Source organism: Sceloporus occidentalis, unplaced genomic scaffold (genome assembly GCF_023333645.1).
Source record: "Sceloporus occidentalis isolate IW3139 unplaced genomic scaffold, rSceOcc1.0.p SCAF_5, whole genome shotgun sequence".
NCBI lineage: Eukaryota > Metazoa > Chordata > Lepidosauria > Squamata > Phrynosomatidae > Sceloporus > Sceloporus occidentalis.
Genome location: NW_028316985.1, coordinates 40,986,341 through 41,104,750, shown reverse-complemented (window position 1 = coordinate 41,104,750; position 118,410 = coordinate 40,986,341). Strand labels below are relative to the sequence as shown.

At 39.8% G+C, this 118,410-nt stretch overlaps 2 protein-coding genes across 2 annotated transcripts; one reads left to right on the top strand and one right to left on the bottom strand.

Annotated features, from left to right (window-relative positions):
- The first annotated feature begins 27,456 nt into the window (after positions 1-27,456).
- LOC149312055 (small subunit processome component 20 homolog) lies at positions 27,457-109,236 on the top strand. The gene is made up of 62 exons (XM_089523854.1): positions 27,457-27,675; positions 30,850-30,930; positions 31,480-31,546; positions 33,594-33,726; positions 34,499-34,687; positions 36,316-36,397; positions 39,319-39,456; positions 40,029-40,184; positions 41,792-41,938; positions 42,180-42,314; positions 42,808-42,885; positions 43,714-43,892; positions 45,168-45,320; positions 46,220-46,308; positions 48,775-48,880; positions 49,718-49,868; positions 50,686-50,748; positions 51,469-51,636; positions 54,046-54,122; positions 55,345-55,424; positions 55,691-55,934; positions 59,378-59,590; positions 60,229-60,319; positions 61,565-61,650; positions 61,891-62,016; positions 62,276-62,442; positions 64,242-64,450; positions 66,494-66,637; positions 67,491-67,570; positions 68,973-69,202; positions 73,010-73,154; positions 74,164-74,251; positions 75,124-75,267; positions 76,343-76,393; positions 76,477-76,629; positions 77,751-77,906; positions 79,067-79,207; positions 80,046-80,183; positions 81,421-81,560; positions 83,094-83,173; positions 84,490-84,797; positions 85,460-85,599; positions 85,767-85,923; positions 86,898-86,999; positions 87,588-87,755; positions 89,805-89,971; positions 91,165-91,306; positions 91,971-92,087; positions 93,250-93,420; positions 95,380-95,508; positions 95,692-95,802; positions 96,383-96,462; positions 97,831-97,900; positions 100,190-100,372; positions 100,894-101,025; positions 102,635-102,767; positions 102,935-103,131; positions 103,599-103,670; positions 106,084-106,335; positions 107,496-107,622; positions 108,385-108,530; positions 108,659-109,236. The coding sequence occupies exons 1-62, from the start codon at positions 27,631-27,633 to the stop codon at positions 108,812-108,814; spliced, it is 8,403 nt and encodes a 2,800-aa protein (XP_089379980.1). The 5' UTR covers positions 27,457-27,630; the 3' UTR covers positions 108,815-109,236.
- A 596-nt stretch (positions 109,237-109,832) lies between these two features.
- LOC149312054 (ADP-ribosylation factor-like protein 1) lies at positions 109,833-117,915 on the bottom strand. The gene is made up of 6 exons (XM_089523852.1): positions 117,762-117,915; positions 113,709-113,846; positions 112,796-112,877; positions 111,985-112,096; positions 110,882-111,060; positions 109,833-110,177 (listed from the first exon to the last, which is right to left on the bottom strand). The coding sequence occupies exons 1-6, from the start codon at positions 117,763-117,765 to the stop codon at positions 110,147-110,149; spliced, it is 546 nt and encodes a 181-aa protein (XP_089379978.1). The 5' UTR covers positions 117,766-117,915; the 3' UTR covers positions 109,833-110,146.
- Positions 117,916-118,410: the final 495 nt, after the last annotated feature.

The following is a 118,410-nucleotide window of genomic DNA, read 5'->3' as shown; positions in this document are numbered from 1 at the left end:
TCACTCTCTCTCCTTCTTTCTTCCTCCCTCCCTCCCTCTCTCTCCCTTTCTCCCTTTCTCCCTTTCTCTCTCTCTCTTTCTGTCTTTCACTCGCTCTCTCTTTCTTTCTTCCTCTCTCTCTCTCTCTTTCTTTTCTGCAGCCTCTTCCTAGAGCTGCACCTCCTTGGGTCCCTTTACCGGGAGAAAGGTGGGTTATAAATAAATTATTATTAATAATAATAATAATACTGTAATAATAACAATAACAATAATTGAGCGAGCCCTGCTGTGCTGATGCTTCCCTTTCAGTGCCACCAGGTGAGTGAGTGAGTGCCTTCCTCCTCCTCTTCCTCCCAAAAGGGCTGCTGCTGCTGCTGCTGCTCCTCTTTTGGTGGCCTTTACTGTGGGTTGCGCAGTTCCCTACTTGCAATTGAAGCTGGACCTGCCTCCAGGGACAAGAGCAAGAATACCTCCCTTCCCTGCCTGGAGAGGGAATGGGATTGGGAAAGGTGCCTCCTTAGCCCAGGTTCCAGCAGTAGCTTCATTCAGTGGCATCATTAGGGAGAGTGCAGAGCACAGCAGGTGACACCTGGAGGAGTACTGACCCCACTGCTCCCCAAATAGCAACAGCAATAGCAAGTCCATTTCTATACCGCTTATAGTGCACTTAAGCACTTCCTAAGTGGTTTACAAAGTGTAAGCTAATTGCCCCCAACAAGATGGGTATTCATTTTAGGACCTACAGAAGGATGCCAGGCTGAGCTGACCCTGAGCCCCTGGCAACCATGTGCTTTGTGAGTGAATGGCTGCAATAAGGGCATTTAGCCACTGCGCCATCAGGGCTCAAACGCCTACCTTTGTGCGGAAAGGGGCTGTGGCATTCACCTGCTTCCCTTTTAACATGCTTTCAGAGATGGCTGGAGTGGGATGAAGCTCAGTGGCAGGAGAAAGGAGGGGCCCCAGGATTTTTTTAAATTTAAAATTTCAAGTTTCAAAAATTTGAATTTTTTAAACTGAAACTTTTTATTCTTTTTCAATTTTATTTAAAAAACACCTTTTACCAAAAATCTTCACTATGTATATGTAAAATACATTTAGGTTGTGTGTATGTTATTGTATTTTGGAAGGTATAATTTTAATTTGGCTAGTTGTCTATGTCACAGTTATTAGCGTTACATTCAGTGGTTTCCCATGACATTCTTGCAAACAAGCTTGTAAAATGTGGGCTAGACAAGGTAACTGTTAAATGGATCTGTAATTGGTTGACCGGCCGAACCCAAAGGGTGCTCAACAATGGCTCTTTTTCAGCCTGGAAAGAAGTGACCAGTGGGGTCCCACGGGGCTCTGTCCTGGGCCCAGTGTTATTCAACATCTTTATCAATGACCTGGATGACAGAATTGGGAGCATACTTATCAAATTTGCAGATGACACCAAATTAGGAGGAATAGCTAATACTCCAGAGGACAGGATCAACATTCAAAATGACCTGAATAGACTAGAAAGCTGGGCCAAAGCTAACAAAATGAAATTCAACACAGAGAAATGTAAGCTACTGCACTTAGGGCAGAAAAATAAAATGCACAGATATAGGATGGGGGACACCTGGCTGAATGAAACTACATGTGAAAGGGATCTGGGAGTCCAAGTAGACCACAAGTTGAACATGAGTCAACAGTGTAATGCAGCAGCTAAAAAGGCCAATGCAATTTTAGGCTGCATCAATAAAAGTATAGTGTCTAGATCAAGAGAAGTAATAGTGCCACTGTATTCTGCTCTGGTCAGACCCCACCTGGAATATTGTGTCCAGTCTTGGGCACCACAATTCAAAAAGGACATTGAGAAACCTGAGCGTGTCCAGAGGAGAGCGACTAAAATGGTGAAAGGTCTGGAAACCTTGCCCTATGAGGAACGACTCAGGGAGCTGGGGATGTTTAGCCTGGAGAAGAGAAGGTTAAGAGGTGATATGATAGCCCTGTTTAAATATGTGCAAGGATGTCATATTGAGGAGGGAGCAAGCTTGCTTTCTGCTGCTCCAGAGAACAGGACCCGGAACAATGGATGCAAGCTACAGGGAAAGAGATTCCACCTCAACATTAGGAGGAACTTCCTGACAGTAAGGGCTGTTCGACAGTGGAACACACTCCCCCGGAGTGTAGTGGAGTCTCCTTCCTTGGAGGTCTTTAAACAGAGGCTGGATGGCCATCTGCTGGGGATGCTTTGATTTGGATTTCCTGCATGGCAGAATGGGGTTGGACTGGATGGCCCTTGCGGTCTCTTCCAACTCTATGATTCTGTGTGGGAATTATGATTTAGGAGTAACGTTAGTGCAAAAAAAACCATGACTAAGGATTCTGTATGACCATAATGCTAGGAAAGCTGGAGGGAAGGAGAAAGAAAGGAAGACCACACACCAGATGGAAGGAGTCTATTACGGAGGCCATAAGTATGAATCTGTACAGAGTGACCAGGGTCCAACACACACTGCAGAAATAATCCAGTTTGGGACTACTTGAACTGCCCTGGCTGGGCAATCCTGGGAACTGTAGTTTATAGTGGCACCAGAGCTCTCTAACAGAGATAGCTAAGTGTCTCACAAAGCTACACTTTCCAGAATTCTTTACCATTAAGCCAGGGCAGTTAAAGTGGTCTCTAACCAGATTATTTTTGCAGTATGTTTTGTACTCAGACATCATAACCATAAAGGAGGACAAGTTACTTCAAAGATGTAGGGCATTCAAGAAAAATGTAGGGCATTACACAATGAAAGCTAAAAACATGAATATGAATATCAATCTATATGTCATAGTCATGCTCAAAATGGGACCCAGGGAGAGTTCTTGTTGTTGTTCACTACCCTCCAATCCTGTGGAGGAGACATCTCCAAGACTCCCACTATCTCCCACTACTCTTAAGTCGCATTCCCACTACATTATAAAACGAATCGCCAGTCGGATTATATGGCCATCATTCCCATTTGAATTCGACCCTCTTCTGAAAACCCAAATCAGAGGGGGAAACCCCGGGTTATCCTGACACTGCTTTTCCAGCGGTTCTTTTGCCAGCTACCAAATTATATGCCCAGTGGGAAAGACCCCTTAGTTCTCACAGATTCAGGGTGATCAGATGCCCTCATTTTCCAGGACATGTCCTATATTTCAACCTTCTCTCCAGAAGGAATTCCAAAATGTACTCCATTTTGAGCATGACTAACAAGCATAGATTTCATGTTTTTAGCTTTTGTTGTGTAATGCCCTACATTTTTGTCAAATGTCCTATATTTTGCAGTGACTTGTCATCCTTTACGGTTATGGTATCTAGTCACCCAGTGCAGATTCATATCCATGACCTCCTTAATAGAGTCCATCCATGTGGCATGTTGTCTTCCTCTCTTTCTACTTCCCTCCACCTTTCATAGCATTACTGTCTTTTCTAATAATTCATGCCTTCTCATAATATGGCCGAAGTATGATAGCCTCGGTTTTGTCATCTTAGCATCCAGGGAGATTCCAGGCTTAATCTGTTCTAAGACCCATTCATTTGTCTTTTTAGCCATTCACAGTAACCTCAGCACTGTTCTCTAGCATCACATCTCTAATTAATTTATTTTCTTTTTATCTGTTTTCTTAATTGTCCAGCTCTTGCTTCTGTACAGGGTAATGGGGAACACAATTGCTTCTAACTTTTGTGCTTAGTTGTATATCGTTGTTCTTTAGGATCTTTTCTGGTTCTTTCATAGCTGCCTCCCTCCCCAATTCTTAGTCTTCTGATTTCTTGACTGCAGTCCCTGTTCTGATTTTTGCTTGTTCCAAGGTATAGAAATTCTTTCACTACTTCTATTTCCTCATTGTCTAGGTAGAATTGATGAAGATCTTTCATTATCATTATTTTGGTTTTCTTTATGTTCAGCAGTAAGCCTGCCATTGCACTTTTTTCCTTGACCTTCTTTAGTAGTTGCTCTAGATCTGTGATGCTTTCTGTTAGTTATATGGTGTCATCTGCCTACCTTAGATTTTTATGTTCCTTCCTCCTGTTTTCATTCCTACTACTTCTGTGTCCAAGCTGCTTTTCATATAATATTTTCTGCATGTAAGCTGAACAGATAGGGAGAGTTTAGCAAAAGCCTATTGCTGAATATGCCCATTGAACAGTGACATAAACATCGGAATCCACCCGCTTCCAATCTAGCAAGTGACTTTAGGGAAGGGAGAGAAGGCTGGAAAGAGAGTGGTGAGTCCCCATATTCAAAAAGCAGATTAACACAAAAGGAGGTCATTAACTTCATCCTCTGATGTGCTCTTTCTGTATCCAAAATTCATTCATCCTTCTTAAACAAGACTTCACTAAAGCCTAGACTGGTTGAAGGCTTGCCCCTGAAATCATTCTCAACAGTGTTTCTCAAATTGTGGGAGAGGATCCCTGGTGTCTGTGTGTGTGTCTGTGCACACAAGACTTGCTCAAGGGGGGCATGAAACTTGGAGGCTCTAATGCCTCTTCCTCCTCCTCTTCTCAAACTTTTTTATGTTTAAAATTTACACCTCTGTTGAGTTAAAGATTGAATTTACTTAAATAAAACTGTTCTAATTGGAACATATGTTATTTTCTTATAAGATGTTTCAATGTATGTGCAAATGAAAATACACACACTAAATAAACAAAATATTTTTATTCATATAGTACATCAAGGGAGGGCAACCTCTGCATTTAGATGTAAAGAATGGCCCTAAGGGTAAAAGATTTTGAGTACTACTGAGCCAGCGTGGTGTAGTGGTTTGAGCTTTGGACTATGACTCTGGGGACCAAGGTTCAAATCCTGGCTTTGTCAGGTAAACCCATTGTGGCGACCTTGGGCAAGTCACCCACTCTCAGCCTCAGAAGATGGCAATGGCAAACCGCTCTGAAGAAACTAGCCCAGAAAACCCCATGATAGTTTTGCCTTATGGTCTTTTATAAGTTGGAAATGACTTGAAGGCAAACAGCAACAACAACAACCACCACTGTTTCAGAACATGGCGTCATGTACATGAAGCCCCAAACCAGAAAAAGTAGGCATACTTGAATGCTATCTATGTCTTCAGTGACTCTTTGTGAACAAATCTTGTTTATTGCAGTTTCATTCACTTATGGATGACATCTGTGTCTTCAGCTGACATTCATTGTGTTTAAAAGAACACTTCCTCCACTGCAGCCTGGACGTATATTTTACATGTGTATCTTTTTCTCTGCTTTACTGGAAATATAATATTTGTGAACAATGCATGATGTTGCAGTCAGTTAAGCAATGTTAGCTTATGCTGTAGAAATGCAGCCAATGAACTGGAAGTGACCTTAAAGTTTATCTAGTTCAACCCCAACCCACTTAATACTTGAAGTCCACTGTTGGAAATCCACTGTTGGAGCACTCTTTACAGGTGTCCATCATCTGCTTGAAAACCCTTAACAAATGAGATTATTACACATTCTGTGACTGTTTCTTCTGATATGGAACATTTCACAGGAAGTTGTTTCTAATATTTTCTCTGAAATCCCCTATCCCCTTGAATCAGCTGGTTTGGATCTGGCCCTCTGGAGGAACAGAAAAAGTAATTCTCCATATAAATTATTAGTTGAGTGTTGTATATGTGTACTAGTTAAACCGGTCAGTTATGATTTCTTGCACAAGGTTATCCTTATTACAAGATACAAGTGGGAAATCTGAAGGTGTGATGCTCTTACCCGAGTGATATTGCTCAAGCTGAATTGCATACATATGGTGGCTCAGGATGTGCAAAGATTATATATTAATTTTGAACATAGGTCAGAAGCAGCAAGCAGATATCCCAGTGTCATGAATTATTGTATGTTGATTAAGGTAATATTCATATTCCTGATCCATGGGTGGGATCCTGATCCTTTTTAAAATAAAAATGTAAATCAGGATCATTCAATTAAAACAGTTGCCCAAGCACAAATGTCATTATGTTCTTGTGTGTCCCTACTTCTTGCTACATATGCATGTGTGTGTGTGTTATTTTGCTTAAGCCTATAGGACTGGAGCCCTGGTCTCTTGAGGTTTTTAAGCAACAAGGTGCAACTCAAGGAAAAGGGATGCCCTCACAGTTGACTGTGCGAACCTGGAATCTCCTCTTCTAAGAATCAATTTCCTCATGATTCTTGTAATATTAGATTGTACAAAGACTTCAGAATAGGTCTATGTAAGTAAGGGAAGGGAAGAGATAAATAGATTGCTATTCCAGTTACACTTACCTAGGCATAATTCTTATTGAGCATACTGGGACTTATTTCAAATTAAATGTGCCAAACAGCTATTATACAGCAGCAATAGTGAGGGACGACACTGGAAGAGGATCTATCAGAGACTTAGGTAACACTTGTGGTTGTCCTGTACTGTGCAGAAAAAGGCATGTAAGGCTGCATCTACACTGGAAAAATAACCCAGTTTGGTACCGCTTTAACTGCCTGGCTCCCAGAATTCATAGCCTTGAGCCAGGGCAGTTAAAGCAGTGCCAAACTGGGTTATTTCTCCAGTGTGGATGCAGCGTCTGACTCTTTTGAATGTATTTTACCACAAAAATGACGAGATAATCCCAATGAGGCAATCCAAAAGGAAAAAAGAGAAACAAGTGCCAGAAGAAGAGACTCCCAGATGAGACCGCTTTAACTGCCCTGGCTCAGTGCTAGGGAATCCTGGGAATTGTAGTTTATTGTGGCACCAGAGCTCTCTGACAGAGAAGGATAAATGTCTCATAAAACATTTCTCAGAATTCCCTAGTATTGAGCCAGAGCAGTTAAGGTGGTCTCAAACTGGATGATTTCCACAGTGTGTTTTGGAACATTGTTAGGAATGAATGCAGAAAGACACTGTCTGCAGCTAAAAAGAAAGAGAAGCCTCAATGGATAACAAATGAAACTCTTCAAGCAGATAAGGAGATATGAGAAGTCAAAGGTGATAGAAACAGGGGTCATAACCTTGAATGCAACTGTTCAGAGATGTGTGTGCAGGGACAAGAAACAGAAGATGACTACCAAAAAGGACAAACAAGAGACCTCTTCTACAAGAGATCTGAGAAATCAAAACGAAATTTAAACAAATGTAAACATACTACTTTCAAATCTATTTTGTATTTCTAGTGTGAACTTTTGAAAAATATATTCACTAACAGAATACAGGGGGAAAATACCCTTGAATGTGGCTTGGATAATAGTCAGGACCTTACCACATAGGGCACAGAAGTAGGGTCAGTTCGCATTGGTCAATGCGTATTTGCGTTATATCGCATTGGTGTTCCACACCTGTGAGCTCAGAATACGTATTGACCAATGTGATATAACATGAATATGCTTTGGCCAATGCGTATTCACGGCTGGGTTCCGAACTGAAGGCAGCCGGCTCCTCCGTTTTGCGAGTCCGCAAAATTAGTGCATTCACGGGATCCGTATTGATGGCCAGTGCAAAACCTCTGCTGCTTTGGCTGGTGTGTACATCCAATCCGCTGGTTCTCCTGAAGACCACCGGGTTACAAATTTCCCATGATGCTGCGCTGGAATTTCCCCCATCTCCTTCCGTTGGCCCTTTCCCCTTTCAGGATAACCGCCGGGGCTGGGGAGCGATTTTTCCACTGACCGAGATAAAGCGGAAACCTTTTGTGTGTGTGTGTGTGTGTGGGGGGGGGGAATGTATATGTATATGTGTGTATATATGTATATGTATGTGTATATATATATATATATATATACACACACACACACAAAGATGTGTGTGTAAGCATATACATGCAGCATTACACTTTCGGCTGCTCCACAGTTTGTGTGTGTGTGTGTATATGTATATGTATATGTATATGTGTGTATATATGTATATGTATGTATACACACACACACACACACACACACACACACAGACAGCTGTGTGTGTACACATATAAATACGGCTTCACACTTTTGGCAGTACCACTATGTGCCACAACAAACTAAACTTCCCAGAATTCCATAGCATGGAGCCATGGCACTCATATACTAACATATCTCTATATAATGTCATATTTTCTGATGTTGTACTTATATTGCTTTTGGTGCATTTCACTTTACAATTTATTTGATTAGTTTTATTTATCTCCCACCTTCCCACCAATGATTCAAGGTGGCATTGTGTGGTTCGGAACACAATAGCATGTGCAGCAAGTTTTCCTTGTTTTGGGAAGAAGCTCCTTGAATTCTGAGAAGAGACAAAATGTTACATCAAGTTCAGTCCAAGTCTTCTTTAATCCTCAATGGCAAAAGACCAATGAGTCACACCCATTTGAACTTTCTCCTTTTGGTTATAGAATCCTTGTTTGCTTAAGGATTTTAATTTTACAAAAACAGATTTATGATTCAACCAGTTTCAAACTCCAGGTTAATGTAAGTGAAAGAACTGACAAATGTTCACCAGGAAGGTAATTAAAAAGACAGCATTTCTCAGCACAGGATTGTTCTTTCTGTCTTTAGCACTGGTGCTTTTCAGTTCACACCATCCCCTTGAGAGCAAATCAGTCTCTGCTTTCTCTTTTTTTATGGCACTATTGCTTAAGTGGTTAATCAGAACAGAAATAGGTGGAAATATATCCTGTTCCAGAAACATGGAGAGTGAGTGAGTGAGTGAGTGAGAGAGAGAGAGAGAGAGTAGATAATTTCCATACTGCTTTCTCCCAACATAAAATATATTTTAAAAATCATTTTATTTTATTTTCTTCCTCCTATTTATTTCTAATGCTACAAGTGGTAACTGGTGTTACTCATCCTTTATTTCTTCTGTCTGAAATGAAACTTTATTTGTCTCTTGGTATGCACTAATGCCTTGGAGCATTCCTTTATTGATTGGCCATCTATTCAGCTGTAATGCTGAACTTGGAATATCAAAGGATCTTTATAATAGCTTTGCAAAAGGCTGAGGGTGGTACTATAATCATAGCTTGTGTCAGACACATTAATATTTGATATCACAGCACAGCCTTTGATCAAACTCTTTCCTCCAGCTTTTCACAGCATTTTAAAATCCTTCTGTACAAACACTAAAATCAGATCCCAAAAGAATGGCCTCTACAGCTCTGCTAGATATATAAAGAGTTTTACAGTATTTACTTGTTATGGGCACCTCTGGGATAACACTCATGACTTCAAGAATATTTTTATTCGGAAACAAACCAAGCAAATAAGTGCCTCTTTGGACTACCTTAGATTTCCTCTCCTTTGGGCACAATATAAAAAAATGTTGTTTTTTTTCCAAAATAAATATATTTTTCCTTGAAGCAAATATTTTTTTATTTACTGTTTTAATAACAGATAACTGTACATTACATGAGTAGGATTCCGGTTAGCATCACTGTAGCAACAGTAAGAGCTGATCTGGCTGCTTCACCTAAGCATTACTTGTCTATATACTGGCAGCATGATCCTTTCCCCCAAGTGATACCTTCCAGCCAGGAACAGATTTGTTCCTAAATTCCCTTTTATTAGTAGAGGCCTAGCATATGATGGTGTAGGGCAGAAGTATAAGTCATGCAAATCTCCAAGTACAATCCCCATCGTCCCTCAACATTAACCATGCTGGCTAGGACTGCTGTGACATGCAGTCCATCAACATCTATGGGGCCACACAATTCCCACTCTGGTAGAGAAGCTGTAGTATTGTTTTTTCTCCTGAGGCTAGTTAATCCTTGTACCAGTACAATATCAGGCAGCAAAAGGGAGAAAAATGGGTGGACTAGGGCCATGATATGCAAGAAATGGAAGTTACTCAGAATCTCCTGTTCAATCAAGATTTGCTGTCATCACCAAAAGCAGCATAATGTTATGCCTGCAGAAAAGATGTAGTTGAAACAATCCCATTGAAATAAAGGGAGAGCATTAAATGACTGCCCTACCTGTTCACCTTCACATCCAGAGGAAAAATAGGGTTTCATCTACATAATCAATCATGCCACATGGCTTGATATGTAGAGAGATCTTGTAGCACCTTTGAGACTAACTGAAAGATGTTGGCAGAATGAGCTTTCGTAGACTAAAGTCTACTTCCTGAGATGCATTTGGTGGAGTAGAAAGCCAGAGACAGACCTATATATTGATGTTAGTCAGGGAATACGGTTATGGTACTTTTCCTGCCTAGCTAATGTTGCAACATTATTTTTGTTTCTGGGGTCATAGTTGTGCTGTTAATTTTTCACTGCTGCCAAATTTGGAATAGCATCCACCTGACACAGGGCCCTTTCACACTACACAATTATAGTGCAATGATCCCACTTTAACCATCATGACTGCTTCCTGTGGAATCCTGGGATTTGTAGTTTGGTGAGGCTTTCTCTGGATGAGAATTCTCAATATCCCTTCCTAAACTGAAAATCCCATGATTTCCTACAATGCTGCTGTGAAGTTAAGGTAGAATAATAGCATTATAATTATGTGCCATAAAAGGGACAACAAGATAGTCTCAAGCATCATCTTCCTCAAACACCTAATCCTGCAGCGGATTTTCCTTAGATAAATTTGATTATAAACAGTTTGGCACTGTAGATTTATTGGAAAGCCAGTTCAGGTAATTTTAATGGATTGCAATTTAAAATCAGATTGTTAGAACCATGTGGTTGGTAAACATGTTGTAATTCTGATTTGGTGCCCACAGGGCTAAACACCATAATCATTTTAAGGTGCGTGTGCGTGCGTGTGCATGCATATATCCATGTGTGTGAAAGAGCCAGAATAATCCTGCTGTAGGGAAGAATTGTATTTACTGTATATACTCATGTATAAATTTAGAAATTTTAGTAAAAAAAATGACTCCAAAAACCTGAATCAACTTATCAGTGTAAATACTGTATTTATAAACTTTTCTAAAAAGAGGAACCATCTCCTGGTGAAAGGCAAGAGCATAATCTGTCCTGCTCCCTCTACTCTTTCATCCATCCTGTGACCACAAACAGTTTTTCTTGCTGAAATTTACTAAGTTCTTTGGCATTGTTTTCCTTTGCTTTTCTCCTGGAAACCTTGCTTTGTTACATGCCCCAAAGTTTTAACCCTGACTTATCCATGGATCATGTCAAAATCCATAGTTTTGGTCCTAAAATTTGCCCTCAGTTTATACATGAGGTCGACGTATAGCTGAGTATATACAGTATGTCATTTACAGGTAAAGGAAAGATGTCCTTCAGGGGCAGAAAGAAAAACCAAATAAAACAAAAGGAAAGGAAAATATGTCCAAAGAGGCTGGGGCTCTCAGCAGGTGACATAATGAGCAAAATAATCTCTGAGCTCCAAAACACACTGCAGAAATCATCCAGCTTTAACTGTCCTGGCTGAGTGCTAGGGGATCCTGGGAATTGTAGTTTATTGTGGCACCAGAGCTCTCTGACAGAGAAGGCTAGATGTCTCACAAACACTACACTTCCCAGGATTCCCTAGCATTAAGCCAGGGCAGTTCAAGCGGTCTCAAACTGGATTATTTCTGCAGTGTGTTTTGGACTTGAGTTTACTTTTTCACGCTTTTTGGCACAGTTGGCACTCCTTATCCACAGTTTCTATCCATGCATTCAACCATCCACAGCCTGAAACATTCCCAAAAGCAAACTTTGTTTTTGCCATTTTATATACGGGACACCCATTTTACAACACCATTGTACATAATGGGACTTGAGCATCTGTGGATTTTGGTATCCATGAGGGGGGTCCTGGAACTAGGGTTGCCATCCCGGGGGACCTCAAAACTGGGAAAAAAATGTAGGACAAGGCTTAAAATGTAGGACATTTTTTAAAAATTTCTTGGCCAGGAAATTAACCAAAAAAAAGGTCCTACATTTTTAAACTTTCTCCAAGGCCTCGCTGGGCCTGGGAAACAGCCTCTCCCAAGCCCCAGTGAGGCCTTGGAGGACTCTAGGGCCCCGCTGGGGCCTGGGAGACTCTGTAGGCAAGAGGTGCACCATGTTAAGAACTGCATTAAGCAAACTTAGGCTGCTGCACACTGCTTTCACTCTCATCACTCCATCCTATGGAATCCTGGGATTTGTAGTTTGTTGTGGTGCCAAGGCTGGGCTTTGAAATCTCTGGCATAAGAGAGGCAAAAGGCTTGGGCTGCATCTACACTGGAGAAATCATCTGGTTTGAGACCACTTTAACTGCCTCAGCTGAATGCTATGGAATTCTGGGAATGGTGGTCTGTTCCAGCACCACAGCAGAATGGCAGTTAAACCCCCTGGAAAGCTATCTGACCAAGGTGACCAATGCCCTCACCCCAAAATGTAGGGCATCCAAGCAAAAAAATGTAGGACATGGCCAAAAATAAAAGCTAAAAACACCCATGTAATTATAAATCCATGCTTCTTAGCCATGATCCAAATGGAGGACATGTCCTGGAAAAGGAGGAGGATGCCTGGTCACCTTGTCTCTAATCCAAAATGTACTGCAGAAATAAAACAATGCTGGACTGAAATGCCCAGAGTTCCTCACCAAAGCTGCATCCACACTGAGGAAAGAATCCAGTTTGAGACTGCTCAGTGCTGGGGAATCCTGGGAATTGTAGTCTATTGTGGCACCAGAGCTCTCTGACAGAGAAGGCCAAATGCCTCAGACACCAGAATTCCAGAGCATTGAGCTTTGGCAGTTAAAGGGGTCTCAAAGTGCAGGGGGGGGGGGGGAGAGAGAAAAGCCTGGGAGTGTGAATGAGCTTGGCTGTGGGGCTGCTCCGAGAGGAGGAGGAGGAGGAGGCGGAGGGAGGGAGGGAGCTAAGGGAAGTGCCAGGACCATCCAGAGCAGCCTCCTCTCTTCCACCGCAGCCCCCAGGCAACGCCTCCTCTGTGGATTATTCAGGCTCCTTTTGTCAAAAGAGCTCTGGTGCCACAAGAAACTACACTTCCCAGAATCCTATAGCACTGAGCCATGGATGTTTAAGGGGGGAGTCAAACTATTTCTGCAGCCTTTGCTACCCCAAAGCGCTTCCTATTTACAAGCAAGGCAAAAGCTCTTCCTTTACCAAGCCATTGAAAACCAACACAAGCGGAGGAGGAGGAGGAGGCCTGATTGCTTCTTTCCCATTGGTCAGCTTCGGGATAAATTTGCATATTACAAGTAAAGGGGTTTAGGGCCTCAAAAACGATCCTGTGATAAAGAATTACAACAATACTGACGCGGTTTACATTTAAAAGATGAGGCAATTAAACTCCCAGTGAAACATAAACGATTTACGGCCTTTTTTTCTTTGCTCACTGTAACCTGAAAAGTAAGGCTTCCTGAGGGTATATATACCAAGTGGGCTCACTTGCTATATAATGGCTCTGAGTAGCAGATGTTTTAAAGAGCTGCTCGCTAGGCTACGCCAGTGCGCCAGGTGGGGAGAGTGGCGCACAGTCGTGCGCGGAGCAGCGGACCCCGAACCGCCGGGTTATGGCATCCCTAATAGTGGGATCCTCAGTATCCACTGGAGTTTGGTTCCAGGAGCCTCCATGGTTATCAAAATCCATTGATACTCAAGTCCCACTATACATAAAGGCATAGTAATATGGCGTCTCTTACATAAAATTGGGGGGGGGGGTGTGAATATTTTCAAATCATTGTTGGTTGAATCCATGGATGGAGAATGTGTGGATAAAGAAGGCTGACGTTATCTTTCTCCTGTACTAAAAGAGCACCTGATCAGCTTGGGTGACATAGATCCAAAACACACTGCAGAAATAATTTAGTTTGTGACCACTTTAACTGCCCTGGCTCAATGCTAGGGAATTCTGGGAACTGTAGTTTTACAGGACATTTAACCTTTTCTGTCAGAGAGATCTGGTGTCAAAATAAACTACAGTTCCCCAGATTTTCCAGCACTGAACCAGGGCAGTTAAAGAGGTCTCAAACTGGATTATTTCTGCAGTGTGTTTTGGACCATTGTCTTAGAATTCTATGATTTCTGAGCAAGAAGGGAAAGAATGTACTTACTTTTCCTCCTGTAACAAGGCAAGTTTCTGGAATTCTTCTTCTTTTGCAGCTTGTACTTTGCGTATTAATTCACGATCCTTTTCTGTTAATAGGACTTTGTGCCGCTCAAGTGTTGTCTTAAGTATTTCATTACCTGAACGTAATTCTGTACATATATATTTTAAAAGTAACTATCCAGGATTCATAATTATATTGCATATGTAAAATAACTGAAAATCCTTAGGTATAAATAATAATGCCTGCAAGAGCTTTTTTTAATGGACTAAGAACGATTAATGTATGTTTTTGAAGCATAGCATTATATATGTTTATAACAAAGGATTTGCTTCTTTCCCTTCAAACCGTCGGTTTTATGCTGTATATTACTACATCTGTAAAGCAGACTTTTGTTACAACATTGGTTTCTCCCAAATGTGGTGACAGTATCACATTATGGTATCTATGCATGTTTATTTATCATCAATCTGTTCAGCACATGGAGTGAATTTGCACATGTGTGCTAAATCTGCAGATATCTTGCTATTGTTTTCTATTCATATTATACGGTACTTCACAATACACATAGGCACACATGCACCAAAGGTGGGTGGGTGGGTAACTCTCAGCATTTCTAATAACATGTATGGAAATTATCTGTCACTCACTAACAGATTTTTCCCCCCCCCTCCCAAATGTATTTCTGGAAATAATCTCTGTACACATGCACATATGTGAGTACATAGTGATATGATAACTAGCAAAATACGATTTCAAAATTTAATTTATGTTTATAATCCATCGTTTTACAAAATTGCAAAGGGGCTAATAGTCCAAAAAAGAAGAACGCACAATAATACAATGGTATAATAACAGCAGCAGCTAGCGAAATAGCAAAATGCATGGTAATTTGAGGCCAGAGTTTCACTTAATAAATAAATGTATAAATATATTCTAAATATTATCATTTGTGGGAAGATAATGGAAATGTTGAGGTTGTGGTGATTTGAGGCCTGGGTAAGAACTTGCCAGTGACAAAATGAACATTTCTGGATCAGGTTCAGGTCCTCCTGCTTTTTGGTAGAGTCAAACCATTGCAGGAATAAATCAAGACTTCAAATGCAGAAAAGTGAAGATGTTTCAAACTTCTCCCACTCTGGAAGCCTCAAGGTCTTGAGTGGCTTTCCAGGCTGTGTAAGATCTCCATCTGATCCAGGCCCTTTCACACTGTACTGTCATAGTGCTGATGTTCCTTCATGGTTTGAATACGAGCGCTTCTGCGGGGAGCCTGAAGTACTTGTACCCTCTCCTGAGCTTCCTTCTGGGCCCTAATTCGTGCACTCCGACGTAGGGGGGGTGTCCTCATTCCCTCTTCAGCCATGTTGTGGACTGTGATGTTCCTTTCACGGCTCTTCCTTGACAGACGCAACTCTCTTATGCCAATGTTCCTCTGGGCACACTGTTGATCCTGGACTTGGAGGATATGGCCACTGAGTTGTTGCGGCATGAAGTCCATTCGTTGTGCATGGGCCTGCTGAATGATATTGACCGGGCCACCTTGGATCGGAACGCGGGGGTGAATCTGTGATCTATGAGTCGGCTACTCGAGAGAAAATAAAAGACAAAAAGTAAAGAATCCCTGACCAGACATTTGAAACTGGAAGATGCAGAATCCAATGGGTTTACCAGTGGTTTGGATTTTAGCCTTCTTGTTGTTGTGTGGTTTCGAGTCGTTTCCAATTTATGGTGGCCCTGAGGTAAAGCTATCATGGTGTTTTCTTGGCAAGATTTGTTCAGAGGAGGTTTTCTCATTGCTTTCCCCTGAGGCTCAGAGCATGTGACTTGCCCAAGATCACCCAGTCAGTTTCATGGCCAAGTGCGGAACTGAACCCTGGTCTCCAGAGTCATAGTCCAACATTCAAATCACTATGCCATGCTTTAGCCTAAACATGCTTAAATCCTGATGAAATCAGTTGTATGTAGCACAGCATGAAATACACTGTCTTCTGATCCTGTGCATGTTTGCCTGGTAGGAAATCCCAGAAAGCACAATAGAATTTATTCTTTAGCTCTGGAGATCAGGGGTCTATTCCCTGCTTGGCCATGGAAACCGATTCTTATTACAAACTCTCATCTCCAGAAAAAAATGTGATAGGTTTGCCTTAGGGTCTCCATAGGTTTTGAAGGCACACAGCAACATATGAAAAGGAGTAGCATTTGTGCTTTGTTTAGGGATGCCATATCCTGGCGGCCCCCGGCACAATTCCGCTTTTGGGGCTCCCCTGCCTGCCCTGGTCCGGTTCTCCCCCAACCCCGGCCTTTGTTCCGCCTCCGGGACTAGGTCAGAGTATTCCAGAAACAGGATACCATGATTCAAAATGCTTTCTGCTACTAGCTTCTAAACTCACTTTGAGAGGACCACACCCTAAAAATGGCGCTGGCTCTGGTTTAGTTTGGGTGAATAGGGGCAGTCAAGATGCTAGCAGAATCAGATGAGTTGGTATTTAGAAAGATGTTACCATATAAGGTAATAAGGTTCTTTGGCTTCTGCGATTGGCTTGCATTACATGAGGTGATGTTACCATATAAGGTAATAAGGTTCTTTGGCTTCTGCGATTGGCTTGCATTACATGAGGTGATGTTACCATATAAGGTAATAAGGTTCTTTGGCTTCTGCGATTGGCTTGCATTACATGAGGTGATGTTACCATATAAGGTAATAAGGTTCTTTGGCTTCTGCGATTGGCTTGCATTACATGAGGTGATGTTACCATATAAGGTAAAAATGTTCTTTGGCTTCTGCGATTGGCTTGCATTACATGAGGTGATGTTACCATATAAGGTAATAAGGTTCTTTGGCTTCTGCGATTGGCTTGCATTACATGAGGTGATGTTACCATATAAGGTAATAAGGTTCTTTGGCTTCTGCGATTGGCTTGCATTACATGAGGTGATGTTACCATATAAGGTAATAAGGTTCTTTGGCTTCTGCGATTGGCTTGCATTACATGAGGTGATGTTACCATATAAGGTAATAAGGTTCTTTGGCTTCTGCGATTGGCTTGCATTACATGAGGTGATGTTACCATATAAGGTAATAAGGTTCTTTGGCTTCTGCGATTGGCTTGCATTACATGAGGTGATGTTACCATATAAGGTAAAAATGTTCTTTGGCTTCTGCGATTGGCTTGCATTACATGAGGTGATGTTACCATATAAGGTAAAAATGTTCTTTGGCTTCTGCGATTGGCTTGCATTACATGAGGTGATGTTACCATATAAGGTAAAAATGTTCTTTGGCTTCTGCGATTGGCTTGCATTACATGAGGTGATGTTACCATATAAGGTAATAAGGTTCTTTGGCTTCTGCGATTGGCTTGCATTACATGAGGTGATGTTACCATATAAGGTAATAAGGTTCTTTGGCTTCTGCGATTGGCTTGCATTACATGAGGTGATGTTACCATATAAGGTAAAAATGTTCTTTGGCTTCTGCGATTGGCTTGCATTACATGAGGTGATGTTACCATATAAGGTAATAAGGTTCTTTGGCTTCTGCGATTGGCTTGCATTACATGAGGTGATGTTACCATATAAGGTAATAAGGTTCTTTGGCTTCTGCGATTGGCTTGCATTACATGAGGTGATGTTACCATATAAGGTAAAAATGTTCTTTGGCTTCTGCGATTGGCTTGCATTACATGAGGTGATGTTACCATATAAGGTAAAAATGTTCTTTGGCTTCTGCGATTGGCTTGCATTACATGAGGTGATGTTACCATATAAGGTAAAAATGTTCTTTGGCTTCTGCGATTGGCTTGCATTACATGAGGTGATGTTACCATATAAGGTAAAAATGTTCTTTGGCTTCTGCGATTGGCTTGCATTACATGAGGTGATGTTACCATATAAGGTAAAAATGTTCTTTGGCTTCTGCGATTGGCTTGCATTACATGAGGTGATGTTACCATATAAGGTAATAAGGTTCTTTGGCTTCTGCGATTGGCTTGCATTACATGAGGTGATGTTACCATATAAGGTAAAAATGTTCTTTGGCTTCTGCGATTGGCTTGCATTACATGAGGTGATGTTACCATATAAGGTAATAAGGTTCTTTGGCTTCTGCGATTGGCTTGCATTACATGAGGTGATGTTACCATATAAGGTAATAAGGTTCTTTGGCTTCTGCGATTGGCTTGCATTACATGAGGTGATGTTACCATATAAGGTAATAAGGTTCTTTGGCTTCTGCGATTGGCTTGCATTACATGAGGTGATGTTACCATATAAGGTAATAAGGTTCTTTGGCTTCTGCGATTGGCTTGCATTACATGAGGTGATGTTACCATATAAGGTAATAAGGTTCTTTGGCTTCTGCGATTGGCTTGCATTACATGAGGTGATGTTACCATATAAGGTAATAAGGTTCTTTGGCTTCTGCGATTGGCTTGCATTACATGAGGTGATGTTACCATATAAGGTAATAAGGTTCTTTGGCTTCTGCGATTGGCTTGCATTACATGAGGTGATGTTACCATATAAGGTAATAAGGTTCTTTGGCTTCTGCGATTGGCTTGCATTACATGAGGTGATGTTACCATATAAGGTAATAAGGTTCTTTGGCTTCTGCGATTGGCTTGCATTACATGAGGTGATGTTACCATATAAGGTAATAAGGTTCTTTGGCTTCTGCGATTGGCTTGCATTACATGAGGTGATGTTACCATATAAGGTAATAAGGTTCTTTGGCTTCTGCGATTGGCTTGCATTACATGAGGTGATGTTACCATATAAGGTAATAAGGTTCTTTGGCTTCTGCGATTGGCTTGCATTACATGAGGTGATGTTACCATATAAGGTAATAAGGTTCTTTGGCTTCTGCGATTGGCTTGCATTACATGAGGTGATGTTACCATATAAGGTAAAAATGTTCTTTGGCTTCTGCGATTGGCTTGCATTACATGAGGTGATGTTACCATATAAGGTAAAAATGTTCTTTGGCTTCTGCGATTGGCTTGCATTACATGAGGTGATGTTACCATATAAGGTAAAAATGTTCTTTGGCTTCTGCGATTGGCTTGCATTACATGAGGTGATGTTACCATATAAGGTAAAAATGTTCTTTGGCTTCTGCGATTGGCTTGCATTACATGAGGTGATGTTACCATATAAGGTAATAAGGTTCTTTGGCTTCTGCGATTGGCTTGCATTACATGAGGTGATGTTACCATATAAGGTAATAAGGTTCTTTGGCTTCTGCGATTGGCTTGCATTACATGAGGTGATGTTACCATATAAGGTAAAAATGTTCTTTGGCTTCTGCGATTGGCTTGCATTACATGAGGTGATGTTACCATATAAGGTAAAAATGTTCTTTGGCTTCTGCGATTGGCTTGCATTACATGGGGTGATGTAGGGAGAAGGTATAAAAGATAGATAAGCTCGATAGGGGGCGCTGCAGTCTTGGTAACACTCTCTGAGTGTGCTGCAGCCCTGCAGTAATAAATGGTGTTTTGTTTCTCTTGATTTTCGGTTTCCTGACTCCTCCTTCCAGCGGCGGGCCACCAGCCTTAGGGCTTGTGGGTTTCGGCGACCCCTCAGTTTGCTACAACTTCATAAAGGAAAAGCATTCAGAGAAGAGTACCTGAAAACTTTAATACCCAACTTTATATGGGGATTGACAGTCCCTAAGATAGACTGGTGAGAAAAGTATTTATGCTTTCAAAATCAAGCGTTTATAATAAAGCCGATGCATATTGATGTCTGCCATGTTCGTTCACTGACATGTGTATAAGTATAAAAAAGGAAGAAGGGGGACATGTCTTGTTGCGTCTTTAAGAATAATAAATGTATTTATTTCAGCATGATCTTTCATGGATTAAAATATAGAGAAGAAATTGATATTAACTCACAACATTTCATACTAAAATAAATCACTTATTATTAAGGGTCCAAAAAAATCACCTACCTTTTAGTTCCTTTGTTTTTATAGTGAAGCAACTAATATGGCTTTGCTGTTGTTATTGTTGTTAACTGCTGTCAAATGGACTTCAACTTACAATAACTCTATGAATGACAGACCTCCAAGTTACCTTGCTATCAACAGCTCTCCTCAGGTCTTACAAGTTCACAGCTACCTACAGTATTTTTTTTTTTTAAAACAAAGTGCTACAAGTATTTCCCAGCTAGAAGGGTAGAGCAATGGAATATACAAAAGCATACAGCTAATGACAACAAGGCCTCATACAATTTATACAAGTAAATTACTATCAATATATTTTAAAAGTTGATGGTGTCGCAAACAGAAGTTTTGGCAAGGTTTGGATTTCTTTTAGAAGATCACCAAATCCTTCAGTTAAAGGAAATCAGGGTTTGGGATTCCCCATTGAGGCACATCACAAATTAACAATTTGAATCCCAAAGAATTAAATTTCTGAATTTCACTATATGTCACAAAGCAAACAGCAAAAGAACTCTGAAAGGATGGGGAGGTTCTGCCCCCCCCCCATTTCTTCTCCTTTTTCTTTCCATTCTCTCCCCCACCAAATTTACTGCCTCAAAGGACTGAAAAGAAAACTACATTTCCCTAAAGTGCTGACCTTTCCAGTCTCCAAAAATGGAGATGGGAGACGCCAGCTATTACTCACCTGCCTCACTAGGTGGTGTGCCACATATACGTATTGGTGGTGGCGGTATAGGCAGTATAGCCGAGCGAGACGAAGAAAAATGACAGTGAACACGTGCAAGGCACCCAAGCAGCCAATTCTCAGTCTCAGAGCCCATGGCTGGAACCACAGGTAGTATGTAGCAAGAGTTCCTCCAAAGAGCAACGAAATGAAAGCGAAGACCAAAAACACACGAAAGTCAGCCATGTCTCTGCCCTAGGGCTGCCAGAAGCCAACTGCCTAGGCCTTCTGGAACCTTATGTCTCATGCTGCCCACCTACTATGACCTCGGGGCTATGCAGATCTGCCATTGTTGGCTCAGTTCCATGGTTCTCCAGGTGGGACCCTCAGTATCCACTGGAGTTTGGTTCCAGGAGCCTCCATGGTTATCAAAATCCATTGATACTCAAGTCCCACTATACATAAAGGCATAGTAATATGGCGTCTCTTACATAAAATTGGGGGGGGGGGTGTGAATATTTTCAAATCATTGTTGGTTGAATCCATGGATGGAGAATGTGTGGATAAAGAAGGCTGACGTTATCTTTCTCCTGTACTAAAAGAGCACCTGATCAGCTTGGGTGACATAGATCCAAAACACACTGCAGAAATAATTTAGTTTGTGACCACTTTAACTGCCCTGGCTCAATGCTAGGGAATTCTGGGAACTGTAGTTTTACAGGACATTTAACCTTTTCTGTCAGAGAGATCTGGTGTCAAAATAAACTACAGTTCCCCAGATTTTCCAGCACTGAACCAGGGCAGTTAAAGAGGTCTCAAACTGGATTATTTCTGCAGTGTGTTTTGGACCATTGTCTTAGAATTCTATGATTTCTGAGCAAGAAGGGAAAGAATGTACTTACTTTTCCTCCTGTAACAAGGCAAGTTTCTGGAATTCTTCTTCTTTTGCAGCTTGTACTTTGCGTATTAATTCACGATCCTTTTCTGTTAATAGGACTTTGTGCCGCTCAAGTGTTGTCTTAAGTATTTCATTACCTGAACGTAATTCTGTACATATATATTTTAAAAGTAACTATCCAGGATTCATAATTATATTGCATATGTAAAATAACTGAAAATCCTTAGGTATAAATAATAATGCCTGCAAGAGCTTTTTTTAATGGACTAAGAACGATTAATGTATGTTTTTGAAGCATAGCATTATATATGTTTATAACAAAGGATTTGCTTCTTTCCCTTCAAACCGTCGGTTTTATGCTGTATATTACTACATCTGTAAAGCAGACTTTTGTTACAACATTGGTTTCTCCCAAATGTGGTGACAGTATCACATTATGGTATCTATGCATGTTTATTTATCATCAATCTGTTCAGCACATGGAGTGAATTTGCACATGTGTGCTAAATCTGCAGATATCTTGCTATTGTTTTCTATTCATATTATACGGTACTTCACAATACACATAGGCACACATGCACCAAAGGTGGGTGGGTGGGTAACTCTCAGCATTTCTAATAACATGTATGGAAATTATCTGTCACTCACTAACAGATTTTTCCCCCCCCCTCCCAAATGTATTTCTGGAAATAATCTCTGTACACATGCACATATGTGAGTACATAGTGATATGATAACTAGCAAAATACGATTTCAAAATTTAATTTATGTTTATAATCCATCGTTTTACAAAATTGCAAAGGGGCTAATAGTCCAAAAAAGAAGAACGCACAATAATACAATGGTATAATAACAGCAGCAGCTAGCGAAATAGCAAAATGCATGGTAATTTGAGGCCAGAGTTTCACTTAATAAATAAATGTATAAATATATTCTAAATATTATCATTTGTGGGAAGATAATGGAAATGTTGAGGTTGTGGTGATTTGAGGCCTGGGTAAGAACTTGCCAGTGACAAAATGAACATTTCTGGATCAGGTTCAGGTCCTCCTGCTTTTTGGTAGAGTCAAACCATTGCAGGAATAAATCAAGACTTCAAATGCAGAAAAGTGAAGATGTTTCAAACTTCTCCCACTCTGGAAGCCTCAAGGTCTTGAGTGGCTTTCCAGGCTGTGTAAGATCTCCATCTGATCCAGGCCCTTTCACACTGTACTGCCATAGTGCTGTGATTCCACTTCAACTGACATGGTTCCAGGCAGGAGCACCAGAGGCCTTCTCGGCCTCCTTGCTGCCACCGCCACTGCGGAAGGGTCGGGTAGGGGGGTTGGAGGCCTCTTGGCCTCCAGCCCATCACCCGGCCCCTGTACAGAGGTGGCGGCAGAGAGGAGGCCGAGGAGGCCTCTGGCGCTGCTCCTCCGTCACGGCCGCAGAAGGGCCAGGTGGCAGGCTAGAGGCTTCTTGGCCTCCAAATCCCCCATCCGGCCTTTACTCCGGCCATGCCGGTAAGAAGGCCCAGGTGGCAGCAGCAGCGAAGAAACGGTAAGGAGGTAACGCGGGAGGGAAGGAGGGAAAGAAAGAGTTGGGGAGAAGGGGAGGGGAGGAGAGGGACAGTGGGACTTGAGCATACGCGTATACCAAGGGCCCACTGTATGTCATACTCATTCACTTATCAAAATCTTCTCAAATGTGATTTGCTAATCTGCTATTTGTTTAGCTCACTAGTTGCTTCTTTTGTTTTGTATTATAAAACATGTACAATCATAATATTGGATTGTTGTGATAGAATCATGTGGGTTTACATCAATAAGTATACTAGAGATTTAGCCTTATAGAACTGAGCTACATAAAAACATCAAAGAAATTAATCCTAAATATATCAGTCAATCAGTTATTGTCTACACCACACAAGTTGATTCTAATACTCTGGATTTCTTGTGCTTCGTCGTAGATGCTGGGCGTCCCGATGTTCCTTCATGGCTTGAATACGAGCGCTTCTGCGGGGAGCCTGAAGTACTTGTACCCTCTCCTGAGCTTCCTTCTGGGCCCTAATTCGTGCACTCCGACGTAGGGGGGGTGTCCTCATTCCCTCTTCAGCCATGTTGTGGACTGTGATGTTCCTTTCACGGCTCTTCCTTGACAGACGCAACTCTCTTATGCCAATGTTCCTCTGGGCACACTGTTGATCCTGGACTTGGAGGATATGGCCACTGAGTTGTTGCGGCATGAAGTCCATTCGTTGTGCATGGGCCTGCTGAATGATATTGACCGGGCCACCTTGGATCGGAACGCGGGGGTGAATCTGTGACCTATGAGTCGGCTACTCGAGAGAAAATAAAAGACAAAAAGTAAAGAATCCCTGACCAGACATTTGAAACTGGAAGATGCAGAATCCAATGGGTTTACCAGTGGTTTGGATTTTAGCCTTCTTGTTGTTGTGTGGTTTCGAGTCGTTTCCAATTTATGGTGGCCCTGAGGTAAAGCTATCATGGTGTTTTCTTGGCAAGATTTGTTCAGAGGAGGTTTTCTCATTGCTTTCCCCTGAGGCTCAGAGCATGTGACTTGCCCAAGATCACCCAGTCAGTTTCATGGCCAAGTGCGGAACTGAACCCTGGTCTCCAGAGTCATAGTCCAACATTCAAATCACTATGCCATGCTTTAGCCTAAACATGCTTAAATCCTGATGAAATCAGTTGTATGTAGCACAGCATGAAATACACTGTCTTCTGATCCTGTGCATGTTTGCCTGGTAGGAAATCCCAGAAAGCACAATAGAATTTATTCTTTAGCTCTGGAGATCAGGGGTCTATTCCCTGCTTGGCCATGGAAACCGATTCTTATTACAAACTCTCATCTCCAGAAAAAAATGTGATAGGTTTGCCTTAGGGTCTCCATAGGTTTTGAAGGCACACAGCAACATATGAAAAGGAGTAGCATTTGTGCTTTGTTTAGGGATGCCATATCCTGGCGGCCCCCGGCACAATTCCGCTTTTGGGGCTCCCCTGCCTGCCCTGGTCCGGTTCTCCCCCAACCCCGGCCTTTGTTCCGCCTCCGGGACTAGGTCAGAGTATTCCAGAAACAGGATACCATGATTCAAAATGCTTTCTGCTACTAGCTTCTAAACTCACTTCATAAAGGAAAAGCATTCAGAGAAGAGTACCTGAAAACTTTAATACCCAACTTTATATGGGGATTGACAGTCCCTAAGATAGACTGGTGAGAAAAGTATTTATGCTTTCAAAATCAAGCGTTTATAATAAAGCCGATGCATATTGATGTCTGCCATGTTCGTTCACTGACATGTGTATAAGTATAAAAAAGGAAGAAGGGGGACATGTCTTGTTGCGTCTTTAAGAATAATAAATGTATTTATTTCAGCATGATCTTTCATGGATTAAAATATAGAGAAGAAATTGATATTAACTCACAACATTTCATACTAAAATAAATCACTTATTATTAAGGGTCCAAAAAAATCACCTACCTTTTAGTTCCTTTGTTTTTATAGTGAAGCAACTAATATGGCTTTGCTGTTGTTATTGTTGTTAACTGCTGTCAAATGGACTTCAACTTACAATTACTCTATGAATGACAGACCTCCAAGTTACCTTGCTATCAACAGCTCTCCTCAGGTCTTACAAGTTCACAGCTACCTATTTTTTTTATAAAAAAAAAAGTGCTACAAGTATTTCCCAGCTAGAAGGGTAGAGCAATGGAATATACAAAAGCATACAGCTAATGACAACAAGGCCTCATACAATTTATACAAGTAAATTACTATCAATATATTTTAAAAGTTGATGGTGTCGCAAACAGAAGTTTTGGCAAGGTTTGGATTTCTTTTAGAAGATCACCAAATCCTTCAGTTAAAGGAAATCAGGGTTTGGGATTCCCCATTGAGGCACATCACAAATTAACAATTTGAATCCCAAAGAATTAAATTTCTGAATTTCACTATATGTCACAAAGCAAACAGCAAAAGAACTCTGAAAGGATGGGGAGGTTCTGCCCCCCCCCCCATTTCTTCTCCTTTTTCTTTCCATTCTCTCCCCCACCAAATTTACTGCCTCAAAGGACTGAAAAGAAAACTACATTTCCCTAAAGTGCTGACCTTTCCAGTCTCCAAAAATGGAGATGGGAGACGCCAGCTATTACTCACCTGCCTCACTAGGTGGTGTGCCACATATACGTATTGGTGGTGGCGGTATAGGCAGTATAGCCGAGCGAGACGAAGAAAAATGACAGTGAACACGTGCAAGGCACCCAAGCAGCCAATTCTCAGTCTCAGAGCCCATGGCTGGAACCACAGGTAGTATGTAGCAAGAGTTCCTCCAAAGAGCAACGAAATGAAAGCGAAGACCAAAAACACACGAAGGTCAGCCACGTCTCTGCCCTAGGGCTGCCAGAAGCCAACTGCCTAGGCCTTCTGGAACCTTATGTCTCATGCTGCCCACCTACTATGACCTCGGGGCTATGCAGATCTGCCATTGTTGGCTCAGTTCCATGGTTCTCCAGCCGGAACCAAACCCCAGCAGATACCAAGGGCCCACTGTGCAAGGAAGATCTATCAAAACAGTATTGAGTGAAAGACCTTTTTTGTGCCAGGTCTTTGAACAATTTGAAAGCACAACTCTATGGGTGTTTATTCAGAAGTCAGCTCCATCCATTAAGGCAATGGACATATGGTGGTGACTTGTGGCTCCCCAGATGTTCTTAGACTTCATCCATGGGTCACATGCCAGAGGACACACTTGTTAGAATTAACAAGAGTTGCAGTCTAACAACTTTGCTTTGTTAACCACCATCAAGTTGGCCTGGACTCATGGCAACCCTATAAATCTCCAGTAGGCCCTATTATTATATACAGTGTGCCCTCCCATTACGTTCTGGATCCTTCCACGTAAGGGGAAATCAGCGTATGCTGAAGCCCCATAGTAATGGGGCTCGCGACCGTGGCGCACAACAGTGCAGCAGCGCATGCACCCCATTATTTCTTCCAGGGTGCACAACGGGCTCTTATGGCGCGGCTTTCAGTGTATGCTGAAAGCCGCATATGGCACGCCCGTGTAAAACAGAGCCGTGCTGTATATTTAAATACACTTGTCCCTCCATATTCGCTAGGGTTAGGGGCACAAAACCCCTGTGAATATGGAAAAAATGCAAATAACAAAAAACACCATGTTTTTACCTGAGAGGACACCTCTCTAGTGGTCAATGTCCAACAGACACTGGCCATAGAACTGCACTGGAGGAGCTACAAATGCCTAGTAGAGTATTCTCGCTAGGTCTTTCGGTGTAACTTTTAGTTCAAGTTGACCACAGAGTTGCACTGGAGGACCTAGATATTCCTAGAGAAGACGTATTAATCAAATCCGCAAATGTTAAAGCCGCAAATATGGAGGGATGAGTATGTGTGTATGTTTGCTAAGGTCTTGCAAACTGAATGCTATAAATTGATCTCTAGGAATCTCTAGGTCTTTCAGTGCAACTTTTAGTTACACGTTGACCATAGAGTTGCACAGGAGGACCTAGATATTCCTAGAGAAGACATATTAATATCTGTGAGTAATCAAATCCGCAAATATTAAATCTGCAAATATGGAGGATTGAGTTTGTATATAAATAAATAAATAATAATAATAGTATATTTGCTAAGTATATTTGCAAAGTGAAGGCTACAAATCGCTCTTCCCAGTATATAAGGCTGCACTTTTAATCGGGTTCTATCCATGAGAGGCTGAAAAGCCCTTTACGGCTGCAACCGCACTGCAGACATAATCCGGTTTGAGACCGCTTTATCTGCCAGACTACTGTGGAATTCTAGGGACTAGAGTTTGTTGTGGCCCCAGAGCCAGAGCTATCTGACAAAGGAAGGCTATAAAATGTCTCTCAAAAACTACAGTTCCCAGCATTCCCTAGCCTGGAGCCGTGGCAGCTTAAGCGGGATGGAAGTGGGTTATCATCATATTTCTGCAGTGTGGATGCAGCCTTTCAGGGGAGCAAGATTGTCTCTGTCCTTCTCTTCACTTCCTGGATCTTGCTTTGTCACGTGAGTGACGCCCCTCCAATCCCAGCATGCTCCATCCAAGATGGCAGCGCCCACATTGCTTAGAGAGAGGGCTACACGTGTGTGAATGTGTGAACGCTGACCCAGCTGCCTCAACCCCTCCCAGGGTCCCATAGCCTTGGCCCTCTCAGCCTCCAGCGCCATGAAGAGCAAGTCCTCCTCTCACAAGTCTGAAAACACTCACAGGGTAAGTCAGCATCTGCATCTGCACTGCAGGAATAATCCAGTTTGAGACCGCTTTAACTGCCCTGGCTCCATGCTAGGGAATTCTGGGAGCTGTAGTTTTGGGAGATACCGACCTTTCTCTGTCGGATAGCTCTGGTGCCACAATAAACTACAGTCCCCAGGATTGCATGCCATTGTAGTTAAAAGTGGTATCAAAGTGGACCGTGGTCCAAAACACACTGCAGGAATAATCCAGTTTGAGACTGCTTTAATTGCCCTTTCACTAGGGGATTGTAGTTTGGGAATTGTAGTTTGTCTGAGAGCTCTGTGGCCACAACAAACTATGATCCCCAAGAATGCATAGCACTGAGACATGGAAGTTAAAGTGGTCTCAGACTGGATTAAATATATTTAAAGTAAATATCTCCCAAACTTATAATTCCCTGGATTCTCTAGAACTGAGACCTAGCAGTTAAAGCGTGCCAAAGTGAATCATGGTCCAAAACACACTGCAGAAATAATCCACTTTGAGACTGCTTTAACTGCCATGGCTCAGTGCTAAGGAATTCTGGGAATTCTAGTTTGGGGAGATATTTATCTTTCTCTGTCAGAGAGCTCTGTAGCCACAACAAACCATAATCCCCAGAATTCCATAGTATTGAACCGTGGCAGTTCAAGGGGTGTCAAAGTGGATCATGGTCCAAAACACACTGCAGGGAAAATCCTGTTTGAGACCAGTTTAACTGCCATGACTGTGCCCTTTAAGAGATTTTGGACCTTCAGCTCCCAGAAGCCTCAGCCATGTTGGCCAGTAGTCTGGGATTCTGGGAACTGAAGTCCAAAATCACTTTAAAAAGCACAGTTTGGGGACCAAGAGATATTTAGCTCTGGTACCACAATAAACTACAATTCCCACAATTCCCTAGCATTGAGCCAGGTCAGTTAAAGTAGTCTCAAACTGGATTATTTCTCCAGTATGTTTTGGGCCTTTTTCTGCAGTGGGGATACAGCCTTAAAGGACTTTTTAGACTCCAGCAGGGTGACCAAGTGCCCTCACCACAAATGAGGATAAGGCATGGCAAAATGTAGGGCATTCAAGAAAAATGAAGGACTTGACCAAAAAAAAAGAGCTACAAACACTTGTATAAATATAAATTCAGGCTTCATTGCTGTAGTTGTTATTGTGTGCCTCCAAGACATGTTTGACTTATGGCAACCCTGTCAAGAATTTTCTGGGCATGTTTCTTCAGAGGGGGTTTGCTGTGACCACCCTCTGAGGCTGAGAGAGTGTGACTTGTCCAAGGCCACGCAGTGGGAGTCTATGCACAAGTAGGGATTCAAATTCTGGTCTCCAAAGTTGTAGTCTGACTACATCACGCTGGCTCTCTACTCAAAATGGAGGAAATTTTGGAATTTCTCCAGGACAGAAGGTTGAAATGTAGATAGGGTTGCCATAATTGTCCACTATTACCCTGAAACCATGCGCCGTCCCTCCGGAGTAAAAAGAACCCGGTATTTCCGGGTTCTTTTCGCAGAGCCAGAGTGATGTTGCAAGTGCACCAGTGGCGCACTCGCAGCGTAAGCCACATGCAGAGGCTGTGCGTCGCTTACATCAAAATAGCGGTGCCCGTATGGACAGGATGCCGTCATTACTCTGCCACTGCGCCATGCTAGGGTTAGGGACCGTGCAATTGGTGCACGGTCCCTAACCCTAGTATCGGTGTCAGCACGGCACTTTCGGTCCGTCCGTTCTGGGCCATTGATACTCTTCCTTTCTTATTTCCTCAGGTGAGTATTTCAATCTGGTGTATGCCACATTTGCTGGGGTTAGGAACACAGGACCCCCATGAAAGTACCTGCAGCTCCCAGCAATGCCCTTCTCTCTCTCCCTCGGTGCTGCTTCTTGCCTGGCTCGATGGAAAGGGTGGTAGAAGAAGCCCAAAGTTCAGTGTCCCAGGCTGGTCCCTCTCGGAAGGAGGTTTGCTGCTCAGGGTTTCTCGAGGGAGGGAGTGGCTTTATGTACCTCCCCCATGAAAGTGAAAAATTGCAAATAAAATAAAAACACCACTGTTTTTTAAAACTGAGGAACACTTCTCTAAGAATCTCTAGGTCCTCCAGAGCAACTCTGTAGTCAACATCTGCTGGAGGTTGACCACAGAATTGTGCTGGAGAAGCTACAAATGCCTAGAAAAGTGTTCTCTCTAGGAATCTCTAGGTCCTCCAGTGCAACGTGCAACTGTATGAATTATATGGCTTAGATGTAGATAATGATTTTTGCTATATGTTCTTTCTAGAAGCTAGAACCATGTAAGTATGTGTAGCAGTCTGTAGGTTCCAATATAGCAGTGCTTATTTCTCCATTTTGTAATTGCATAGTACTATCTAGAACATAGAGGTGTTACATTGGCTAGTCTAGGCCCATGTTGGCAGTGGAATGAAAATTATGGCACTAGAGTCAACAATGTCTTGGCAATTTAGGGGGAAAAACCCAACTTCTCTAATGGAACCTAATTTGGAACTTAAATTAATGGGACGCCTTCATCTGTAGAGGTTTGGAATTACTTGTTAATTGTTTATTCTCCTTGTCTCATTTTACCTCTTTCTCTGAGGTATCACAAAAGGAAATGGATAATAGGTTTTCCAGTCTGATACTAGAGAATAATGTTCTTTTGCTTTGAGGAGTAAAATTGATGTTCATTCAGGTGTGCCAGTCCAGAGAGCTAATGCTGAACTGGAGGCATAATTCATTTCACAAAGGAAGTTGAGCTTATGTATGCAAAATAATTAATGTTCACAAACTCCCTTTGTTGAAATAAAGGAGTGGGCTGTTCTTGCTGGCCAACCAACACCCAAAGCTGACTGATGGATTGAGATAGAATCTCAGATCTCTGATACATAGAACAAATCTCTGATATATGGTGTGTGCCTTCTGCTTCTGCACACTGAAAACATTTGGTAAATATTAATTTTGAATCAGGAAAATTCTGGCCAATAGTGATTCCCAGCTGCATGTCAGTCATGTAAGATTGATATCATATAGTATGGCCATGCTGTCTTATGAGCAGTGTATTACAATGAGCCAGTTTTTTAATGGCACAACTACATGGAATAATGGCGCAGTTGCATGGTTATTTGATAGTTTTCTTTTAAGCACAACATGACAAACAACTTGTAACTTCTATTGTTTCCCCTGCAGTTTCTCACCTTCTCAGAACGCTTAAGCAATGTCAACATCGATATTATTCACCGTATTGACAGGGCAGGGAACTATGCTGAGGTAAGGACAATGGAGTACTTTTGAGTTTTTGTTACTGTCCTTCAAGTAAAGATGATAAAGTATGATGTGTATATTAGCTATCACCAGATGTTAATTTCTTCACTCATGGGAACATTGATGGTTGAGATACAGTACGGCAGTTGCTTCCCCTTGCTCTATACAAGATTCTGTTGGTGATACCATTGTGATAAGTCATCCACAAAAGCATTGTAATTGCTCTTGAAACCAGTATCTGGAATAATTAGCATTCCCAGTCTTCTTTATTATCCCACATATGTTCATCCAATTGCAGTAGTACCACCATACTTCTTTGGTGAATCCTTGTAACATTCCCATCAGATGATTAAGTAGTAATCTTTAGTTTACAGAGTGGGAATTCTGAGAGGAAGAAATAGTTTTGAGGATCCAACGTTTGCTTTCTCCTTCTTCTGCCAGAATAAGGTTGTACTGCTACAACCTTGTTCTTACATAAGTTTTATTATTTGAATTCTATTTAAGCTTTACATATATATATATACACTGACTAATGTACGTTCTTGATCTTGTCAGGACGTTGAAACATATTTTCATGAAGGACTTGAGAAATGGAGAGAGTTGAACCTTACACGGCACTTTGGTATTTCTTTTTTGCATTTATATTCTGTGTTGTAAGATTTTAAATGCATATTAACACTAAAGATTTGCAGCTGAGCTAGCTGTAAGTATGTAGTTATTAATATGTATATGTTGGAAAAAGGAGTGTTTCAGATGTGTTATTTTTGTCCAGCTTTCAGTGTTAGAGTGGAAGTGGAAGGATGCTTTGTGAAGCTGATTGCCAAAATAATTTACTTAATTTAGTGTAAATTACTATTGCAAATTTGTAACTAGCAGGAGTGCAATATATTATGTAGTAATTAGTATTGTGTAACACGAATATAAGCATTTTCAATGGTTCAGCTCAGTGACTTGTTTGCTAGCAAGTGCTTTGGATACAGGCTACTGAATCAGTACGATATCATAGAAAGTGGCATCATGGGATTAAGAGTATTGTACAGTGGACCCTTGTTATATGCTGGGGTTTGGTTCCAAGATCCCCCGTGGATTACAAAATAATCCATGGATGCTCAAGTCCCATTAAATATAATGACATAGCAAAATGGTGTCCCTTATAAAAAATGGAAAATCAAGGTTTGATATTTGAAATTTATACATTTTTTGAACATTTTCAAACTGTGGATGCTTGAATCCGTGTATAAAAAATCCATGTATAAGAAAGGCTGAATGTACCAATGTAATGGGATTGTTATCTCTTCTACACAGAAAGCAGATACATACAGATTATTGTAAGAGTTAACCACAGGTTAACTCTGGCAAAGTTAATTTAGTTACTGGCTGAAAATTGTACAGAATTGCTTGGAGAAAAATGATGTGATACAACTTTGGGATTATTTGCTAAAGGTCTTTGACCAGCACTATACTCATAATATTGTTGGAATACTGGTCCCTGAAAATGAATTGTATTATTTTTACAGTGGAATGACCACTTTGCTTCACACAACATGTCCTTTAATTTAGGTTGGCATAAGTCCATTTCTGTGCTGCAACTATTGCAGTTATCTGTGGAATGCTCAAAAACTAATATTGGCCTTTCACATTTGATGAAGTGGCATAAATCCGTGTAACACATCAGAAGCAATGGATTTGCTTTATCCACTAGTAGTCTGCATGTTGGAAAATTTCTGATAGTAACGTTCATATTTTTTCTATTTTTTTGTTAGCCTTTCAGCTGTAGTTTCTTCCAGTTCCTGAAATATCTTTCTTCTTTGTGCAATAAGTCTTTTCAAATGCAAGCTTTTATGTGCTCATGCCAAATCTTCCCTGCAGTTAATCCATTGTGCCTTTACAATGATGTGTATCTATCTGTGTTATTGGCGTAGAACTTGTTTGAGCTAAAAAAACAACTATTTTTAAACCCCCTTATCTAGGGAATTCTTTCTTGCCTTCCCAGAAAGATTTTGAATGGGAGTTTTGGTAGATTTTTATTGTTCAAGTATTGGTTATGTGAAGGTTTTCCATCTTCCCTAACAAGATTATGAGAGAACCCCCCTCCCTCAGTGAGTAGAGGATTTGCATGTTTGGATTGTACTCCATTGGTATATGTTTTAGTCACCTGGTCTGCATCTGTATTGCAGAAATAATCCAGTTTGACACCACATTAACTGTTTAGCGCATTGGATTCTGGGAGTGGTCGTTTGTTGTGGCACCCGAGCTCACTGACAGAAAAGTCTAAATGTCTCACAAAACTACAGTTCCCAGAATTCCATAGCATTGAGCCACGGCAGTTAAAGTGGTGTCAAATTGGATTGTTTCTGGAGTACAGATGCAGTTCTGGTGACTTTAAGCCTTTAAAGTTATGAGCTTTGTGCTTCAGTGACAGCAAAAGGGAATGCTATGTATGCTGCTGACTCTTACTGTATTCTGTGGTACTTAAAAAAAAAGAATTGAGGCTACGATATATACTAGCTTGCATAGTTATAAACTTATCTGAAAACAATGTCACTTAATTTCTCAGTAGAAACGCATACAATTGCACTGTTTGAGTTTGACCAGAGACAGATATCTATTATGTGGAATTTCCAAACTTGTTAATATTTCTAAAGTTTTTCAATGTTTTGTTTACACAGTGACCTTTTATAGAGAAGTAGTCAACAAATGCCAATCTTTCAACCAGCTGGTATACTATCAGAATGACATTGTGCAGAGCTTACAAACTCACCTACAAGTGCGAAACAGTCTTGCTTTTCAACCTCTTTTGGAGTAAGTATATGTTACTGTCATCAAAAATGTATTTTCTGTGAAGGGACAAAACAAAGCCAGTAGTGCATTTTTCCCTTCAGTCCCCTAACAGAAAAAAAAAAAAAAAGAATAGTGCCCTTGTGATACTAGAAATCTTTCATTTTTTGATATCATATAATGTTGCTTATGGATCTGTAGAGAACTTTTAATTAATTGTGCAGATTGTTTTAAAATGCTTCTATAGCTAGAACATATCCACATAAATATAAGTTTTCTTGGTGTCAACATGGCATTGTAGCTATCTTCATGATCCTGTGTGTGTAAGTAAAACATGTAGTATTTGTTGGTATAACCAACAAGCATAATTGATTATTGTTTTTCTATTGTTTCATTTGAAAAACTCTGTGGGTTAAGCGCATTCGTAGAGGGCCTACACCACTGCCATGCAATAAATAAGTGATCCAGTGGTTGGAGTTTTGATTTAACACTTCTGCTACCAATTCTGTGAACCATTTAGTGACTTTTGATAATTTCCTGTTTCTCTCCTGTTGTTTCTGTTTTGCAAATTCAGAATGGTGTTACCTGTAGTTATATTTGCAGAACTGTTTTGAGATGATGTCACTTATGATTAATGTTAGAAACATATTGAGCTGCGAGTAGTGCTGGAATATCGAAATCCTTTAAAATCTGTGTGAACCATGGGACAGCAAGATTTTTTTTAACCAGAGATAATTTTAATTACTGTTGAAGTGTATTTAAATTACAATGTGCTGCTACTGATATTTTCTCTTAGCTTGGTGGTACAATTGGCTCGTGATCTCCAGACAGATTTCTATCCTCATTTTGGAGATTTTTTCTTGTCCATTACAAAACTGTTGGATACCCAAGACACAGAACTGCTAGAATGGGCTTTTACCTGTCTTTCGTACCTATACAAATACTTATGGCGGCTAATGGTGAAGGACATATCCAGTATTTATCGGTAAGCCTTAATGAATCATCTAAAAAAAGTAAATAAAGAATGTAATACAGAAGTCTCATTAATTACATTTGGGCAGAAGCATTTTTAAGTGATAAAAAACTGAAATGAATGGTCATGCTTGATTGGCAGTTTATTCATTATGTGTGTGACAGAGCCATTGATCCATTTTTATGACTATGTGTTTAGATTTAGTATGTTTGCAAGTTAATTCCATTTGTTATTTATCTTAAATAAGGTCTAAAACACACTGCAGAAATAATCCAGTTTGAGACCGTTTTAACCGCCCTGGCTCAGTGCTAAGGAATCCTGGGAATTGTAGTTTATTGTGGCACCAGAGCTCTCTGACAGAGAAGGCTACATGTCTCACAAAACTACAGTTCCCAGAATTCTCTAGCATTGAGCCAGGGCAGTTAAAACAGTTTCAAACTGGATTATTTCTACAGTGTGTTGTAGACTTAAGACACAAGTTTAGTTTCTTACTGAGGATTTAAAAATAAAATTTTAAAATCTTATTCCAGTTTTAAAAACTTGGGTGTTTTTGTTTTGCCTAATAATGTTTGCTATGTTTATTCTGGTGCTCTTGCACTGTCCAACAATAAATTAACTGTACCTGAAATATTATTTAATTATTATATTGTAATAATAGTGCTGTTATTGTTGTAAAGTTATATTTTGTCTTTATCACTGGAAGGTTTTGTCATGATAAAATTTTTAAAAATGTTTGTATTTAAAAAAAGCATGTAAACAAATTCTTGCTTTGCTCCATGGAACTGCTGGGCAGTAAGACCCAGATATTGGTGATGGCTTAGCTGGCTGGAATGTCAGTGCTGCAAAAAGCAGAGAATGTCCTTGCTTATTATCTCTGTGGTGGTAGCAACTAAGAGGACCAGGTGTGACCATTGCAAGATTTTTCCAGCCTCCTCCCACTAGGAATATCCAGTGTGTTGGTTCACCACAGCTGACTGGTGGGAGAGGACTGAAAACATCATCCTGCAGTGCCCTTATCATCAACACTATAGACTTCCATTGCGCAGTTCACCTTCTGGCTCTTAAGGTAAATTGGAGGAAGCATTTACAGTCATGACATTAGTACCACAGTTGTAAACATGAATACCATAACTTTTCACAGTTGGCAAAATATGGGATATTAAAAGCAACAACAAAACAGCATACCATTAAAAGTGCATTGCCATCAATTCCTGAAAACTTGTTGGGATAAGAAAGTTCCCACTTGTAAGTGGGAAGAGAGCAATTAGGGAGTCATCCTAGCCTCTGCAGGGAGGCAGTTCCAAAGTTAGGTGGCAGCCACTAAGAAGGACCTCTTGCCTGTACCCAGTGCCTGGGAAAGTAGTGGTACTGATAGAAGGCCTTCCCTAAAGAGCTTAGAGTACAGGTAAACTCATACAGGGAGATATGGTCCTTCAGATATCCTGGCCCCGAGCCATATTTAAGCTGGGATTGTGTATTTATTTATAGCATTCCAAACTGTCCTTTTCCCACTAATCTGTGACCCTGATAGTCAGAATAATTTACTTTCCTTTAGATTTTAGAAAGCATTCATGAAAGAGTAATATGGTTTTTGTCTGGCTATTTTCTTAATGGCAATATGTTGAATGTTTTATTTACAGATTGTACAGCACCCTGTTGGCTCACCATAAACAGCACATCAGGAACTTTGCAGCAGAAAGCTTCACCTTCCTGATGAGGAAGGTAGGTGATATTTAGGAAGTGGCGACTTAGTGGGAGGAAATAGGAAAAGTGAAAGAGATGTAGGAACCACTTTCAAATCAAGTTAACAAGATAGCTTTGGTCCTTAATGAAATAAAAAGAGTTGCATCTCTTGTTTTTGGGGAGGTGTCTGTTATCCATTCATTTAAGTGAACATATGAAATTGACTTCTGCTCAGTGAAGCCATTGGGGCTTCTACCCTATATTGTCTTAACTGGTAACACATTTTTCAGGGTTTCAGGAAGCTGTTTCCTGTCACCTGCAACTTGATCAGTTATAATGTAGAAGCCCAGGATTGACTTTGGGAGTTCTGCAAATAAAGCTTGGGCTGAACCACAAAACTCTGGTGCCTCAGTTTAAATGAGGCTCATTTTAAGAAGGATATAGACAAGTTGGAGCAGATTCATAGAAGGGCAACAAGGATTATATATTCTTCAAATACTTCAAGGGCTGTCCAGAGAGGAGCGGGGAGGCCTATTCTCTGCTGTTGCAAATGGTATGACCAAGTCTAATGGTTTGAAGGTAAATTTTGATTGAACGTTAGAAGGAACTTTTTGATGGTAAGAGCAGTTTGGCAGTGGAACCAATTGCCTAGAGAGATGGTGGAGGTCTCATTTGACCATCTTCAATTATAGTCTGGGCACCTACCTTCTGGGGATACTTTACCTGGTGATCCTGCATTGAGCAGGGAGTTGGATTCAGTGGTCATGAGGCCATTTTCAACTTGATTCTGTCATTTGATGATCCTTCCCAGTGGATGCTATTCTGATTGAAATAGATGCATATCTTACTTTAGCTTGCTTTGTCCAACCTAACATTCTTATGTCAAGTCAAGTTATATATGCATTTTATGTTCCTGAGTTAATAAAATGACTTTCAATCTGCAAAGGGTGTTAATACTGCATTATTTCAAATTTTACCTGAGTTTCTATTCCCCCCCATTCTAAATTTCCTGCAAATTTAATTTTCCATGAATCTCTTTGCAATATCTGCCTTAGTTACCAGCTAGTGAAATAGAAGTTGCATGATAATAATATTTATTATCTATCTCTTTATATGTAGTCACTGATGCAGGATGTGGGTAATATCAAAAACCCTGTAATTATATCTTCATTACAGACTAGAGTGAAGGACACGGAAGCTTATCTAAATCCATCTAGTATATTCATGCCAAGCTAGGATTTGAGCCAAGGATTTTTACCTCAGTCAGCTATTATGCAATACCATTTTTATACTGGCCTACTTCTCAAGGTTTCTGTAAGGGTGATTGACTGATCTTCTGAGTGAAATTTGCTGTAATAATTTCGGTAAAGAATATTCTCTGGTTTCACAGGCCTTGAAGGAATTGTTCTCAAATGTCTAGTTTGAAACTGGGAGGCGTAGGAAAAAAGGATTGTGGAAAGTTAAATAGATAAATAGCAGCCAAGAGGTCTGAGAGCAGGATTAATTATGCTGGATACCCAAGTTAAGACATGTGTGATGCCCACTCTTTCAGGTGGGGTTTGGCATGTGCTCATACAATAGAGCCAGATAGCAAAAGTCAGTAGGCAAGATCCTTTTATTTATCTGTTAGCAGTGAATAGAATTGTAGTTTTATTGGCCTAAAGGTTAGTCCATATCATGTCTGCAGACACCACTTTGGCCATGGATACCTCCTGGCACTTGCAAAGTTCCTTGTGATGCTGGCAGGTTTTAACTAATTTGTTTTATATTTAGCTTATCTTTTAAAAAGCAAAATGTTAACATCCAGCTGCCTGCCATCTTTATTCTTCACAATGCCTCTAAGCCTCACATGGGTACAGAACTTTTCTTATGAAATAAAGGCGCAGTATCCGTAGTTGCCTTGGTTATTGTACTGCAGTCAATCATACTAGATGGGTTAAATATAGAATATAAAGTTATAGTAATTCTTCTAAGGAGACAAACTTTAATAAACCCTAGTACTCGGTTGAACATACTGTACTACTAAGAGTTGAACATACTACTAAGTTTATTTCTGTTTCACAAAACCTCTTGTTTCTCAGTAAGTCACACATACAAATAGACAAGACAAAGTGTGATTATTTCCTTGTGCCCAATAACCTGGATCATCTTTTAGTGAAATGAAATGTTCAGCTAGCTGTACTGAATCAGTTTTTATAACTAGAAGTGATGCATAGCGCAGTGAGTGAGTGATGCTGAATGTACTATAGTTATACCTCAGCAAAAAGATGCTAAAGAGTTGTTAAAATATATATGCATCCTAAAAATAGTGTTCTTTGGTCCAAAACACACTGCAGAAATATTCTAGTTTGAGATCTCTTTAACTGCCATAGCTCAATGCTAGGGAATTCTGGGAACTGTAGTTCTGTGAGGCATTTAACATTCTTTGTCAGAGAGCTCTGGTGCCACAATAAACTACAATTCCTCAGATTCCCTAGCATTGAGCCAGGACAGTTAAAGCGGTCTCAAACTAGAATATTTCTGCAGTGTGTTTTGGACCTTTGAGATGCAATCATTTTTTGTTCAATGTAAGGGAAGTATATGCTGTTCTCTGTACGTTATAACAAATATTCCAATGAAATAATTTTGACATAATGCTTTGAATATATTTGTATGTAATATTTAAAACAAATGTGCTAAATGACTTTATAATATTTAGAACTTTGGAAAATATCCTGAAAATTTTCTGGTTCTATTTTTTTCTGCTTCTGAGAGGAAAGATAGAACACTTATATAGTTAACTAGCAACCTGTAACATTTGAAATCCTGCTTTCTTTAATTAGTTTGTATGCATTGTAGTGGAATAGAAAATTGTTTGTGTCCCTTTGAAAGGAAAGGGATCACCAGTAATGTTCAACTGTCTTCCAGTGCACAACAAATGAATTAGAGATAAGATTTCACCTTGAGATTTTCTCTTACAGGTTCCTGACCAAAACACACTTTTAAACGTAATGTTCCTTGACCTAGAAGAACATCCAGAAAAAGTGGAAGGTGTGGGACAGTTAATTTTTGAGATGTGTAAAGGTGTTAGGAATATGTTTCATTCCTGTGCAGAAAAGGTAAACATGTGGAAATCCGGGAGATTTTGGAGGGGGTTGACTCAATTTTGGTGATCTTTACTTTTCTCCATTGGGTGGTAGATGTAGGTCCTGTCTTCTCCAATCTTGTACTTTACAGCTGTGTTAGATTACAATTCCATCATCTGTAGTCAGCAAGACCGATGGCCATGCTGGCTGCAAATGCTGGGTCTGTAGAATTCATCTGCATGATACTTGAATTAAAGAAGACAGCTGTAGATGAGCATTATGCATTTCACTCTTAAAGTAGCTTTTCAGGGTTTTATTTTCATTTGTAGCACTCATGCCTGTTTTTAAAATATTCAATCAGACCATACCTGTGGATTAAAAAGTCTTAATTTATGTATCTTAATCTTGTAGAGAGCATCATTTTGCTGTAATATGTCTGTAATATGTAAGGCAGCTACTTAGTGAAAGCAGGTAGCAGTCTCAATCATATTTGCTTGAAAGTTAGCTTATGTATGACTGAATGAGTTGAACAGTCTTCCTGGAAATGAGAAATGCCTTAATGTAAACAGTTATAATACTAACATGATGTGTCTTTCTTTTTACAGGCTATAATGTTAATTCTGCAAAAGATAGGGCCAGTTACAGAAACAGAAGTTATACTCCCTTGGATCTCTGTTGGAGAAGTATGCAAGCATATGGCACAGTCAGCTGCTGGATTCATCTACAAGGAGCATTTTGGCACATTTTTCAGATGTTTACAGGTGAGTTGTTGTTCACTGGAAAGCAAATGGATCTGCCATATTCTCGCCCTCTAATTATGGTACTGTTTTGTATGAGGTGGGATTAGTTTGTGGTAGGTTTATGGCAAGTAGACTTCTAGGCTCCCTCACTAGGTTTTTTTTTCCTTCTAAAGTTGTCAACCGTAAAATGAGGTAATAGATTAGTTTTATCACATTGCTCAGTAGAACAGGGTGGAAGAATACTGTAATGCAGTCACAGACAAAATTCCTCTTTGCTACAAATATTTTCTTGAAGACGATTCCTCACATTTTCCTTCTTTTTTCAAAAGTACAGTACAATCCCTATATCCATGGTGGATACAGTCCTGGACTTACTGTGGAAATGCAAAACTATAGATAATAGTGGACCCTATAGAAATAAATGACTTCTGTCAGAGGTTGACCATAGAATTGTACTGGAGGACCTAGAGATTCCTAGACAGAACGCCTCTCAGCATTTCTAGGTCCTCTAGCGCAACTCCGTGGTCAATTTCCAGCAGAAACATGCTATAGAATCATGCTAGAGGACCTTGAAATTGCCAAGAGAGAACGTATTTTTTTGAACCCGGGTAAGCAAAACCACAGGTACCAGTCCTATGGATATGAAGGTCGTACTTTGTAGCCATGTTGCATTTTTGAGCACATTATGTTAAAGATCAGCGTGGCATGCTGTTGAATGCATGAGTCTTTAGGTCCTGTTCAGACTGGCCATTAAAGCTGGCCTGGGGGCGGAGTCAGGGTATCGCATCCACATGATGCACACCCCAACTCTGCCCCCCAGGGTGCCATGATGCTGCTCCACACGACGCAGCACTGAAGCAACACCATATAGCTGTGCTGCCGTGACTATGGTGCCCTTTCTAGGGTGCAAAAAGGACACATTTAGAACTGCTTGATATTCATGCTTAGAATCATAATTGCAACCCTGCCCCCATCTTGCTTAACAGCCAGCAGCAGCACTGAGTGATGAAAGTGTGTTCTGCTGGTAAACAGGGTACTGCAAAATTATGTTTCCAGATACTTCCTGGCAGCAGGATGCAGCTTGGACCCCATTGCAATTCCTTGTTTCACTGCAGCTTACAGGTGCGAGGGGGCTGGAAGCAGCTTCCTGCAGCATTCTGATTAGCAGCAAATCAGACCTTCATTGCTTGGTGTGGCTACTGAATGTTAAGAAAAGTTTGGGAGTGAGGTCTGGAAACAATATTTAGTTATGCAGTTGTAACTACATCTATCATGTAGGATTTCTGCTCTGATTTTTGTTGTTGTAATTACTGGTACCGCTTAAAGATATTTATTTTGCAAATATGTTCTCTATGAGCTCATTTCTTGAAAAAACCCAGTTTGTGTACTCTAGGGTAGGTGGAAGGAAAAGCGTAAGCCACTTTGATTTGTAAGCCACTTTGATTGTTTTAACAGAAAGCAGGGTAGAAAGAAAAGTTTTATTATTTATTTATTTATTTAAGTATAAGATTGCATGCTGCTGAACTGCCTGGTTCTTGCAGATCCTTTTATGTGGGGTTTTGTTTTTGTTTTGTTTTTTGTCTTTGTTTTTGTCTAATTTTGTGTTAAAAACTTATTTTTATTAACAGAAATCAGTTCTCCAGCTCAAAGGAAAAGTAACCAAGGACAACTACTGTGAAGTTTCTGAACAGGTCGAAAGGGTGTTGCAAGTGTATTTGACCATTGCAGAACATGGGCATGGTTCCAAGGTCACACAGCCTGAAGAAGTTTGTAAGGTGGGTAATACTCTTTATTTTGCTAAAACAGGTTACATGAATCTGAGTGACTATGCTGTATGGGGTGATTTTGGGAGCTGTAATCCCTTCTGCCTTGTGCTGCATTCATAAAATAATAATTGAAATTAAAGCATGGTGTTGAAGTATTCAACTTTATGCCAAAACTGCAAAGGCTTTTGTTGTTGTTTTGTATTGTATTTTAAGAGTGTTTTTAATAATTCTTCATTCTTTGATTCCACAGACATTAACCAAAATTATAGAAATACCTGATCTCTCGGTGGCATGTTGCAATACCCTGCTCAAAGTTATTTCCGTTTTGCTTCTTGATGCAAATATTATATTACCGGATTCTTTGGTGAAAGAAACAGTTGAAAAGGTAACAAGATTAGATATGGTTAAATTATTATAAATAACTTCTAGAAAACATGGTTCCACACATTCTTTTTCTTTCTCTTAATCAGATAGTCTTCTCCCTCCAGGATAGATGAAGCACTGCGGGCTATATAATATTAGAAAATGATTTGCTAAACAGGTCTGTGGCCAAAGATTGTACACTCATGGTTTAAGAAAATTTATCTGTTGCATCCCTGTTAAATATTTTAGATTTTTCCTTTAAAGTCAGGTTTTTCCCAACCAGTTATGCACAAATGTGTAAGTGGAAGTCCACAGCTCAATAGCAAATTCAATCCAAGGTAATTCCAGTTAATGAGTTCAGATAAAAAACCTGGGTAAGACTTATGTTTGAGAACTTTTAGTTAGAGATGTTGTTGAACTGGATGGGCAGATGAAGTGACTATACTGTAAGTGACCACAAATGAGCTCAGGTACATGGGAAGACTCTACTTCATTTTTCATTTGCTTCTTAACAGGTCTTCCAAAGTGGATTTGAAATACGTTCTGTTTTGGACTTTTCTAAAGACATGTTTCTGATGGAACAGTTTGAAAGGGTAGGCAAAGTTTTTATAACCTTTTAAAGGTCCTCATGAATTTCTATTGAAATGAATGTGAATTATTGCATATATAATCTCTGAAAACCTAACTCCCATCAGTAAAATCATAAACACTTTGCCTTCTTCTGTTATTCATTTAATCTAACTTTGCTTTGTATTTATGCCATCCTTTGTATCTCGGTTAATATGAAACTAAAATATCATTTTGACCCGACATCTTAGCATTTTGGAACTTCAAAATAAGCATACAGCTGTAGTTCATTGAACCCTCAAACTGGTGAGCAGGAATAAAGAATGGTTTGTTGAAGTATGGAGGTTGTGGAGGTTTAAATTTGTGACAAGAATGTTTTTTATCATTATTATTATTATTAGTAGTAGTAGTAGTAGAATTATACCCCACGTTTTCCACAAAACTGGGATTTGAAGAGGCTTACAATTAAAATAAGCACAAAGTTGAAATTAAAGTAATAAAACAATAGAATTAACAACACTAAAAAGTTTGAAAGATGCAATTAAAATACTTAAAAACAGTTTTAAAAACAATATTGGAAACTTAAACAGAAATCTGAAGCAAAGATAATGATTTACTTTATTTGTATTAAACTTTATAGGATGCTTTTTTATTCAGTGTATCACTGAGGCAGAATGGCATTATGTTCCATTCTATATATACTGTAGCTTTCACATTCATTTTGAGTGATGAGAGGAGAGACTTCCAAAAAACAAAAATACGGAAACCTTGATCTTTTGGAAATTCTGGCATCTGTACTTCCCATAATGTAAATGCAAATAGAATGCTCTATTATTCATTATCTCTTTTCCCAGCAATTTCTTCCAAGTCTCCTTGAGTATGTTGAGACCTGCATTTGTGGAGATGATGCTCTGGTTCAGGAAGAGGCCCTGGCACTTTTGGCTAAGCTCATCCTAGAGAAAGCAGAACCTCCCTCGGTTGGATCTATGGCATTTGAGAAGTACCCCCTTGTTTTTATGGAATCAACTGAAGGGTATGTGTCCCAGGCAGTTTGTGAGAATGTTGTTTATTGTTGTATTGCTGAAGGTATCATCAAACAAACTTTTATTTGGTATGGTAGTGATTTTTTATAGGCCATTCTGTGGGTTTAAGGCTTAAATGAAACATTATATGTATTCTGCCTTGGTCCAGGCCTCGGAGGTGGAGAAGATCTGCTGGACCTGATCCTATTCCCCACCACCACTCCCTTCTCCTTTTGTGTCGTGTCTTTTAGATTGTAAGCCTGAGGGCAGGGAACCGTCTGACTAAAAAATTTATGTACAGCGCTGTGTAAACTTACAGCGCTTTATAAATAAAGGTTAATAATAATAATAATAATAATAATAATAATAATACTGTATCGTAGGAACAGGGAAGAATCTAAGTTGAACCTTGCTCTGTTTTCAAGTACTGGTTGTATTGAAATCACAAATGTGTATTGCCAGGAAACTAGCTTTCAAGCAGAAGTCTTCCATTTAGCTATTAAAGGTTAAAAGTGACTTCTGTGAGAATATATTAATCTTTAGTGTTGGACCAGTTGATCCAATGTTACAATTCAAGCATATGGTTATTTCCTAGCTTTTCCTAGTAGTATGTGTTTCAGTGACCACCCTCTATAAATCAAGTTCAACTGTCTCTCAGTTATTGATAGGTAGAATTCTGATGAGTTTCAGTGAAGTCAAGACACAGTCCAGAGATTATTTATTCCAGAATAACCTCATCAACCTCAACAGGGGAGGAAATGATGCAGGCTGCCTCTGATACAAATCTGAGTGCTGTTGACATTTCCATGGTGAATGGAGAATTCTGAAACTTCTTCCTCTTAATTTCAAAACCAAAAGAGGGAAAACATTAGTAGAAAAATATCAGGAATCTGGACCTTAAGGTATCAAAATAAAAATGTCAGGTTCCTCCTTTGAAAATTCTTTATATTGGGAAATTTTGCAGAGGCTTTTGTGGGGGAAGAATAACAGGTGTGTAATGGGCAAGAGACATTGTGGTGTAGTGATTTCAAGAAGACTACAACTCCAAAGATCAGAGTTAGGTTCTTTGCTTAGCAATGGAAACGCACTGGGTGACTTTGGGCGAGTCACACATTCTCATCTCCAGAATATCCTTTGATAGGTTACCATAAGTCGCAAACAATTAGAAGGCACACAACAACAACAGTGGACAATAGTGGCAAACATAGTCTTTGAAATAATGTACAAGAAATATACATGCAATTTTATGTACTGGTCAGTTTCTGTACGGATCCATTTTGTTTCAGATCAAAAAGACAGTTGAGAAGGAAGACAACAGAAGAAAAAGAAGAAAAAGCGGTGTTGGATTATATTCTGTCATGCATTCAGTTACCAGAAAACAGAAACATGGCTAATCTTTCACAACCTTGGGCAGCACTTGTTGTGCTGCCTCATATAAGGTAAATATGTGAGTCTTTGTAGCTTACTGTAGTTTTGTTTTAATTGTAAAAAAAACAACATTGCATGTGGTGGTCATAACAACTTAGTGCCAGAACTAGTTATTTTTTACTTTGGTTAATGAAATGGCCTTTGAGCATATGTAAGCTGATCACTGTTGCCATAGAATAGATAAGTATAAGAGGACATCTGTGTCTTCCACCAGGTATCAGTATGTATTATCTTTTTTTGTGATTTGAAATGTGACGTGAAAGGAAGTCGTCACAGAGATTGTAAAACCTAAGATGCTTTGCTGGACTAAGCACTATGCCAAAGAAAACAAAAATCCAATAGTCTTATCAAGTATCCTTTGCAACATCGCCGAGGATCCTGGGGAATACTTCTTCGATCATTGTTAATTAATGCTTTCATTGAATTATCTTAAATGACAGTAATATTCAATTTAATGGCAATGTCATTTGGGTTAAATATACCATTAGCTGAATTTTAAAAAAATTGATGAACAATTGACAACTTTATTTTTAGTCAGTTCCACTCCTTTAAATGTCTTCTTTCTTCAGATTTGATATAACTTCTGTTTCCACATCTTAGTAGCTTCTGGGGAGAATTATTTAAAATATATTTCTGTTGCCACAACAATCTTTTCCTTGGATTGTGTGACTCCAAAGTAGTGTAGTTGTCTTCCTGAGGAGTGAAGTATTAAACACCCAAATAATTTGGTGCCTGCAGGACAAGTTTGCCTAAGAAAATGCCAGTTGCAAGGTGTGGCAAACCATTTTCTTTTCCTGTACTCAAGTGTAGAATGTAGTAAAACATATTCATTGGAAGCTAAGAATACTTAGTTTACCTGAAATCTTGAACTGCAGCAACAAGTTAAATTTGTATTTCAATATTTTAACAGACCTCTTGCCAAAGAAAAGGTCTTACCAGCTATTAAAGGTTTTGTTGAATATCTCTTTACTGCTCTGGACAAAGGACAACTCTCCAAAGGTTAGTTCCTTAAAATAATATGTCATTGCTGTATAATTGTGGATAAAAGGCAAAATATAGTATGTATTGGAGATAGAAGTACTGTTGGCCCTTCATATCCACAGGGGTTCTGTTCTGGACCCCTGTGCGGATGCCAAATACCACAGGACCTCAACTCTCATTATAGTCTGTGGGAATGCATTGGTCAATGGGAATGCGTGAGACCGCATTGGTGCAGCCATTTGCACATACCACCATTGATGAGAATGAGGAAGGGCCATCCGCGGATGCTCCAGTCCATGATGGCAAGCCCACCGATAAGGAGGGTGACTATATTCTAAGATTTTCTTGACGTCACACAGTGTGACAGTATTTCTGCATGGTAGAGGGTTGGAATGGATAGTCCTTGTGATCTCTTCCAGCTCTACGGTTGTAGTACGATGGGGAACTCAGTATCTATGGGGGATCCGTTGTGGACCCCCCTCCCACGGATACTAAAATCTGAGGATGTTCAAGTCCATGTTGTCACCAATGGCAGTGAGTGCACGTGGCTGCGCCACAATTAGGGACAGCCCCCATCCCCAGTGGCGGCGCATACACATGGACGTACTGCCATTAGGGGCAATGGGACAAGGGCTTAGCTAAACCCCTATTATCCTCAGTGGCAGCACAGCCACGTGCATGCACTACCATTGGGGACAACAGGCTTGCTGTCCATGGATTCTCAGATCCGCAGATGGCAAGTCCATGGATACAAAGGTTCCACTGTACTAAAAAACATTGTTTTTTGCCAGAAGTCATCTTAAGTTGGCTTAAAAACAGAAGAGGAGTTGTATCACAACTCCCAGAATCCTCCAACCAGTATGACCAGTGACTGGGAGATTCTAGAAGCAGCAGTCCAAAAATAATGTTTTGAAGCTCCGAGTAGATGTATCTTGGGGAAAATGGACTGATATAGAAGATTAGTGACAACTGAGTGAATTCTCTACTTGACAACTTGTTCATAAAACCTCAAGCTATTGTGAAGTCATTGGCCTGTTACAGACAGCCAAAATAAAGCTGCTTCGAGTCACAGTGGAGCTATGCTGTTTCAATGATGCATGCGTCCTAAGAGTCCAGAAGCCACACCAAAGCCACGCTCCAGTCCTTAGGGCTGGAGCGTGGCTTTGGTGCGACTTCTGGACTCTTAGGACGCATGCATCATTGAAACAGCATAGCTCCACTGTGACTCAAAGCAGCTTTATTTTGGCTGTCTGTAACAGGCCATTGAAAAGAATAAAAGGGATTCTAGTTTAGCTCTGACCTTTGTTGCAACATGCAAAATTGAATAGCTAGCTATGCCTGAGTTGGCCTTTTGCCATGGAAGCACAGGGAAATTCGTTGCTTATTCTGATGTAGGAGTTATTGGTTATAGAAGTTGTCATTTGTAAATATTGGGTGATGATTCTGTCTTTAACAGATATAAGCAATTACCAGTAATGCTGATGCTTCATGAATGGAATGTTTTCCTCTTTCTGGGTTCTATTCATCTTATAACTTGATTATCTTGATTAAAATAATGACTTGGCAATCAGGAAGATATTTAGAGGTTGCAAAACCCCTGTGCTTTGTAAATTAGTGTGGTTTTGCTTTGTTTAATGCCAATCCCTTAGTCAGGAAGCTGCCTTGGACAAAATGGACTTTCTTGTGTCAAGGCGTGTGCAGCTTACTTAAAAAATAACAAAGCTGCTAACTTCCTCAATAGCCATTTTTTAATATGTAACCAAAAACTCAGTCCTAGCTAAAGAGTGGGGAAACAAAAATGTTTTTAAAGCATACCAAGAAAACCTTGAAGGGAGGGTCTGTTGGATCATCAGTTCCATAATTTGGATCCACAGTAGGGAAAGCTCTGTCCTATGTCCCAGCCAGGTGAGTTCTAAGGAAACCAGATGTTGAATAAGGCCTCTTATGACTTCTCTAGTATGCAATCAAATTCTTACACTGTTCCCTGTTTCTTTTCTGGAATGCTCTCGATTTCCCTTGATTTGGTTTATACCATAGCACAGAATTTCTGTATGACCACATGGCTAAAATGTCCATATTGAATATCAAGAGCAGAAAGATCAAATGTGTAAATTATGTGCATCACTGAAAGCAATTAAGATAAATGATGTGCATTCACATGTAAATATTAGCACAGGCTCAGGTAAAAACAGCAAAGTCACAATGAGCTGTTCATCTAGATTGCAAGAGGGCCCATAATTATTTAGTGATTACTTTTCCCCATAACTTACATTATTTATGAAGTAGAGTGTTCAACATCCCAGTAGATATATTTGCAGCTTTTTACATGTAAGATAGTGGTATTAGAGTGGTATTAGACATATCAAAGTAGCTGTATCTTGTATTTTTATATTCTGTTTTAAATCTGAGTTCTCAAAGCACTTCTTAAAGAGGAATTTTGTGTGTGTGTGTATTAATATAAGTTATTCTGTTTCATTTTCCTAGGAAACTTGTTTGTGGCCTGCCAAGCTGTGAGCACACTGCTTAGCTTAGCGGAATCTTTGGAAATTCTAGATCTGTTACCAGTGGAGCATGTAAAGACTTTGTTGATGTATGTAAGAAAGAAATTTTAACTGTGATATATAAAATATTCAGTCTATGTGAAGTGTACTCATTTCCTACTGCATTTTTCCAAAGAAGAACTGAAGTTTTCTGAGACAAGACTTGCCTTGCTAAAAGCCCAATAGTAATGATTGGGTTGAGAGCCAGCATGGTATACTGGTATGCATGTTGGGCTAGAACAATGGGAGACCAGGGTTTGAATCACTCCTTGGCCATGGAAACCCACTGGGTGATGTTGGATAAGTCACATTCTCTCAGCTTCAGAGGAAGGCAAATGCAAACCCTCTCTGAATATTAACCGATGTTGCATAATTAGTGTTCATTGTCTATCAGAATTGGGGAATATATTTTCTGTTCAGTGTTGCCTTCAGTTGGGAGGTAATCTGTTGGGGCTTTTTGCTGTGGAATGGATACTGTTTGTGAGCTATGAATTGGGAAGTCCCCAGTTTGAACCTCAGCTTTTCTGTGAACTTGCTAGCTGGCCCTAGGTAGTCTGTTTTCTCTAAGCTTCCATTCCCCTATCTGCAGTTTGGGCAATAATAATACTGACTTACATTACAGGACAGTAAGGGATACACCAGGTCATGTATCTGAAGTTCTTTTGAACACTTGAAACCATTGTAAAATTGTTAAACATTATGTTGTTTTCAGGGCTTGGGGATTTATATATTTATTTATTGGACTTCAGCTCCTAGAATCCCTTAACCAGCATTACTTGATTCTGGTAGAAGTAGTCCAAAAGGAACTTTACCAGGTTGTGGTTATTTTACATCTTTTTAGCCTTCTGTTTAAGTACTGTACACATAAATATTCACTCTTTTTCCAGGACATTTCCTTCAGAGCCATCTGCACTGCTGTTGGCTGATCTCTACTCTACAAGGTTGGCCTTGTGTGGTTATAGAGAGCACCTGTCTAAAGAGAATCTGATGGAACTGTTTTCTAAATTGCAAGACAATATTTCAGCCAGTATACCTAAGGTAAACTTACCTGCTAACCATTTAAAATTGAATGCATCATGTTTCCTAATTCATAAATAGTTACTCTTGAAATTCAGTTCCTTAATACAGAGCCTAGTGGTGTTAGCCAGATTTTGCCATAAAATTAGAGTAAAACATGTAATTACTATTCCCAGTGGTGAAATTCATCACATTTAGGGTATGTATGCTTGCATTTCACCTAGTGTTGCATACTTAATAGTCTGAATTATGCTCTCTGGCAGTATATATCTTACAAATGAACATGACTTTAAGGCAAAGATAGAACAAGCATAAATCAGATATAAGGATCAAAATCATTATAAACCCTGTTCATGAGCTTTTAAAGATCACCACAAAATTACATGCCTCATGGTAGCCATACTGGAATGACTCAGTTCAGGGAGAACATGAGCAGAACAAGAACTTGCATTAAAATTTGATCATATCAGTCTTGCTTTGAACATAGTTTACACTACGGAGAGGCATAATCTGTAGTTACACATCAGTTTTTCATGTTGTGCTTAATACTCCTTATATACTGTGATGTTCCTTTGAATGAAACTGGAATATTCACTTTCTACTATCCTACCATTGATTACCCCTTGTGTCTGTCTGTTCTTGTATCTGAGGAAATACGTTTTATTGACAAAAGTGCATGCAGAAAGCATAAATTACACTTTAGTCTAGTGATGCTACGTGGTTTACAGTTAAGACTACTGTCGTTATTCCTTTTAGTCAGTGTATAATAATTGCATCTTTTCAGTGTACAGTGTACTTTACAACATAAACAGAGGTAATGAAATTTCCCTTTCAATAGGTACGGCTGTTGACAATAAGGATATTAAATCATTTTGATGACCTTCTTCCAGTAGAAACAGAGGTAAAGTTTCAAGTTGTAATTCAGCGAAGCAAATTTTTGTATGACATTCATGTAAAAATAATGCTGCTCAAATGCTGCTTGAACAGCTAAGATTGCTGTGGTAGATGAAACACTGTGGGATTCTTAGATTACATAACAACATAACTGTGTTGATATGAGATTTTTCTGTCCAGGTAATCTTGGATTAGAACTGTGGTTAGTGAAAGCTTGATACTTGCTAGAATTTAAGAAAAGGTAATTCAGTCATGCTTTCTTTTTCAAAAAAAGTCACAAATAGCTAGGAATAGGAATTTAAATTGTGTGTTGCAAATTTTTCTTCCTTATTGAAAAAAAGTTTATATAGGTCCAAAACACACTGCAGAAAATAATCCAGTTTGAGACTGCTTTAACTGCCCTGGCTCAGTGCTACGGAGTCCTGGGAATTGTAGTTTATTGTGGCACCAGAGCTCTCTGACAGAGAAGGCTAAATGTCTTACAAAACTACAGTTTCCAGAGTTCCCTAGCATTGGGCCAGGGCAGTTAAAGCAGTTTCAAACTGGATTATTTCTACAATGTGTTTTGGACCATAGTCTACTTTGGGGTTTCTTATTTTCCTTGTATATTAAATTTCATATCTTGGATCCTCAGCCAAGATTTCTATGTGCTCGGGGACTTGTTTTCTTTGAATAAGATGTGTATGCATGCAGCCTTGTTTAAAGGAATGTTATGTATTTTTTCTAGTTTATTAAGGATGCGAACACTGGGGATCTGCAGTCTGTGTTCACTATATTGCTTCAAGCAGAACTTGTACCTGCAAGTGTCAATGATTATCGTGAGAAATTGCTCCACTTAAGGAAGCTAAGGCATGACATTGTGAAATCCCTGAACCCTGAGGGACCTTTACAGGAGGTAAAATATTATTTATTGAAAGACACATCTCAACTTCTACCTTTTGTTTAAAAAAGGTCATGTACGAGTCAGGTTTTACTTTATGGTTTTTTCATAATGGGTGTAAAAACACTGTGAGTGCAACGGTAGCTGGTTTCTAGAAACAGATTTGTCACAATGGCTGAGAACAAGAATGTCCCCATTTCTCTTTTTCACTTAAGGAAATGGGGAGACCCTGTGACCTGAGCCTGACCACTGTGAATTATGTTTTTAACTTTGCATTAATGAAGACTTAAGGAAGTTAGGTTAAAAAAGTTAAGCTTCTATTAGCAAAATTGAGGAAAGTTATCTTGTTTATCTTTCAGATGAAAATGTATTTCCCTCTATTGTTCTCCAGAGCTTTCCATTCCACTAGTGAATTATTACCGTGCCTTTTTTGATTAAGTGCTCAATATGTCTGCTGACACAAAATGGCCAGATGTTTGCAAAGAAAGGGCTTATATGTTCTATTGACTACTGTTCCCCCCTCCCAACCACTATTCCCTAGGGATTGGGCAGGAATGGGGAATGTGTGTGACCATGGACTGCATACAACTTCCAGGTCTGTTTTTGCAAGGTCCGCTCAAAATTGGATAGTGTGGGAGGCAATTTTGGAACATTTTTGTCTTTTCCCCTTTAGTGTTTCATGTCCAATTTTTTTCATGTCCCAACAAGTGACTGGGATGTTTTCTTTGGGTCAACATCCTATTGGGAACAAGGCCTCTCCTGGTTCTAAATTGTCCAGAGTGAGCCAATAATGTGTTGAAACTACAATCCATGTCCCCTAGCTATTTGAGGCCAAAAATGTATTTTGTAGGTTGTATTGGGGTGCATCCCTCCAAGATCCCCTATTAGACCAACATGCTTTTCTCAACAGTTGCCAAGCCTAGTTACATTAGTCAGACTCTCCTCTAAAGCAAAGTGTGAGGGGGAACATCTTATTTTAACTAAAAAGTCCATTAAAGAAGAGAAGGCTTTAAAAAAAAAAAAGAGTAACCTTTGAAGGGTTTTGTGTCTGGAGAAATTGCCTCTGGAAATCTAAAGCTTGTCCACCAGGGTACGCTTTTGGTTATATGAGACGATTGGGAGTAGGGAACGTAAGTGTGATCCTGCACAAACAACCTGTCCTTGTATGCATTCTATATGGGAATAGGCAATATGACTAGTATGTCTCTGTACCTGAAGTGTAGGCAACTTCTGTGAGGCCAAGAGCAACTTTTGAGATTAAGCAAGTGCTTGAGGCCTGCACATTAATGGAGCATGGCCACAAGAGAAGGGACAGAGCTTAGCCTTTTCTTTCCTTCTTTAAAAATCATTTTTATTAATATTCTGCATACAAGAAAATTGAATAAAACACGCAGAGAAACACAAAATACAATAAAATAAGATTACAGAAAAACTACAAGGTATGCTACTATAATATTTAACCAAGAATGACTTAATGACTTCCAACAATATGTGCTTATATAATATTTACTAACATTCTGCCTCACTCTATAAACTATCTATTTATTAGTGTCTTACTGATTTTGAAAATCAATAGTCATCATATCACCTTCATTATTTCTCAAAAGACCAATCAGGGATTTTCAATCAGGAGTTTCCAATCTTTCAGAAAGGTTATCAGCAATTTTTCTCTAATCAAAGTAGACAGTTTGTCCATCTCTGAAAACTCACTCATTTTAAACAACAATTCTTCTTTAGAAGGCAGTACGCCGCTCTTCTGTTTCTGAGCATATAAAATAATCTTGCTGCCATAGTCATGTATTGAAGTCATGTATTCGATAACTCCTTTCCAGTTGTTTATCCATCAGCCCCAGAAGAAAAAAAAATTGGGTGTTGATTGTATATTGATCTTTAAAATCCTGTGCTTCAGGTACTTTTTAGCCTTTTTACAAGGTCACCACATATAGTAAAATATCCCTTTTTGTCATTCACATTTCCAACGTACATAATTTGTTAGGTGTCATATACTAACAATACATTATTTTATAGCGCTTTTCTTTAAGATCACAATATAAAGTAAATTTCAATTCCTTTGACCACATCCTTTCTCATTGCTCCATTTGCATATTATATCCAAAGTTCTTAGCTCCGTTTATCATACAATCCTTTACTTGTTCTTCTTCCATATCAAATTTTAACAAAAGTTTATACATTTTACTAATCACATGTTCATTGTTTTTACATAATTGCAATTCAAATTCTGATTTATTTTGTTCAGAAACATAGGTTTTTCTGTGAAATGCTATAACTATAGGGGATCAATTAAAATAATAAACTGGAAGTATTTAAGGGAAGTGTTTGTTGGAATAAGTATCACTCATCTGATTTTCTAAATAGTAATGATAGTTTAAAGATCAAAGCAAACATTTTGGAATGTTATTCTAGGTTCCTCTTCGGTATTTACTGGGAATGTTTTATATCAACTTCAGTCCACTGTGGATTCCTGTGACTGAGCTCATAACGTAAGTATTTTTTCTAGAAAGTAAATACATTTACAGATATAACAATGTATTTTATGATGCTACATGTCTTTGGAAAGTGTTGTTGTTGTTGTTATATTTGCATCCCGCTCTTTTCCTAGAACTGGGACTCAGAGTGGCTTCACAATATTAAAAAAAATACAATTAAAAACATGGAAAAGAGGTGCATTAAAAAGGAATTAAATTATTACAATGTTAAAATAGATAGCTGTTAAAAGAATAAAATACATTTTAAAAAGATAAAACTGTATAACACTTTAAAATGAAAAAACATATCAAGCCGCTCTTTTACAACCATTCCATTTTAAAAGCCTGTCTGAACAGGTAGGTCATAGACTGCTGGCGGAAGGCCAACAAGGAGGGAGCCATTCTGGTCTCCATAGGAAGGGAGTTCCAAAGTCTAGGGGCAGCCACCGAGAAAGTCCTCTCTTGCGTCCCCATCAACCGTGCTTGTGATGGAGGTGGGATGGAGAGAAGGGTCTCTTTTTGGCTGTGCTTTGTTTAAATCTGTGTTTTGTTCTATATAGGTCCTTTTTTGGGTGAAAGGAAGGATAAAAATAAGTAAGTTTGGAAAATTAGTGTAACATGCCCATTAGGTGGATGTCTGCATAAGGTTTTGTGCACATGCTGATTGTGGGTAGCACCAAATATTGTGCAGTTTCTTGCACAGATTCTGTTAGCACATGGGGTTGCACACACAGTCTTGCACAGGCCTTCCATAATATCTTAAGACTAGTTTTAAGACTGTGTTGTGCGTAATCTCCAGTAGTTGTAGAAGAAGAACAGTGACACTGATAGACTTCCTTTTGTGGCTATGTCTTTTGGTACAAAATGTGAAGGAGAGTGTTTTTTCCCCCTTTCTTTCATCTCCATGTTGGAGAATGGGGGAGAAAGGCACTCCTGCTGAATTTCTGCCAGTTATATCCATCTGAAAGAAACATTACTGCTTAGCTTGATATCTTTCTCTATTTAAATGGATAGGAGCAGCCCAGATGCATTTTGGGGATCTAATCTTCTGCATAATCTTTTGTAATCCTTACCTTGGCAGCAAGGAAGCACAAAAAATGAATATTGGAAAGCTGTTAATGCTCAATAATGTTTGCAAAATAAACTAGACATATCAGTTAGTATTCAACTGGCTGCTCAAAGCTAACCAGTCACCTAATTTTCCAAAATACATTTTCCTTCATTTATTTTGTTTTAGTTCTCATGCAAATGAAATGGAGAACAAGCAGTTTTGGAAAGTCTACTATGAACATTTGGAAAAAGCTGTGTCCTATGCCGGTAAGACATTCCATAAAGAGGTTTAACCTTGCCAAGATCAAAGCTACTCATTAATTAAGTCTAAGAGTTGCTGCTATCTCTTTCCATGGTGTAGTCTCCTATAACAATGTCTTGCTGAGGTGAAGCTTTAAGTTAAGTCTTCTTGAAGATACATTATTGTAGTCAAAACAATAAATACAATTTTCTGTCTACAATTCTCTAATAAGTGATTAGAAGCTATAGAGAGATGTTTAAATATTAAATTGTCTTTATTGCTTTTTCTATAGAAAAGGAACTACATAATGAGCTTGAAGAAGAGCAGGAAAGCATTATAGATGTTGAAAAAGAGGAAACCCACAAAGGAGATGTCAGAACTTTGTATTTTGAACAGCTGAAATGTCAGATCTGCTGCAATGAAAGGACGGATCATGCAAATTTTAGGTTTCTGCTTTGGAAGGCAATGTCAAAATTTCCAGACAGAGTGGAGCCCAGGTCAAGAGAACTTTCCCCTCTTCTTCTAAGGTTTATTAAGTAAGTGAAAACTTTCACTGACAGCAAGAAAAAGGAAGAAGTGTAACTCATAAAATCATAAACTTGGATGAGACCACAAGGGCCACCCAGTCCAACCCCCTGCCATGCAGGAATACTCAATCAAAACACTCCCAGTGGCTGCTGTTTAAAAACCTAAAGAATGAGGCACCACCACACTTGGCGGTAGTGTATTTAACTGCCAAACAGCTATTACCATCAGGAGATTCTTTCTAATGTTAAGGTGGAATCTCTTTTCCTGTAATTTGAATTCATTGCTCCATGTCCTAATCTCTGGAGCAGTGGGAAACAAACTTGCTCCCTTTTCAATATGACACTCTTTTATATACTTATAGCAAGTAGCAAGTACATTTCTATACTTAGACATGGCTACCATGTCACGTTTTAACTTTCTCTTACCCAGGCTAAACATACCCAGCTCTGTAATCCACCCCTCACAGTACATGGTTTCCAGACCTTTCACCATTTTGTTCTCTCTCCTCTGGACATGCTGTAGCTTATCAACATCTTTCATGAATTGTGGTGCCCAGAACTGGATACAGTACTATCTATACTAACAACATTTAATATTAGCTAAATGCTAATATGACATAAAACATAATTGATTACTTTTTAAAAAAACAACTTGAGGCACTTGGTAAGGGGCAAGTGCTTGCTTTGTATGAAGAATATCCCAAGTTCAGTTCCTAGTGTTTCCAGGTAGAGCTAGAAAATACCCTCCATGAAACCAGAAGAACTACTTCCAGTGTTGATAGTACTAAGTTGTATGGACCAATGGTTTGACTTACTGTAAAGCAGCTTTCTTATGCTGATGGGTTATTCTCTGTGCAAACGTATATATGCATATAAGAGCAATTGTGGTGCAGTGGTTTGAGTGTTAGAGTAGGATGACCAGGGTTCAATCCATATTTAGACATGGAAACCTGCTGGTGACCCTGATTATATCTAGCCAAGAAAACCATATGATAAGGTTACCATGAATCATCTGGCTTAAAGGTTCATAACAATAAACCCTTATACTAAAATCTAAAATTTAAAACTGATAGTTCTCAAAACCAAGACAGGAATTACCTTGCCCCTAGTCATCAGCAGTTCATGACTGCTGTAAGAGAACAGTTGTAGGTGGCAAAATAGGGTGTGGTAGATGGTTCCACCTGTGAGAGAGCATCTTGAGTGAAGTCACATCATTCTCTCCTAATGACTTTGCTAATTATTTCATCTCAAAGATTACCACTATTCGCTCTGAGATAGTCCCTTCTGATTCCTCTTCCGCTCATAATCTTCTTTCGCCCTCCCCTAACAAATTTTCTGTGTTTCCTCCTGCCTCTTTGGATGAACTCTCTGCACTTCTGAACTCTTCCAAACCTGCTACCTGTCCTCTTGATCCAATTCCTACTCGTCTTCTAATTTCTGTAGCTCCCTCTTTTCTGCCCTTGCTTCTCCATATCTTCAATCTCTCTCTCTCTACAGGCTCCTTCCCGTCGGACTTCAAACATGCTCTCATTTCCCCAATTCTGAAAAAACCTTCTCTTGACCCCTCCTCTTTGTCTAGCTATTGTCCGATTTCTCTTCTCCCCTTTCTTTCAAAGGTTTTGGAACGGGTTGTTTATTCACGCTGTCTTCAGTTTCTTGAAGCCAACTCCATCCTTGATCCCTTTCAGTCTGGTTTCCGCCCAAGGCATTCCACAGAGACAGCTCTCACTAAGATCTCGAATGACCTTTTACAGGCCAAGGCTAATGGCCTTTACTCTGTTCTCATCCTTCTCAATTTGTCTGCAGCCTTTGACACCGTTGATCACTGTCTCAGACAGTGGGTTCTCAGACTCTGTTCTCAACTGGTTTAGATCTTACTTGTCTGGCAGATCTTTCGCAGTGGTTGCAGGTGGTCAGACTTCTTCTCCTGTTCCCTTATCTGTTGGAGTTCCCCAGGGCTCTGTTCTGGGCCCCCTTCTGTTTTCTCTCTACACACTGTCCTTAGGTAAACTCATTAGCTCTTTTGGTTTTTCCTACCATCTCTATGCCGATGACACCTAGTTATATCTTTCCACCCCTGACCTTTCTCCAAGGCTTGAAGAGCAAGTCTCGTCCTGCCTCACAGCCGTCTCGCAGTGGATGCGCCATCAGCGTTTGAAGCTCAACATGTCCAAGACGGAGCTTCTTGTCTTTCCTCCTAAGCCCACCCTTCAACACTCCTTTTCTGTCTCTGTGGACAACATTTCTATTCAACCAGTCCAGCAAGCCCGCAGTCTTGGTTTTATCTTTGACTCTTCTCTGTCGTGTATCCCTCATATCCAGACCACAGCCAAGGCTTGTAGATTCTTTTTGTATAATATTGCCAAAATCCAACCATATCTCTCCGCCTCTACCGCCAAGATCCTGGTCCATGTCCTAGTGATCTCCCGACTTGATTACTGTAACGTCCTCCTGGCTGGGCTTCCTCTTTCTCACCTCCGTCCTTTAATTTCTGTCCAGCATTCAGCTGCACGCATTATCACTTCCACCCACCGCTCTGACCACATCTCTCCTGTGTTGGCATCCCTTCACTGGCTCCCCCTCCCTTTCCGCATTCAGTACAAACTCCTGCTGTCGACGTTTAAAGCCGTCCATGGGCTGGCCCCCCCTTACTTATCAGACCTTATTTCTCCTCACCTTCCCCCTAGGGCCCTCCGTTCTGGTAGTCAAGGCCTGCTGTCACAGCCCAGGATTTCCTCTGCCCCATCCCGGATTCGCCCCTTTTCACTCGCTGCCCCTCACTCCTGGAACCTTCTTCCCCCGCGAGCAAGAGCCATCACTTCTTTAACCAGCTTCAAAACGGAGTTGAAGACCATTCTGTTCAGGGCAGCGTTCCCAGGCATTGCATAATTGTCACTTGCTATTTGATGTTCTTTTGTTGTCTGTTTTATTGAATCATTTCCTGTATTGCTATGCATTTTATATGTATTATTCTACTAGAGAGGCCCCTTCCCCTCCACCACTCCCTTCTCCTTTTGTGTTGTGTCTTTTTAGATTGTAAGCCTGAGGGCAGGGAACCGTCCAATTAAAAAGATTGTATGTACAGCGCTGTGTAAATTTACAGCGCTTTATAAATAAAGGTTAATAATAATAATAATAATAATAATAATAATGGTATGGGATGACAGTTCAAAATAAAGGTTTCTAAAATTGCTTTGATTAATAAGAGGGAGGCAATAAAGGGAGCTAACAGTCAGGATTTTATATCAGGAATAGCTTGAGCCTAGTTTATATAATAACAAGGAAGTAGGCACTAATGGAAATTACAGGGTATAGTATAATAACATGAAAGATCATTTTGCCGAGGCATTTGGGTGGACTGGAAAAGGAAAAGTGATAGGCAGGAAGTCCAACCAGAAACAGATGGCAGTAGTTATAGTTTTTTTCCCTTACCTTTTTTGTTTGTTTTACAGCAATGAATATTATCCTGCAGATTCATTAGTAGCTCCAGTGCAAGATCTTAGGAAGAAAAGCACTGATGGTAATGTGAAAGAGGATATCTCTGAGGATATGAATCTAAATGTGCAAGAGGATGAGAAAGATGTCAGTGAAGGAGAGAAACAGGTTTCTGACAAACCAGTGACTGAAGAGATGCCAGTAAAGAAGTCAAGAAGAGCTGCAGCAAAGTATGTGTGGCCTAATTGCAATAAAAGAAAACAGATGTTGCACAGACATTGAATAGAATCCCTTATGAATGTCATTTTGTCCTGTAGTTCTTATTCTCCCATCATATCTTGGATTTTTTTACAGTGTCTGTTTTCACACTTTATATCACTCAGAAGACAAAGTAACAATTTAATAATTGCAGGTGATCATAAATCAACTGTGGTTAGTGGAAACAAACCAACTGCATAAAGTATTTGATTATTTATGCTAACCACAGTTAATGGTGAGCACAGTTTGTACAAGTTGTGATGAAATGATACAGTCTTTGATCTGAACACTTCTGAAATCCTCCTTTTAGTCGCAGTGGAACAATAAAGGGGAACTTAAGCTGCAGTAAGGATGCTGAGTCAGCAGATTGTGAGCAGCTGGGCTTTCTTCTGTCATTGGAATGACCATTTACAACTTCTTGCCTCATATGTTCCAATTCAAGATGTACTACCAAGTGATGCAGCCTGTTCAGCTAATCCTATTTGAATTAACTTCAGCACATAAAATTTTTGTAGATAAAAAGTACTTCAGTATATTTACCTCTTTTTAGTATTCCCAAAAGTTGCATTCTATTCTACATTGATTTATTTTGTTCAATTTTATTTTTCAGACAACTCATTGCCCATTTGCTAGTATTTGCCCAATTTTCAAATCCACGAGCATTGTATTTAGAACCACAGTTGAAGGAACTATACACTCAGGTGAAATTTCTGAGCATGTTAAATGTTTTATTTAGTACATTTGTATAATGACTGCCTTGCAAAGACTGAAAATGACTTGAGAGAGCTCTTGGTATTTATATCCTCAGTCTGTCTGTATATGTAAAGGATATATGTTAGATTTTGGAGGAATTAGTCAGTGCAGTGTTATGGAAGTACAGTGGATCCTTGTTATACGCTGGGGTTTGGTTCCAAGATCCCCTGTGTGTAACAAAATCCGTGTATGCTCAAGTCCCATTGAATATAATGACATAGCAAAATGGTGTCCCTTATAAAAATGGGAAATCAAGGTAAATTTATACTGTTTTGGAACATTTTCAAACCGTGTATGCTTGAATCCATGTATAAAAAATCCGTGTATAAGGAGGGCCGACTGTATAGGCTGATTAACCTGCACCACTCCCTAGTTCTGCCTTTCTCAGACAGAGGGTATGTTGATAGGGAATGATATATAATTATGAAGAAACAACTGCAGACAGTTTGCTTCTCTCTTTTCTGTTCTGTGTTTCTCTGGGGAAAGGAAGACCAAAGAGACAAAGAGGATTTGAGTCCTTTGGGGCTATTAGAATTTGTTTTATTATTGACAGGGAAATAAAAACCTATGTGAGGTGGTTTTGTTTTGGACTATATTAACTGAAATGGAAAGATGATTCTTAGAAGTTATTTTCTCTATCTGTCTAGAGAAGGGATATACACCAGACCCTTGGGGTTTGGTTCCAGAATTTGGGCCCTCTGGGGTTTGGTTCTAGAACCTCTGTGGGTACCAACATCCATGGACACTCAGATCCCATTATGTACTATGGCATGGTAAAGTGGTGTCCCTTACATAAAATGTCAAAAACAAGGTTTGCTTTTTGGATTAAAAAAAATTAGCCATGGATTGTTAAATTCATGGATACAGAGGGCCGACTGTATATCGATGGAAGAAGAGTTCACTGTTGTAAATCCTCTCAATGTATATAGTAGTTAGCTGTTCTGTGGCAGAGATGGGAATTCATAATGAAATGCAACTACCAGTATTCCTCATCACAAGCTATGCTGGCTAAGGCTTATGAGAGTTATAGTTGAACAACTTCTAGAGGGCCATGTGATTCCCACCCCTGTTCTGTGGATTACCATCAAATAGAACACTAGTTGTATTAAAAGAGGATTTACATTGTTAATACAAGACAAACTGATACATTTATGCTTTCGTATGGATTTTGTTTCTTATAAAACATTCTTCAGCTGCTGAGCCATCAAGACCAGGATGTACAAAAAATAGCTCTTGACTGTATCATGACTTACAAGCATCCACACTTACTGCCATACAGGTAAGAAATAAGTCATGGTTTGACTGTTTGTTTTGCATTAATCATTATATGGGAGAACTGTTTCATGGATGGAACAAATAAAGATGCTTGAGTGCAAATGTGTGATGTTCAAGGTTCACGTTTTCTTTGTCTAAGCATCATTAGCTTTTAGGATCAGTGGCCTTGTAATAACGAATGTATTTTAGAATCATGGTTCTCAAAATATCATATCTTTTTCTTAACATTTTCTTATATACTTAGGGAGAACTTAAAACGGCTACTGGAAGACAAGACCTTTAAGGAAGAAATAGTTCATTTCAGCATTTCTGAAGAAAGCACTATAGTAAAAACAATACACCGACCAGAACTTATACCTGTTTTAATGAGGTGAGGAAATTAGATAAATATTACCTTAGAAACCAGGTCTACATAGTTTTTGGTAGATCTTCAGGAAAGAAATGTCAGAATTCATGTGCCTGCTTGTATTTCGGTGCACAATTATGACTGTGCTTTGTGGTAAATTGGATACATTTACTGTGTCTGTGCAGTTGTTCTTAATATAAGTTGACAAGACTAGTAGACCAGGGTCTCTCTTTATGTAGTGTCTGAACAGTGAATGTAATAATTTTCTTATTGGTATTGGAAGGATTCTGTATGGACGGATGAGAAACAAAACTGGAAGTAAAACGCAAGGAAAGTCTGCTGCTGGGACCCGTATGGCCATTGTTTTGCGGTTTCTTGCTGGGTCACTTCCTGAAGAAATTAGAATGTTCCTGGATCTTCTTTTTGAGCCGGTGAAGCACTTCAGTAAAGGTACAAATTCTAGGAGTGAATTTGACTAGAAGATACTGCCTAGGTTGATGCAAACAGATTCATAACAAGGGGAAGGAAGTAAACTGAACTATTTTAAATATATTTTTATTGTTTTAATTGCATTTTATTATTATAATTTCTATGTTTGAATTGTTTTAATACTGTGAATAGTTTTTGTTTTATTTTAATGTTCACTTTTTTGCATGTTCTAAGCTGTATTGTTCTTTCTCAGCCAGTGGAGAAGGAGCTGGCTGAGAGTGGCACTTAGGAGAAGCTACCATGAAGATCCATTCTAGCTAAGGAGAAGGAGCTATCTAGACCCACCCCAGGATGGCAAACCCATTTTCCCCTTCTCTGGAGATCTTCTTTTCTCCTTTTCTTTTTTTCTTGGCTTGGAAATGAAGAGAGAAGGAGCCAGGGATCCAGCAGGAGATTCTTTAGACGCATGACCCTTGCCACATCTGGCAGTAAAAGGCATTAACCCATACATAGGTTGTGATGCCTTTTTCTTGGCTAGAATTGGCCTTTATCGTAACTTCTTCAAAGTGCCAGTTTAGATTATAAACTGCTTTGAGTCCCAGTTTTAGGATAAAGATGAGATACAAATAAATATAAGAATAGATCAATAAATAATAAAAGTTTGTAGGGTTCCTCCTTCCACAGTGGTATGACTTTCTTCAGGGAGGATTAACTATAGTAGCCAATGATTAATAGTCAGTTGGAAAGCTGGTGCTGGTGGGGGAATAGAATGACCTGCTTGAGTTCTTTGTAGTTTATATTTTCCTGAATGATATTGCTGGTTAGCTGAAACCTGTTAGGAGATGATGCAATAATTTGTTCTAGGTCAAGTCTGTGTTAATGTGATATAAGCACACATCCCTGACAGTGACAATGAAGCAGAGGAGAAACTTAGGATAAGATGGTGGGGGGGGGGGGGGACAACTGTTTTCTTGCTTTCAATTGTGCTGTAGTATATTTTGATCTTCACTTTAATTGATATCTGTACAGTACCTGCCTTTCTCCCTATATGGAACTACCTCATACTGAAATGAACCAATGATCCATCTAGTTCACAGATTCTTTGGGTTTCCTAGCACTGTTAAATTAAAGAAACTGGAGATGGCAGGAACTGAAAATGCAGCTTTCAGATGGCTGAGCTATGCCTTCATATCCCTCTAACTCTTCCTTAATATGAAGTAACAGTAGGGAACACTGGTTCCTTATTTGAGAGCCCTTGAAGATATAAAAGCTGTATTTCCTCTTACATTGCAATCCTATTAATTGTTACTTGAAAATGAGATCACCATTTTCATTGTGTCTTTCTCATATGTAAACGTATGGATGGCCTCGCCCCATTACCATCAATGGCAGCGTGTGCACGTCAACATGACCATATGCACATCAGCATCTATTCACCAGTAATGGGACTTGAGGTTCTGCAATTATTAGTATCTGTGAAGTGGGGTTCAGAACCCAAACCCCACCAATACAGAGGTTTCAAACTACATTGTTTCTGCAGTGCAGATTCAGCAAATGTTTTGTATTCCAAATCTTATATTTCTTTTGTTGCTTTTCTTGTAAGTTTTTAAAACTTCCTTAAAATTTGATTTTGAAAATTGTAGGTTAGGCTTCAGCTGCAATACCCATTTGCTAATTTAAGGGTCTTAGGGGGACAAAAAATCCATCTAGAGTACTATCTACTCAGTACTGAAGAGCATCTGCACTCATTAGAGTCATTACCAAGAAATAATACTTCTGTTCGTGTATCCCCTCCCCATGTTTTTCTCTTCTTCTGGAAGGACATTGTCATTCTGCTGTGGTCCAAGCAATGGAGGAACTGGACTTATCCCAAGTCCTGCCTCTTGGTCGCCAGCATAGCCTTTTCAATAGCTTGGAAGTAGTACTGAAAAATATGGGGCATCTTATCAACCAGTACCTGCCTGAGATTTTGCAGATTTTACTTTGCATGACAGCCACAGTGTCCCACATTCTTCAACAAAGAGAAAAGGTCAGTGGTGTTGCTGTTTGTTCTTTTTGCATTCCCCTCTTCCTCTACTCTGTGACTTAAATAGAATTGGGGGGAAAATATAAAATGAATCTTGAAGCAGCCTTTAATTAATCTCTTTGTATGAAAGTCTTCAAGTGTTTTTTATTATATAGAAATATAATTCTGGTACCTGTTCAAGCTGATCAACTAAATGAATGTTTAAATTTATTTATTTATTTATAAATATTAGGTAGTTATTTTATATCCTATCTTTCTAGCAGTATGGGACCTAATATTATTATTATTTAGTATTCTTTACTTCAGTTTTGCAGTTTTGCACAAGTGTTATTTTTAGAGGCAAATATATTTAATTTTAAAAATGTATTTTTACAATATAGTTACAAATATTAAACACTGAGGTTCAGGTCTTGGACTTTAAAAGATGAAGTTTACAGCCAATATAGAATTTAATTTTGTAGATTTACTGTTTTCCTTTTCAAACTGGAAGAGTTTGTAAAATGTTTCTATTCACTGTTTTATCAACAAACTTCCAAATAGTTTCAGGAGACTTTATTGATGCTGTAATTACTATCCAGCTCGTCACCTAAGTGAAATACTTTCACAACCCCTGTTTTAATTATCCTTTATGAGTCTGGCATTAACATAGCAGAACACTGTCATATATTGCCCTGCTATAATCTTCTCCTTGGAAGGATTTTCATGTTAAGATTCTCGTGCTGTTTTAATACCATACAACAGTAAATTGGCAAGCAAGTTTAATGGGATAGTCTAAATTCCATTTTTATCCAGTCCATCAGCCAAGGAATTAACAGTGACATACATATTTCCCCCTTCTGCTCTATTCTAACAGTAATGCTTTGATGTAGGTTGGGCTGAGATAGTGACTGATCCAAAGTCAGCCACTTGCCATCTTGAAAATGTAGGAATTTCAACCTGAGTCGCCTGTTGTCACATTTTAACCATTACATTACATTGCCCCTCACTGCTGTAGCAATATTCACTATGTGTGAAATGAGCAATTCCAGAAAAGTAATGGTGTGAGATCCAAGTGCAGGTTTTACTTTTCGTGGGTACGCATACATTTAGATTGAAAGTGTTTTGACAGCAGTGTTATTTATGTCCAAGTTAAGTGTTTTTGTTTATTCAGTAACTCTTAGATGAAAAGCTGTAATTCAGTAACTCTTGCCAGCACAAAATATCTTTCAGCATTGCCATTTGTTAAACTTAATTTAACAGTTCATTATCTAGTAAGGAGGTAAAGGCTGTTCAAGGAATGTGGAGAAATACATTCGATACATTTAGTCATGGATTAAAGACTAATATTCTCATCTGTGTTAAATTTCTACATTTTATAGTTACAGGTTTACATCTTTTAATTTGGAGTAGAATCTGGTTTTTCCCCCCAACACACCTCTGTTTTCCTTCAGACTTAAGCAAATGGATCTTAAACTTTACTTTAAAGTAAAATATTTAATGTTCTTTTTAGGAGCAATCTCTGTTAAGAGAGTTAGCTCAGAGATCACTAACATATCATAGTTGTTGCTAAGCCCTTTTCTTTGCTGGCACAGTGTTTGATGTGGAGTCGAAGGCTTTCATGGCAGGCATCCATAGTTTTTTGTGGGGTTTTTGAGCTATGTGGCCATGTTCTAGAAGAGTTTCTTCCTGATGTTTCGCCAGCATCTGTGGCTGGCATCTTCAGAGAATGCTTGCCTGGAAAGCAGTTGGGTGTGTGTGTATGGGTGTGTGTGTACATATATATATGTATGTATGTATATATATACACACACACACACACACTCACACATACATACAGTGTTTGATATTTAAATGTCTTTACTCAAAGAGTCCTTCCGAGGAATGCAGCTTTTGAATGTTCTTGACAGATATGGTACTATCACATGGACAGTGCATACAGTTGACAGGACTCATACAGTAACTAGACTATGAAATTTTAGGCAGAATGCAAGGATAAAAAATAGCTGTTCAGCAAACATTTTGCTTTAAATGGGAAAAAAACCTGGAATGTAATTATTTGTTTTACAGATTCACCTCAGATTTATCAACCCACTGAAAAACTTGAGGCGACTTGGACTTAAACTTATAGCAGACTTTTTCTCTGACTTTGAAACATACAGCTTCAGTGTGGAAGAGATTGATGCAGTTTTTCATGCAGTGGTATGGCCTCAGGTAAGGGTCTGGGATGAAGATCTGGATTTCAGAAGAAAGAGTTCAGGAGAAATAAATGACTTAACTTTATTGTGTACCAACATCTACTCAAGCTACTACTCAGAAATATCTTAATTTAATCTAGTACATTAAAAGTTAAGTAGATTTTATCCTTTGATAAACAACATCAATTTTTGATGTAACTAATATGCCACTTGATATAACTAATATGTAAGGATAAGTGAAGGTTACAAAACTGAGTGACACCCATGTTCTCTCCTTTGTTATACTTCTTGCCAGTGAAGTATGGAAGAATCCATACTGTAGCAGATGAGTTTGTTGACAGAGCCACTAGGAAATGTTAAGCGATTTGATCTTTATGATAGCTGTGAAAGCTTTCAGCTAGTTACCATGCAGTAACTCTTTGGTCAAATCTCCCAAAGCTGTAATACAAACAAACAAACAAACCATTATTTTTACAATTTCAGACTAGACTAGAAAAAAGTCTCCTGTTTAGGATATGACAACATACAGTTTTTGAATTTTGTGTTTCTGCCACATTGTGACTTACTGTGTTTTGTACTTCTGCTACTGGCAGTTGGAGATTGCCCCTTAAAATTATCAGGATATCTCCAAGACAGTTCTGAATGGTAATATTCTTTGTTGTATTAATCAGTAGGAGATTTCTCCTTGTTTTTAATGGAAGCAGAAACCCTGCATAGCTCTTGGTGTCTTGCTGTGAGGGATGTCAATACAATGAATTGTTATTTCACAAATCAGTTATGATTGTTCTAATGCTTCTTCTGTTGTAAACATCTGTATCAAGATACTCTATTTTACCCTGTTATTATTTTCCTCTGTTTTCTTTTCTCAGATCACTAGGCTGGCCTCTGAAAGTCAGTATTCTCCTACTCTTTTATTTAAAATCATTCACATCTGGAGCAAGAGCCCCAGGTAAATTACTTACTTCTTAGTGAAGCAAAAACTGCTGAACGACTTTACTACATAACTGGTAGGAGATGTTGCAGTTCTACAGAGAGGCAGGATTATTTCTTTGTTTATATTGGGTACTGTTTTGCCTGTACTCCAGAGTCTAGGCTGTTGATAAGTAGGAAAAACGTGGAATTTATCTTTTGTGTAAAAAAGATGGGAAACATGTGGTCTCCCAGAAGCTCGACAGCAATTGGCTGTGTCGATTAGGGATGCTGGGTTTTGCAATCCAGCATCATCTAGAGAACCAAAAGCTGTCAACCACAGTGTAAAAATTCATTTTTCTCTGGCTAGTGATCACAGGAACAAAGAAAGCTGCTTCATACTTATTCAGGCCATTAGTCTATCTAGCTTAGTATTGTCAATTCTGAATCCCAGGTGCTCGCCAGGATTTCAACCAGTATTCCTTTATAGCCCTTTCTGGAGATCCCTGGTATTCCCTGGTGATCTCTCATCCAAGTATTAGCCTGCCCTGATCCTACTTAGCTCTCCAAATCAGCTGAATTTGGATGTGTTCAGTTTTTTCCTTCCCCCCCTCCCCCAGATCAGTGACATTCTTTCATTCCTGCATAAATTACACTTTTAGTAGAGTTAGGTTTTACTGACTATAGGGAAGAATAATTGATTAATGAGACAAAAGAAGAATTTACAAGTAAGCCAAATTGTTCCATCACTTACCTGATAAAACCTTTCCCTATATTTTTTACCATAAAGTCACTAAGACAGCTTATAAATGAAAACATAAATAATGTTTAATAGAACAGAAGTAGTGCTGTTTGAGTTAGCATTGGTACAATAACATGGATCCTATAACTCAGGAAACACTAAATGCCAGGAGGAGGGGGCAGGGAAGGAAGTTTGTAACCTCTCATGTGTGTGCTAACAGTGTTAGTGCCTGACAGATCATTCAGGGGAAGGAGTTGAACAGTTCTCCCTCCCCTTGCTTTGCCAAACAATTGCCAGAACTATGACATGAGAGAAACGGCAGATGAGCAGTAATGCTCAACAAATTTACTGTGGCTGATGTCTGTAGGCCACAACTTTATAGCACTTTCTGATTAAAATCTAGAGTATTTATCAAGTTCCATGGGTCTCATTTCAAACGTGCAGGAAATACTGTATCTCCCACCTCTGTTATGTATGAACACTTTCTTTTAAAATATATATTGTAAAACATAGTGATTCTTAAAAGTATAAAGAGTGTGAAGAACAATCACTTTGTTTCTTAAAACTATTCATAGAGGGATGGAAAATCAGTGTTCATTATTTGTAATAACAATTCAGCTAGTGCTGCTGTTGTTTTTTAACCTTCTGTAATTCTGTTTCTTTAATTTCCTCTCCTCTTGCCTGGTTTTGATACTTTTAGATATTTTCCTTTGCTGGCCAAACAGAAGCCAGGGCACCCAGAATATGATGTATTGTCCAATGTGTTTGCTCTGCTCTCGACCAAAAGCCTGTGTGAAACAACAGCCAGTGTTGTGATTGACGTGGCTGACAATCTTCTCAATACTCCTGACTTTGAACCCAGTGATGACCAGTTTTGCAGCTTGACAGTGACTGACTGTGTCTTTATAGAACTTGATGAAATGACAGAAGGTAGGTACTGTTAGGTATCTGACTTTAAGATAAGTATTTGACGTCTGGTAGTGGAAGGGGAAATGACCTATGTATGAAAATTTCATAGTTTATGAAATTTTAAATACAAATTGTATTCTGTTCATTGGTGTTTGTTTTTAAAACTGTCTTATGCCATAACATGTAATTCTCTGTAGAAGCAAATATGAAAGTGAGTTTGTGGCTTTGAGCTTGGATATCTGAAGCATTGTCTTTACACTAAAGTCCTTTTCAGAAGATCTCCTCCTAGTGCTCCTGCAAAAATCAGAGAACATCTTTCCTGTGCCCAAGCTGTGGAGCTCTTGACCAAGGAAACCTCAGTTAGCTCTGTCTTGGATGCCCTTTTATCATCATGTGAAGATATTTGAAATTATTAAGCTAGATCAGGGATGGGCATGTTCTGGAACCCCGAGGGTTGCGCCATTTGAATTTTGGCTCCTCTGAAGAGCTGCAATATGTCATTGCAGCCATCAATTTGGGTGACTGGAAATGATGTCATCTCATTCCTGATCACTGCTGGGTGGGTTCCTTGTTGCTTTGGGGAAGGGCTTGAAGGCTGTTTTCTGACAATTTTGACCTGAAAAAATAGCCAAAAATGAGGGTGGTGAGGGCTTGGAGAAATCAGCGGAGATACAAAAGCTACATTGGATCCCTCACTCAATGACCACATGTTTCTCATACCTTTGCCTGTGAAACCAATATTGATGGCTCATTTTAATAATAATAATAATAATAATAATAATTAATTTATATTTTCCCGCCTTTCCCAGATGAATCGTGGTAAAACACATACATCAGTAATAAAATATATATATATAAATACATCAATAAACATACAATTAATCTGAAAAGCTAACTCATCGTCAAATGGTAATGCAGTAGATTCATAGAATGGTGTGAAGGTGTTTCTTATATAAGGTCAGATGGGTAAGTTTGCCAGAAGAGATCCGTCTTAAGTGCCCTCTTAAACGCCTCCAAGGAGGTAATAAGACGGATCTCTTCCAGAAGACCGTTACATAATTTTGGAGCAGCTGCTGTGAAGGCTCTCTGGGAAGTTGATATGAGCCTAGTTGATTGATGTTCTAACACATTCTTCCCAGTTATTCTGACAGTGCCGGGCGGATTGTGTAGGGAGAGGCATTCCCACAAGTAACTTGGGCCCAAGCCAAGTAGGGCTTTAAAGGTAATAACCAACACCTTTTATTGAGCCTGGAAGCTAATCAGCAGCCAGTGAATAGATTTTAGGACAGGTGTTATATGGTCAAACCTGGATGAACCGGTGACCAGTCTGGCTGCCACATTTTGAACCAGTTGAAGCTTCCAAACTTGGTACAAGGGTAGCCCCATGTAGAGCAAGTTACAGAAATCAAGATGAGAGATTATCAGTGCATGTATCACTGCTTCCAGTTCCTTTTGGTCCAGGTAGGGGCACAGTTGACGTATCAACCAAAGTTGGTACCAAGCACTCCTGGCTGTCACATCCTCTTGAGATGACAATTGTAGCGACGAGTCCAGGAGTACTCCCAAACTGCGAACTTCATCCTTTAGGGGAAGTGTGACCCCATCCAGGACTGATTGACAAATCTCCATCCCTGGACTTGAAATACCTATCACAAGTACCTCTGTTTTCTCTGGATTCAGCTTGAGTTTTCCCTCATCCAGTCCATTACCAACTCAAGGCAGGCATCCAGAGGAGAGATGCCATCCTTAGTCACTGCAGCTGTCAGAGACATAGAGAAATAAATTTGGGTGTCATAAGCGTACTGATAACACCGCATCCCATGTCTCTGGATGATCTTGCCCAACGGTTTCATATAAATGTTAAATAGCACGGGGGACAGGATGGCTCCCTGAGGGATGCCAGATGTCAGCTTTCTTTTAGAAGAGCAGCTGTCCCCCAACATCCCCATCTGGAATCTGCCTGAGAGATAGGAATGGAGCTTTCAGAGTGCAGTGCCTCCAATACCTAACTCCCTCAGGCATTCCAGAAGGATACCATGGTCTATAGTACTGAAGGCCCTGAGATGTCCAAGAGCACCAACAGGGCCACACTTCCCCTGTCAATGCCCAGACACAGATCATCGACTAAGGCGACCAAGGCAGTCTCAACTCTGTATCCTGCCCTGAAGCCAGTGTGAAATGGGTCCAGGTAATCGGCTTCCTCCAAGACAACTTGGAATTGGAAAGCAACTGCCCTCTTGATCACCTTGCCTAAGAATGGTAAAAGGGAGACCACTCTGTAATTATTTCTTACCAGGGGATCTAGGGAGGGTTTTTTTCAAAAGCGGTTTGACCACCGCTTGTTTTAGTTGGTCTGGAAATTTAACCTCCCTAAAGGATGCATTCATTATAGATCGTAGTAGTGTCTTCACTGCATCACCTCCCTGGGCGGTCAACCATGATGGGCAGGGATTGAGGGGGAATGTTATCCTCCTTACACTTCCAAGAAGCTTGTCTGTTAAACTAAAAGTGAGCCAGTTTAACATAGTCCACGGAGTCACTGGGCACCTCTCTTACTGTCTCTGTTTTAATGCCCACGTCCAGATCAGCTCTTATCTGAAAGATTTTATCTGTAAAAAAGTCATTAAATGCATCACAGCAGGCTTTAGTTGGTTCCAAAAGTGGGTTCAGGGTGGGAGGCAGTGTAGTTAGCTCTTTAATCACCCTGAACAGCTCTGCTGGACGATACCTTGCAGATGCAATACTTACAGCATAGAGAGTTCTTTGCTGTATCCATTGCCACTCCATAGGACTTCAAGAAGTCTCTATAGTGTGTCTTATCAGATAAAAGTTGATGTTTCTGCCCGCGGCACTCTAGTCATTGCGCAGTCCGCTTCATTTTACGAAGATCTTGAGTGTACTATCGTTTCTTATTTGAAGTTGGCTGGAAAGGACACTTGGGAGCGATAGTGTCTCTGGCCTTGGTAAGGTTGTCATTCCAGGTATCAACCAAGGCTTCGACAGGATTACCGTCGTTCCCAAACATAAAACCCTCTAGGACTTCCTGGAACTTAACTGGTTCCATTAGCCTTCGAGGGCGGACCATTCTAATAGGACCTCCACCCCCGAAGGTGATGTGAGTAGTAGCCTTCAGTCCCACTTTGACCAAGAAATGGTCCGTCCATGACAGAGCAGTGGTGCAAATCACCTCTGCCCACGGACATCCCTGATCCGTACTAAAGACCACATCAAGTGTATTACCTGCACAATGTGTTGGCTCTGAGACCAATTGGGACAGGCCCATGGCTGTCATGGAAGTCATGAACTCCCAAGCTGCACCTGTCAGATCCATAAGCCGGACTCAAAGGGGATGTTGAGGTCCCCCAGGACCAAAAGCCTGGGAGACTCCAATACCAGCTCTGAGACCAGCTGTGTCAGCTCGGCCAGGGAGTCTGTTAGGCAACGGGGTGGACGGTAGACCAACAGAATCCCCAGACTGTCCTGAGCCTTCAGGGTCAGGTAAATGCACTTGATATGGCCTGTTTTCCTGATAGGTGGCTTTTTTAATGTGGCTTCTGTTGGTATCTTTCATCAGTTTTATTTACATTCTTCTTTTTAGTATTGTTGCTTTTAAAAATATATTTTACTTTAAAAAAACTGCATTTATGTTGTTCTTACTGTTAGGCGCTTCAAGTGCTACATGCAGAAGTGCAGGGTATAAATATAGATAAATAACTCCCGGGCTTTTCCTAAATAATAGATAATATTCCTTTTTCTGCATAGAATTGTAAACTGGTTTTTCACATTATTTTTTATTTGGAGAGCACATTAAAGCTTATTTCTTTTCAGATGTTCCCAGCATGGGTGTAAAGCTCATTCTACCCCATGTCCCTGCAATTCTTCAGTATCTCAGCAAAACTATGTTCACTGTGGACAAGATGAAAAAGAAAAAGTATAGAGCACAAGTCAGTAAAGAACTCAGTATTCTCTCAAAGTAAGTGTCTCCTTAACATTCACAAGAGTACGGGTTTATAGAGTATCTTAAATGCAGTATTTGAACCAACTACAGTATGCTTTTAGGAAGGTGCAGTTTTGAGAGAGGAAAAGTATGGGCTATTTTTGGAGGCCCACTGGAAATTATTCTAGCCATAGAAGACTGTCTTTATGATGTGGGTCTAAGAAATCTGTTTAATTTCTTAGATCCACATAATTAAAGGCAGCCTTCTTCCTACATCCAACTGTTAGCTACTCTGTTTGGCAGCAGTTCTTTGGGGTCTCAGGTCATCACCTGTTATATCATCCATTTTAACAGGAGATCCTGGGGAACCTGAAGTTTTCATTCATACAATTAGTGATATCAATTCTTCTGCTTGAAAGTTCTCAGACTTTTACCCATCCGTAATATGCATGAAATTATGTGTGGCTCCAGAATTCAATGATTGGAACAATTCTCTCCCAACCCCCTCCTAAGCTTTGCTTTGCTTTGCTTTATTTCTTGCGATCCCAAAAGCTTTTCTTTCTGTTGAAATGTTATTTTTTTCCAATATGAGTAGAAGCACATATGAGCTTAGTAAGTTAAGCTTCACTATTATGTGCCTTAATTGGCCCAAAGAAAAAATGATAATATTGTTGTCATTCGCTACTATACCAAAGGTGATTAAATGGTTCTTCTTTGTGGCTGTTTTCTAGGCCTTGGATCCCTTTCTTAGGAGAGTTACTTGGTTTGAATGGCTTCCAAGCAGTCTAAGAAATTCTGAAAACACCTGTATGAAATGGCCTATTGTGGTCAGGAACAATTTGTAATCCTGCTGTTTTAGCAGTTAATCTTGTGTTGCAGTTCTTGTGCAACTGTATGCCACTTAGAAGCAGAGATTCAGCAAAAGTTTACAATGCAGACATTTAAAAAAATTCTCTTGGAGCACTGGCTTCCAATTTTGGTAGTTGAATTATTGCACTATGATAGCTCATGTATCCTCAAAATGTCTTGCTTCTGTTTCGTGTAGAATCAGCAAGTTTATAAAGGATAAGAGCCAGAGTTCTATCCTGATTGGCCTTCTCCTTCCTTTCCTTCATCAAAGTAACATTATGCAGGTGGGTTTTGATTTATGCCTGTAGAAACAACAATCCAATTTCTAGTTCGATTGTTTTTCTAATGTACTTTTATAATACTACTGCATATTCTTGGGAATTGCCATGAATCATTTGGGCTTGTGTTATTAAATATGTTCTTATGTATATTTGATTTTTTTTCCCAAAGAGATAATTATAGTACAGTATTGAAAAACAGTGCTTTGGAATTGTCCATGATTCAGATCTCAACTTTTCTATGCGCTTAGTAGAGGGTCCTACATATGTCACTGTCCTTTAGCATGAAACTCCCACTGTTGCCAATAATATGTGAATAATGATACTGAGATCTTTTGAAGTATTTTTGTAAAGACAACTGAGATAATATATGTGAAGCTCTTTGAATGCTTAGAAGTAAAAGCGGTGTGAATATTATTTTCTAAGCAGCTGATCTAGCATTTCAACTAAAATTTATCCCCATAGTTACAAGAAGTGGAGGAGTAATAATGCCGTTCCTCCTAGAGGTGAATGAGAATTAATGTTTTGAGAATAAAGATTAGTGTTTTGTTGCAAAAATCTAACAATATAATAAAACTGATACATTTGTCAATTTTATTATATTGTTAAATTTTCATTGTTCAAATCTACATCTTATGCTGATATTTTCTTTAATTGTGGATTAATATTAAAAAATGCCAATGCAGTCTAGACACAGGTATTTTTGTTACATATTTGTTTTTGTAAATTTTGACTGGTGCACTTTTTTGGACAAATGTCCTTTTAATTAAATCTTATTTCTTTTGAGATTCATAGAAATTGGATGGAGTTCCTTCTCACATTAAGCCTATACTTTTCTAGATATTTGTAGTTCTTCACACTGTGTCTCTTTCTTTCAGGATACAGAGATTGACATCCTGGAAACAGTGCAAAATCTACTGAAGCATTGCTTGAACCCCACAAGCTTCCTCAAACCTCTGGCAAAACTGTTTTCTGTAGTTCAGAACAAATTGTCTCGTCAGACACTGTGCATTGTTTTTGAGGTATTGGAAATGCGCAAAGGAAGGCTTTATTTTATTAGTGATTGTTCAGCCTTCATTTCATAATGGCTCAACTTAGGTAGAACGTTCCTGTTTAGTTCCTGATGTGAACACCCATTTTAAGCTGTTACGGTTGTTTTGTTTTCAAGAACATATTGTTTACTTCCTTCATTTTCTTTCCCTGCTCCCTTGTTCCTTTGTCTTGGTTGACAGTAGCTGGGAGAGGCATAGCCTCATCAAATCCCTTTAGGACAACCAGGAACAGTGGCAACTATACATTCTTTAGCAGACAGGAAAGAGTTCAAAGGGACTTTGCAGAATTTGTGACTGCATAATGGGCTGGTTCTCCATTAAGACAGGATAGGAGTCTCTCCCTGGGTGGCAGATTAGAACAAATGGTGTATAATCCCCACCACAGAGAAAGCTGCTCTGCCTGCATCTTGTCCCTCAGGCAGCAGGACACTGCTGAGTGGCTAACAAAATGGCTGAAGGAATTTTGCTTAAGTGCAAAATGATGCACGTTGATGTGAGCTGTTTTCGTTGCCACATCTTTAAAAAACACAGGGTAGAACTGCGGAAGTACAAAAACTGTGCCATTAATATGTTTTTGGATCAACTGTCTTATGAAGAATGGTTTGATAAATTTAAATTTATTTACTTGGGGAAAAGGTGACTGAGGATGAAGTTGTTAAAGCATGTTTCAGAAATATTCCAAGGTTCTATATGTGGTTTTATTTAGTGGGAGATTATTTAAACCTGTTTGTATATTTTTGTTATTTAAATTAATATAAAGGATTGAGAATAAAAAAGTAATGTATGGTCACTTAATAGGTCACTTTATTTTCATCACAGATATCAGTTCCATGCCATACAGATGGCATGCAGTGTTTATATCCATGTCTTAATGTGTGGTGAATACACAGTTGTCCCTTTGTGTACAACTTCTCAATGTATATTGCTGTACTTGCTTTTTCCTAATTACATGTGAAATTGGCCTAAAAAAACTTAATATATGAAGAAGTGCTAAATTTGCGTTTTTCAAATGTGTGTGTAAATGACTTTTTCAATTTTTTTATAGAGTCTATCACATTTGGAGAGTAACATAAAATACATTACAGATACAGTTAAGGTATGTAATTTTTCTGTGATTCTATTTAACTTTTGTTGCATCATTTTGATTTATATGTTCATTCAACCTTTTGTCTTTTATAGCTGAATGCTTTTGACTCACGGCATCTTGATGACATCAATTTTGATGTCCGCTTGTCAGCGTTCCAAGACATCACTTCTCACATCAAGACAATGAAAACAGTGGATGTCAGCTACCTCATTCCAGTTATGCATAACTGTTTCTACACCATACAGGTGAGTCATACCCACATGGAAAATATCTGCCCTTTCCTTACGGTGGTGCTTTTGGAGTTGTATTTCTTTTTCTAGTTCCAGAAGGTTGCCATATTATCTTGTTGCAGCCATAACAAAGTATCTTGTGACTAGCAACAGGAGATATGGTCGATTACATCTCACTTTATCGTTTTGAGAACTAAGAAAGCAATATATTTTTGTATTTTTTTCTCCACTGCTCCTTTGCACCACTAACTTCTACTTTGAAATTACCATATTTAGTGAAATATTTAAACTATACTTTTAGCATAGCAAAGTTGTGCATTTTGGGCAAGAGAGCTGTAAGATGAACATTTTAGTTGCTTTTGGATACTGTATGTAAGTGGTAACTGCATGAGAATTTATGTACACGTAACCTTCCCCTTGAACAGAGTACATTGACCTGTTTCTTATATGAGGTTGAGCAAGAGCCAGGGAGAAGATTTGTATTACTGATAGTATGAAGTTGGAGGCAATTGCTGTATGATAAATCCTGAAGGAAACCGTATGAGATTGTGGATATCCTTGTGAAATGGAGCTTTTTCACCCATCACTATAATATAGCCTCTCATTGGACTTAAAAGCCTTTCCCTAATGGTCAGGGGGGTCTCAGGAAAGGCTAGGACATAATGTGGGAAGACAGAATATCCAAGTATAGTAAAGGCAGCTTAATTTCACTCAGTTTTCACAAATTTACTATTTTCTGTCCATGCAAGGTTTGAAGCCTTCCCAGAGGGTCTTCTGACATTTGAGAAAGGGCTGGGTAGATGACTGTAGTTATGAGAAACAAGGAAAGAAAAGTCCTGTTACCTGAACAAGCTTTAAATATAGACTTGCCATTGCCAGCTATAAAGTAAAACCTTTTTACTTGATAGGAAGAAAGATACTTGTAAAAGTTTTCTAGGAATTTTTGTCAAGTTACAGATGAATCCCTTTAGCCATGGGTTGCTGCTAACAAAAGTTTCATGGGTTATTACTCCTCTTACAGTTCCCTTGAGTTGTTGTTGGGAGCAGTAAATAAAGTACATTTATGAGTATTTTAACCACTTATTTGGGATTTATCTCCTGTAATCCCACATGCCACAATTCTTTTCTTTCCTCAGTTAGGGGAAATGTCATTGAGTGACTGTGCTGTCCTCTGCCTCAATGCTATTATTAGCCTCCTTGCTGAAATGGATCACACAGAAGAAGAATACAAAGAAATAATCCAGCACACTCTTCTGGAAGCTTTGAGAAAAGGGCTGAAAAGTAAGACAGAGGTAAAAGTCTCAGCTCTACATGGGGGTTACTTGGGAAACAGGATCACTTATGTTTTCACACACTTCAGTGCTGGACAATATAGAGCTTGTGCAGTTGTGAAGTGCTTATTTGTTCCTCTGAGTGTATGCATGGATGCCTGTGTGTGTACATGTACATAATTCAGTGTGAGAGGGGTCCGTGGGACAGCCTTCCTGTTGGTCAGGGAAAAAGTGTTTACGTTTATCAGCCTTAATATTATTCAGATTTAACGTTTTTGTTTCTGTTTCTGCAAGCAAATGTCTAGGGTAGTTAGCAGTTGACAAATTATGACAAAAGGCATAAATAAAATACTTCTACATTTGTTTCTGTTGTGACTCCCACATTTCCTCTTTAGTTTTTACTTCAATCTAAAGATATTCTGAATATAGTAGAACACCAAATATTTGAAATTGTATTGAATACTATATATTAAAACATTTTAATGCCCTTGTGTGCATTATCCTGAATACAGAATTGATTGAAAAAACAACCTTGGCAGCCAGATGCACTTTGTCTACACTTATTATTGAGAGGGGCATTTATTATTGTTTCCCAGCAAATTGATTGTGATGTGATGACCTTCAAGAACCTCGGTCATCCACTGCCTTGCTCAGGTCTTGCAAAACTCAGGATTGAATCAATCCACTTGTAGTATGATCTCCCTCTTTTCTTACCGCCTTCCACTTTCACAAGCATTATCTTTTTCTATTATTTTTCTTTCAGTTCCACAAAAAATACTGAATCAACAACATTTTCAAACAGTCACAGGATATGAGTTGACAGAAAAACACAGCAATATCATCTTCTCTAATGAGGCACACTGTCACATTATATGTCCAAATTATGACAGCCTCAGTTTAGTCCTCTTCACCTCTCGGGAGAATTTAGGCTTGATTTCCTATAGGACCATTCATTTATCTTTTTTTGCAGTCCATGGTATCTGAGAGAGGGTCATGTTAACATGGAATTAAACATGGAAAGGGAAATGGATTTTTAGTTGAGATTCCTGGAGGTGAAAGGTGGATTGAGGTTTGTTTTTGTGCAAAAAACCATATGTGATGCAGCTTGGAATTTTAATATGTTTAGATATCAGTCTCAGCCATAAATTATTTCCTCTGTTTTTGTCATGTGCTGCTTTCAGAGCATTCAGCAGGATTATACTACTTTACTCTCCTACTTGATTCGAGCTTTTCCAAAACATCCAGAATTTCAGGACTTGGTGCAGCTGACTGACTGCCATGATCCAGAAATGGACTTCTTTGAAAATATGAAACATATTCAGGTAAAAATAGTACTTTCCCTGTGTTTCTTCCTGAATTGCCTTTTTAGTTATCCAATAGTGGGAAAGGTAGTAATATATATCTTACAAATAAGTTAACATTTTTTGACAGTGTAAAAGTCTGCTAGTGCTACCTTTTTTAATTAATAAAATTTTGAAGATGGTTATGTTGATAATTATGAAAATAGCTGTAGATACTTCTGTAAACATCTTTATAAAGTATAGATAAAATGTCTTTATAAATGTCTGTAAAGGCTTTAATGCCGTTTAAAATGTTGTAGCAAAGGGTTACTATTGGTGTCTCCTTAAAAAGCAACAACTCAGAATTGCTCCTATTTAGTCTGACTGCATTGCCTCTTCTTACTCAAAACATCACTTTGAAGATGAGAGTCAAACTGTGATTTGTAGAACAAATTATCCTGAAGATGTTCAAAAGGAGAAAGAGTTGCTAAGCAAAAGAGAGGAACTGTTGGGGGTTTTAGATGTCTTCTAAAAACACATTCGTTTGCTCAGACTTCTTTTTATGGATTTTATAGACATTTACATGCTGCTCTATCATTCTAGTCTATTGAAATTTGATCGTAGTGCACCACTTAGATATTTTATTATAAATGGTTTAGACAGCGTACAGTAAACTTCATCAGAAGTGATGTTTTCTTCAGCCCATTTAGCAGATTATGACACTCCAGATTCTGTATTTTGGTGGAAATTGTGAACAGGCAAGCAGTGAAAATAGCTTTATCTTTTGTTTTTTGTGGGTTTTTCAGGCTATGTCGTCATGGTCTATAAGAGTTTATTCCTGACGTTTTGCCAGCAGCTTTATATTTTGTATGTCTTTTAGATCCACAGAAGGGCACGAGCCTTGAAGAAACTGGCCAAGCAGCTAGTTGAAGGCAAAATTACCCTGTCTTCCAAATCACTTCAAAATTACATTATGCCTTATGCAACTACAACCATTTTTGATGAGAAAATGCTTAAGGTGAGCTTTTCAACTCTTTGGTGGTGGAAACAACTTACATTTCATTGCCCTCAGTGACACATTTCTACCATCAGGTTGTATGACCTTTATGTGACAAGCCTGTTTTCCCTTTTCTAAGTAGAGAAGAATTTGAAAACAGGAATGTACTTTGCCTCTACAGTTACTGTATAATAGATATGAAAGCACTTTCCATAACTCTTAGTGTCCTGGCATTCAATGATACAGCCAGGTTAATCTGTAGAATCAGTATATAGAGAGGTCTTGTAGCACCTTTGAGACTAAAGAAAGAAGTTGGCAGCATGAGCGTTTGTAGACATAAGTCTGCTTCCTGATCCCAAATGCATCTGAGGAAGTTGACTTAAGTCTATGAAAGCTCATACGGTCAACTTCTTTCTTTAGTTAATCTATGCCCTAGACATTATAATAATAAGTGTAACATTTTATTTTGATCCTTTGTCTTTTTTCCAACTTATGCCTTCCAGATGTTTTGGACTCCCATCATTAATCACCATTGATTATGTTGGCAATCGCTGTTGGGAGTTATAGGCCAAAACATCTGGAAAGCACCAAGTTTGAAAGGCTACTTTAGCTTTCAAAAAAGCTGGAGCTGGTGCATAACTATTTCAAGGGAGTGAACTATGTAAAACATTTCTTTAATAATTTATTCATGTTAAATTTTATATTTGTTATATCATATTTTATATTTAATTTATTATATTATGTTCCCCTTTTAAGGAGGCATATCTGTTTGCCCTCCCCACTCTATCTTCACATCAACTCTGTGAGATAAGCTTGGGCGAGAGACAGTGATTGGTCCAAGTCTCCTAGGGAGCTTCATGAGAGTCGAAATTGAGACCTTGAGCTTCATAGTTTTAGCCCAGTGTTCTCATCACTATCCCACATTGACTTTCTTAACTCATTGCATAACTTCAATATTTTAAAGATGAATTAAATAAAAAGGTTTTAAGCAAATAAAATTAGTTTTCTGATGATTACTAAGTGTGCTGCTCACTTATGATATTCTAAGCATGAAACAGATTTTTCCCTCAGCATCTCAGGTGTTGTAAGAGCTCCAGCTCCAGGTTTGTTGCATTTTTTTTACTGTGGAGTTTGAGATATTGCATGGAATTTAAGATATTGGAGAAAACTCATTCTACATTAAATTCTACATGTTTTGTTAGCTTAGGCAAAGTTTCTGTATTGCCTGTTAACTTGAGGCTTGCTTTTTGTTCTCTAGCATGAAAACATGATAACTGCTTCAGTTGAAATGGTAGGAGCCGTTTGCAGACATCTTTCCTGGTCAGCATACCTCTATCATTTAAAGCATTTCATACACGTCTTGCAGACTGGACAGATCAACCAAAAACTGGGTGTCAGGTACAGTAAATAACACTTATAAGATTCATTCTGTGGACCTGTGCACTCTTACATCTCAGTAAATGCCATTGAACACAGTGAATTCCTGGAGAATGTGCATATGATTGCAGTTTGTCTCTTTAAGATTGTAAAGCTCTCACTTGTACAGAATTGCTCAATGTGTTGCATTAAGTTGGGATGGGAATCCTTTAGCCCTTCTGATGTTCAGCTGCATCTCCCAGCATGTCTTGTATTGGCTGTTCTGTGTATTGGATTGCCTGTATTTCAAGTCCATCTACATCTGGAGGGCTGCAGGATTCCCATTCCTGCATTAGGGGACAGTTTTATATTCAGTGTGATTTTAATCTTGGACCCAAAGAGCTACTTTCAGTTTAAGTGAATTTAGAGGGATTCTCAGCTTGTATTGTTTGAATTGCCAATTCCCTGGTTATATCACAGTTCTGGCAGTATTTCAAGGGCTTGCCTAGGGAGCTGCTGTTCAGTAAGCTCAAGGCCAAACTTATTGTCATGCATTTATTTATATGTTCCTTCTCTGCAAAAATTGTGATCTAAGTGGTCAATAACATTCAGATGAAAGCAAATAGTACAATAATTCAGACAATATAATTACAAATAAGCATAGTGTCAGTAAAACATAATTTTATATCATGAAATGACATAAGCCAATACAGCATAATTTAACTTGCAACTGAGCCAACATAGCCCTACAACTTAAACAGGAGAAATGATAAAATTGAATAGAAATTTTGAAAATTGCTTTACATACAGACCCAAATGGATCTCTGTTCCACAGAGAAATCTTAATATTCCTAAAAAAATAATATATTTTGTAGTACATGCTAGTATTTTACTAGCAACAGAACAGGGGGTTCAGCAGAAGACTCCAGGGTTAAGGAAGTGCCACAGGTTAAGAGCTAAGAACAAGACCCTTTTAATTCTTGCCAATCACTCATGTTTTAGTTAGTACAGGTCCTTTAGTACTTATAAGAGTACTAAATAAGTACTTATAAGTATGGAACTGTCAGGCACTATTCACACAGTATTTCTTACCTCCTCAAGTATGCAAAGCTAATTGTTTTCTTCTTTGAACCCAGCCCATTAGTCATGACATATTTGGCCTTGAATTGTACCTGTGCTGCTTTGGGAATTCTCATGTCACGTCTAATTGAATATTTTCAATATATATACGTTTGCACAGTACTTGAACCATATGTGTTGTACTGATTTGTACAAACAGTCATGATTGTACAAAAAAGTAGCCTCACATACTGGTGTGTAAGGGCTTCAAATGTGCTTCTTGCATTGCAGAGTGAAGTAAGTTAATGCAAGATGAATTTTACCATGGTAGCAGTGGCTAAGCCCATCCTTGCTAATGCAGCATGTATTTACAACCTACACACTTATTTAACTTAAAGCATGTGACTGCAGTAATTGTCAGCTGTAGCCAAGATCAAGTATGATTTTTTGTTTGTTTCTTTCCTTTAATAAAACCTTTTAATCCTGATTTTTTTCATTGCCTAATCTCTTTGACAGTGTGCTAGTTACTGTGCTGGAAGCTTTCCATTTTGACCATGAAACTCTTGAAAAGCTGCTTGATGTGATCCAAAAGGAAGGTAAACATCTACTTCCCACATCCAAAAGAGTGGACTTCCATCTGTTTGTTTATTATTTATACTTGTATATAGTTTAATGAGAGCCAGTATGGCATAGTGGTTCAAATGTTGGACAACAATTCTGGAGACCAGGGTTCGATTCCCAGCTCAGCCATGAAACCCACTGGGTGACCTTGGGCAAGTCACATGCTCTCAGCCTTAGGGAAGGCAATGGCAACCTCCTCTGAACAAATTGTGCCAAGAAAAACCCATGATAGGTTCACCTTAGGATTGCCATAAGTCAGAAACAACTTGAAGGCACACAACAACAACAACAGTAACAGCTTAATATAATAAAATCTCTGCATGACTTCATTTCATTGTAAATATTGGTAGTCCTTAGGCTGTTACAAACTCCCTTTTTCCTACTACATGACTAACCCAGTGTGGTTTGTTTGTGTGTCATAATTATAGAAAAATAATAGAAATAGGTACAGCTTACATGCAATACAAGGTCTGATTAGCTGGAATCCTGTTGGTTAGTCCTAAATAAAGTAGATCCATTGAATCAATTGTTGAATGGTGAGTCGACACATAGGTAAATTAAATTAATTCAGTAGGGCTAATCTAGTTAGTACTAACAATAGGGTTTAGGCCATTGTTTTTTGTGTTTTTTTCCGACTATGTGGTCATGTGGCGAAACATCAGGAAGAAACTCTTCTAGAACATGGCCACATAGCCCGAAAAACCAACATAAAATACTATGGATGCTGGCCACGAAAGCTTTTGACTTCACATTTAGACCATTGTTTGTGTGTTTTTCTTTGATTCTTCAAATGAATTCCTGAATTATTATCTATTTAATGTCGTAGCCTGTAAGGTATTAAGGCTAGACCATGAGATCACTAACAGGCACACAATCTTCAGATTTGCCTCCAGCATCTTTTGTGATTCTGAACATAATCATGAATATCTTTTGGGCCATATAAAGTCACTAATTCCGAATCAGAATGCTAACCTGCGGTTGGGATGGTTTGGAGTATCCTGTAAGAAGGCATGACTGTTTAGAATCTTCAACAAAACTCCACATTGCAGGATTTCATTTCAGGTTTTACTTGGTCTGTCTTATTTGTTTAAAGGATCTTGATTGGAATATGCCACATATGGGCAATCGTAGCCCTCCAGCTACTGTTGAAATGCAACTCCAGCTGCCCCAGCCACATACTCAGTGGAAAGAAAGAACAGGAGTTGTCTTTCAACAGCATCTGGTTAGCCCTAGTTGTCCATCCCCAGCATACACCAATAGAGTTTCTTCACATTTTGTCATGCCAATGCAGAAACCATGGATGTTGAGCCTGAAGCAGAGAATGAAGCCATGGAAATAGAACTTAGTGATGGAGAAGAAGGTCCAGAGTCTAGGAAGGATCTTTCTGAGGCTGCCAGTGAACAGAAGGACTCTGTTGCCAATGAACAGAAAGACCCTGAGCAGCCTGCTAATGAAGAAGCTGAAGAATCCCAGAAAGCTACAAAAGTAGTTTCCTTTCTACCCAAGAATAAAGATGAATTGGAATGTCTGATCATACATATTCAGGAAACTGTAACTAACAATATCTTGCCTAAATTGCACAGATGTCTCATTGCAAAGGTACATTTATAATAATTCTGACTTTTTTTTCTTAAGATATGAAAATACACCTGGGGACCAACTTACATTATATGCCATTCACACAATTAGTTAAAATATAAATGGCAGGTATGGGCATGGGCGATTCCAGGTTGGGACTCTGATGTGAGATGTATTTTCATCTGGGTCAAGCTCTCTGCTGTTTTCATGGGAAGAATGATTTTCATTCATGGTCTTTGGTATCAAGCATGTTTATGAAAATATGCAATATTTTTTGTTGATTGAACTTCATTATGGAGATGTTTATTCCATTTCCTAATGCTCCTGCATAAATTGAAACAATTGATAAAAATGTTCAGGTTAATCTATGCTCATGCTTTGTCTCAGATGTTCTAACATCACCTATCTAATACATATATATTTATTACACTGTTGCTGTTCCTTTCCTACAAGGAGATCAGGGTAGTTTAAATGGCAATTCCTTACTCTCATTTTATGCTTGGAGCATCTTTTGTGAGGCTAAAGTTTAGGCTAAATCAGTAATTTTTATGGCCGGGTAGAGGCTTGAACCCAGGTCTCTACAAGGCACTAGTTCTTGTGTTGCATTCACATCTGGGCCTAGATGTTGGAGTGATGTTAAGAAGAGCTGAGAAGTGATTGACATTTGTCTCCATGTGTTGCAGGTCAAAAGAGATGAAGAACACAAACTTGTGAAATCCAAAGTTGTGAATGATGAAGAGGTGGCTCGGGTGCCACTAGCCTTTGCAATGGTCAGACTAATGCAATCTCTTCGACAAGATGTCATGGAAGAAAACTTGCCAAGGTACAGTCCTGGCTAGTATAAATCTTTTGGAGATAAGTAGTTTTTAAAAATAGTGTAGAACCATTGCTGGAGTGGTTTTGATAAGCAGTATTTACGATCTAAGTTTCTGCTCAGTTTTCCTCAGTTTCATTTCTTTTAGTTACATTTTTCTCTCTCTTTGCTTCCAGCATTCTTCTGAAAGTCTGTTCTCTTCTGAGGAACAGAGCTCAGGAAATCCGGGACATTGCACGCAACACCTTGATGAAAATAATGGAGGTTTTGGGGGCCCGATACCTGCAATATGTCTTAAAAGAGATGAAGTCAACCCTTGTTCATGGTTACCAGGCTAGTTCCTAGTTTTCTTCCTCCTTGCTGCTTTTGATTAGATAAAAGAAGGAATTGTTTATGGAGTGAATGAGAGTTCGGCTCCTTGGCTCTTCCTTTGCCTCTACATAGTAGTTGCTTGCCAAAGGATAACACTAAGAAAAGATAAGAATAGAGAATGCTGCCCGTCTGGCACCATCTGGATACCATGTTTACTTCTCTTCCTGCTAATAAGCTTAATGTGATTATGTAATGCAAGTCTTTTAGAAGCAACCTTGAGAACCTCTTTGGGATATAAAGCAGGATGTCAGCATTTCAAGCGAATAAATAAGAAATTGTAGCTTGTATCTCAGTGATCCAGAGCCTTTGTTTCCTCACTAGCCAAGACATGAGCAAGTTTAATGCACTCTAAGGGTTCAAATTTATTTACATTGCTTATTTGTCCCATCTTGCCAATCTGATTTGTATTTTTCTAATGGCATTTCCTGTGTGTAGTTTGGAGTACCTTGTTCAGCTTTCTAATGCCACAGTTGGGTTAATGCCTTACTCTGTAATTTTTTCACCCAGTAGCAGGCTGCATTCACTGGCTGTGCAATGTATGAGTTGTTGGCAGCAGAATTAGCTTAATGGCTGTGCCTAACCTCAGACTAGAAAGGGTTGCATTATGCAGGATATTGATTTAATAAGTAATGGTACAAAAACTATGAGCTAGCATGGTGGAGTGATTTGAGTATAGGACTAAAACTCTGGAGATCAGTGTTCAGTTTCCTGTTCAGCTGTGGAAATCTACTGGGTGCCCTTGGTCAAGTCTCACACTCTCAGGCCTAGAAAATCAGAAACAGCTTGAAAGCACACAACAATAGCAATCAAAATGACTGAAAACAAGACAGCAATCTGATAAACCTTTTCATTCATGTGTCTGTGGCATCCTTTCAGCAATTACTCTTGTGCTTAACAACATAAAAACAACTTGCTATTTTTCTCTGCACCTGTAGGTCCATGTGTTGACTTTCACTGTCCACCTCTTGCTCAAGAGCCTTGCCAGCAATCAACTTAAAGCTGGTGACTTGGATTCTTGTGTAGAACTGCTGACTGAAGTAAGTCCTCCTTCAGAGAAATTGCTGCAGGGGATAAATTGCCAGATACAAATGGATTTCTGCTTCTTTAACACCTGCGTGGGGAGAGGGTGGGTGATTGATGATGGAATACTAGAGGCATGTGAAGGAGCTGAAGGCAGGAGCCAGCAGAAGCTTTTTCCATTCTTCATCTTCCAAAGTCTCAGGATTCTCCAATCTCAGGTTGTGATGTACTGCTTACACAGGGGCTTTGCTTTTGGATTGTTTGGTGGCTCTCCTTTCCAAAAGGTCACTGCACAGGCTTATTCACAAGCAGTTTTCCTTCTCTTTTGATTAACTGCACATTTATGGGAACTTTCATTGCTTCATTGAGAAGTGGTTTAGATTAAAATGTTGTAATTGGGCTATTATGTCTAAAACAAAAGTCACATCTGTCCATAGAAAGCATGAACTGTAATAAATTTGTTCATAGTTAAGGTGCCAGAAGAGTCTTTGTATTTTGCTTCTGCAGTGTAAGATGATCACCCCCTGGAAATTATATCTAAAATGTACCTCCAGTCTACAGTTTCTTATTGTCTTGTCCATGTTTCTTTTATATCTTCTGAAAAGATTTTCAACCATGAACTGTTTGGGGAAGTTGCTGAGGAGAAGGAAGTGAAGGGTATAGTATCCAAAGTCATGGAGGCCCGCAGAAGCAAGAGTTATGATTCTTATGAGATCCTTGCCAAGTATGTGGGGAAAGACCAAGTAACTAAACTTATTCTTCCATTAAAAGAGGTAAGATGATATAATTAATTCTTAGAGGAATTACGTAGAGTGTTATACATAAGGGAATTTGTTTCTTCTGATGAGCATAAAGTACTTTCCAAGGGATCTTTGGACATTTCCTCAGCAGCATAGAAGCCATCTCTGCTTTACCTCTATAGCAATTAAGAAATGTACAATAGCATTGTATGTTGCTAATGGTACTTGGTACTATTCATGATTCTGGAGGACAGGGTTCGAATTTTGCTTAGTCATGAAACCTACTGAATGATGTTGGGCAAGCCACATGTATTTAGCCTTAAGGAAGGCACTGACAAACCCCCTGTAAACAAATCTTTCCAAGAAAACACCATTATAGGTTCGCCTTAGGGTTGCCATAAGTGAGAAATGACTTGAAGGCACACAACACGCACAAACACATACACTGTTCTTTCCTATGGCAGCATCTCCCCAGGTTTTGGATGAGGAGGAAGAGATTGCAAGGGAGCTGTGTTGCCATTCTGTTTTGCTCCTATATTGATTTTATACTCTAGGACAATGATTCTTAAGCTGTCTGATGTGGAGGACCAACATTCCCCCCACCAATATTCCAGGGAACAGTGCTATATTTGTGCGCATTGTGGCTATAATACCATCTTTTTTTCCTGGAAACTAACTGTAGACTGGCATCTGTCCAGGGCTCACCACTTTGGGTACCACGGCTATAGGATCTAGATCGGGTGGTGCCAGTTTTTGACACACACCCCAAGCTATGCCACACTAACATATTGTAAGTAGAAAGTCAATTGAATGAAAATGCCATCTTGAAGTTAAAGGAAATCAAGTCCAATAACACTTCCACAGTATGTTTTTGGCCAATTTTCTGGGGCTAGGAGGTCTTTGGAGAAGGATTGAGGCAACATGTTGCTTCTTTCCCCATCCTGATCTTGATTAACTGGTATGTCCTACTCCTAAAATGTCTCTCTCCAGAGCCAAGCAGTTCTCACCACTCCTTGTGTATATTCAGCCTGTGGCTAATAAAATTAGCTGCTGTTCCCCCCCCCCCCCCCCCCGCCATTTATAACTTTAAGCCTGCCCCACAAAATTTATTTGCTGAAAAAGAAGTCAGGAAATGAAAGAACCACCAAGATAGATATTTTGCAAATAAAACATTTTTAATTATCTGAGTTGCACCTGCTCCCTTAGTTCCCTGATTTTAACATCTTTCCTTCGAATGAGCCCAATTGAAGCTGACTATGGCAATAATGTTCCAGATTGAAAGCAATTGCACAGCATGTGGAGGGTATTTTAGTCACTTATTGGCCATCCTTGGGATGATCTGCATGTGAAGTGCCAGTTGCCTCTACAAATGAAAATGCAAAGATTTTTGGAAACAGCATGATGAACTGAGTTACAAGAATGATTTTCCTATTAGATTAATACATAAAATGAGAAGAACAACAGAGGGAGAAAGGCTGTGGCACATTTATGGGGTCCTCCTAATACAGACTCAGACGTGTTTGAGGGACGAAGGGAAGCATAACATTGTATCTTTTCAGCATGCATTAGAGCAGCCAAGAATAAAAGGGATGGGGGAAACCATTTCTAATAGCAGCAGCATATTGTACAAAGAGCAATGGCATTTAGGTTGAGTCTACCTTATCTGAAATGCTTGGGACTAGAAGTGTTTTGGAGTTTGGATTAATTTTTTTGGATTTTGGAAAATTTGCATATACATAATGAGATATCTTGGAGATTGAACCAACGTCTAAACATGAAATTCATTTATGTTGCATATACACCTAGTACACATTGCCTGGAGGTAATTTTATACCTAATATTTTAAATAATTTTGTGAATGAAACAAAGTTCCGGTAATTTTATACCTAATATTTTAAATAATTTTGTGAATGAAACAAAGTTCCTGAACACTGAACCATCAGAAAAGCAAAGGTGTCTCAGCCACTCAAGTGGACAATTTTGGATTTTGGATTATTTAAAATTTGAAAGTTTTGGATAACTGAGACTCACCTTGTACAAGGATGTCAGTTCTAGGGTGATTTTTTAAATGCTTACTTGTAGATTTTAGAGAATACCACAAGCTTAAAGATGTCTCGAAAGGTACATGAAACTTTACGCCGCATTGTGTCTGGATTGATAATGAACACAGAAATGACTGCAGAATCCATTCTTTTGCTCAGCCATGGCTTAATTAATGAAAATCTACCACTGTTGACAGAAAAGTCAAGGTATGTTTATAGAATGTTTTTCTTTACCTTTTTTGTCTTTGGAAGGCAGCATTTAGAAATTCACAGACACAGAAATAAGCAGGGCTCATTTGTCTGCCAGCATAAACTGATGATAAGCAAACAAGTTACACATTTTTCAACCCTGGATTTCCCCTCATTTCATGTTTGTACTGCTGTTGTTTCCAGTAAAACTGGGATTACTCAAAATTGGCATTTCATTCTTAGTGTTATGTCTGGATTTGCCCAGTTTCTCTTCATAGAAAAGAGTGCCCACCGTGCCACTACAGCTCAAGGTTGTTCCTTAATCATAAAGATACTCATTTGTAAACTATTTAATCCAGAGTAGTTGCATTAAAACCACAGTGATTATTTTGATGTCAGTGATTTGACGTCATTCTTTGACACACCTAATTGGATTTTTGTCCCCCCCCCCCCCCCCAGTCCTTTCCCGGGTCAGAACTAGTGCAGAATTACCTGATCCAGTATTTGTATTTTCAAATAAAAATTGTTTTATTTTCTTTTTTGCCGTGCTGGTAGTACTGGAGTGCAAGACCTCACTCAGAGGTGCTCTGAGAGTAAGGCATTGTGGGTAGGTACCCACCTGGGCATGATTACCTTACCCACAGTGCCTTGCTCTGAGGATTATCAGAATGTGAGACAGTGGATCTTCTGCCTCTGAAAAGCTGCACTTGGTTGTTTTTTCTTGGCGTGGCAGTCATTCCAGCAGTGCACTCTGATGTGGTCATTCAGTGATTCACTCTGAAGACCTACCAGCTGTACTAACCACTTCCTTGCCATATCTGCCAAGCTGAGAAGCTTGACAACCATCAAAGCAAGGCTTTGGAATCCCAGCTGCTTTCCTACAATGATTGCTGCAGCAGAAAAGTGGCACAGCTTTCTAGAGAGCCTTTAAGGAGAACCTGCCTAGTGCTTCATTTTCAAGGCACTCAGAACAAGGTATTTGGCCTTAGCAATAATGGCAGTTTCTGCCTCAGCAGCCATAGATAGTTGGGAAGATCTAACTTCCTGAGGTAGTGGCAGATGAGACAGTCTGTTGCCTCAGACAAGGTTCTTTGTGCTCCACCTCCTCAGAAGAGCAGATGGATACTGTATTGTATCTGTATTTGGTTCAAAAGAACTGTCTATTGAGGCCTTAATTCTCATTCTTATTTTACCTTTCAAACTCTTTCCAGAGCTAAAGCTCCGGCTCCTCCAGATCCTCGTTTGCAACCAGAGAGCTGCCTCTTGCTTCCACCAACCCCAGTTCGTGGAGGACAAAAGGCACCTGTGAGCAGCAAGACAAACAGACATGTCTTGGTTGAGACAGGACTACGGGTAAGGAGTACTCCATACACTTGTACTTCAAAAATTAAATACAGTTTCTCTATTTGCTTCCATAGAGGAATATCTCCCCTCCCTCCCCCAGCTGTATAAATTTGCTGTGGTCGACTGATCAGGGGAAATGGACAGGAAGGAACAGTGGATTTGTTCAGGCAGTATATTCCTGTAATGATGGTTTGCCCAGTTTGGATGCTCACTGTTAATACAGATGCTAAATGATCAGAGTGTTGCAGGGTGTGTGTGTGTGTGTATGTGTGTTCTTCTAGTACTATAACAGCGTTTGATCTTCTCTCAGAATGCAGCCAGAATAGCAATCTGTTGCTTTATAACTCATTTCTGCCATTGGAATTTTAGGAAGCTTCTTTGAGGTAAGCTGAGAAGAATAATTGGACAGAGCACAGTTGAAGTTGTTGGGTACAGGGAGTATGTTTTTCTACAGCCATTTATGTGAGGTCTCTAAGCTTTGGTCATACATAGCTCTCATTTCTTAATGTCCATGCTGTATTGCACAGTTGTCATTGAAATTGGTTATCATATTATGAGAAATAAAGAACATGTGTAGCCTTTTGCTGTTACACCCTGAAATTGCCCTTGGTTTCACAGGCCATGATTACTTTTTAATGTGCATTTAATGCCTAGCACTTGTTTGATACTACAGCTTCTGCACATGAGCTTGAAGAGATCCAAAATAAATTCTTCAGATGAGCACACTTTAGAAATGTTGGATCCATTTGTACAGCTGCTTATCAACTGTCTTCAGTCCACTGATGTCAAGGTATGGTTATGAATAAAGTACAGTACCTCTTTTGCAACACAGACAGATCCAGTGTTTATCCTGAACAAGATTTTTTTTAAAAGAAAGAAATGGGGAAAATATCCATTTAGCATATACAAACTGCTTCTAACAAGAATAAATAATTAGCCATCTGAGTTTGGGTTTTTTGCATGTTTATAGCAAATATATGTTTCGAAACACTTTCCAAATGTTCTGTAAAGGGTGTTGCAACCCATCCAGAATCATGTAGGGCCACTTAAATCAAATGGGATTTCAAATTTCACAGTTGATTTCTCTGTGAGTAAGAGCAGTATGAAATGGGAGAAGAATGTCTCACTTGTAGCTCCCTGATTGTGGAAAATCACTCATGTCAGAATCCTGACTGGTTCCAGCACTGGAACTTTTCTGGTGCCAAGCCAATATGTGTATTTTTATTAAAGCCTTTGTAGACTAATTTACTTCAAAATATATATGTACAAAATATATATGTATCCAAAATGCTTGAGGTCAGAGGTATTTTGGATTTTGACTTTTTTTGTATTCTGGAATATTTGCATATACATAAATCTTGTGGATGGGATCTAAGTCTAAACATGCAATTCTTTTATGTTTCATATACATCTTTTACACATAGACTAAGGTAATTTTATTCATAACATTTTTAATAATTTTGGGCATGAAACAAACTTTATGTATATTGACCCATCAGAAAAGAAAAGTGTCACTATCTCAGCCACCCATGTAGACAATTTAGAAATTTTTCGGATTTGCCTAAACTGCAGATTCCAAGATTGCACCGGTTGGAACCATGACAGCTAAAGTTGATTCATTGAACTTTAATTGTGTAGTGTGAAAAGGCCCCTTAAATGCATGCACACCATTCACGGTGCACTGCCATGGATACTTGGGAGTCAGAAAAATTAGAAATGTGAAGTCAGACAGCATGACTTCGATTTATATGCATCTTGTTACACAAATTCAGTGCCAAATTGCTGTGTGGTCTACATGCATTTGGCTTTCATGTGTTAACACAGATAGCTAGTAATTTGAGATTCAAAAGCAAAGACTTTGAGAATTCCACATGATATGGGAAAAGGGATTGCTAGGTGCTATCAAATATCCCCATTACCTGCATAGGTAATCTTTGTTGTTTCATTCCCAGGTGATCACTGGTGCTCTTCAGTCTCTCCTATGGGTTCTAAAGTTTCCTCTGCCTGCAGTGGATAAGAATATAGAACAGCTAACCAAGCAGCTTTTCATTTTGCTGAAGGACTTTGCCAAGCCAGGAGCAGCTAAAGGCCAGAACTTTCATTTGGTGGTCAATTGTTTCAAAGTACGTCTTAACAGTGTAGTGATGATCTTGTGAAGTGCTTTACCTTGGTCTGGATGTCTACGTTATAAGAAGCATAAAAAGAGTTTCTGTCTTCTTTCTGCTTTGGATTTCTAGCTGTTAGTTAATTGTCTTGAAGAACTCCATTAGCTGGACACTTTTTGTTGACCCACTCAGGCAGTGGCCTCAGGAATAGCTGTCAGCATTTGTTGACTATAGAGCTGGGCAAAATCAGAAGGTCTAGGGTTCAGCTTTCTTCCCCTGTGACCATTCAACCATCCAGTGGTGACATACCTGCCTCCCAAATAAAACAAAACTAAACAAGAAATGGCCAGAAGTCAAAAAGTTAAAAACAACAACAGTTATAGCAGTCTAAGGGACCCCTGCAAACTATTTTAAAAGAAAATTGTTACTTCTTGTTGCTTCCAGAAGAAACATTTCACCCTTCTTTAGGCCAGAAAAAGGGCAGTTCAGAGAGCCTGGAAAGTGCGGGGGGGGGGGGGGGGGTTGCTGTAATTTGCCTGTGTCTGATCTTAATGTGGTAATCTTCTATAAACCATCGGTGCCAGTCTTCCAAGTTTGGAATTACCTAGCTGCTTAATTTGTATACTAAAGAGAGTGGATGGAAACGATTCATACTCTGTAACTCCTTGATCCACCCAGTGTTGTGCAGATCCTTTAGGTTAAACAGTCACCCTCCATAAATATTTACACTTTTCTTTGGTAGCAAAATAAGGCTGCATGCAAAAACTTGACCCACATCCGTAAATACAGGGTATTTTTTTAAAATACAAATACTTAATAGATTATTGATTTCAGAAGACCAGAAATGGTTAATAGTAAATTACATAATGCCACCTTAAAACAAATGATTAAAACTGAAGCAGTTCAGCATTGTAAAAAAAAAAAAAGATCACAAAACTTTTTATTTCACAGATACCTAACCCTGAGTCTATGTGGATGGGATAAAATAGACTTCCTTGGCAATAGATTCTCTTTGTGCCAAAGGCTGGGGCCATTAGAGAAAATGGCTTTCCAAGAATCCAGAGAACACTTCTCAAGCAGAGCCTTCTTTACAGTTTTTGTGCAAAATTGGGTTTATTTGCTAGTAAGGCCCGTTACAGACCGCCCAAAAGGGGTGGTCTTGGGCCGCTGCCGGTTGCAGCGCAGAGGAGTTGCAACAGCCAAACTGCGCGACTCCTCCACGCTGCAAAGAAGGAGCGTGAAAATTGCGCTCATTCCGGCAATCCGGAAGAGACGCTGCAAGTGCCAAAGTGCGCACTCGCGGTGTCACTTCCGGGCCACGACGTGCGGACGCAGAGCGTCCGTTATGTCAAAATGGCAGCGGCCGTGTGGAACGGCCGCCACCATTTGTTACGGACTCTGTCCGTGATAGAGTAAGGGGCGACTGGAAGAGACACCCCTTTTTCAAAATGGGACGCCCTAAGGACATCCCTTATGGCGGTCTGTAACACACCTAAGTTTGTAGTTTATCGCACAGCAAAATAAAGCTTCTTACCGCTCCCGAATTCAAGCCAAATTCAGGCTGTCCCCTGGTATTATTGCATGGCTTTTGTCCCTAAAACTGTCATCCTGTTACAGCCCAGCTCCAATGCTGGTCCTTGAACTTGCTTTGAGGGTCATTTTTCAAAGTCGGAAAGCTCCCAACTATGAAAAATGGCCGCTGAAGCAAATTCAGATACCACTATTGGAACTGGGCTGTACCTGGATGGTGGTTTCAGGGACAAAAGCTATGCGATAACACCAGGTGACAGCCTGAATTTGGCATGAATTCAGGAGCAGTAGGTCGCTTTATTTAGCTGTGCGCTAATCCCCGTCGTTTTGAATTGCTGGGCTAAAGGATGGGATGAAAAGAAAAACACAAAATACAGATTGTTCATTCTGGGTCTTGTAGAACATTCCATAACATTCATGTATATAACTCAACGTTTTAATTTCCAGTGCGTATCTCTTCTTGTAAGGAATACAAAGAGTCACATAACAGACAAACAGCTACAAGTGTTGCTTGGTTATGCTGAAGAGGATCTCTACGACTCATTACGACAAGCTACTGCCTTTGGCCTCTTAAAGGTAACACCATTATGAACAACCTTTTAAGGGTCATTTCTTTGAAATTAAGCTTCTCATTTTTGTACAAAATATTTAAAAGTGCATATGTTTTATTTATTGTGTCAAAAGAAAGCTTAGATGTCTTTCTTTCTTTCTTTCTTTCTTTCTTTCTTTCTTTCTTTCTTTCTTTCCTTCTTTCCAAAGGCTATATTATCCAGAAAACTGCTAGTTCCAGAAATTGAAAGTGTTATGCAGAAGGTTGCAAATTTTGCCATCACTGGTCAAAGTGAGCAGGTTCGAATCCAGTGCAGACAGGTTTGTAGGAAAAAATTCTTGTCACATTATTACTACAAGTGTTTCATCAGCTTTCGGTTTCCATTTATCAATCATATGATCATTTCATACTGTACAATTATAGCGCTGTGATTCCACTTGAACTGCCATGGCTGCATCCTGTGGAATCCTTGAGTTTCTAGTCTAATTAAGCATTAGACCTCTCTGGTGAACAATTCTAAATATCCCTCCCTTTGAAACTGTAGTGCTATAACTTTGTGAGATTTTACACACATAATTAGTATGTGTGTAAAGACTCATGGTTAAGCTGCCACCAGCATAAATACACCCCAAATAATTATCTTATACAGTGCCTTGTTTGTCATGCTTCATTGCCATTTGTTACAGAAACCATTTAAGGTACTCTGCAGGTTGTTATGTCTAATTAATTTCTTTTAAATCGATGAGATTAATTAATAAAGGTGTCTTTCTTCTCTGCTACATTGCTGTCATCTAGTAACAGCTGTCCAGAGGAAAGAGCTGTTTTTTGGCCCTTTGTACTCTGTGAAACTTATTTAGGTCTGTTGGGTTTTAATAGATGATTGTTTGCTTTCTCCTGCAGATTTACCTTAAATATGTTCTTGATTACCCACTTGGTAAAAAGCTGAAAGGCAACCTTGAGTACATCTTTGCCCAGCTCAAGTAAGTACCAGGAGGTATTTGTTTATCTAAAAGACACAAGATTATTTTCCCCATCTGGTTTGAGGGGGACATTTTTCAGACCACATAATTTTTGTAGAAATAGGGACCAAGAGTTCAAAATAAAACCTCAAGGTTGTCTTCAAAACAATTGAACACATAATTTTTTTCCTTATTGGTTTTGAATTAATTTTTGTGTGTTGCAGTTTTTCTTGTCTATGAACCAATGATCATGATATCTCCCTATATAAAAGATCATACTATATTTCTGTTTTACATGTATGATTTAAATAAATGATTTTTGTATGTGTACCTTTCAGCATATACTTTTCTTTGAACAAAGTATTTCTCTAGGCATTTTGCAAATGCAAATATTCACAGATGTATACATTTTGAAGGGCTTTTTTTTTGTTTGATAAACTACATTGTTGACATTGGAAAAGTATAAATTTTGAGACCTAATGTGTTCCGCTGCGTATTTAGTTTTAGGAAACATGCAAACTAATTGTATTTCTCACTCATTGCTTCTTTAACTGGAGAAACCTCAGATTGATCCAGGAACCTTCTGCATGCCCAGTATGTGTTCTTGTGACTGAGCCATTGGTCCCCCCTTAACTTTGCAAAGACTTCCTCACAATGCTTGACTCTGTCCACCATGAATAGTTCTAGTTAGAGTCAATACTTCCCTTATTCTCCCAGCTATTTATTGGCTGAAGAGAAGAAAATGGAAGGCTTTTTGAACTTGATTCCAAAACAAGTGCTGTGCCAATCATTGTATGCAGGATTGCATGCCATATCCAATGCTATGATGAGGGGAAGCAGCATATATTAAACCTCTTTCCATGTAGCTATTAAAGACACAAGAACATCCTTCAAGGCCAGAAGTTGGCAAAAACATGATATACTATGAATATATATGCACACATATTTAGAGCCAGTGTGGCACAGTAGTTTGAGTTTTGGACTTTGACTCTGGAAATCAGAATTCAATTCCCAGTTGAGCCATAAATCCCACTGGGTCACCTTGAGCAAGTCACATTCTGTGATCCTCAGGGGAAGGCAATGGCAAACCTCCTCTGAACAAATCTTGCCAAGAAACCCTCATGATGGGGTTGCTTTAGGGTTGCCATAAGCCGGAAACTACTCGAAGGCACACAACACCAATAATCACCCTTTGCCATTCCTTAATATTTGAAATCCCCAAATTACATTTTCACAATGGAACCTGTAATTCTGAAGATTGTGCAAAATTGGAGATTATGCATTTTTTTCTGAGAATGTATGTATAGGATTGTGTTATTATATATGTCTATATTTCTGGCAGTTGTTGGAGGTCCTAACAGTGCTCTACTGTCATTTATTTTCTGATAGTTATGAATATGAGACTGGAAGAGAGTCTGCTTTGGAAATGATTGCTTACCTCTTTGAAATGTTCCCTCAGGTAAAAACCTAGTATTCTTGCCATTTGCAACTTGAATCCTAGAATTTAGTCAATAGAATTTATTTCCCTAAGGCTGCACAAGACTGTCTGCTGAACCTAAAGGAAAGTATGCATGGTAACTAGCTATAAGCAAGCTCTCAGGAGCTGTTTATATACACTTGCTGTAAAGCTTTCTAAACATGTTCTGCGTTATAGCTTAGCAGTATATTGTGACTGACTTGAGGCCAAGCATAAGGTTGTATGAGTTGGAGTTTATTTTTATCTATTAGTGTATTTGTATTTTGCTTTTCCTTCAGAAAGCTCAGTGTAACATATCTGCCACCCATAATTTAATCCAGGGGTAGGCAACCTTTTTGAGCCAGGGGCCGGGTTGCTGTCCCTCAGACAACTGGGGGGCCGAAGCGGGGGAGGTGGAGCTTCCACCCCCCGGGGGTGGGGCCGCGTGCCAGGGGTGGAGCCTCCACCCTCCGGGGGCGGAGCTTCCACCCCGGGGCAGAGTTCCCACCCCTGGGGGCGGAGCTTCTGCCCCCGGGGGCCAGGCCACCTCCTCTTTGCCGGCCCCTGACGGGGCCCCAGGCCCTGTCAGAGGCCGGGAAAGAGCCGGCGGGGACTTCCAGCGCTGGAGGCCTCCCCGTCTTTGCCAGCCCCTGACGCCAGAGGCCCACCGCCGCCGCAGGAACCCTCCTGAAGGGCCCCAGCGATGGCAACTGTCCTCCGAGGGGCCCGCTGCCGCCGTCGGAGCCCTCCTGGAGGGCCCCAGCGATGGCAACTGGCCTCCCAGGGGCCCTCTGACGCCGCCGGAGCCCTCCTGGAGGGCCCCAGCGAAGGCAACAGGCCTCCCAGAGGCCCACTGCCACAGCCCTCCTGGAGGACCCCAGCGAAGGCAACGGGCCTCTGGGAGGCCTGCTGCCATCGCAGGAGCCCTCCTGGAGGGCCCCAGCGACGGCAAATGGCCTCCCAGGGGCCCGCTGCCACCGTCAGAGCCCTCTTGGAGGCCCCAGCGAAGGCAACGGGCTTCCCAGGGGCCCGCTGCCACCGCCGGAGCCCTCCTAGAGGGGCCCAGCGACGGCAGCGGGCCTCCTAGAGGCCTGCTGCTGCTGCTGCGGCAGCCACCCGTCACGGCTTTTCGCCGCTCTGGGCGCCGCCATTTTGGGCGGCAAAATGGTGGTGAAGTCTCGCGCGACCTCCCCCGCCATTTTGGGCGAAAAAATGGCGGCGCCCATAGCGGCCTCTGGGGCTATGGGCGCTGCCATTTTTTTGCCCAAAATGGCGGCGAACTCTTGCGCGACCTAGCTGCCATTTTGCCGCCCAAAATGGCGGCGCCCAGAGCGGCGAAAAGCCGCGACGGGTGGCTGCGGCGGCGGCGGTGGCAGCGGCAACAGCAGCCAGGGGCCGGTCGCCAGGCCTCCGCGGGCCGGAGGTTGCCGACCCCTGATTTAATCCTTACAGTGATCCTGTGAGGTAGACTGTGGCTGGACTTGCTATCATGCATTATTAACCCAAGATATGTACAAACCTTGTGCCAGTGTGCTCTTGACTTCTGACTTCTTGCTCTGGCTTGATTAAAGTGCTATTGGGATAATTAACTACAGTTTCCTGTTACATCCAAACTGGAAAACTGAGTATCAGGAGGTGAATAAACCAAGATCTGAAACCATAGTTTAAAATCTGGTGAGGTTCTGGGTGCTACTGATTCTGGTAACGACAGTTTCCTGATCTGGATTTAATGAGAAACTGTCATTAATTAACCCAGGAAGTCTTCAATCATGATGTGCAAAAGAAAGTAGAGACATCACAAGGTTAAGAGTGCATATTTATTAGCTCCTTGTTAGCTTATTAAATTGAAACATTTGTCTAAGATTTAGCTTTAGCATTAGTGGGTTATCATGGATGAATGGGAATTTGAACCTAGACTCCCCAATCCTACTTTGATACTCTGATCACTGCACTACACTGACTTTTAATTTTACAGTGTACATTGTACATGTGATATATATTTCTGCTGCTCTGAAATTGCCATGTAGATGCACCCAAAATTTTCCCCCAAGTTATTTCTCCCTCCCCTCAGTGAAATAACTTGACCTGTCAGTTGAAGGTGGCACAGTGGTTAAATGCCTGTACTGCAGCCATTCACTCAAAACCATAAGGTTGCGAGTTCAATACCAGCGAAAGGGCTCAAGCTTGACTCAGGCTTGCATCCTTCCGAGGTCACTAAAATGAGTACCCAGATTGTTGGAGGAAAAAAATACCTTCCTGGCAACTTATATGATTCCTTCTTTATTTCTTCAGGGTTTATTGCATGAGTTTTGTGGCCTATTCTTTGTCCCTCTGTGTATGATGATAGTAAATGATGACTCTTCAAAATGCAAGAAGATGGCAGTACTGGCAACCAAAAGTCTCCTTACAAAGATTAACCCTGCAAACCGAGATGTGATGTTTTTGCTGCTTACTTCGTGGTTCAAGAGTGAAAAGGTACGCGTGAGTCAGGGTTGTCTTAGACAATGTGAGCGGAATAAAAGAGGGACAGAATGTTAAGGAATTATGTAAGGTTTTACCATTAAATGGTTGATTCAGTGGGTCTGCTCTAGTTAGGATTAGCAACTAGATTCTGGCTCACAGAAGTAACTTTTCTAAGCACTGCAAGAAATTATATTGCTAAACTTCCCTTCCTAGTAGAAGAGGAAAATAGTAATTTATTGGGCCTTTGTGATTAGGCCAGTTTCTTGTGGAATTGGTATCTGAGCTCTGAGCCTTGGCTGAGTGCTTTTTTGAGAAGGCAGCTGCACCACCTTGAGTTTTTCTTCCTTCATAGACCTCAGTTAGCTGACTGTTCCCAGACAGACATGTTCTTACCTCCTGTTACAACTTGGTAGACTCTCAGAAGGAAACTCTGTTAATGCAAAAAGAATCTACAGAATCTCCTTGGAAGAATTGCTGTTTTACCTCACACATCTTTGTAAAGTCCACCACTAATGTGATGTTTCTGTTGACAGAGTGTGCACAAGAGGTTAGCTGCTCAAGCCTGTGGCGCATTTGTTGAGGTTGAGGGAGTTGAATTTGAGAAAAGACTTGGAACCATCCTCCCAATTATTGAGAGAGAAATCCATCCTTCCAATTTTGAAGAAGTAAGTGATTAAATTAGAGTCAATATTTGTAGAAAATTGAAAAAGGGAGACTGAAGAGACAGATGAAGCCCATAAAACAAGGCAAAGTGACTCATTACTTGGCAGGATTGGAGCTTGTTCACAGACAACATCTGTTCACAAAGGGAACCTGCCAAAAGAATCTGACAGACGCTGCACTTCTTTCCTGTTGTTTACACGTCATTCTTCAAAGAGAGGAAGAGTTGAATTATTTATCATTTTTTTAGAAACAGTCTTTTTTCATACTTAACAGATAATGCTAGGGGTATGGGTAGTGGCTTTCATTCTTTAAACTGATACTTGTGAGATACTGATACTTGTGAGATGAAATGTTTTTCCTCACGGGGCATTAAGTGTCTTCAGATTCCACATGGCTCTGTAAGCCTCCATACTTCATTTTCAGTGATAAGCTATCCATTGGTAGAGCGACAGCTTCAGTCCATCGGTCCTGTAAGATCTGAAATATGGCTGTTAGGAAAGCGTAGAGCAATCCTTTAGCAGCCACATGCAAGGTGAGAGACTGCTAGGATGATTCCTATTAGTATGTACACTTCTTTGAAAGGCAATCTCTAGGACCAGCCTGTGAAGAAGGTAACATCCCACCCTTTTGCATTTCCAGTGGTTCTCAGAAGGGATCCTTTTTTGTGCAGCCTTTGTGGTAATGAGAGAAAACTTTACAGGGCCATCAAAGCAGATGGATAATTCTATGGTAACTCCATGTAGGTTACTGTAACCATCTTTTTTTCTTCTTTTTTTGTGGGTACTTTTTGTTCCCATGCTAAAGAAAGTTTACAATGTTCATTTCTTTTCACATTGAGGACATAATTTATGCGGAATAGGTGTGTAACCTTCCTATTTAAGGATTCCAATGTTTGTTTGCGGTAATGTGGGAGGGAAACTAGAACAAGGTAAGCACAGTATGCTCCCCCAGCTGTTTCCAGCCCTACAGTTGTTTTTAACAAAATAAAAAAATGCTACTGGAGGCATCCAGAAATAGTCATTATATACTAAAACAGAGTATAGATCCCCAACCTTCCTGTATAAGAATATTTTAAAAAGTAAACAGAAGGTGATTTGGATTTTAAAAATGGTTTTGACATTTCTGAGTGTAGTGTTGAATGTGACAGCTCCTGGGGGTAAAAAAGTGGCACCTAGACCATTGGGAGTCACACCCATTTTGGTTTAGGGCCAACCAAGTGAATTAGATCCAGGATCTGCCTGAAGGAATCACTTTAGGGAACTCTCTGTCCCAAAGAATCCTCAGAACCTGTGTAGCATTCTGAATGGTTTGCAGAATAACTAGGTGAAAGAAGGGAAGTCTGTACCTTTTAGACCAGGTGTATTCATTTAAATCTGTATTCAACCTAGGTGCACTTACTGATAGCAGCCTTACTGGTATTTTCTATTATTCCCTTGAGTGTCTTCCAACTTTACCTCAAGCTCTTGAACCAAAACAGAAGATTCTGTAGTATAATTAGGCTGAATCTAATATGAAACTGTTGTGTCTTCAATTGAAACTTCTTCACTACTTATATGCTGTTAAATTGGCAGAATGTTCTCATACCACTGTATATTGTTGCATTTTTTAAAGGTTACAGAAGAGACTGAAGAAAAGGCAGCAGACAGATTGCTGTTCAGCTTTCTCAACTTGATCATTAAACTCATCAAGGAGTGCAACATTATTGAACTAGCTAAACACAATGAAGTTCTGAGCAACATTTGGGGTTAGTAGTTTTTTATACTGCATTATTGTAGATGTAGTTGGCACTTGACATATTCGCTGGGCCCAAGGCTATTCACATGGGAAAGAATGCAATGTGTGAAAGGGCCTTTTCTTTTCTCCTGAATACAAATACAGCCAATTTAAGCGTTATTGCTTCTTTTTCTGAAGGTCATGTCCAGTCCCATTTATGGTACCCTCACAGCTGGGTTTGGCTGACTTCTGCTCAGATCTTTGGTTTATTGTTTGCTACTTACAAGCCAGAAGAACTTGTTAATAAGTGGAATAAGAGAAAACTGGAAAGAAGCCAAGAAACTACAACAGAATCATCAGCAGCTACCTTCTTAACAGAAGAATTAGACAAAAAGGTTAGGATTAAAATTCTAAGCTTGCTTTGAGTTCCCCTAGTTCTGAGACAGAAACCAGATAACATTTGGTATCATTTCACTATCATCTCTTGATAGTTTGTTGTCATGTGCTTTCAAGTAATTTCCAACTTAGGTTCAGTATATCAAGGGGTTTTCTTGACAAGATTTGTTGAGGGGATTTGCTGTTGCTTTCATCTCAGGCTGAGAGCATGTGACTTGCCCAGGGTCACCCTGTACATTTCCACAGCTAAGCAGAGATTTCAATCCTGGTTTCCTAGAGCCCTATTCCAGCCCTCAAACTATTTGCACAACACTCAGTAGTTACTCCTTTAAGTTTTCAGTTTTAGGCTGCTTTTGAGGGGCTAGGCCAGTCATCATAGTAATAAAACTAACAACGTTATGAATTAAGCAACACATTTTGTTCATGTTGCAGTATCATATGTAATCACAACTCTTTATCTTAACAGATGAAAACACTTGCTTTAGCTTTCTGTCATCAACTGAAGTCCAAATTTCTAGATCCAGCTCTCGGAGAACAGGTAAAGCACTAAATAGGTATTTTGCAGACTTGTCATGTTTTGAAATGTACGTTGAAATAAAACAGTTGAAAAGACAGTGCAAGATGTTATGTCTTATACAGAGAATCAAAATTACACTGCAAAAGATTTTTAAAATATAATAACAAACTTATAAATGTATGCCCTTTAATTGTATTTATAAAAAATTTAAAATACTTCAGGATGGTCAGCTAGTGGTTTGGGAAAAAAACTTCTTTGTCTAATAATAGATGTACTGGAATGGAATGGCTCTTCTACATACTTTAGTTTGCCTCCTATTTTCCAAAGATAGCAATAGCGAGTACATTTCTATACCGCTTACCAATGTACTAAGCGGTTTACAAAGTGTAAGCTCATTGCCCCCAACATGGGTTAGCAATATGATTTTAAATAGAAGATGTAGGAGCACAGAATTGTAGAGGCCCACAATGCTATATTCCACCCTTTCCATGTGTTATAGCTTTCCTTACACAGATCCTGGATAGCCGTGGGATCCAGTAGCTCTTGAACCCAACCAGGTCAGACAGAATACCAGAACAAACTCTTTCCTCCAGGGTTGTTGATGGTACACATTTTCTCTGAATATTCTTAAGAGAAGAAATATAAAAAAATTTCTAGTATCTGTGAGGTGAACAAGAGCTCACTTTGGCATGTGAATACAGAGGCAGTTGAGGTTGTTGCTGTGCAGAAAGCTTTACGTGGCAGTCTCCTGTTGAATTGTAACAGTATAAAAAAAGTTAACAGCAATAATTCCTCCCACCATCTGACCAATAGATGCTAAAGCCTCTTTGGTAAAAATGTTTCAGTCTCTGTAAAGGTACTGGATGTTGCTTCTGATTGGCAGTGATTCCTTTGTACAACACTGAAGTTGAGAGGTGGCTGAAACCCATTGTGTAAATCAGGGATGGGAATTGTGGATTTCTAGATATTGTTGGACTGCAAGCCCCAGTAGCCCTAGTCAGCATAGCCAGTGACTAAAAATGCTTGGAGTTATAGTTCATCCACATAGAATCATAGAATCGTAGAGTTGGAAGAGACCACAAGGGCCATCCAGTCCAACCCCTGCCATGCAGGAACTCTCCATCAAAGCATCCCCCACAGATGGCCATCCAGCCTCTGTTTAAAGACCTCCAAGGAAGGAGACTCCACCACTCTCTGAGGGAATGTGTTCCACTGTCGAACAGGCCTTACTGTCAGGAAGTTCCTCCTAATGTTGAGGTGGAATCTCTTTTCCTGGAGCTTGCATCCATTGTTCCGGGTCGTTCTCTGGCAGCAGAAAACAAGCTTGCTCCCTCTTCAATATGACACCCTTTCAAGTATTTAAACAGGGCTATCATATCACCTCTTAATCTTCTCTTCTCCAGGCTAAACATCCCCAGCTCCCTCAGTCGTTCCTCATAGGACATGGTTTCCAGACCCTTCACCATTTTAGTCGCCCTCCTTTGGACACGCTCCACTTTCTCAATGTCCTTTTTTAATTGTGGTGCCCAGAACTGGACACAGTATTCCAGGTGGGGCCTGACCAAGGCAGAATAAAGTGGCACTATTACTTCCCTTGATCTAGACACTATACTTCTATTGATGCAGCCTAAAATCGCATTGGCCTTTTTAGCTGCCGCATCACACTGTTGATTTGTGTTCAACTTGTGGTCTACTTGGATTCCTAGATCCCTTTCACATGTAGTCTCGTTCAGCCAGGTGTCCCCTATCCTATATCTATTCATTTCATTTTTCCGCCCTAAGTGCAGTACCTTACATTTCTCCCTGTTGAAGTTCATTTTGTTTGCTTTGGCCCAGCTTTCTAGTCTATTCAGGTCATTTTGGAATGACACATGATTCCCAACCTTGAAGAAGTTATAGCAGAAAGTAAGGATTTTTTTTGCTGTACATTTCCTTGGATATACACACACTTCAGTCTCAAATTCCAGTGAATAAAAACAAGTGTAAAACAAATGAAACAACTCAACAATTCCCCAAAATCTAACAGACTAAACCAAAATCATGATCACTGAGTCCCCCAAACTTGAACAACAAAGGTTTCAATTAGCACCAAAATGTAATGAGTTCAGTCTCCAAAGGAATCACATAAAAATTCTGTAACAGTAGTATTAATATGTTCATCACTTAAGGAAGACCTCTTTGAGTCTTCACTGGCAAGCCAGTCATTTATTAGGGTCCGGCACTATGCTTGATGAATATTTTGCTTTTGCAACCAGCATCAGGAATGACAAAACAAGAGATTTATCGAGCATCTGAAAGGTTATCTGCAATGCACGTCTTGCATCCTTTAGGTTGCTCAGGAGACCATGCACTGGATAGGTTTGACCTAAAGCTTTTATTGGTACAGTATTTTAGAAAGTATACAAATGGCTTTTGTTTCTCTTTTATATTTTAGGTTATAAAGAATTTGCTCTTTATAGCCAAAGTATTGCATGTTCTGGTTCCTGCTCCAGAAGATAGCAAAGAGATCAGTGATGAAACTGAGGATCAGGAAGACTTAGAAGGTGAAGATGAGAATGATACTCTGGCTACAGAGGGAAAAGATGCTGAAGAGAAAAAAAGCCCAGCCACTTTGTTGTGGATGATGAAGAAACTCTTCATAATGGCATCACGAGAAGCTGCATATTCACCCAAAGACCCTCTAAAGGTTTGTATGTCTTTAAATCAGTGTTACTTCCACAAATACTGTCTTCCACTTTCAGGAACATGCCCAGGTTACAAAGTCATCACAGCAAGTGGTCCAAAATTAGTCTATCTGCAACAAGTCACTGGAATCATAGAGTGGACGAAGGTGCCCCAGGGCCATCAGGTCTTTCTCCCACTAGAGTAAGAATAAAGAGCTAAAGCAAACCCGAAAGGTAGCCATCCAAACTTTTAAAATCTTCAGTGAAGACATGTCTGCCCCCTTCCAAGATACTAGACACTACTGTCAAACAATGGACAGGCGTTCTTCCTCCTGTTCAGTTGAAATAAACTTTCTTGGAATTTGAATCCTTTGGTTTGAGCTTTTGTCTTTCTAGAGTGATAAAAAATGCAGTTTTGCGCATGGCAGGGAGTTGGACTGGATGGCCCTTCTGGTCACTTTCAACTCTATGATTATATGGAAATCAAGAGGTTCTTTTCTCTGCTGTTGCTTTTATCTGTGGGTCTGTATATGAAAATTAGGAGTGGAGATGGATTTATTATTTTGAAACCTTATCAAAACTGTTTCCTTTAAAAGATTGCTTTTTGCATTATGTGATGTTGAAATACTAACTTGGATCTGAAGAGAGCTCATAATGCTCTCAGTTCTGAGTCAGATCACATTCAGTCTTTTTCACCGATCGATAAACCTCTTTCCACCTTGTTTACCTTTGCTGCTATAGAGGGAGGGAAGGGGGTTACTCCTCCTCCCTCCCCAAATGACTGGCATGATAGATACTGATTGCATTTCCCAGGACTCCTTGTACTTTAGATGCAGCCATAGCAGTCTGCCTGGCATTGAATCTGCAAAGGGTAGAAAGATTTTCCTCTACAATCTTTAGATATACAGTACTGATGAAATTAAATAACTTTAGTATGCATGTGAGATGAAAGCATAGGTTTAATTGGTTGGGATCATCGATCAGACTACAACACAGACCTGTTGTCACAATCAGCAGTGTGGCAGGGCTTTGAATTAAATTTTGAAGAGCCAAGCTATTTTTCAGAGTTGATGGACAATTAATTTTTTTCTGAACAAGAATCAATTCTTCCCAACACTAAACAGCCTACACAGTGTTTTTTCTTTCATTATGAATATTTTGACCAAACATGGTTGTTTTTCAGAGAACCTGCATCTTTAAATTCCTTGGTGCCATTGCAGTAGACCTTGGAAAGGACAGGGTAAAGCCATACCTTCCAACTATCATTGGCCCTCTGTATAGAGAACTCAGCAGCACCTATGCAGAACAAGGTAAGAAATTTTACACTCGTGTCTGGCCTGAAGCATTTCCACTTTATACAGGAAGATTCTTTACTTCAGTTGCCACTTTGTATTACACCATCACCCTGTCTAAATAATTGAGGCCACTTGGACTGGCCTTGTATGGGGAAAGCTTTAAATACCACATGCATTTTGCTTTAGGGACCTCTGTGGACCCCTTCAACTTGTCATTCAAATGTGAGGATTTTGTGGGTCTGACAAAGGAAACTTAAAATTTAAAATAGAGAAAAACAGTTGTCACCCTGTTCAGTAATTATAATGTTGTAAGCCTGACCATTTCAACAACCAAATGTTCTCCCCAAAGTTTACCTTTTAAATGATGCCATACTGTTCCCTCAGAAGAATTTCTGGGGCACTGGAAAGTGTCACATTGAGCAGTGACTCATCCAGCTGTCTCCTGGTAGCAGGGCACCTTGCAAAAAAGCAGCTGGGACAGAACTCCACAGGGGCCCATTGCCCCCTACTATCAAGAGATGCCTTCCTGTGCCATCACTCACAGTCCCACTCTTTAGCACTTCACACATTCCTTTGTTGGGGAGAGGGTTTGGGAGGTAGCAAGGGGAGATACAGCTATGGAGATGATGACATCGCAGCTGCCTCTCAGCCATACCTTTCTGGATTAACTTTCGTTTAGGGTGTGCATTTTTTCTACTGCTTAATAACAATGTCATTCCTCAGTTCAGCTGTGAACCATTAGGTTTTGTATAATCAGATGTCCTATTGTTTTGCTAGATCCAACACTGAAAAATCTTGCCCAGGAAATTATAGAGCTGCTGAAGAAATTGGTTGGGCTGCAGACCTTCTCAATTGCTTTTGCCTCTGTACAAAAACAAGCTAGTCAGAAGAGAGCTATCAGAAAGAAACAGCGAGCCCTGCAGGTCAGTGCATCTACACTGGTTTAAAAACAATGAGCTCCACTTAACATGAGAACTTGTATTTCAAGCAGACAAGTTCAGAATATATAGCAGAAGTATAACTCTCATATTTTGTTTTATTTCCTGTTTAGGCTGTTGCTAATCCTGACATTGCTGCCAAGAAGAAATTAAAGAGACACAAGAATAAAACTGAGGCAAAGAAAAGAAAAATAGAATTCCTGAGGCCTGGTTACAAAGCCAAAAAACCAAGAAGTAACACATTAAAAGACCTTGCAATGGTGGAGTGAAATACCATTCATGATGTGTATGACATTAATGGCTTCTAATGTGTACAGAACTGTGGGTGGGGAATTTGTGAATGTTTGCCAAAGTAAGAACTTCACTAGGACCTTTTGCCCAAAAAGTTCTAGCTGGGAGATAATTTCAGTGAAGTTAATATCACTCAAGATACACAGAACCTCGTATTTTGATATTCAAAACTGTTGCAAAGGAGAACTCTTAATGAAGTTACTATAAATTCCAAATTATTTATTTGTAATTTTAATTGCTACACACTCTGTTTAACTGATAATGCTGCTGGAAAATAATTCTAACATTGCAGTTAGAGAATGTTTATGACAGCGACCTTTTTTTTGCTAATCTTTTCACATTGTACAGTAATACAAACTGTCTTTTTCTAATTAAATGTGCTTAAGGCACCTTAAAACTATATAGCGTTCACTGTGTGATTACTTTTTCAATCAGGTGTTAAAAATCTTTTAATATGTGGTTTACTCATTCCTTTAGACCATTTCAACCATTTCTGCGCTAGCTGTTCTCATTCCAGAAAAGGGAGATATTCTGGATTTTCATGTAACCTAGAGCTAAATTTACCTGATTCTCTGCGGCTTTTAATTCATAATTTTAAAGTCATGCTTGATCCAAACTAAGGCAGTGGCTTAAGCAAGGTTAATGTAGAATATTTGGCTTTCCTGTGATACCACCATAACTGCCTTTATAGAGCTCAGTACATTGAACAATCTTGTTACGGTAACTGGAGAACCTCTTGGTTTGGTTAATGTAATTCCCCACAGAATGCCAGAGGGCTTATGTGTTTACACTTTACCACTTGGGAGATTTTTTTTTTTTTACATGGGTAGTCTTTGAAAGAAAAAATTGGCTTCATAGGTTGCCTACCCATTTTAGGACACTTTCTTCTAAAGGTCTTCATCATTCAAACTGCCACTCAAAATAACCAGGTTACCAACTGCAAAAATGAACAAATTATAGAGGACTCACATTAAACAAGGGGGGAAAAATCAAACATGTGGTAGTTAAATATTTATTAGTGTTAAATAGTTTCAAACACTCAGTTCTCAGTAACAAAGTTTTCCCCCAATTATTTATTTCATGGTGTATTTTTGATTATATGACTGTCATAAAAATTGATGTTACACATAACTTATACAAGTTAAAAGAAATGCAGCAAACACAGTATAAGACAAGCATTGTTGATTCAGTGTGATTTACAATTCACAGACCTCACCGCCCTCCCTTTTCAAAAGGTAAATATTCTGTCAGTCCTATTTACAGCATTGCATTCATTGTCCTGACTGTGGAAAGCAAACTTCAAGTCCATTTCACTGTCTGCTCTTCAAAGTCTCCACCAACCTAGAAAAATAGATGTACTGTTTTTACAGAGCAGTAAATGAATCCTTGTTTACAACAAGTCATCTTGTAATCTGTGCTTCTTCTTCGTGGTCTCTGTGCCTCACACAACACGGTTTTGTGTCGCGCAGAGACTCCATTAAGATAGCTGAAAAGCTGAGCAGATTGGCAGAAGCCCCGTTCATTCCCATGTAGTAAGCATGCCCAATCCCGCCAATCTAGCTCCTCCTTCAGTTCTCTTTCAACTGCCACAAGAGAAACATCTCCTTCGGGTTGCTCCTGAACCAGTTTTGGCCATGCTGTGCTTTCTTCAATTCTGCAGTGACCTTCCCACCTGCCACAGGTAAGCTTTTTTGTCACCCTATTGTGTGAGGCACAGAGACCACGAAGAAGAAAAGGTTGTTTACCTGTAACTGTGGTTCTTCGAGTGGTCATCTGTGCCCTCACACAAACCCGCCCTACCTCCCCTCAGGTCCGTGCTGGTTTTCTGCGGCGGACTCAAATTGAAGGAGGAACTAGATTGGACATGCTCAGTACATGGGAGTTGGCAGGGGTCCTGCCAATCTGCTCAGCTTTTCAGCTTTCCAAATGGAGTCTGTGCGCAGGTGCAAAATCCAATTGTGTGATGGCACAGATGACCACTCGAAGAATCACAGTTACAGGTAAGCAACCATAAATGGTAATCAATTAAATGCACTGGTACTTACCACTCCATTGCCTCATCGAGTCCAGTGCCTTTGGTTGCAGATGTTTTGAATATCTGCCATTTTCTGTCCTTCAGAGCTGGAAGTCCAAGTGCATTTGCCATCTCTGTAGGAGTCATAGCTTGTTCCATATCTTGTTTATTTGCAAACACCACTAAAATAGCTTTCTTTAGTTCTTCTTCCTAAAAGAAGCAGCAGATTAGTTCACTCCACATTTCACCAAGTTTCATTTAGTAATGAAAATTATATGCATTATCTAGAAAGACACTAGAGGTGGTTTGGAGAACTGTTTTTCATTTTTAAGCTGTAGGCGTATGCAGATCCTAAGCAACCAAGAAGGTACACAGTAAAATGGACTGGACTGAATAAAGGCTGAACTGAAATTATTCGCAGAGAGGAAGTGGAAAAAAATGCATTTACAGTAGAGTCTCAATTATCCGACTTTTGGTTATCCGACTTCCCGATTATCCAATGTCTCGGACTCCCTTCAGGCTGAAGGAAACGAAGCCTCGCTGAGAAGAGGCCTGGGCCAACGGGCCGCACCTCTCCTCAGCACGGCTTGGAGTGCCTCAGCCCCAAGGGAGTTTGAGGACTCCCTTGGGGTGGCCCACGCCTTTTCTCGGCAAGGTTTAGTTTCCTTCAGCCCAAAGGGAGTCCTCAAACTCCCTTCGGGCTGAAGGAGTCCAAGCCGCGCCGAGGAGAGGCGTGGGTCGTCGGTCCAGGCCTCTCCTTGGCAATGCTTGGATTTTTTCAGCTCAAAGGAGAAGCCGTTGCGGAGGAAGCCGGACTTAGGAAGTAAGCAGGGGACGAGATGAGGAGGAAAAGAGGGAGGGGGGAGGGAAGGAAGGAAAGAGACAATAATATAAATAAAAATAATATTAATATTAGATACTTCATAATTGTTTTACTAATCTTAAAGGCAATGGCCAGGATCCAATTAAGGAGTTAACACGGATCATACTGCTCCTGACAAAATCAACAGCTGTTCTCAAAGGATGCATGTAGAACTGCAGGAGGGAAGAAGAGTTCTGGCAGAAGCAGAGAAATCCAGCTTGGACCTGTCTTATAACTGGAACTATCATATGTGTAAACCTCTCATTTCCTACCTCCAACATGGCAACAAGCTCAGACTTTGAAATTCCAATTCTGTCTCTGTCACAGCTGTCCACTACATAGATGACTGCATCTGTATTAGAATAGTAACATCTCCAATATGGCCTGGAATATAAACAATATTATAGTGTTTAAAATGCATGCTAATAAGAACTATCACTTTCTATCCCTGGAACCCTGTTGGCTTGTCTAAACTACAGTAGACCCATTAAATCAATTGCTGAATGGTGTGCCAACACACAGATAAATCCAATAGAATTTAAGCCTATGTGTGTGCTTGACCCTTGAAGAAAAGTCACCTAAATGTATGTAGATTACAACTAATTTGAGTGAAAAAGTGAAGTTGGTGAAATTTCTGTTCTATTTATGTCTTCCATTTTCTTTTCAGCATCAAACTAAATTGCTAGCACATATGTTCCTTTAAAATATAATTTGTTTTTGATTATTATGCAATCTTGTGGCCAGAATAAATCTCAGCTAAGGCAGTCACGGTCCTTTCAAAGTCACAGATTAATGAGCACCTATTGTCCATTAATTTGTAATAAATATAAGTAAATCATCAATACATTATTTTTTCAAATTCTGACACTTTTCAGAACCTATTAATATTTGTTTTATTTACACTAACAATAGAAATACAGTATGTTCAATCTGTCTAATCTTATGTAGCTTTTAAAAGCAATGAAACAAAAAAAGCTATTTTTATCTGTTTAAGAAACCCCAAGAATTCAGTTAAATACTTCAAAAATCATGCCCTGTGTTCACAGCCAGTTGGCATGCCAGATGTTATCAGATATGCTATACCTGATGCTTGTCTGCCCTCCCAAGTCCCAGACTTGAAACTTCAGATTCTTGTATGTTACTGTCTCAACGTTGAAACCAATTGCTGGAAGAGAAAATCAATTTATCAGGCTATGTTAAAAACTCTGAAGTCCAGAATATTGTTTGTTGCAATCCAAATACGCAAATATAAAATGATGCAGTTTATTTCTTGTCTACTGACAGACTAATATACAAGCTGACTATCTCTTATACAAAAATATGAAATGGTCCAAAATCCTTTTTTCCCCACGGGAGGCTGAGATAGTGACACCTTTGCTTTCTGATGGTTCAGTGTACACAAACTTTGTTTCATGCACAAAATGATTAAAAATACTGTATAAATTACCTTCAGGCTATGAATATAATGTATATGAAACAAACGAATTTTGTATTTAGACTTTGGTCCCATCTCTCATTTTGTACACTTCTGGTCCCATGGATTTCAGATGAAGGATACTCAACCTGTATTCTATATTTGGAAAGTCTGACTTGACACTCAGATTCATAAAACAAATTAAAGTTTGTTTAAAAAGGTAAGTGAAGGAGTGGAAAAATATGGGCGAGAATCGCTCGGATTCCTATTGATTGGGTGGTATATAAATAAAACCTATTATTATTATTATTATTACTATTACTATTGCAAGAATCTGTTTTCCTCTCAGGGGAAGGAACTAAAAGTGAGTTTAACAGTCATGTATTTTTCAAATAGTTTTCCCTATGAATGCTTCAAAGGTCTAAAATATATTCTCAAAGTTATATCAATTACATCAGTTTCAACTGAATTTCAATGGTCGTCTAAGCTTGTGACATGCACACATTAAATAATGAATGAATAAACAGAAAATAGATGATTGCATTACATGCTAATCTATCACATTTCATTTCAAACACTTACTAGGAATGGTAGTCACAACTTCACCAACTTGTAACCGGTAGAGAATGGTTGTTTTTCCTGCTCCATCTAATCCCAAGATCAAAATTCTCATCTCCCGTGTACCAAATAAACTGGAGAAAATGGTTGAAAAGAAGCCACCTACAGAGAAAAATAATTACCATTAAAACTGGATTCTTCACATTACTTAACAATGTCCAGCAGCATTTTTTTACTAAGAATTTTACTAACATGCTTCCAAGATGGTATGCACTTATGCCAATGCAAAAACAAGACAGTCAGTGGTCTAGCTGGACAGAACAGTATCTTATTGCAAGTTCCAAATGATAATACTGAATGTAGACCTGCAAGAAAATGTTGCAATGTAGTTCGCCTGTTATGGATGCAGTTAGCCAACCATGCTTTCAACTAACAGGTCCTTCCCTTCCCTCACCATTCTGTTTTTCTTTTCCAATTGGGCTACAATATTCTGGGGTAACTGAGCATGCTTAGCCTCACAGCTTTTTGCAGAGGGGATCATCTCTTTCTAGATTTTTTAAATGGTTTAACAAATCTCAGAAAACCTCTCAGCATACTAGTTCTTCCTTTCATTACTCTCAGTAGCCCTGTTTTTGTTCCATTTCTCTCATCCCTGAATTCATTATTATCAATTCCCACTCTGCCTGATAAACTTTACATGCTCTGAATAAGGGAGCTTCTTGCTCCTTGCTTACACTAGACTATAACAACCTGTTTCCACTATTACAATAAATCATGGTCTACTAGAACAATCCACAGCGATTATTGGGTTCAGAGATTCCTTTCTTCAGTGCAATCAGTAACACTGAACACTTTTGCCGCATGGAGGGGAGGGGTTTAAACAGTTTGATCTTTCATCTAGAAAAACTGTTCATCTTAATGATAGGTTAAAACAACTCAACTTCAAGCTATGCGTTATGAATGTAGCTTGTTTAAACAAATTATAATTAAGACACAAGGCCACACTATTAATAATGTGAAGAGGAACATGTGAACCTAAGATGTCTTATTGCAACATTCAAATTCACCCACAAGAAGCACTCACACAACATGACAAGTTACAGGTCAAGGAAATCCAGGCTTGTCATGAATGAACCCAACGCTGGTGGGTGCTGCTCCACCACTTCCACTTGCAGTTGGTTGGTTTTATTGTATCATCTGGGAGTGGCAGCTTCTAATTTGTTCTCATGAAATTTGAGGAAGAACTCATGATTTGTTTGAAGCATTTGTCTTAATATCAACTCGACTAATACAAACATATAGGCTGGCATAGACTTAGAACATTGTTACTGCTTCATAGTCTCATTTGTGATCATGGCACTAAAATGCCATGACCCTGAAACCCACCATAAAAACTAGTCAGGGGTCCAAGGTGAGAGAGGTTGGAGCAGAGCAGTGCATGATGACATGGCCAGCCCCCTCCCACCAGCGAGGAACACTGCAGGGAGCAGAAGCACAGATCCCCGCAGAACCTGTTACAACTGTTCACAGCAGAGTCACTTACTTGGTGGCAGGAAGAGGCTGGTCCTGTCATCCTGCAGTGCCCCGATTGGCAGCAACAGAGACCTCCACCACCCTGGATGGCTAACTGGCTTTTAAGGTACCTTTCAGGGGTCAGATGGCGAGTTAACAGCTGCAACATTGTGTCTTCAAGTTTGTTACAGGATTTCACCCACTGTGTACCGGTTGTCCTGAATCCAGATTTTGTCATTTACAAATGAGATGGTAAGGACTTTTTCTGTCCCCTGGCAGCCGTTCCAGGACCCTCAAGGATGCTATATGGAGTCTAACAGGACCCTGCTCAATGTGACAGGTTTGAAGGTGGGTGAAGGAGGATCTCCCCAAATGAGCACCAAAGAGGAAGGCTGGAGCAAGCACCACACACATCCCACAACGATTTGCTGCAATATACAAAGATAACTAAGTGCATCCTAGAATCACAGAGTTTGAAGAAGCTGCAAGGGCCACCCATTCAATTCCCTGCTATGCAAGAATACACAAAGCACCCCCGACAGATGGCCATACAGTTTCTGTTTAAAAGCCTCCAAAGAAGGAGACCCCACCAATCTCTGAAGGAACGTATTCCACTGCTGAACAGCTCTTACTGTCAGGAAGGTCTTCCTAATGTTGAGGTGGAACCTCTTTTCCTGAAGCATGAACTCTTTGCTCTGTGTCCTCGTTTCTGGAGCAGCAGAAAGCAAGTTTAGTCCATTCTTGAAGTGGCATCCCTTCAAATATTTGAGCATGGCTTTCGTATCACATCTTAACCCTTCTTCTCCTCCCCAGGCTAAACATACACAGCTCCCTAAGTTGCTCCTATGTAAAAGCCTTAATGAACATTAATCAACAACCACAACTTACAAATCTTCAAATGCATTTCTCTCCCCTTCCATCCCTCTATTTTTCCCCCTGATGGACAAGCGGAAATTGGCTCTCACAAGCCAAGAAACATGTCATCACATAGGTATGCAGATACAAGTAGTTAACATTTCCCCCATAACACAATCAGACCTGAGTTTTATTCCCAACCTTTAGAAAAATGAAGGAATTATAACAGTGGATAAACCAAACTGTTCACTGATGTAGTGCATATCATCATCATCATCATCATCATCATTCATTTATATCCCAATTTTCTCCCAAAAACGGGACTCAAGACGGCAAACAACAGAATTTAAAAAGTAGCACAGATCAAAAACTACACAAAAATAAAAATATAAATGATCTGAAAAGCAATTAAACAAGTTATGGAGCTAAAATATGAAAAACATTAAAACTAATGACTCTAGGAAGCATAAAATAACAGAGCATCATGAAAAGCCCATCCTGTTCAGTTCCTGAAAGCCTGATGGGCCAAGAATGCTTTCAGTTGCTGATGGCAGGAGAGCAAGGATGGAGCCATCCTGGTCCCTGAGGAAGGAGTCCCAAAGGGATGCCACCAAGGAGACTGCGCCTCAACGTCAGGAAGAGCCATTCAACAATGGGCTCTCCCTCCTTGGAGGCCTTTAAGCAGAGGCTGGAGGGCCATCTGTCAGGGGTGCTTTGATGGAGAGTTCCTGCATGGCAGAAGGGGGTTGGACCGGATGGTCTTCATGGTCTCCTCCGACTCTACAATCCCATGATTCTAAGAAGGCTCTCTTCTGATTTCTCAATCAGAAACCAGTTGAGAAGACTAAAGAGGGTTGGCCATGCTTTGATTTGTTTTGCAGTATTAATTTTTAACACACTATGCTAGATAGCATATCCAGCACAGCATATTCTCTATGGCCTGTTACAGACTGCCAAAATAAAGCTGCTTCGGGTCTCTTTGGAGGTATGCTGTTTAAATGATGCATGGGTCCTAAGAGTCCGGAGGTCGTGCCAAAGCCACACTCCATTCCTAAGCACTGGAGTGCAGCTTTGGCGCAGCTTCCGGATTCTTAGGATGCATGCATCATTTAAACAGCATACCTCCAAAGAGACCCGAAGTAGCTTTATTTTGGCAGTCTGTAACAGGCCTATATGTCCATTAGAGTCTTATCAAGTATGGATACCTTGTAGGGATATAGATATAGATGATCAGGCCATCTTAGCTTGTCCTGGAAGTAACTTAATGGTATATTTCTGAGTTTTTATACTGAGAGGTGATTTGTGGTATGAGTATGCGATGGGTGCTGTGTCTCTTGTTGCAGTCGTGCATTTGTTTGCATTTGTCTTTTTGTTTTTTCTTTGTAAAGGATTGTGTATAAATGAATTAAGAGGAAGAAGGAGGAGGCTCTCTTCTCTTGCTCTCCCTAAACTCAGCCTGAGAGAGTGGAAGGAAGGGCCTCGAGAAGGGCCTCTCCGGATGAGAGCTCTGTCTCCTGGGGGAAGTACAACTGCCTGCTGCCTCCATGCAGCCATAGCCCCGCAGGGTTCTTCCCAGGAGGCCGAGTGCCCTTTTGAGCCCCACAACGAACTCCAACTCCCAGAATTCCACAGCAAAGAGCGTGGATGCAGCCATTCTTTGCCCGTGGCTCCCTTCCCCGGCGGCTCTCCTTTCGGCCGCCCCCTTCTCACCCATGGCTGAGGACTCCTCCGGCGCCGCTTCCCCTCAGAGAAACCCCGAAGGCCGCCGCCGCCGCCGCCGCCGCCGTCGTTCACCCGGAAGCTGCGGCCTCGCTTCTTCTTCTTCCACGTCGACCCAGGAGGAGGAGGAGGAGGAGGAGGAGGCGGCCTCCTCAGCAAGACAGAGACGCGGAGCGCCGTTCCCTCGTCAGCACTTTCGACACCAGGGGAGGGAAGGCGGAGGGGAAAAAAATCTAGCTAGCAGCCGTGGCCAGGCGACGTGAATGAGAAGGCAGCCGGCTGCCACAGGGTTGTTGTTGGTATTATTATTATTAAATCTCTTTCACCCGAAGGGCAACGTGGCGAATCTGCCGCTTTCCAAAATATAAATGAGTATAAAAGGCAGCAGTTTGCGCGCTCGCGACGGTTGAGGGGGAAAGGGGCGGGGCCTCTGGGTTCTCCTGTCTCACTCTCAACTTCATTCCCTCAGAATGAGAGAGACTGGAGGGAAAAGGGAGGGCAGCTGAAGCTCAATTTGTAGAATCATAGAGTTGAAGTGACCAGAAGGGCCACCCAGGCTAACTCCCTGCCATGCAGGAATACACAGTCAAAGCACTCCCAACATACAGACCCCAGACTCTCTTTAAAGACCTCCAAAGGA

Coding starts and splice junctions, on each gene's coding strand:
- LOC149312055 (XM_089523854.1), top strand. CDS start 27,631: ATGAAGAGCAAGTCCTCCTCTCACAAGTCTGAAAACACTCACAGG. Junction 85,600..85,766: donor ATGGAAGAAAACTTGCCAAG/GTACAGTCCTGG, acceptor CTTTGCTTCCAG/CATTCTTCTGAAAGTCTGTT. Junction 95,803..96,382: donor TTCGAATCCAGTGCAGACAG/GTTTGTAGGAAA, acceptor TTTCTCCTGCAG/ATTTACCTTAAATATGTTCT.
- LOC149312054 (XM_089523852.1), bottom strand. Junction 112,878..113,708: donor AGTTGTGACTACCATTCCTA/GTAAGTGTTTGA, acceptor TTTCTCTTCCAG/CAATTGGTTTCAACGTTGAG. Junction 112,097..112,795: donor GGAGGGCAGACAAGCATCAG/GTATAGCATATC, acceptor TTTATATTCCAG/GCCATATTGGAGATGTTACT.